At 54.0% G+C, this 137,969-nt stretch overlaps 4 protein-coding genes and 1 long non-coding RNA gene across 10 annotated transcripts; 4 read left to right on the top strand and 1 right to left on the bottom strand.

The window, feature by feature from the left end:
• Positions 1-46,271: 46,271 nt before the first annotated feature.
• FRMD6 (FERM domain containing 6) lies at positions 46,272-66,183 on the top strand. Of its 4 annotated transcripts, none has more exons than XM_066189142.1 (15): positions 46,272-46,366; positions 47,932-48,050; positions 55,139-55,324; positions 56,283-56,373; positions 56,499-56,578; positions 57,265-57,341; positions 57,795-57,981; positions 58,936-59,091; positions 59,632-59,697; positions 59,791-59,859; positions 60,547-60,721; positions 61,696-62,031; positions 62,432-62,557; positions 63,262-63,353; positions 63,430-66,183. In XM_066189142.1, the coding sequence occupies exons 3-15, from the start codon at positions 55,226-55,228 to the stop codon at positions 63,712-63,714; spliced, it is 1,839 nt and encodes a 612-aa protein (XP_066045239.1). In that variant the 5' UTR covers positions 46,272-46,366; positions 47,932-48,050; positions 55,139-55,225; the 3' UTR covers positions 63,715-66,183. The 4 variants fall into 4 exon arrangements, with proteins under 4 accessions (XP_066045239.1, XP_066045236.1, XP_066045237.1 ...); XM_066189139.1 differs by having other exon boundaries at positions 56,499-56,641; XM_066189140.1 differs by having other exon boundaries at positions 46,272-46,370; positions 56,499-56,641.
• Positions 66,184-70,193: 4,010 nt separating this feature from the next.
• Positions 70,194-95,461, top strand: GNG2 (G protein subunit gamma 2). 3 transcript variants are annotated; one of them, XM_066189143.1, is made up of 4 exons: positions 70,199-70,430; positions 89,126-89,192; positions 90,735-90,850; positions 91,649-95,461. In XM_066189143.1, exons 3-4 carry the CDS (start codon positions 90,764-90,766, stop codon positions 91,775-91,777), a joined length of 216 nt encoding a protein of 71 aa, XP_066045240.1. In that variant the 5' UTR covers positions 70,199-70,430; positions 89,126-89,192; positions 90,735-90,763; the 3' UTR covers positions 91,778-95,461. The 3 variants fall into 3 exon arrangements, with proteins under 3 accessions (XP_066045242.1, XP_066045240.1, XP_066045241.1); XM_066189144.1 differs by lacking the exon at positions 70,199-70,430 and adding an exon at positions 82,072-82,346; XM_066189145.1 differs by lacking the exon at positions 89,126-89,192 and having other exon boundaries at positions 70,194-70,430.
• A 3,249-nt stretch (positions 95,462-98,710) lies between these two features.
• On the top strand, positions 98,711-111,678 carry RTRAF (RNA transcription, translation and transport factor). Its single transcript, XM_066189138.1, has 8 exons — positions 98,711-98,872; positions 99,483-99,607; positions 100,936-101,035; positions 103,596-103,682; positions 104,561-104,649; positions 107,534-107,602; positions 110,493-110,541; positions 111,331-111,678. The coding sequence occupies exons 1-8, from the start codon at positions 98,812-98,814 to the stop codon at positions 111,483-111,485; spliced, it is 735 nt and encodes a 244-aa protein (XP_066045235.1). The 5' UTR covers positions 98,711-98,811; the 3' UTR covers positions 111,486-111,678.
• Positions 111,679-111,912: 234 nt separating this feature from the next.
• Positions 111,913-129,598, bottom strand: NID2 (nidogen 2). Its single transcript, XM_066189137.1, has 22 exons — positions 129,399-129,598; positions 128,426-128,734; positions 124,806-125,041; positions 124,219-124,586; positions 123,461-123,610; positions 123,138-123,383; positions 122,716-122,916; positions 122,381-122,599; positions 121,708-121,851; positions 120,825-120,953; positions 120,604-120,747; positions 120,402-120,521; positions 120,086-120,319; positions 119,195-119,431; positions 118,878-119,099; positions 118,614-118,783; positions 117,442-117,571; positions 115,861-116,032; positions 114,257-114,414; positions 113,584-113,707; positions 112,813-112,925; positions 111,913-112,731 (listed from the first exon to the last, which is right to left on the bottom strand). Exons 1-22 carry the CDS (start codon positions 129,585-129,587, stop codon positions 112,721-112,723), a joined length of 4,026 nt encoding a protein of 1,341 aa, XP_066045234.1. The 5' UTR covers positions 129,588-129,598; the 3' UTR covers positions 111,913-112,720.
• Positions 129,599-136,461: 6,863 nt separating this feature from the next.
• On the top strand, positions 136,462-137,449 carry LOC136291864 (uncharacterized). Its single transcript, XR_010721788.1, has 2 exons — positions 136,462-136,754; positions 137,132-137,449. It is a non-coding gene; the product is annotated as an uncharacterized lncRNA (long non-coding RNA).
• Positions 137,450-137,969: the final 520 nt, after the last annotated feature.

The following is a 137,969-nucleotide window of genomic DNA, read 5'->3' as shown; positions in this document are numbered from 1 at the left end:
CCAGGTCTCTTAGAGCCCCTTGTAGGAGAGATGAAATCCATGATTTTGGGTTTTGTTTCTTCAGCTTTCCCCATGTGTGCTGGTGGCACTGGCCTTCTCCAAACTTCAGTATTTCTGCCTTGCTCAAACCTTGCTCTCTCATTCTGGAGAGCATCCTGCTGTCCCGCAGGGTGATGGGACACAGGGAATGGCTTCCCACTGCCAGAGGGCCAGGATGGATGGGATACTGGAAGGAATTCTTGGCTGTGAGGGTGGGGAAGTCCTGGCACAGGTTTCCCAGAGAAGCTGTGACTGCCCCTGGAAATGTTCCAGGCCGGGTTGGATGGGGTTTGGAGCAGCCTGAGATAGTGGAAGGTGTCTCTGCCCATGGCAGAGGGTGAAATGGGATGGGATTTAAGGTCCCTTCCCACCCAAACCACTCCTGGGATTCTGTGATTTGTGATGCAATACATTGAAACGTGCAGGTAAGGAGAGAAATGGGAGGCATTTCTTCCATGTGCCAACAAATCTCTGGGAGACAGATCCACCTGGCTGGATCAAAGAGCACTCCAGGGCTGCTTGGCTTGGCTCCCTGACAGGATCCTCCAGAGCAAAGCCAGCCTGGAAGATGAAAGGTTCAGTCAGTGGTTGCACAGATGTCTCGGACACCCGAGACGGTTCAGCCAAGCTGTGGCTTTGGAACTTCCCAGCGACAACTGGAAAGGGGGAGATCATCTTTCCTCTCCCAGCCGGTGCCTGATTTAGTCAGGGGTGACACTTGTGCGTCCTCAGAGCCGTAAATCTCCCTGATGGTGGAACTTTGACAGCGGTGGGAGGCTGGCGGTGCCGAGGTCGTATCGCGTGTCCCGATGATCCCGATGCTTATCCCTCCGCTGGGAAATGAGCCATTTGTGCCGTGCATGGTGTGGGACAAATGAATCCAATGAAATGGTGCCGTTTCAATCCCCAGCTCTGTGCACCACACTTGTTATCCTGTGGGAGGTAAATGGGAACAGCCACGAGCCTGTCCTTCTAGCGAGGGAGTCTTGATCAAGGCTTCAGCGTGCGCTCTGTATTCACAGGCAGTTCCATGTCTGCTTTTCTCCTTTAATCACCTCATTGTATTGGATTTTCCAGATGAAGAGTCCCCTTTTTAATGAGCTTCTCCTCCAAGACTGAAATACAGAGCTTCATTATCTCCCCTTTAATTTATTTATTTCAACGCCACGGGCTCGCAGCCTTTCCGTGGAGCTGCTCCCCTCCACGGGAGGCTGGAAGGAGAAGATTCCAGAGGATGTGACTCATTTGTGGTGTGCTCTGCTTTGCTGAGAGCATCAGCAAATATCCGAGGAGCCGGGATCGCTCCCGGCTGCTCGTGCAGTCGGGAACGAGCCCGAGTGTGGCTGCATGGTGAATTATTGATAAGGGAATAATAGCAGCTGGAGATAATCTCTCCCATGGAATATAGGGAATAAATCTTCTCTGCTGTACAGGGAGTTAAGTCTTTCAGTGAGAAGAATGAGAATAATGGTGGCAGGAGGTTTTTCTTGAGCGGAGAGCGTGGAAGGAGCCCCCGGGAACTGCGTGGAGTACTGCAGGGAAGGGGTTTGGCTCTGAGAGGGAGGATTTCACCCACAGACCCCAGTCTTGATTTGGGAACTTCTGCTTAGCTGAGAGCTGTGGGTCTTCCAGGAGGAACAAGTCATGGAAACTGGGAATCAAACAGGCATCCCAGTACCTGCCAGGGCAGGTGGAGAGGAGTGGATCACATCAGTTGGAGAGGATCATTTTTTGATGTTACCTGCACCGTGGCAGGGGCAGCTCCTGGGACTGTCCCTCCTCCAGGACACAGCTGGGGAGGAGATGACACAGCTCCAGCCTGGGATGGGAGCAGGCATCAACCACAGGCAGGAGGGAGGATGGGTGCACTGGGATGTGGATGGGGAAGAGGCACAGCAGGGTCAATTCCTGCTCCAGTGAGTCTGCTTCCAGCTTTTCCATGCCAGAAAGTTTTGTCCTGACAGCACCTCCTGGTTATCCTTTTACACCAGGCTGCCCTCTCCATCCGTGGCACTGACGGTGGCACAGGATGGACAGCTGGGACACCTGGACACGGCCGGGTTATTTACAGCCAAATACCCCAAATTAAAATCTTCAGTGGCACCCAGAAGTGTCTGACCCCCTTCGGGAGGGTTGCAGTGGCGTGGTGGGGCTGCAATAATCCCTCAGGGCCTGAAAACCCAGCAGCCAGGCTGTGCTCTGCCCTAGAGCTCCATATGGAGATGGGGACGTGGATGCAGCCTCCTCAAATCCCAGCCTTTGTTTTCTTGTCCGATGCTGAACATGAGGAACCCAACCCTGAGGTTGGAGGGATAAATTCCCTCTGCTCCCTCTGCTGCGGAGCAGATGGCCCAGCAGCGCAGCTGGGCTGGCTCTGCAAACACCATCAGCTTGGTACAAATCACATCTTGGGGACAGATGGTCCTTGCACCAACAGGGTCTGCCCAGCCTTGCCCGACCTGTGTGCTTCCTGCAAACAGATTCCTCTGCTCATCCCGGATCCCCACGTCAGCCCACAGCGGATCTGGAGCTCCAGTGACAGAGCCTCAAGGCATTTCTCTCATCCCTTATGGGGTGTGGTGGGGTTTTCCCTTCTCCCTGCTGTCTTGGGTTGCAATGCAAGATGTATTTGATTCCCGTTGGTTGAAAAGGTGTTTTTCTTTATCTCATAACTCCGGGGGGATCTTCTGTTAATGGGCAGCTGTTAAACCAGGTGGGGCCGTGTTCTTTATCCCTTCCAGGACCCATCCTCCCTCCAGGGGATATCTGCTGTCCATGGGCCATCCAGGCTCACTGCAGGGCTGATACAATCCCATCATCCCATGGGGAGAGGCTCCACCCAGGGGGAGGAGCCCAGCATTCCCACCTGGATCAAAGCTGGCATTCAGAACAGCAGCACGGCCTGTGTGCACTGGATTCCCAGAGGGAGAGCGGACCCATCCCAGCACCACTGGAGCCTTCTCCAGGATCATCTCTGCTCCAGCAGAACCACATCTGTCACTGCAGGAGGACTGGGTTGGGCTGACACCAACACCCTGACCAACAGCGGGTCAGCTCCTGTCCTGACTCTGACAATGTTTTTCTTTCTTTGTTTGCTTTTTTGTACTATTACATTTTTAATATTCCTAGTAAAGAACTGTTGTTCCTATTCCAACATCTTTGCCTGAAAGCCCTTTAATTTCAAAATGATAATAATTCAGAGGGAGAGGGTTTACATTTTCCATTCCAAGAGAAGCTCTGGCTTTTCCCTGGCAGACACCTGTCTTTCCAGCTAAGACACTTGCCATGCTCAGTGAACCTCTTTGGGAGGAAAACCTATCAAAACCAGTGGATGCCCTTCCATTATTTGATTTGGAAGGAAAACCAGCACCCTGCACTGCAGGGATGACCCCCAGCAGCGCAGCTCTGCCCTGGCTGCCCCGACACCACACGCCTGGATTTCTAACAGCTCAAAGGAGCCACTCAAATGGGTCAGTGGACTCCTCTCTGATCCTTCTGGGAAGAGCAGAGTTTGTATTTCAGTTAAATCCTGGCGAGATGAGCCCCAGCAGCAGCACAGACCAAAGGGCTGCGGTGTCCCATTGGAGGGTTCAGAGGACAGGGGACAATTCCCCCTCCCCATTTTTTTGTGGGGCTGGAGGCAAAGCACCAGTGCTGGGACACTGCCTGGCCCACCAGACATATCCCTCTGCCAGGGAAGAGCAGTGCAAGGAATTCTTCCCTGTGTCGGAGCTGAGGCCCTGGAACAGGATGCCCAGAGAAGCTGTGGCTGCCCCTGGATCCCTGGAAGTGTCCAAGGCCAGGCTGGACAGGGCTTGGAGCAGCCTGGGACAGTGGAAGGTGTCCCTGCCCATGGCAGGGGGTGGAATAGGATGAGCTTCAAGGCCCATTCCAACCCAAACCATTCCATGATTCCCGTGGCAGCCCTTCAGCACTGGGGACTGACAGGGCCCCTCCAGCCTCTGCTGCCAGCTCTGTGTTTTCCCAAATCTCTGGCTGGGCGAGTTTTGGGCACCAGCCTTAGTGGTGCATGGCTGGAAGGGACGCCGAAGAAGTTTCCCAGTCCCAGGGATGTCATTTCAGGGGTTGTGGTTTGGCTGAGCCGCCGTGGAGAGCCACATCTGGGCTGTATTTCTGGGAATCTATAGAGCTGAGCTCTGTGTTCTCACTCAATTACAGTGGGACACTTGTCAGCAATTTCTTGTTTTTATTTCCTGTGACTTTCCAAACTTGGTTGTTTAAAAAAAAAAAAAATAGGCAGGAGGAAAAAAAAACCACTCCAAAACAAAACCCAAAACAACAAAAACCCCAAAGCACATGACATGGGTTGGAAGTTCACCAGGAATGGACTTCTTCTGGGCAGGAATGACTCCACTTCTGCCGGAGCAGTGTGTGCAGGGAGAAGAAGCTGCCCAGAGAGCTCCTTGATGAGCCTGTCAGTGTTCCATGGAATCACAGAGTGGTTTGGAATTGGATTGGAAGGGACCTTAGAAACCATCTCATTCCACTTTCCACGAGACCAGGTGTCTCCAAGCCCCATCCAACGTGGCCTGGAATATTTCCAGGGGTGTTTAAGAGGCACAGTTCCCTCAATAATTAACTTCTGGTCAGCCCTGAGGTGATCGAGCTGTTGGACTTGGTAATTGTGACAGGTCCCTTCCAACTGAGATATTCCAGCCCATTGCTGCTGTGGGTGAGAGATGCTCAGAGCCCTGGTTTTGGACAGAGTCCAGGAGCACCTCCAGACCCTCCAGAGGAAAAAATTGCTCCAGAGTGATGCAAAATCCACCCCCACAATACCCTGGATCCTGCATCCCCCTCCTGCTGTGGGCACTGGAGGTGGAACAATCCCAAAACGAAGGACTTCTTCCAGTAATTGCTGCCTGAAAACACATAATTAATTCTGATCGATTGAGATGGGAACTTTAAATTGATTTAATGGCAGGTGGAAAAGAAGAATGTCCAAGGGTTGCCAATTTCTGCAGTTTCACTTCCCTGATATACGTAGGAGCTTTGGAATAATCACATTTGTCATTAGCACTGTCAGTTCAGCTAATACATTAAACCAGACTTGTGCTGAATTGCTTTATTTTAAAATTTATTTTATTCATGGGACCAAAGCCATCACGCTTTGGAAATTTCCTTGTTTCGGAAAGAAAGTGGGGAATCACGGAATCATTAAAGCTGGAGAAGACCTTTAAGAGCATCGAGCAGCAGGATGAACCAGCAGAGGCTGACAGCTTCTGTCTCTTATCTCCTCGTCACCTTTTCCCACCTGCTTGTAGGTGTGGCATTACCAGACCTCGTGGATGTCAGAGCAGGGATTGTCCCTGCTGCTGGGCCTTGATTCCCCCCAGATCCCACACTTGTTGTGGCACTGTTGGAGTGAGCGCTGCAGAGTCACGGAGCCTGGCTCTCGACAGCTCATTTTCTTTGTCTCTTGGATCCAGCCCCGTTTATCAACGGAAGATCGGGATCACTTGGCTCCAGCGGGGAGGAAATCCCTCCTGGCCCGCAATCCTTGGCAGCAGGTTGGCAGAGTGGGCAGCTTCCAGCCCTCCTCCCATGGCTTGGCTTCACTGCAGTCCCTCCTTCGCTGGGAAGCTCTTGTCCAGATGGTGCTGGAGCCAAAACATCCGTGTTCCCTGATTTCCAGGGCTTTTCCCAGGCACCGGCGCAAACGTGCCTCCTGCTGAAACCTCTCGGGTGTCTCTTCTGTGTTTGTTCTGGGATGAGCGTCCCCAGTGCAGACCTGGATCCATGACCCTGCTCCTCAGGAACCCAAAATGTTTCCCAGCCCCTCAGAGCAGGTGCTGGGAGCATTTGGGAAGGCAGGTGAGGGCAGACCTTGCTGGGAAGGAAACTGCTGCTGGAACAACATCCAGGAGTTTTCCTCCAGGTGATGCTACTCAAGGTCACCTTGGGTTGGTCAAAGCCACTGGAGTTGATTAGTCTGGAGAAAAGGAGGCTCAGGGGGGACCTTTTCATTCTCCACAGCTCCTTGACAGGAGGGAGGAGCAAGGTCAGGCTCTGCTCCCAGAGAACAGGGACAGGACGAGAGAAAAAAGTATTAAGCGATACCAAGGAAAGTCGAGATTGGGTATTGGGAAAAATTTCTTCACGGAAAGGGTTGTCCAGCCCTGCCCCAGCTGCTCAGGGCAGTGGTGGAGTCCCCATCCCTGGGGGGATTTAAAAGTTGTGTGGATGTGGCGTTTGGGGACATGGGACAGTGCTGGCCTTGGCAGTGCTGGGGGATGGTGGGACTCAACAATCTTCAAGTGCTTTCCCAGCCTAAACAATTCCATGGTTCCACGAGAGGCTCCGTCCTGCCAGCTGCTGGGAGCTAATGGCTGCTGCTCTCTCCTTCTTCTTGGGACAGCTACAAATCAGCCCATCCCAACTTCATTCCCAAGTTTTTTGTGTTCCTTGGAGCACCATCACCAACAGAACCGGCTGTCCAAAGCTGGGCTCTGCCAGGAGCTCATCCTGGTGTTCCCAGTGATGCCTTAAGTTTGAGCTTTCATATTTTCAGATTCTGTGCTGCTGAGGGGTGCAGCTCTGAGCTCACAATCAGTGTCACTCAGCTCTGCACACAGCAGGGACACAAAAATCCTTCTCCTGCTGCACACCAAGGACAACTTTCAGGTACAGCTGAAGGGAGGAACGAGCAGGACGGGACCACACAACCTGAAGCTGTAATTAGACAATTAAACCCCAATATGCAAATGGACCAAAACTTATAAAAGTGTGAGACCTCGTGACCGGTCATCAATTCTGTGACCATTTTGTGTCCACCCTGGGTGTAGCCCTGGCCAGGCTCTTGTCCTGCCCAAGGTGTATCCTAAAGGCCTTTTAATAAATACCTACTTTATTCTCTAGCTCAGTCCAGTCTCTGTTTCAGGTCAGCCTCCTCAAGGCATCAGTTTCTGGTGACCCAGATGGGACAATGAGGCATCAGCTGAGAGCTTTCCCGAGGCATCACCAGCCTCTCCACTTCTGTGCCGTGGCCTTTCCCAAACCACACGTGCACTGCTTCCCTCATCCCTGCTCCCAGCCTGTGGAGAGGCACAGGCAGATCCAGGCTCTCCTGCAATATTTATCACACACGGAGGTTCACCATCTGTTGTCTCCTCTGATGCTCCCCAGGACCAGGGCTCAGCTGCTTTTCCAGCTTTTCCCGTGGAGCTGTGCTGAGCTTTGTGCTGCCCACCTGGAGGGTGACACTGGGACCTTGCAGAGCTGCTCTGCACCCCAGGGCTCTCCCACGTGATGCTGTCTGGAAAAGTGCAAAAAAAATGTCTTGATAGGGGTAGATTTTTCTTCTGTGATTTGTTTTTTTTTTTCTTCATCTGCCTTACAAACATCCCCGCCCAAACTCGAGAGAAATTCTGGGGTTTCGAGCCTCCCATCTTCTTTCTCCTTTCCTCTTCATGACCAGCTTGTCACTGCTCCTTTTTGGATGAAACCTCACCTCAGCTCCCCGGATTTGTCACATCCCTCACCCTTGAGGGGGTCGACACTTCCACCCTCCTCCTCACCTCTTTAGAGCTCGCCCCTTGTACTTTATCTCCCAAATTTATTTGTCCCGTGTCAGCTGCTCGCTCGTTCTTGCAATTATTTTCTTCAAGGCTGAGGAAGCAGCACTCGGTGGGGATCTTTTCCCACTGGATGCCTGCAGACCTTCGTCAGTAAATCCAAAAAGTGCTGCCAGGTGGAGCTCCTGGAGCTTGGCTTTATCCACAAGGTTTTCCTGCAGGTGCTGCTGACTCTGACCCCCCACCCAAAAGCTCCAGCACCCCATGGGATTCTCAGTGGGGTTGGAGGTTGATCTAAGAAAAAGTTTCCCATCCTTGCACATCCTCCCCAGCTCTGCAGCATCCCATAGGACACCTGCATCTCCCATGGAGGTGAATTCCTGCTGGGAACGGTGGGGGCTGAGGCTCTGATGGTGTCACTGCTTTGCATCCAGCTGGCTGAACACTCAGACTTGCGTTTGTCCCTCTCACTGATGCATTTTGTCCTCTCCCACTTGCCCATTTGAGACTCTCAGAGCCTTGGAGCTGCTCTGAATTGCAAATTTCCCTCTGAGTCCTGATCCTGGGATCTGAGTCACTGCATAATCCCCGGCCCCAGGGCTGAGGGGTTCCAATGCAGCCCAGGAAAAGAGTCGTGGAGTCATGGAATGGGGAGAGGAAACCACGTCTGGGAATGTAACACCCTGCTTTGAGCTGATAGACCACAGCCATGAGCTGTGTGTGATGCATCACAGCCTCCCTGGTTTCCTGCAAAGGGTAGGGAATTGTTGGGACGAGTCCAGGAAGGGCCATGGAGATGCTCCAAGGGTTGGAGCCAGTCTGGGAGAGCTGGGAATGTTCACCTGGAGAGGAGAAGGCTCCAGGGAGAGCTCAGAGCCCCTGGCAGGGCCTGAAGGGGCTCCAGGAGAGCTGGAGAGGGACTGAGGACAAGGGATGGAGGGACAGGACACGGGGAATGGCTTCCCAGTGCCAGAGGGCAGGGCTGGATGGGAGATTGGGAATTGGGAATTCCTGCCTGTGAGGGTGGGCAGACTCTGGCACAGGGTGCCCAGAGAAGCTGTGGCTGCCCCTGAATCCCTGGAAGTGTCCAAGGCCAGGCTGGACAGGGCTTGGATCAACCTGGAATAATGGAAAGTGTCCCTGCCATGGCAGGGCGTGGCACTGGGTGGCCTTTAAGGTCCCTTCCAGCCCTGGCCTGTCACCTCAGGACAGCTCAGGTGTGTGAGGAAAGAGCTCTGCCCCTATAAATCTCCTCCCTCCGCAGACAGTCACCTTAGAGCTGGCAGTGAGCAGCAGCCAGGCTGTAAATCACCGCTCACCGTGGTTTTGGGCTGTTCCCATATTTTGGGTCTGTCCACGGTGAGTCAGAGCAGCCCCAGATGGCCTCATTCCAGTTGCTCCCTGTGTGTATTCCCAGGATTTACAAGGGCAGGGATCAGAGGTTTGGGAAGGAGCTGGAAGGAGTCACCTGTTAACTGGGGGGATGTGGAGTGTCTTATGGTGCTTCCACGTGGAAACCAGGCATGGCTTTGCTGGGAGAGCTTTGCTCCCAAGGAACCAAGTGAGTTGGAGATGTGACTTTGAAAAAAAAAAAACAAAAACGGGGAGAAAAGGACAATACAGGCATTGAAGAGATCATGAAAATAATGGGCTTTTATTTCTTTGCCTCCTTGTTCTCCCAAATGTGGGGATGGGGAGGTCCCATGGGCCTGAGACAGGGTTTGCCTGGAGAAAGAGGAGTTTATGGTGAGGGCAGGAGCACAAGGAGGGGAGATCCTACTCCAGGTTCCTGAGGGATTCCTGCAGCTGCTCCCTCTCTGCCCCTAAAATGAAGCTGATTTGGGCTTGTGCTGAAGTTTTCAGTGATTTCAGTGATATTTGTCAGTGCCCAGGAGTTGAGGGACTGGCAACGCTCCCCCCACCAAAGCCTGGCTTATCTGCAGGAGGGACTGGGGGTCACTTCAAACCCTTGCTGATATCCATCTGATCTTTCTGCGAAGCCCAGCCAGGGGAGCAGACACAAGCCAGCCTGGAAACAAGACACAGCAAGCCTCACAGCAGAGTCCTGAAAATGCTCTGATCTGTATCAGGACAGGAATTCTGGAGCAGAGCAGAGCAGAGCTTCACTGGGTCAGTGTCATAGAATCGTGGAATTATAGAATGTGGAATATCCTCACCTGGAAGGGACCCACAGGGGTCATCCAGTGCAGTTCCTGGTCCTGAGCAGACACTCCAAAATCCCAGCCCGGGCATCCCTGGGAGTGAGATCCAAACACTCCTGGAGCTCTGGCAGCCTTGGGAATGTTCCCTGGGGAGCCTGGGCAGTGCCCAGCACCCTCTGGGGGAAGAACCTTTTCCATTGGGGTGGTGAGAGCCTCTCCTGGGTGCTGAGATGCTCTGCTGGAGCAAAGGTTGTCCTGGCTTTAGGAGGAGAAGAGACACAAAGACGGGAATGCGGGGGATTTCCATGGTGTTGCCTGAGAAAGCCCAGAGGAGGCAGAGCTGGAATCTCATCTGAGGCTTGGCTTTCTATTTTCCCCTCTGATTTCAGTTGCTGTTTATCTGCAGCATCAAATTCTGCCCTTATCTCTTGTTTGTTCCTCTGTTTCCAAGGCTCTGAGAGCGCCAGATGAGGCAGGACCAGCCTGGGGTCAGGCCAGGGGACCTTTGGCTCATGCTGGGATGGGGAGCCCTCAGAGCCCAGCGAGGGGGATGCATTTGTGTGCTGGTTGTCCTCTCTAAAGTTCTTAAAAAAATTCACAAACCCATCAAGATCAATCCCTGGGCCAGCTCGGCTCATCAATACTTCAGTGCTCATCTCCTCCCGTCCCTTTGAAGGGATTATTTCAATATGCACCAGCTCCTCAGACATGGATAATGAGGGGTCAGGCGGATGCTCCTGTGGGCTCAGAATGTGCCGGCCCTCCCTCCCTCCCTCCCTCCTGCTGGGGCTGCCACAAGATTCCTCTGCAGCTTCCCAGCTCCTGGATTCCTGGGGTGCATGCCGACCTCGTGCTGTGCCCGCTGCTGGGACTGGGGAAAAGCCAAGTGCTGAGGACAACAGACCTGTCCCATGGCCAGAGGAGACCCCGGACTGTCTCTCCCTAGAGGAGAATCCCATTATTCAACGGATGAACTTTCCCATTTTATCCCAAAATTTCGGCTGTGGGATGCTGTCATGGCTGTGCTGGGTGGCAGTGGGTGTTTGGTTGTGTTGATGTTTTTGGAAACTTCCTCTGTTGAGAAGTTCCCTCATCTTTCTTCTGCTTCCATGGAGGATTTTCCCCATCCCGCTGCTGAACTGGAGCTCGCCCCGTGCCAGCCCTGCAGGACACCAGGCATGGAGCAAGCAGAGCTCCCAGCACCGATGGATTTTGGGATGGGGTCAGGGCAGGGAGGCGTCTGGGAGAGCTGGAGTTACTGGAATGCTGGCTGTGGGCTCCAGGGGGGCTGGGATGGAGGCCACAGGCCACAGTGAGCTGCTGTTTTCCTTCTTTCCATGACAAGCGGGAGGGCTGGCACCGGGGTTTGTTTGTTTTCCTCATCCTTGTTTGCAAACTCCTTTACTGTAATAACAGCCCTGCTGAGCTTTCAAAGGACAGGTTTCCACTGCTTGGGAAGGGAGATTCGACGGATCAGGGGCAGGAGGGAACCCTCTGCTATTTTAGATATTTTTCTCTCACAGACATCCTCTCTCCAGCTTTACCTGCTCAGCACAGAGGGGTTGGACCAGCCTTGGCTGCAGGTGATCTCCATGGAGATGCTCCAAAGGCTGGAGCACCATTCCCAGTGGAGCCAGGCTGGAAGAGCTGGGGGTGTTCACCTGGAGAAGGCTCCAGGGAGAGCTCAGAGCCTCTTGCAGGGCCTAAAGGGGCTCCAGGAGAGCTGGAGAGGGACTCTCTGACAGGAACTGTCGTGATAAGACAAGTGGGAATGGGTTCAAAGTGAAAGATGGGAAATTTGGTTCGGATATATGGAAGGAATTCCTGGCTGTGAGGGTGGGGAGGCCCTGGCACTGGGTGCCCAGAGAAGCTGTGGCTGCCCCTGGATCCCTGGAAGTGTCCAAGGCCAGGCTGGATGGGGCTTGGAGCAGCCTGGGGTAGTGGAAGATGTCCCTGCCCATGGCAGGAGGTGGATGAACTTTAAAGTCCCTTCCAACCCAAACCATTCCATGACTCTGTGATTTTGTGGAAGTGGTGATGTCACTACCCTACAGTGATTCGGGAAAACTCACTGGGAGCTGCTCCATCATTCCATGGCCTGCCAGGGAAGGGTGACCCAGTGCTGGGGCGTGGCAGTCACGGGGAGCCGGGATCAAAGCCACAGCAGTGCCAGACTCTCCTGACCAGATGTGGGATTTGATAAAGGAACTGGGTGATTACTGCTCCACCTCCACGGAGTGTGAGCAAACCATTAAGTCGTTATTAATTCCTCATTACACTCCAAGCCTGAGAAAGTGTGAGGAGGAATTCACTCCGCGTGGTTCAGCCCCAGCGCCGGGGATGTCACACCTTGATGTGCTAGAGGGTTTGGATGGCTCTGCCCACCCAGCAGGGATGTTCCTGCTCCAGGGCATCCATCACTTTTTGGTGACACTGTCCTCGAGGAGATTCCCGCCCTTTCACTGTGCCAAATAGGACGTGATGGATTCCCAGAAGACCATCCCCACATCCTCAGCTGTTGTCCCATTCTTCCCAGCTGACTTTGGAAGCTGTGAGAAGGCACAGTGACAGTGGGGACAGCTGGAGGGTGACACCAAACCGTGGCCACCACAGCTTTAGCAAAGCACAAACCCCACAGTGTCAGTGGTAACCCTGTTTGGACTTTTTTCCCTCCAAAAAACGGGCTACAATAGCGAAGTCAATAAACAATATCCCGAAGGAACGTTGGGCAGGCACGTGCTCCATTTTTTTTCTCTCCAGCTCTCCTTGAGCAGGTGAAGGGTCCACGAGCCAGCAGCAGAGAATGAATTGCAGAAATCACGAAGCATTTTGGTTCCTCGGAGCAAACGGGGGCTCGTCAAGGAGAACTTGCCGGAGATTCCTTCCCCGAAGCACAGCTGCAGGGCCGGGACTGGGCTGTGAGACGAGCTCTGGGGGTACCTAAAGCACATTTTGGGGGATTCTCTCATTAAGGGTTATTTTTGAGGGCATGGACCACCGAGGGGGCCTGGGGGCCCTTTGGATGAGAGCCTGTGGAGACGTTTCCCGTGGAGGAGAGCACGGAACGGGCCTGCAGGAGCGTGCGAGGCAGAGGACAATCCGGGGAGCGGCGGCTGCGGGGTGGAGCGGCCGCGGCGACAGGCAGAGCCGGCTCAGCCGCTTCCCACGCCCGCACCCCGAGATTCCCCCGGAGGCAGCCGCGGGATGGAGACGGCGCTGAGGGGCCGCGGTGGTTCCTCTCTGCCTTCCCTCTCATCTGGCCACGGAATCTGCCCGGGTTTGGATTTGTCTGGGAATCGGTGGGATGAGCTTTGCTCGCCCTGCTGGATGTCTCACTCCGTACCTGGAGTCCGGACCAGCCCCTCCTGCCCCATCCTGGCACACTGGGATCATTCCCTGCCCAGGTTTTGTGTGCCGTGTCTGGGTGGGGGGCTCAGGGACACCCCCAGGCTGGCAGAGGATGCTGGTGCTCGGTGCGAGTTTGTCTCCCCTCCAGCCCTTCTGCCACTTCCCTCTCCTTCCTAATTTAAGGACAAAAAAGAGCCCCTTGAGCAGCCCTGTCCCTGCTTCCCAAACACTCCGAGTCCTCCTTCCCTCTGTCTTTGTTCAGCACCTCCTGCTCCAAAGGAGAGGGGACAAAGAGAGGTGGCACTGCCACGCGTCAGGTGACATTTGCCAGCAGGATGCTGGAGGCAGCAGCATCACGGCCCTGGGACTGGTGCAGAGGCAAAGGATGGCGTCAGGGAATCATGGCTAACACGGCTCTTCCCAGTGTCCCGGGCTCTGTCCCTCCACGTGGACAAAATCAGTTCGTTTTCTTCCAAAAAGGAGGAAAAAAAAAAATAGGCAAGGCAAACACCTCAGCCTTTGTTGAGGGAGACAAGGGCTGCAGCCCGCTCAGATGGAATTTATTTTGTGCTCAGTAATTCAATCCATTCGGGCTCAGGATGTGGCCAGGAGAGTTGAGCCAAAAAATGCAAGTTTAAAGCAACTAAATTTTATGCTGTGTATACACTGAAGTTTGGGGTTGGCTGAGACAAGCAGTTTCCGTGGGGTTTTTTTGGGGTTTTTTTTGCAATTCCTGTTGTAGCAACGAGCTCCTTGTGCAATGGAAGGGGATTGTGGCTGGAGAGGGGCAGGAGGGGCACTGGGACAGCTGGGATGGGGGACAGGGCTTATCACAAGAGGATTGTGACCCAGCTGAGTGACCCTCACTGGGGACAACGTGCGTGGCATGGCTGAGAACATCCCTGTGGTCTGGCCTGGAAAGAGTTGGATCTTTCCTCCATTCCCCCAGCACCCAAATGCCTCCAGTGCCATGCAGAGCTTCTCCCAGTGCTGGAATGCGGCTGCTGAGCTGTGCTTTCCCTCACAGAGGTGTCCCTCTCCCTGCTATTAACATTTTCCAGCTGGAAAAGCTGTGCAATGCTGAGCCGTGGCCCAACAGCTGGGCTGCAGATGTGGGGAAAGCCAGCCTGCAGCATCTGTGTGTGTGTGTGTGTGTGTGTCCCTGTCCCCTCCTGCCCTGTCTGCCCTCCGTGCACATCCCTGAGCACGGCTCATCCTTGATTTTACACCTCTTGAGTCCTCCATGGAGCTGCAGAGCCACTCTGCCATTAAAAGTCGGGAAATCAAATCCAGACAACAGCCCAGGGCTCTCAGGAATAACTCCTTGTTTTCCCCTCGACCTCGGGATTATTATTTCAGCATGGCCACAGCTTTTCCAGCTCGCTGGGACCAGCCCTGCTCATCCCTCAGCCACGGTTTTGGCAGGAAAAACTTGGTGTGGGAGCTGCTGGTGGGAGCTCAGCACTCCAAGCCTGGAAGAGCATCAGGGCTTGGGCAAAGCAAACCTCTGCAGGGAGGTTTTCCTCTTAAATGGCATCAAGTGGCACTTTTTTTGGCTCGGGGAATCATTCCCAGAAAAGTGCTGCCCTTTCAGGAAGCTCATCCCAGTGCTCCAATGGAGCCCAGGGCAAGTGCTGGGATTTATCTCCATCCCAGTGGTGGGCTGGAGGCGATTCTCCTCCAGTTTTGCCCCGTGCTTTGCTTGTTGCTGCAATCAGGGCCAGTTTACAAAACATTTATCAGTTTATCAGGCTACTCCTGGAATGTGCCCACAGCCACCCACAGGACTGGGAGCTGCTTTCCAAATCCTTCTTTTTTTCCTCTCAGGCTTTTCTGCCTTTGCAGTGCAGAACATGCACTGCCCTGCTGAAGTCACAGATTGAATTAACCCTGGAATCATTTAGGTTGGAAAAGACCTCTAATTCTCCCAGCCCGTCCTGGGCCATGACAGTCACTCAGAGGTGGATATTTCGTGTCACTTGTCCAGCTCAGGGGCTTCCTGATGGGGCTTTTGAGTGTGTAGCAACCCAATGGACTTTTATTCCATGAACTTCTCCAGTATCCTCACGGACCATCAGCATTCCTGGTGTTCCGTGAGCTCAGCAAATTAAATGGGGACAATTTGGGGACCCACCTTCCTTTGGGTGCTCTCACCTGCACCATTTGTTGCCTGTTTGCTTCTGCATCAGCACTAACTGGACACAGCTCCTGATTCCCAAGATTCCACCAAGATTCCACAGCCTCCTGTTGCCTTATCCTGGAGTTCCAAGTCACCTTGGGCAAACAGAGGGGTCCTTCCCTGTGAGGCCCTGGCACAGGGTGCCCAGAGAAGCTGTGGCTGCCCTAAATCCCTGGAAGTGTCCAAGGCCAGGTTGGACAGAGCTTGGAGTAGCCTGGCATAGTGGAAACTGTCCCTGCCCATGGCAGAGGGAGGAATGGGATGGGATTTAAGGTCCCTTCCAACTCAAACCATTCCATGATTCCATGATTCCATCCTGCCCCATGCCCCCCCTTGGTCTTCCACCACTGCTGGGTCCCACGGCTTGTCCCCAAAAGCTCTTCCATCCCCACGGGTTGGAATTGGAGTGCATTTTGCCCTGGAACTCACATGTCTGTGCCTGCCTCTTCCTCTTCCTCCACTGTCTCTTCCAGCAGAGACTTGAGACGATCTCCTGAGACGCTTGGAATATCCAGGACCTGTAGGAGATCCGTGCATTCCCAGAGGACTTTCATCCATCCAGCATCACCTCGAGGGTGTCCATGCCTTACCAGTGACAGGGCACCACGTCAGTGAGGTGACACATGGGACGTGTGGGCACCTTCTGGAGACCACCAGCACTTTTGGGACAGCACCTCCACGCCCATGACACACGAGGGGGGGAACTCGTGGACCCCCCGGAGCTGCTGACGAACAGATCTCCACAGGCTGGCCCATAAACTGTTAACACATTAATTAAAAGAAGAAAAAGGAGTTGGTCCCATTAAGCTCCCCATCTGTTTTAATTATCCACTGGAGCTCACAGAAAGCTTTGTACACACTGTAATTGCATAATTAAAACGAACTGTTGGGAGATAGATGGCACGGAGTTGACTGGGGAGAGAAAAGCAGCGCTTGCTCCTGCTCTGCTGTCGCTGAGGAGCTTCGTAATTAGAAAGAGACATTTAAAAAAAAACTCTTTTTGGGGTGAGCTTAGCATTGCCCAGCCCCAGCTGATTTTTAAGAGCTTCCCAGGGCTGTTTGTGTCATCTCCGCCCCGAGCAGAAGCAGCAGCAGCATCAGACCCCGCTTCGCCGATAGCCGGGATGAAAATTTGCTCCACCAATTCCAAATTTCCAGCCCAAATCAGCAGCTGGATGCAGACACAACCCAACCTCTCCTGCCTTGTGCCCGTGGGTGGGGATCTCGGCAGAGCCAGGGGAGTTTGTTTGGCAGCTCCCAAAACCAGGCTCGTCCAAAGGGATCACATCCCAAACCCAGCTGGCTGTTCTTGGGCATGGAGCAGGTGGCCTTGTGCTCATGGCAGAAGTTCTAAAAATCAAAATATTAGTCTTCAGAAGAGAAAACAACAAGCGTAACAAACTTCCTGTGAAGCAGCGGGAATTCTTCACATTTTTTTGAGGGGGAGGCTGTCTGTGGGTTGGGGTTTTGGTTTTTTTTTTTATCCTTGTGGTATTGAACTGATATTCTCATGTCCTGTAGCTCGTTTTTCCCAGCTTGCTGCTTTTCCACGTTCCCTGCAAACCTAATCTTCGGATTAATACTTTTATTTTTCTTGACATTAAACTTCTGATGAAAACACGATGAGGTCACCGCCAGTCCTGAAAACTGGAAAAAATCCTTCTGGTTCAAAGCCCTCCTGGGACAGGCCTCTGACAAGGAGGAGATCCAAAACACAACTGTTCCCGGAGAAAATACGACCCTGGATGAGGCCAGGAACGAGCTCATGACAAGGAAAACACTGGAATGGAATAAGAGCAGAACTCTGTAGCCAGCCAGAACCTCCCAGCTTTAAATGTCAGCTCAGAGACACATGGATAACTTGCAAGGGTCTTCTGGAGCCAAGGTAAACTCGGGATAATCTCCCAGCACGCCTTTGGAGCTACGACGCCCTGGTACCACCTCCTCCTTGGCATGGTCCTGATGGATGGTTTCTGTCACATCCTATCTCTCAGGGGCTGGTATTTTGTTACAATGAAATTTTCCTGGCAGGGAACGACGATTCCATCAAGACTGAGGTGTTTTGAGGGAATATGGCTGACCCTCCTCCCTGGCTTTTCCTTTAGGGACAAACTTCCCCCGCCATGACAAGGTTATCTTATTTAATCAGAGCTGGAATAAAAGGCCCAGATTCATCCCATTGGTCTGGTTTCTCTTTGGGGTTTTGTTTCCTGGCAAATTCCAAGGTGCTTTTGAAACGAGTTTGCAAACATGGAGCGCACTCCCAGCAATCCTGGCAGGCAGCAGCTCCAAACATCCAACAGCAATCCAAGGCATGGAGAAAACCCCTCCACCTGCAACATTTCATTTGTGGGCTCCTCACAGAGATGGACTCAAATAAACTCTCTTTTGCAAGTGATGCTTTTCCCTGTTTTTTCCTCTCCCAGATTTTTTTTTTTTCCAGACAAAAAGCTGGTGTTGGTTGCTCAGCTCTGCAAAATAAATGTGGAGAAGGGAAGGGTTACAGATCCCTGTGGATGCGGTACTTGGGGTGGGCTTGGCAGTGCTGGGTCTGATGACCTCAGAGGCCTTTTCCAACCTTAACTCCTTCGAGTTCCATCATAGATCCCTAGCAGGAGATGCTGGGATCTCTATCCATACGAAATTGTTGGAGACATCGCAAATTAAAGCAATGAAATGGGGTCACGGCAGAAATTGGGGAATTGGAGATGCCCAGCCCTGAAGGCAGCAATACACTCCAGGATGGGGTCCTGAAGCACCCAGAGGATGGAAATGCACCCAGGTTGGCATTTTCTTGGAAAGCCACTTCTGAATCCCAGTGGTATTCCCTGGCTGGGATTCCTTGCCCCTGTGACCTCTGGAAAACCCCCTGGCCTGGGATTGGGAAGCAAATCTCATGGATGGCTTAGCTGAGATGTGTTTTGCCGCAGGCCTAATGCTTTGGAAAATTAGAGTGCAGGTTTCATCTTCTCTCCTTCCTTCTCTCAAGTGTCCTCTGGAATTAATTGAGCTCAGTGTTGGAGTGAAATAATTGCAGAACATGCAGAAAAAGGACTTTTTAATCCAAAACTCTTTCTGAGACATTTTGAGTGCAGTTTGCTAAGCCATGGCTCGGTTTTGTTGGCTGTTGTAATGGGAAATGTCTCTTGGGTGTCTCCTGCCACGGATGTCATCCATGGTGGCTTTCTCTGGAGAGCAAAATTCACCCCAAATCGACTGCTCAGGGCTCAAAATAGTCCAGCATCTTTTGGGAAATCTCTTCCATCTGGAGAAAGCTTTGTTGGGAAAGGCCATCCGTAGTCACCAAAAGGCAGTTGCTCCCCTGAATACATGTGTAGGTGAATATATGAATATAAATTGCCCCAATTCCCTCTGAAGTAAAGGAGTTAATAATGCAGAAAGAGGAGTAAAATCAGACTAACGCTCTGAGGGTGGATCAACATCACAAAACCCCAGAATGGCTTGGGTTGGAAGGCACCTTAAAAATCGTTTCAGTCCACCCCCCGTCGTGGACAGGGACACCTTCCACTATCCCAGGTTGCTCCAAACCCCATCTAACCTGACCCTGGACACTTCCAGGGATCCAGGGGCAGCCCCAGCTTCTCTGGGCACCCTGTGCCAGGGCCTCCCCACCCTCCCAGGGAAGGATTTTAATGAGGCCCACAGGATTCTTGCAGGGTTTATTAATTGGGGTGTTGTTTTTTCAATTAACATGAGTGAGCAAAAGGAGCCCAGAGAGATGAATTAAATGGGAAAGATCTGGATACTTCTGCTGCAGTGGCCAAGCCAGGAAGGTTCTGGTGTAACCAACTGTGCTCTAGAGTTCTCAAAAAAAAAGAAAAAAGAAAAAAAGAGAAAAGAAAAAAGAAAAAAGAAAAAAGAAAAAAGAAAAAAGAAAAAAGAAAAAAGAAAAAAGAAAAAAGAAAAAAGAAAAAAGAAAAAAGAAAAAAGAAAAAAGAAAAAAGAAAAAAGAAAAAAGAAAAAAGAAAAAAGAAAAAAGAAAAAAAGAAAAAAGAGCCAGATTTTTGAGGGATTTTTATTCCACGACTTTTACAAAAGCTCTGAAAAAACGCTTTGTCTGGACCCACCCAGAACTGCTCGTGGGACCAGCGCCGAGGTTTTGCTCCTGGCGTCAGCTCCCCGTCCCTTTTGTGCTGCAATTTTTCTTCCCACTGAGGTCACTGCTGAACAGAAAGCTCTGGTTGTTTGGAAGCAGAAAGTTTCCTGCAGAAAAAACATCCAAATGAAACATTTCAGCGCTGGGAAACCTTCCCTCCCACCCGCTCTGGCTTTGCTTGGTTCTCCCCATGGAAAACCCCTCGTGTCTCAAACCCACGGCTCATCCCTGTCCCCCTGCTCCGTCTGGGATGCACAGAGCACATGGGGCACCTTCCCAGGGCTTAATCCTCCTGCCAAGCATGGACATGGAATGTGTTCAGCCTCTGGGAAGCCCAGTGAGCTGGTTTTTCATGGAAGTGGAGGTGACCCCTTGATTTTCCTTGCCAGGCTGAAAGCAGGTGCCTGCCACGCTCGGCAGGTGTTTCAGAGGGAATCAGAGACATCGGGCTGGGATTGCCACAGCTCAGGTACCACGGCCACCACCAGTGGATGAAATTGTCCATCCCCCATGGAATATTGCAGGGGAGGCAATTCCCAGCCCCTCTGTTTGCTGGATGACGAGGAGATGTTCGGGCTGACAGTGACACCGGTGACACGGCTCTGCTCGGGCTCCAGAGGGACTGGGGACATTCCAACATGAAATTCCCACATGGCACACAGAGCTGTGTGCTCCTCACCCCCAGGACACTTTTTCCAGAGCCCTGCTCTCTGCTTTCCAGAGCACCTCCTCACTCTGGAGCCCTTTGCTGGTGCATGAGGAGCTGATTTCCCACCTCCACGGCGCTTTGGAGCTGTTCTCCCTGGTCACTGCCCAGTCTGGCACAACCCTGAACTGCTCTGGCTCCTTTCCCTGGCTGGGACAGTCCCACTTGTTGGCCGGATTTCTCCATGTTCAGTTGCCACCAAGGAACAAGGAACTCCTGTTTTCCATCTCTCCAAATGCCTGAGCTGCGGGCAGGACAAACCTCCAGATCAACCCCTTGTCCATCCCGGGTGTTCCCAAATCTGAAGTTTTCCTGCCCCACACCTGGGCACTGCTGCTTCACACCCCATTCTCCTGCTTTGCCTCCTTCTGCTTTTCCATGTCGTCCACAAGAAAGCAAAGGGAGAGACAAAATCAGAGTCAACGAATGGTTTGGGCGGGAAGGGACCTTAAAGCTCATCTTGTTCCACCCCCTGCCATGAGCCTGGACACTTTCTACTATCCCAGGTGGCTCCAAACTCCATCTAACCTGGCCTTGGACACTTCCATGGATCCAGGGGCAGCCACAGCTTCTCTGGGCACCCTGTGCCAGGGCCTCACCAATGTCTCCAAGAAGTTTCTCATCCAGGATGAGCAGTGCACATGTGGGATCACACCTGGATAACCCCAAGCAGTGTGGGTTGTTCCTGGCGAGCTCCTGGCAGCACCGGGGCTCTCAGGCTTGGAAGCAGCTCTAGGACAGCAAGGAAAAACCCAACACTGATGCTGCTTTCCATGAAAATGGCAGCTTCAATCCCAAAGGGCAGCTCCAGCCCCACAGTGTGGCCCCGCCCAGCCATGGGATGGGGTTTAGTGGTGGATTTAGTTCTAGGTTAACATTAGACTCGATGATCTTAGAGGTCTTTTCTGAATGATTCCATGATTCTGTGAAACAAAACTGGGGATCTCATCCTTCCTGAAAATGTCCATCTCCATTCCCTGGCGTGTGTCACTTCTGTGAAATCCACGCCAGGATCTCGCAGGGAAACCTCGAAATCAGACAGAAAATGCGAGGGAAAACTACCTTGGAATGATCTCCTTGATTGTATTTCCATCATCCCCCCATTCCAGCCGCAACACAAAGGACAGGAAAAGTAATAAACTGTTTAAAAAGTCGTATTTCAAGTTAACTACCCTTTTCTGATGCTCCAGAACAGCCTGTGCCGGGCTGAGCCAGAGCCTTGAAAGAAAAATGAGGGGTTGTTCTTGCTTGGTCTGAACTGGTTCGTTGAGTCATGCTCTTAGTTAATCCCTGGCATCGGCACAGCACAAAATCCTGCTGGAGGGGAAAAACTCACTCAGGGAAAGTTCAGGCCGTCCGTGCTGCTCCGAACGGGGCGAGCAGACAAAGCCTTCTTGTTTCACAGGCGGGGGAGAGGGGAGAGGAAGAGGGAGGCGAGGAAGGGCGAGGGATGGCGGGATGGAGCTGGAGAAGAGGCGGATTTGGGATGCCTGCCCACGGCGTGCTGCTCGCCCAGCCCCAGCCAGCCGGGACGCATTTTTCCAATGCTTGAGCTGTGTCAAGAAGAAGCATTCCCTGTGCCAGAGGGGTGCGTGCCTCGGAGGGGCAGGACAAGACAGAGCACAGGCTTGGTGGGGTGGGAAGAGCAGGATTTGGGGAGGAATGTCAGGAACCTGGAGAGGAGCCTGTTGGTGGTGCGGGGAGAAGATGGGATTGGAAGAGAAGGGTTTGGGGGAGAACATCAAAACCCTGGAGAAGATACCATTGGTGGCATGGGGAGAAGGTGAGATGGGAAGAGCAGGCTTTGGGGAGGAATTTCAGGAAACTGGAAAGGAACCTGGTGAAGGGAAAAGGTGGAATGGGAAGAGCAGAGTTTGGGCAAGAACAACAGAGCCCTGGAGAAGAAAGAACCTGTTGGTGGTGCAGGGAGAAGGTGGGATGGGAAGAGCAGGCTGTGGGGAAGAACATCAAAACCCTGGAGAGGAGCCTGTTGGTGGTGCAGGGAAAAGATGGGATGGGAAGAACAGCAGAACCCTGGTGGCATAGGGAGAAGGTGGGATGGGAAGATGTGCCTGATACACTAGAGTGGTGGACAAGCTTTTCCAGGCAGGGAAAGCTTTCCCAGGCAGGTTGATGGATGCTCCATTTGTACAACAGCTCTGATGGAAGGAGAGTTTGGAATGCCCCTCCAGAACAGACACAAAGCGATCGCCGTGGCAAACACCGCGGTGACACTGTGCCAAGCTCTGCTCACCTTGAGAGCCCCTTCCACCCCATCCCATGCCAGGAGAGGTGGTGGGATAAGAATGAAAGACCTTTTTCCACTCCACACATCTAGGCTGAGCCAAGCTCCAGACCCCACAAGAGGTCTCAGCAGGTTGGGGCTGTGACAGGACACATGGCACAGCTTCAGGCAGGCCACCACCTCCTCCTCACCTCCACTGCTGTCATCAAAGGGTGGCAGCCAGGTGAACGCCTCTTGCTCTTGCTGGCTGACTTCCAGGGCTCAATTAGAAAGGCAAAACTGGTTAATTAGGGATGCCTCAGAGCTGGCCATCGAGCCAGACGCTGGTGGGACTCCAGGGAAGATCTCTGAGCTCGTGCTCTGGAGGATCACAGCAGCCACCAGCCAAATGTGATCTAATAAGCAAATAAATAATCTGCAAATCAGCTGCAGCTCTGACAAGTCCCCGCATTTGCAGTGCCCTGGAACTGCTCAGGGCAGTCAGGTTGGGTAATTCCTCCTGCCTCAAAGTCAAGCTGGTGTTTTGCACCTCTCTGAGGAGCAGATCTGCAAAAGCTGTGGGAGGAAGGGGAATGGCTCTGGGAGCACAGCATCGGGCCAGAGGTCCTCCTGCTCACCCTGTGGAGTGAAATAATTTAACAGTTAGTGAATAATTGCTGCCCCTCGGCCCCTCGTGCTCCTGGATAATGGATGTTGATGCCCAGCTCTTGTTTTCTGCCCAGCATCCCATGGGATGAACACATGGGTGAACTCTTGTCTGGGCAGGAGATGTATTCATACTCCCTATATCATTATGTTCTGTAGAATATTATCTAGCCCATAAAATCACGTTCACTGCGCCTTTTATTCCCTTTGCATCTATATTGTCCCTCTCATCTCAACGTCACCCACCATCTACGTGTCTGCGGTGACTTCCAGATCAGGCTGGAGACAGAATGAATCATAAAAGTCACTTTGCATTGGTTCACTCATAGAATATTCCTAACCTTAAATCCTTGCCCGGCTTAAAGCAAGGTTTCCACATTTCAAAGGGGTGATTTTTTTTTAATCCCACCACGCTTCCCAGGTAAGCCTTCCCCTGGTTGCCTCTGTTGGGAAATGAGGCCGTTGTGCAGCTGCAGGAGCCCAAAGTGTGCTCACTGTTGAGTTTGGATTTAACAGAGGATAGAGAAAGAAAAAAAAAAAAAAAAACCAGCAGGGAAATTCTTGGAAAATGGAAAATCAATTCCAAGATGAGAGAAGATGACCATGAATCCATAAGGGCTGCACAAGCACAGCTTTGATTCTTGCCCGTGAGGGTTGTGAGGGACTGGCACAGGGTGCCCAGAGAACCTCTGGCTGCCCCTGGATCCCTGGAAGTGTCCAAGGCCAGGCTGGATGGGGCTCAGAGCAACCTGAGATAGTGGAAGGTGTCCCTGCCTGTGGAAAGGAGGTGGAACTGGATGATTTTTAAGGTGCCTTCCAACCCAAACTATTCTGGGATTCTGTGACACTTCACTTAAGGCTCAGATGATTGAAGCCGTGTATGGGGGAGAGCATCACCCCACCAAATAACTCCCTTTTGTGGGGTAATCCATCTGCAGAGCCAGCTGGGTGAATGAAATCCACCTTTTAACAGGTGGTTTTCTATAGGTTCGTCATTTAGAGTACAGCAGCAACGCTCTATTTCACGGAATGGGTTTTTTTTTTTGGAGGACAGCTGCCTCCTGGGATCTTCCTGCCAGTCTTTAATCCTTTAATGTGAGCTTTATGGATATTCTATGGAGCTTAGGTTTTAACAGCAAGTTGAGGAGCCCCTCCCTGCCTTTGTTAAGGCAACGTTACACCTGGCCCTGCTGGTGCTGCAGGTACAATCCATGGTGGGATCCTTTTCCCCTGCCCACCAGAGCTTAAATTCTTTTTTTGTGCCGATTTTCTCTTATTTTGTGGTCAGCTGCTGGCTCTGTTCAACAGTCCAGCTGCACAAATCCACACTAAAACAGGGGGAAACATCATCCAGCGTCTTCCCACCTGCAAGGCATTGGGTTTCCTGGGGCTTTTTGCACAGGTAAAGATGAGATTCTGATGTTCTCCACAGCAAGGAGTGACACGGAGCTCGTTCCCTGGGTTATGTGTCTGCTTTCCTGGGCTTTCCCTGAACTGAAAATTGCATCCTGCTGCATTTCAATGCTCAGTCACTTATGGAGCGAGTTGCTGGCAGGCTGTGGTGGTGTTTGCAAGGATTTCCAGGACTTCAGCTTCTTCCTGCTCTTCCCAGAGCCTGCCCAGGCTGTTCTTTGGCTTTTGGGGCTATTGGTCAGGAAAAAGGGTTTATGGAGCTCCTGGCACCTCTGTCCTTGCACAAGGTTCCTTTCCTTGCCAAGATGCTGGAGCGGAGCATGGTTGGCTCGGAAAATATTTTGGGTTCTGACTTTTAGAGAAGGGTCAGCATGGAACAGCCACGATTCCCACAACCTGTGGGACAGGAGACCCTGCTAGGGCCACCAAATGCCCCTGGGAGGGTGACAGAGGCCACCACCCCGACCAGCAGAGCTGTGGAGGGCGATCAGCCAGCCTTGGGAGAAACTCTTGCCGTGGGGTGGCTTAATTACATCCTCACCGGAGCAGCTCAGGGCCCTTTGATGTGGGGATGTGGCTCAGGTATCTCGCAGAGGAGATGTCTCCACGCTGTCTAGACTCCTGTGCACAGCTGGGAGGGGGTGACTCAGCCACTCTGCATCCCCCCCTTCCGAGGTGACTCCGAGTGACAATGGAATGGCAGCCCTGAACGGAGGCCACCACACTCCCAGGAACCTGTCAGTGCCCTGGGCACGGGGTGAGCTGCTCCAGGCAGGGCTGGCAAGTTGCTCTGCCTCCTATGGCTGCTCCATGAATGCATCCACAGGCTCCCAAATCCACTGCATGGGATGTTTTCTCCTACATTTCAAGCTACAGGTTTGCATCATAAGAGTTCAAGGCCGTGTTAAGCATTCCAGGCCAGGTTGGACGGGGCTTGGAGCAACCTGGGCTAGTGGAAGGTGTCCCTGCCCATGGCAGGAGGAAGAAAGGGATGGTTTTGAGGTCCCTTCCAACCCAGACCATCCTGGGATTCCATGATCTTATGCAATGACCAGCAATACCACCCCAGTGCTGGACATTTGGTCTCCAGTTCCCCAGGCTGGACATGGTCCAAGCAGCCAGGGACAAGTCATGTCCAAGTTCTGCACAGTTTGGGGTTGAAACCATGGCTTAATTGGAGCACGGGTGCCACCAAAAAAGCTCCTAGCAAGGAGTCAAGCTAATTAAAGTCCATTCAGGGGAAGGAGCTGCCTTTCTCGTGGCAGGAGGCAGCAGCTTTGTGGGCTCTAATAAAGTCAGGGAGGGAAGCATGGACGTGGCCATGGATACAGGGGACGCTGCTCGTTAAGAACCTTCAGGGAAGGAACCACTTTTTTCAATTACCTGGAAATGCAGGAACATTCCCAGGCTCACAGCAGGGAGGTGTGAGCTGATGGCACCTCTGCTCTGTAGGGGCATCAGCTGTAGGGTCAGCACAGCTCCTCCAGCTGAGAGCAGGGATGAAGCCCACCAGCACTGGCGAGCTCCAACGCAAGGACATGAAGGAAAATAATACAAAATAAATTATTATGTTTTGTTCTTTATTCTCCCTGTTAGGCCTTGAATGTTCTCTGTGTCGCCCATGACCTGGGAGAGTGATCCTGCATCCTTGGGGACCTCTTTTTTGGCTTTCCCAGCTCCCTAAACCACCCTCACAGAGAAGAATTTCTTCCCAGTATCCCATCTGACAATGGGAAGCCATTCCCCCTTGTTGTGTCCCTCCATCCTTTGTCCCAAGTCCCTCTTCAGCTCTTCTGGAGCCCTTTAGGCCCTGGAAGGGGCTCTCTGGATCCTTCTCCTCTCCAGGTGAAGACCCCCTGGTCCCTCAGCCTTTCCTTTTGGAGAGAGAATGTGCTTCCCAAATCCAGAAGAGAGGTAGACCGGGGTCCCTCTAAGGCCAACTCCTGTGCCAGCAGCACCTTTCCTACTCAGTGTTTTTCCCACTTTTGATCTCAAGAGACAAATGGAAACATCTGACAAGGAAATGACACCGTTCCCTGCCAGCCCTACCCCACCGTGGAACCGCTCCCTTCCAGGTCCTGCACCCGTGACCTTTGGGAAAAGGCCACGTCCAGGGGCTGAGCAGAGATTTCATCCCCCAGTCTTGGTGGGCTGCAGGTGTGGTGTCCCTCAGCCGCGTGTCTTCTGCAATCCAACCTTGCAGGAATTCTGCCTTTCCATGATGGGAAAACAGCCCCCCTTTCCCCCATCCTGCCCTTGGAAGGTTGGCTTAACCCAGCTCCGGATTTCTGTCTCCCACCACTGGCCGCTCCCCCGATAAAGATCCGTGTGAAATTTATCTCGCCATCTTTCATTAAAATAAACCAATTAAGCAACGCCGAGGAGCCTCTGATCCAGGCCAGCTCGGTCAGTTGGTGAATCCCTGTTTCCAAAGCATCTTCCCTCTCTGCTTACCCTCACATCAAAGCAAGCCAGGGACCAGCCCCGTCCTTGGAGCAAAGCCCGTCAAGAGATTGGGGAAACAGCTGATTTAATGCCGAGGAAATTAGTAACCAAATCAGTTCTTAGCCAAACGGCTCCTCTTCTTGATCTTGGGAAAAGTGGTGTTTAAATTCTCCATCTCATGGTTTTAGACTCAGGAAATGTGATTACACATCTGTCATTATTTTACTCTTCTGTGTTGATGGCTCATATTAAACAAACCACATTCCTGCATCGCTTAGTAATCTCTGCTGTTCCCTTTCCTTGCCGAGGAGACAAGTCCCAGCTTGACACCCCCATCCCTGTTGATCACAGCTCCGCTGTGAACCAACCGGCAGAGCCGTGCTGGCACCAGCTGCAGGAGCTGCACCTCCGACCTCTTTCCTCCTGCTTCCCACAACTTCACAGCCCCCTTTTCTCCTAAAGAACCTTTGGGTGAGGAGCAGGAGGTCCACACCCTGCTGAGATCCATGTGTTTCTCGGAAAGGTGGTCCAGCCTTCCCCCGTCTTCCACCGAGCAGGTAAGAACACGCGCCTTGGGCTTGGACACCAGTCAAAAAGGGTAGGTCCTTCCAAGCAGAGCACAATTCCCAGGGATCCCGGCGCCTCACCAGCCCAGGAGGACGTGGAGAGCCCCACAGCTCCTGTGGGATGGGCTCCCAGCAGCCACGCAGGAGGAACCTGCCCTGAAAAACACCACCTCTGCAGGGACACTGAGCTTTTCTCTCGGTGGCTTTATCTTCCAGCTGTGCTGAGACGACCCCGAGCTCGCCATGGAGCTGCTGGAGGAACCTGACTCGTAGATGTTCCCAGCACCAGGTAGGAGAAAAACAAGGGCCTGTTTTGATGGCATTGGGGATGGAAGGGAGTGATGGGGCTGGTGGTGACCTGGTACTGGTGGGGACGTTGGAGATGTGAGGCTGTGGTTTTCCCCATGGCTTGTGAGATCCTTCCCACCTGCTGGAAACTCAGCAGAGGATCTCAGGGAAATCACAGCGTCGGAAAGCTTTGCCTTCTCCTGCTGAGGACACGGTTGGCCAAGCATTGGCAGTCGTGCTCCTTGTGTTTTTCCTTTAGCGTGGCATTTTGGCACAGGAGCTGTGCCAGGAACGGTGAAGATGTTTGGGAATTTTTGTGGAGGATGTTGTGGTCTCGGGAAAACCCCGCGCTCCCGGTGCAACGCCGTTTGCTTGGATCTTGGGTTTTCCCTTGGTTTTGTTGGCGTGATTTCCATCTTTTCCCTGCCCCAAGCCCCCGATTTGTCCCATCCTGGCAGCTGCCAGAGGTGGAAGGGTTGGAGCGCATGGGATGTGGTCCTTGTCAGCAAACCCACCGTGTTTGTGCTGGACTGATTCCTGTGGGAGAAGCGAGGCTGGCGCTCTGTTCTTGTCAAAGATGAATCCATTCGGTTAAAAACAGCTCCTTTTGTTCTCTGCCATGTGACATGGGGAGTTTTCCTCCACCAACCCCTACAGGACGAGAAGGGAAGGTCCTGGTGGAGTGGGATTGAAGCGAAATGGTGGTGGGAGGGGGAGGACAAGGCTGGGCGTGGGCAGGGCACCACTCCTTGCTGTGGGAGGCTGGGTGAGGTCCTGGGGGCACCTCTGCTCCCACCCTGCAGCCGGCAACCGGGAGGGATCCAGTTCCCTTGGCACAGGGCATCCAGAGCTCCATCTCCCACAGCCACCCACCCAAGGGTGCTTTGGGCAGTGGGTGCAGTGCTCTGCCCTCAGGTCCTGGTGCCTGATGCTTCCAAGCTTCCATAACCTGAGGAATGAGCTGGGATTGCTGAATTCCGAGCTGCCTGTAGCTTTTGGGTTTTTATACATGTGTATGGCAGGTGTTCCTTGGGTGTTTTTGGCAGGGATCCCCCCCGGATTGCATTGGGTCACACAGTTTGGGCTCAGGAGCACTTTATGCTTCGTAGTGATCTTTGCTGATTTGAAATCGTCTGCAAGATTGATGTTGGCACAGATACTGTCAAACTGCTGGAGCGAGTCCAGAGGAGGCCATGAAGGTGTTCCAAGGCTCTGGAGCCAGGCTGGGGAGAACTGGGGGTGTTCCCCTGGAGAGGAGAAGGCTCCAGGGAGAGCTCAGAGCTCCTTGCAGGGCCTGAAGGGGCTCCAGGAGAGCTGGAGAGGGACTGGGGACAAGGGCTGGAGGGACAGGACACAGGGAATGGCTTCCCACTGCCACAGGGCAGGGATGGATGGGGGATTGAGAAGGAGTTTCTGGCTGTGAGGGTGGGGAGGCCCTGGCACAGGGTGTCCAGAGAAGCTACCGCTGCCCCTGGATGCCTGGAAGTGTCCAAGGCCAGGCTGGATGGGGCTTGGAGCAGCCTGGGACAGTGGAAGGTGTCCCTGCCCATGGCAGGAGGTGGAACAAGACGGTCTTTAAAGTCCCTTCCAACCCAAACCATTCCATGACTCCGTGAAACTCCTCTGGACCCTGTGGAAGACGGGACCAGGCTCTCTTGGCAAGCAGAGCAGCTAGGGAGGAGCGTCTGTAGGACAGCTCTTTTTAAACAATTAAGAGCTTCTCCAGCTCATTTCCTTCAATGCCCTCACAGAGCAAATCAGCTTAATTAGCAGTCTTAGTGAATAATTAATTTTCTCACAGGTTTTTTTGATAGCTCCTTTAAAGCAAGAGCATTCGAGCTGCCACTGAGCAGCTCCTGGCACGACCATGGCTCAGTCCATGGTCCAGTTGGTGCCTGCAGACCCCGAGGCCCATTTATTCCCTTATGGGCAGTGGAGACGGCCAAAAAATGGCACAAGAAGGGACCGGTGGCATGGAGAAGTTTTCCACACAGTTTTCCACCCCCAGTATCCCGTGGAGATGGATGCAGCTTACCGATGTCCTAGCAAAGCACTGATGTGTGGCCCTAAAACCTGCTGCCCAGCCAGCTGATAGAGAGATTTGAGGCTCCAAAGCCATAAAAATCAGGTTTATTTTCAGCTTTGCCTCTGCTTTTAATGACAGGAGGGTCTGCTGTTGTTTAGACCTGGAGTGGAGAGACTTTAATTACTACTTTGGTGCCAAGGATGTAAATATGGACTTGGGGAAGCAGCGAGGGTTATTAAAGAGAAAAGACTGTAATTGCTGGGCCCCTCCCTCTCCATCAGATTTTCCTCTCGCTCCGGTTTGGAGAGGACCGGCTGATCCAGTCGGGCTGTCTCTGGCCAAGGGTTGCAGGATCTCCCTGAGGAAGGGGAATATCCAGCAGCACCCACCCACCCAAGCCAGGATGGAATCGCCTTTATCCAGGCAGAAAAGCTGTGCAGAATCCTTGGTTTTTAGCACGGCCACACAGAGACGTTTGCAGTGTGAGGAGCAGGGCAGGCATTTTGGGTGGGTTTTCCCTGAGGAGATCTTTTCGCCACGGAAGAAACTCCCAGCCCAGCTGTAAACAGCTTCTCTCTCCGATGCAAACACTCCCATGGCTTCTTTTTTTTTTTTTTTTTTTTTTTTCCCTTAAACTCCTATCTTTGATTTCATTTAATAATGGATGAATTATCAGAAATATGTGCTGGCAGGCAGCCCGGGTTTTGTCAGGAGCCAAACGACTTCGGTAACGCGTCGGTTGAAAATATTTTGAAAAAGAAAAAAGGGAGCAAGAACAAATAAAAAAAAAAGAAAGACTATGCAAAAGCCTTCAGGGGTGGGAAAAAACCCCCAAGCTGACTGCAGAACTTCTTTTCCTCTCCCTTTTCCTTCATGCCTGTGCTGAGGGTAGGACTTGTCTCCCTGAACTCACGTCTCTCCAAGAGCACACTGTCACTTCTGTGGGGTGGAGGGGGAAGTGTTGTTGGGACGGTTACGACACGTAGAGTGACACTATAAAAGTTTACAAGGCTATTTTATTATGGCTGCATGCTGGTTTTTTACACAGTTTTCGCAAACTTCGAGGGTAGCTTTTAATCGGCTAATAGCTTTTTTGTTAATTAGTCTATTGGTTAGTAAAAGACATTTTACTTGTTTATTAAATTTATTTATTCTCGGATCGTTTACTTTTTTTTTTACTGACTCTCAGGGGACAAATCAGGTGCATTTATTTTTCACCCTCGGAATAGATCGCTGTGTTAAAGAAATTTCTCATTCTCAAAGCAGCTTGATATGGGAACTTACAGATTACTTGTTGGCTGCACTTAGAAGACAGGCCGGCTTTTTACCCTATTCCTACAGGGAATATCACAGCTGTGCCCTCTCTGGAGGAGTTTCATCTCCTCCAAAAAACTCTTGGAAGTGGGGGTGCAGAGATGTTATGCTCTTGAGCCCATCTCAGGCCGCACACCCAAATCCCCCATCCCTCCATCCACGGTTGTGCCCATGCCTGGGGCGGCCCCGCGGGGAGCAGGGCCGGGGCGCCACAAGGGACTTTTTCCCCAGGGCAGGAGCGTGTGGGGTGAAGCAATCACACCCTGCCCAGTCATCGGGCAGGAACGGGGCGAATCCAGGGCGAGCAGGAGCCGGGGGAAGGCAGCACCTCCCCGGCGGCCTGCACCGACACGCCGGGCTCTGCTCCTTCCTTCCATCCTTTCAAAGCCTCCCCAGCACGGGCTGGGCAGAGAATGGAGCGAGGGCAAACACTGAGGAGAAGGATTTTGGGGATGTTGGCGGGTGAGAAGGTCAATGTGAGGCGCCCGTGTGAGCTGGGAGCCCAAAACCTGGCTGGGTGCTGGGCTGGCCCCACAGCGTGGGGAAAGGGGGGATTCTCCTCCTCTGATCGCCGCAGGTGAGACCCCACCTGCAGAGCTGCCTCTGGCGTCTCCAGCTTCAGAAAGATGTGGAAGTGCTGGAACAAGTCCAGAGAAAGTCATGGGGTTGTTCTGAGGGCTGGAGCCCCTCTGCTCTGGAGCCAGGCTGGGAGAGCTGGGAATGTTCCCCTGGAGAGGAGAAGGCTCCAGGGAGAGCTCAGAGCCCCCGGCAGGGCCTGAAGGGGCTCCAGGAGAGCTGGAGAGGGACTGGGGACAAGGGATGGAGGGACAGCACACAGGGAATGGCTTCACTCTGATCAGGGTTAGCTGGGATATTGGGAAGGAATTGTTCCCTGTGCTGGGGGTGAGGCCCTGGCACAGGGTGCCCAGATTTGCTGTGGCTGCTCCTGGACCCCTGTAAGTGTCCAAGGCCAGGTTGGACGAGGCTTGGAGCAACCTGGGACAGTGGAAGTTGTCCCTGCCCACGTCAGGGGGTGGAACGAGATGATCTTTAAGGTGCCTTCCAAGCCAAACCATTCTGGGATTCTGTGACTCCATGACCCCTTTGGTCATCCTGCTGCCTCCGGACATTTTTGATGCCTTTGGGATTCACGTTTGGGATCCCAACACTGGTGACAACATCTCCTCCTCCCACAGCCAAGGTCACTTTGGCTGTTTGGAGGGGGATTTCCCACCTGTCCTGCATTGGCCTGATTTTAAGGTGGAAATGGAGAGACAGGGAATTGCATCCTAAAAGCCTGACTCCATTTCAGCTGTTTGCTCCAGCTGGTGAATTTAGCTTTGTTCCCCTCTGGAGAGTGATTTCTCCAAAGAAAGCAAAGCCCACATGGAGAAGGTCCCTGAGGTCCCCACGGGATGCTCAGCCCTGGCAGGTTTGGGATCAGTCCCTGTGTCCTGGCAGCGTGGCTGAGGCAGGAGATGCTCCTGAGGCAGATTCCATCCCACTCCTCTCCGCCTGAGTCAGAGTGAGTCAGCCCTCTGGATTGCTCTCCTGCTGCCCCGAGCCAGCGCAGCATATTTATTAGTTAATTAGTTTGCATTTCCTCCTCCTCTCTTCCCTTCCCTTCCCAGCAAGCTCTCTCCCGAATCTTGCCTGCAAAGTAAACTTTGGGGACCTCCATCCCATAAATATCCCCATCACCTACTCCCCAAAACATCCCCCTTCCTGCAGAGAGCCCCTGGGACACCAGCTCTTGGTCCCCCTGCCCATGCAGTGGGTGGCAGCGGGGACCAAGCAGAAGATCCAGTGTCCATCCCAACCTTTTCCCTACTAACACCCAATTTTAGCCCCAAAATGTGAGGATTGAAGTTATTTTTCCGGCCGTTTTTTTTTTTTTTTCCTGGCAGAGGAGCTGGCGTGCTCCGTGACACAGGAAGGGTGCAGGCTGTTATTGTGACATCCCAATGAGTTATGAGCAGAGGGGGAAGTGTGCTGAGGATTGCAGGGAGCAGGAGGAATTCTTGGTGGTTCGCAAACTGTCCCCAGGGCTGGTTTTGCTCCATATCCATGCTCTTCATGGAATCCCAGGATGGTTTGGGTGGGAAGGGATCCCATTCCAACCCCTGCCATGGGCAGGGATGTCACCCACCAGATCTGGATCATCCATCTCTGCTTCCCAGAGTTTTTATCCCTTAGGGAAGTGGCTGAGTCCCACAGCCTAGCTGAGCCCAGCTTTGTCCTAACCAAGAAAACCTGGAATTTCGCTAGAAATCAGCTGGGATTTAACTGAAATCCTGATAAAAACCAAGGCTGGCTAAAAAAACTACAACTGCTCCGGCTGCTGGAGGAGAGGGTCTGGGAAAGGGATGGGAATGGATACAGGAATGAAGGGGGAAGTGGAGATGGGAAAAGGAATAGGGACTGGGGATAGGAACAGGCGTAGGGATTGGGATAGAGATGGGAAAAGGAATAGGGATGGGAACGGGAATGAGGACAGGGATGGGAATAGGGACAGAGACAAACATGAGGATGGGGATGAGCACGGAGAAGGGAATGGTGACAGGAATGGGGATGAAAATGGTGACAGGAATGGGGATAGAAACAAAGGTAAGGATGGGAACAAGGGTAAGGATGGAGACAGGAACAAGTATAGGGATGGGAATCTGATGGGGACGGGGATAAGGATGGGGATGGAGAGAGGGAAAGGACAGAAAGGGAAAGGGAGCAGCCTCATTCCCGCCGGCTCCCGGCAGCTTCCCTGCCCTCGGCTGCCCCGCCCGGGTGGGGAGGGTTTTTCCAGCACCGAGGGTTTGAGGGAGGCACCAGAAAGCAGATGGGAAGGAGCAGGTAATTTTTATCCCCGTGAACTCAGCACTGCCGTTCCACTTGGAAAACCCATGGATTATCCTGCTCTTCCCTCGCACCCTTTGGTCTTCCTCATCCTGTTTCCCACAAGAGAGATGGGGGGACCTGGAGGAGCTGGGCAGCGTTAATGGGGCATGTTGGGCGTGATAGGAATCGGGTCCAGCTCCATCTCATCTCTGCTGGAGAAAAAAAAGCCTCATTTTCTTTGGCTTTGCTGATTAAAGTTTAATTACCTTGAATGCAAATGATTCATCAAAGGAACACTGATTTTTTAAATTTTTTTTTTTTTTTTTTGGTGAGAATTTCATGTGCAGCCTGGGAAGGAAAGTGTTTCTTGAGGTGTTCTCTGAGCAGGGTCTGCTCAGTGTCAGGCAAAGCTTTTGGGCAGAAACAGGGGAAAAAAAATGACTTTTGCTCTGTTCCCAACTCGCTTTCCCTTCCCTGAAAGATCTCCCGGAGCACTTGACAGCATCACACAGCCCGTTGCACAGGTGACTTATATTTTCCTGCTCTCCGGGTCTGCAAACCTATCTCTGGGAATTGCCCAGACAGGGGAAAAACGGGGCCTTTGCTGGTTTTCCGTGTTCTTTGCGTGAGTTCATACTCTGGGAAATCTGATTGCAAATCCAGTCCCGGAGTCAGGGAGGCGGAATTCCAGGCAGGTCTTCCCACTGCACTTGGGCAGTTTCTTCTTTTCTTTTTGGGGTGTGTGATTCCTTTATCATGCTTATCTTTCTTAGAGATGCCTCTGTAAGCCCAGAGCAGGACTTGCCGGGCAGCCAGCAGAGTTAGCAGGGCTGCCAGGAACTATCTGATCCCCCAAAATTAAAGGGAACGACAGTGTGGGAACACAGCTTGGAGTGTAAGTAGCTTGTGCTGTGAAAAATCGCCTCGGCTTTGTATCCTGACGAATTTAAAGCAGGTAAACGGCTGAGGAGGTGTTGCCACCCCCGTGGCTTTTATTTACAATCCCGAGGGAGCTGATCCTGCTGGGATGGGGCTATGGAGGGGAAAAGGACCTCTCTGCACAATTCCTTCCCATGAAAACCTTTGAAAATAGAAAACAAAACGATGCTGTGTTTCCTGCCCTTCCCTAAAATAACCCCAAATCCTCTGGAACACCGTGGGTGGACCCTGTGCTGCTCATCCAGCTTCTGCCCGGTCTCCTGCAGATGTTTGCAGCAGTGAGATGCTCAGGGGCAGCCAAATTCCCCCCCAAAACCCCAACCTGAGGAATGGGCCCAAGGATGCTGAAGAGCCTCAGGGTGAGGGGCAGGCATCAGACATTCCCGAGAGCAGATAAAAGGGATCGGGGCTGGCTGCCTGCCCATGGAAAATCCCAGCCCAATCTTCTCACCTGGAGCTGTTTGCAGAGCCTTCTCCCCCATTAGCATAAGCAAAGCTGCCTCGATGCACTGCTGCCTTCCATCCCCGCTCAGCTGCTGCTCCTGTTGGGATTGGAGGCTGTTTTTAACGCCGTTCCCTCCTCGCCTGTGGCACCTGGAGCGGCACCAGCCCGGCACGTCCTGGCCGTGGACAGACAGACACGTCCCGGTGGTTGTTCATCAGCTGGGCACCAGCCCTGCCCCGCAGCCGTGGGTCAGCCAGGGAAATCCCCCAGCCAGCCATTCCCTGGGCTGCCCACTCCTGCTGGGAGTGATCCTTTTGCACCCCTAAACCTCCATTTTCCCGGCTCGCAGCATAAAAAAAAAATAAAACGCATCATCCGAGCCCCCCAAACGCCGCTGCGCAAACGCGAAGGCGTCAAAATAATCGATCTGCAGGTGGTTAGAGCACATTTGCATAAGGCAAAGACATTATTAATTGCCTATTAGTAGCCAAACAGCACTAATGGCACCTGGCACAGGGAGGGAATATGCGGCTGGGCCTCTTCAACTGGAAAAACACCCAGCCCCCGTGTAATTAAATGTCTTCTCCAGGCTCACCCCACCCGGCTGGCCTGGGCACTCGTGTGGGATGCTTCCCACGCTGCTGGGATGGGGCAGCTCCAGGATGGGATGCTGCTCATCCCACGGATGTCTTGTCCTTCCCTGGGATGGCTGGGGAGGAAATGATCTCTCCGTGGCGTGTGGAAGGAGCAGCACAATTCCAGGAGCTGGTAGGAGCAATCCCTGCACGGGGTAATTGGAGTGTGTGAGGGATGAGACGTGGTTTAGGCTTAGGTTTAGGATGGGTGTGAAGCCTAGCTCAAGGGAGGGCAGGCCTGGTGTTCTTCCTGCAACAGCTTGAGATCCAGCCCCGCCATAAACACAGCCCTGGGAATGTGATAAATCCAAGCTGGCTCTGCAGGTAGGGTTGTTAGCTGAGCTCGGAGATGGAGGGATGGAAAAGGCTTTTTGTGCCTTGGAAACTGGCCTGATTATACCTGCAAAACAGGGATTTGTACTTGGAAAAAGAAACTGCGAGCGTTGTTTCCTCTACTTTGTGCATCTGCTCGCTTCCTAGGAGCACTGGCTGGGCAGATCCATGTCTGCAGAAGCATTCCGTGTTCCTGAGGGGCTGGGAAAGCCTCAGGCACAGGGAATATTGCTGTGAGGAGGGGAAAATCCCCGCTGTGGGTGAAGGTGGATGAGGAGGTGGCACCAGCCTTCATCCAGGGGCAGTTACCCTGGCAGAGCCTGTGCCAGGCACAGAGTCCTGGATTCTCCAGGGGGTGATGCTGCAGCTCTTTCCTCACATACAGAGCATGAAATTGGGGAGTTTGTGATTTTTTTTAGTTTTATTTGGGGGGGATTTTTGGTTTGGGGGTGATGAGCCAAGCAGCTGGTAGCCCTGGGGACCTCCAGGCTCTCCAGAACACCACAGGGCTGGACAGAGCCCTGAATTCCTGCTCTGACAACCCAAATCCTTCTTGTCCTCAAGGCAGCGACTTTCTAATCACCTGTGGCATAAAAAAAAAAAAAAAAAAAGTTGCTCCAAGTGTGTGCTGAGGGTTTGTGGGAATCAGGGGTATGGGATGTGCTGCCATACCCAATGGGAGGATTTTGGGGTGTAAATGGATTCAAACTGCCAGAGGGCAGGGATGGATGGGATATTGGGAAGGAATTCCTGGCTGGGAGGGTGGGGAGGCCCTGGCACAGGGTGCCTAGGGAAGCTGTGGCTGTCCCTGGATCCCTGGAAGTGTCCAAGGCCAGGTTGGAGCAACCTGGGACAGTGGAAGGTGTCCCTGCCCGTGGCAAGAGGTGGAACTGGATGAGCTTTAAGGTGCCTTCCAAACCAAACCATTCTGGGATTCTGTAATTCAGGGGAGCTGGCTGTGGGGGATTGATTAGCTGGCATGGCTGAGTTTGAGGACTCCCCTCTGCAAAGCACCAAAATTAGGGAATCCCTTCAGAACAAGGGGTCTAAGGGCTCAGCTTGCACCAGGAAAGGTGTAAAGGGGGTGCCCTAAGCTGCAGAAAATCGTGGCTGGAGATGGAGGCATCTCTCCTTGGGCTTTGGAGCAGGATGGGATCTGGGGTGAGCCAGGACTGGGTTTATTGGATGGGATAACATAGCAGGACCCTGATCCCTCTGCAAAAAACCCCATTAATTTGAAATAAAATAAATGCTGATGGAGCAATTGGGAATGGTGCTCTAAGCAGGGTGTCAGTGGGGTCACAGCTTCCCAGTGTTTTCCCGGGATGCCCACAGCATCCCTCACCCCTTTCCTTCATTCCGAGAAGGCCTTGGACAAAGAAATGTTGGCACAGGGCAAAGTTCTGCAAACATGAACGAGGAACACCTGGGATTTCTCCCTCACTGCCCATCACCGGCGTCCAGGCACTTCATTTTTAGTATTTTCCTTAAAAGAAAAAATAAAAAAAATAAATCATTAGAAATAATCTCCTGGGATGGGTGAGAGTCAGGGCTCTGCATTTCGTGCCCCTGCAGCAACGGGTGTCAGGGTTCTCCTTTAAACCTCTGTTTCCCAGGGCTTTATATCTGGATCATAAAAATTCACAGGAGGGAGGAAGGAAAAAAGGAATCACATGAAAGGAGGTCATAGCCACAGCTGCGTTTGGTTTATTGTGCTCACAGAGCTCATAAACAGCTTGGGTTTGGAAGTGGAGAGGGCCAGGTCCAGCTGCTGGGGGATGTTTGGGGTGGGAACCCCGGGGATTTCGAGGGTGCCATGAAAATGTGAGCTCATGGGAGAGGGGAATGAGGTTTTGGTGATTGGGGCTTGCCTTGATAATGCCCTGCGCATGGACAAAGGTCCTGCCAGGGGTGGAGGGGAGGGCTGCTGCACCCACTGGGGGAGTGGGACCTCAAAATGGGGTAGAATCCTAAAATCTCTGAATTATTTGGGTTGGAAGGGACCTTCAAGACCATCCAGTTCCAACCCCCCTGACATGGGCAGGGACTCATTCCACTGTCCCAGGCTGCTCCAAGCCTCATCCAGCCTGGCCTTGGACACTTCCAGGGATGGGGCAGAGGTTTGGGAGCTTCCAGGGCAGCAAGGGACATTTTTGGGGTGGCCCAGATCCGTCCCCAAAGCTGTGATTTGCCTCCCCCCTGCCTTGCGCTGACTCCCAGACGCAGCCCTGGGGAAGGGTGAGCCGGCTCTTTTCCCTCCCAGTTGGCTTTAATGAAACAGTGCCTGGGCTCCTGCTGAGAATCCCGGCTTCCCCAGACCCTGGGAAGGGAGGGAGGAGTTTAAACATGGAGCAAATTCCCTCCTGGAAGTGCAGGGGGAAAAGGCCGGAGACTCCACGGCTGCTGCTTCCCGGGGAAGTGGCGTGTCTGGGAAAGGTTTCCACTGAAAGTTGCCCTTCAAAGCAAAACAAAAGCATGCCTTTTCCTGCTGCAGAGAAGGGAGGGAGGGCAGCTGGAATCATGGAATTCCAGAATGGGTTGGACTGAAAGACCATCTCATTCCAGATCCCTTTCAAAGCTTTCCAAACTTTCCACTAGCCCGCGTTGCTCAGGTTTTATACGTAAACGACCAAACACTATCTAGACATATATAAAAATGTATATCCACCTGTCCACAGGCTTTCCCTGCCAAAGGAGCACCCCAAAATCCTGCCTGGAGAAAAAAAAAAGTACACTGCAATAATGCACCGTGGTGTTGCAAGCCCTCAAAATGCCTTTGGCTCACTTAGAGGTTTACAAGAACATTCCTGGTATTAATTCACAGCTAAATAAGCAAATAAACACATAAATAAAATGTTTGCTGCAACAGCAGGGGGATATTCCCAATCCGTGACTAAAGCCGTGGGGTTTCAAGGCCTTTTGGGACATGGTGCCAGCTCCAGACTGTCCCACGGGTGCCAGAGCACTCAGTGGTGACACCTCTCCTGTGAGATCCCCCAGGGAACCGAGCTGCGATAAAGCCCAGCCAAAACCTGTGGTTGTTTCAGAGCTGGTGTCCAGTGCTGGTTCACTAAAAAATGGGGATTTTAGCCCTGAGGGGTGATGGAGCAGAGGGGGGATCCCCTTGGGGTGGGATGGAATGAGGGAGGGGGAAGGAGAGGCTCTGGGAGAAGTGGGGAGGAAAAAGGGGATGGCCACAGTGGAGGGATGAAGGGATATGGGACCACAGCAAGGTGCCTGGGGAGCTTGGACTCCCCGAGAATTTGGGATCCTGGGGAGCTCAGGGACACAGGGAGCTTGGAGACCCCGAGAATTTGGGGTGCTGGGGAACTCAGGGACACAGGGGGCTTGGACTCCCCGAGAATTTCGGGTCCTGGGGAGCTCAGGGACACAGGGAGCTTGGAGACCCCGAGAATTTGGGGTCCTGGGGAACTCAGGGACACAGGGGGCTCGGCTGCAGCTGTCTGGCTCCCGTGTGCCATTAATAAACACAAAGGGATTAACGAGCCATTGGTGGGAGCCCATTAGACAAATATTAGCCCAGCTATGGATCCTCCTGGAGGCCGCCTCAGTCCATTTGAGAAAAATCAATTCACTTTTGGGCGGGCGCGGAGAGACGCCGCGGCGGCTTCAAAAAGCAGAGGAATTGCACAAATCCTGCCCAGCAGCACCAGCACCTTTGGAACCCCTCGTGTGAGGTGCCTGTTTCGGTCCAGCCCCAACATCCTGGTGTTGGTGCTGCCAGGACTGGTTTTGGGCTGTGCTGGCCGCCGTGTCAGTGACCCCGGTGGGAAGTGATTCCTGCTGTCTCCAGAGGGGGTTTTCAGCCCTGCTGTGACTCAAAGCCCAGGCAGGGGCTGTTGGCACCAGCCCTGTAACCCCCTGGGGTGCCAGGTGGATGTGGAAGTGGTTGATGGAACGAGACGGGCTTGAAGGTCCAACCCAAATGGTTCCGTGTTCCCATGACTTGTCCCCCCCGGAGCCTGGTGGGAGCAGGGACGCTCAGGATGAGCCCTCGGCACTGCTGGGCTCCAAGGGGGCTCTGCTTTTCCCTGCCTTGCCGCCCCCATCCCCTTCTCCCCTTCGGCATCCATCCCTTCCCCTGCCAAACGGAGCGCTGACCTTGGCCGGGGCCGCCGGGAAGGCCCGGAGCACAAACAGCTCTTCACAGCAGCGGTAAATCATTGACAGATGCCTGATGGACACATGGGGCCACGGCCAAGCTCCCTGGGCTCCCTGGGGCTGCTTTGTCCCCAGGGATGGAGGAGGGGACGGGTGGCCTGGGCTGGCTTTTCCCTGCTGCAGTCCTGTTTACAAAGCACGAGCCCCGTGTCCCGCTTTCCCCGGGCAAAGAGGTGCCTGCCCGTTTTCCCTGGGGATGGAAACAGCCCCCAGCCTCTTCCCAAAGCACCCCAGAAAGTTGTGCTGGCACCAGAGTTGTTCTAAACCATGCCAAGGGAAGCACATCCCGGCAGGCCAGTGCCACCCCAGGGCACGGTGCTGTGGATGGAGGGGATGGAATGGGAGCCTTTGTGTCCCTCTGTGATGGAGCCCTGTGAAGGTTCTGCTTTCTTTTTCCCCTTGCCGAGGTCGGGATTAATACATGGGAAATATAGGTTTTGTGTTTGGAGTTGGATGTTTATTATTCCTTGCCTATTTACAGACTCACGAGCTGTGAGCTCTAACTAGCAAGTCAGAGAAAATGAGGTAAAATGGAGAGCTTCAAACTCTTTCCAAGGTGATTTAAGTGATAATCACCCAATAAAGAGGTGACACTTATATTATTTATACTTTTGACCCAATAATGACCACCCAAGGCCTGCAATGTGGACTTTTTCCGCCCAATTACAGAAAACCACCCAAACCCACAAAGAAGAAGGAAGAAGAAGGTGAAGGAGAAGGACTCAGACAAAGCCCAAAGCCCTCCATCTTGACTCACATATATTACTGCACACTAAAACCCCAAATCCTCAGTTTCCAGAATTCCAGCAGAGTTGGGGTTTAAATTGTGGGAAAATCCTAATGTAACTGGCTCGGGGTGTGAGGGTTTGACTGGGTTCGCTTCAGGAAGTGCACTGGAGGATCTCCAGTTCTCCCAGTGTGAGTGTGGTGCTGGTCCATGACCCCTCGTGCTCAATTCATTCCCGATGTGGCTGCACAGAGCAAACCCAGCCCTGCTCCCCTGACCTGCTTGGCACCGGCTCCTTATCCCAGTTTATCCCAGATCCACGCTCCCCTGGATCAGGTTTGGAGCAAAAACCTTCGGCTCCATGACCCCATTCCCAGATTTCACCACGGCTCCCGCACACTTGTAACCAAACTCTGCTGCCATGGAAAATACCCTGGGCACAGGTGGGCAAGGAGCTGGATCACCAGGATGCCAGGGGGAAAATGTGCCTCCCACACCTCCTCCTTTGGAGCACCCTGGTTTCTGATGGATGCCCTGGCTCTTCGCAGTCTTTCACCACCCAAATTCCTTTATTTTTTTCTTTTCAGCAGAGAAATTCCCAGTTTTCCTCCCACCACACCGAGGGGGAATTCTCTGATGTCTCGTAGCTCGGGGCGGTTGGTGACCCCCTCCCCCCGAGGGGGCCCTTGCTGGGGTTTCTCTCCCGTTTCAGCAGCCCTGAGGCATCTGCCCCTCTGTCAGATGGGATTGGAATCGTGGAGTGGTGTTGAAGCCGGAGAACAGACGGGCTAAAAATATTCCCCCCGCTCGCTCCTGTGATCTTTCCTCCCCGCCGCCCTTTCCTGCTTCACACCACAATTCCAGGGGATTTCAGCAGCTCTGGCAGGCTGAGAGCGAACTCTAGGAATAACCCCCAGGCCCAGAGCCACGAAAAAGCCTTTTTGGGGCCCCACAAAACAGAAAGGATGGGGGGGCTGCGCTGGGAGGGGGAAAAGGGGGTTTTTGAATAGGGAAATACCGAGTGAATTTGGGAATGGGCCGGGAGTGGGGGGAGACCGTGGGAAAACCAGAGTTATTCTATCGAAAATCCCTGCCCACCTCACCCCGAATTTATCAATAATTTGATGACAAACCCCAGTTTGGCGCCCCGGGTTCGGTTTGGGGAGGGGCGGGGGGGGGGGGGCGATCCCGCCTTTCCCTCCAGCCATCCCGAGGAATCTCCCGGGCTCCAATCGCATCCCTGCTGCTGCTGGAGAAGGATGCTCGAGGAGCTGTAAATACCGCGGGGTAGATTAGCAGAACGCACCGTATCAGCACTGCCGAGCCGGGGGGGGGGGATGCTTCCCTGCCGGATGCACGCTCGGATTTTCTTGATGGTTCCAACGCTTGGGGATTCAGGCTGGATTTTTCTCGCTTTCCAGCCTCGTTGGGCTTAAATCTCACGCAGCTCCTTTTTATTTTCGTCCTTGCCGACTTCCCAGGCACAAGCTGGGCACGGTAAATACAGAGGGAGATCTGAGGGGGGCAGTTAAATGTAGTAACATAACTCCCCCGGCTAAAATCTGATGGAAAGAGCCCCTCTGGGAGAATCCCCTGAATTCCCGGGGAGCCAGGGGTGGTTTGGCACTGCCAAAATTCCAGAATGCTCAAGGAGCCATCCCGCTCTCCACCTGGCTCCTGAGCTGGCCACTCCCAGGGATGCTCCCCCTTTGCCATAACCATCCAAAGCTGGGCGCCAGCTTTCCCGAAATCCAGCTGGGATGAATGGATGGAGCTGGAGCTGTTCCCAAGTGGGTGCACCCAGGGGCCAGCACTGGGACAAAACCCCTGAGGAGGGGTCCCAGTGTGTGCTCAGGCTTTTCATTATAAACCCAATTGAAGCAGAGGCTCGATTAGATCTCTGCAAATTGGGTATTTATGGCCAAAAAGCGGATGGAATTCTCCCAGGAAATGCTGGAGAGGGTCCCTCCAGCCTGGTTGCTTCTGTGCTGGGGGGATAGGGACTCGCCCAGCCCAGGCTGGATAGCGAGGGAGGAAAAGCTTCCTTGGAAATCCCCGTGAAATGCAGGAATGGGAGCGAGGTCCGGCTCCTCTCCGGAGTTTATAGCAACGCTCCGGCTGTTGTGGCTCCGTGCCGGCGTTTCTTTATTTAATTTCTTCCCCTTATGGGCTGAGAAACCTTCCCAGCCCCAGCACGGCCCGCTCACAGTAGCTGGGATTTGTTTTCCTCTCTTGTCCAGGGAGGAATTTCTAAATCCCAGCTGCAGCCAGAGCTGGAATATGCTGAGTTGGAAGGGGCCCATCAGGATCATCGAGTCCAATGCTGTGCCAGGTGTCATCGAGTAGTGGTGACACCCCTGTCCCCAAATGCACCCCACAAGGCTTGTGGTCAGTGCTGAGGTCCCTGTGCTGCTGCTCCAGGGTAAATTTGCCTAGCAGGACATCCCAAAAATCCCTAGAAATGGTTGCTGGGCACCGACAGCAGCAAGCCTGGCTTAGCACAACTGATCCATCAGCCCTTGGGAAGGGAATGGGATGCAGAGAGGGATGTGTTCAGCTGTTATTTTGTTGCTTTTTGAATAACTTTTACGCCATTAACAAAATCCTAGAGGGGAACTATGAGATAAGAGAGCTCCCACGTCTCCGTGTCCATCCCTGCCAGTGACAATGCCGGCATTGAAATTCTGGGATGGGAGACTCTCAGCTGGTGATAATGCAGGATCACAGTGAGCCACTGCTATTTCCTGTCCTTTCCATTTAAATACATCCATTGCGAGAAAAATCCGTGTATTTTATGGGAATGGTATTTTCAGTCATAACCACGTCACCTTATTTTTTTTATTCTTCTTATTATTTTGAGATAGGCCTAGCGATGCCATTAGCGAGGCAAAAAGGAAAAAAAAAAAAAAAAAAAAAAGAAACCAATCCCAAAAGAATTCCACGGGTTTTTTTCCACTTTCCATCTGTGTTTCTGCTCCTCGGGACTTTGAGGGAGATTTATTCCAGAGCTGTGAGAGAAATGGCAGCGGAGTCTTTGGGCTTCTCCTCTCCCAGAGAGGAGAGGCAGCGAGGCCGCTGGCTGAGGTCCATTTTTCCAAGCTCTCCCCGCGTTACAGCCTGGGATGGCTTTTCCCAGAGCGTCTCCTCCGGCCTTGGGATCATCTCCCCGTTGGAATGAGCCGAGATATTTCTCCCAGCTCTGGAGCAGCGTCGCACCCGCGCCATCCACGTCGGTGTTTATACATCGCCTCGCTGGCATCCGAGAGCTCTTCCTGCTGCTTTATTTAGCCTCTGCGGCAAGGCAGGCGCTGGGTTCCTGTATCCCTGTGTTCCACAGGGCTTGGAATGGGGCTGGGATGTGCTCAGCAGGACCTGCTCGTCCTCCTCAGCACCGCAGCAATGGGGCCGTGTCCCGCTCGTGCCTCCCCACGGCCCTAAAATGTTTTGTGTGTTTGGATAAATGAGCCAAAGGGCGGCTTTGCTTGGTTATCCCCCCGTGTTTAACTGCAGGCTGGGTGTTTCCAGAGGGAGTTTTTGGGGGAAAAAGAGGTTTCTGGCTGGAATGACAGGCCCTGCTTGCACAGGGTGCTCCCCGTGCCCTCAGCGGTGGCACCAGTGGCTTTGCAAGGATTTGAGCGGGAGGTGTGGGGTAGAAACCCTCTCCCAGTTCCACCTGGCGTGGACAGGAGCACGAGAGTGAGCCCAAAACCCAAGGGATTCCCAGCCCCAGCTCTGCGGAAAGCCAGGTTGTTTTTTTCCATGAGGAGAACGTTGGATTCCCAGCGCCGGTACCGTGCACTCCCATAATGTAATTACCCAGCACGATCTGTTGAGCTGCAAGCAGATTTTCAGCAAGGAGTGTCAGGGTGTTCACAGCAGAGCTGCTCTTTATTTAGGGCTGGGAACAAGCGGCTCCTCTCTCCCAGAGCCTCGTAGAGACTGTGGGGGCCGAGGCGGCCTCGCAGGTCAGCCCGAGAAACGCCTTTAGGCAGTTAAAAGCGAGGAATAAATAACTACTCCAAAAACAATCTCGGCAGATGGCACTTGTGAAGGAGGAACGGCTCGGAGATGCTTTGCTGCTAATTTATGGTGCTGCTGCTGTTGCTATTCCGGGCCCGGGTCACCTATGGAGAGGGATCCGCGTGTGCATCAGCTCCACGGGGTGGCCAGGCCTCACACGAGTGAGCCCCACTCACCTTCATCCAGCTGCTGGGGTGTCAGTGGGGGATTTAATGGGGACGGGGGTTAATTCTGCTCCTGCCTCAGCCTGAATCCTAAGAACCGGTTTAATGTGCCACTGGCACAGCCAGGGCTGGGGATACTGGGATGGGTGTGGGGGGTCCCCTATTCAGGGGTGTTTGCACCCCCCCAGAGGACATGTGGGTCCTTTCCCCGCGTGGGAGATCGTAGAAGCCCAGGGTTGTTTGGATTAGAAGAGACCTTAAAAAACATCTCGTTCCACGCCCTGCCACAGGCAGGGACACCTTCCACACTATCCCAGGTTTCTCCAAGCCCTGTCCAAGCCAGGCCTCGGACACTTCCAGGGATCCAGGGGCAGCCACAGCTTCTCTGGGCACCCTGTGCCAGGGCCTGCCCACCCTCACAGGAAAGAATTTCTCCCTCATATCCAACCTAACCCCGTCCTTTGGCAGTGGGAAACCATTCCCCCTTATCCAAACTCCCTCTCCAGTTCTCTTGGAGCCCCACTGGAAGGGGCTCTAAGGTCAATCCAAGCTGAACACCCGCAGCTCTCCCAGCCCTCCAGAGCAGAAGTTCCCCACCCTTCGGAGCATCCCCAGCCCCCTCCTGCCCCGCTCCCCGAGGTGCCCGCAGGAGGATGCTCAGCTCCGCTCCCGGGCACCTCCGGGCGGCTCCAGTCCCGCAGGGACGGTGCCCGTGTGCCCTCCCGGGGGATGCTCAGGCTCTCCCCAGAACCTTTCGGGAGCACCGTGGCGGCGGCTGCCGGGCTCCCCCCGTCTCCTCCGGGGCCAACACTCGGCTCTGCCGCCCGGGACCACCCCGTTCCCGAGCCCATTCCCCGCTGTCCCGGGCACGGCGCCGGGGCGGGAGGCGGTGCCGGTGCCGCTCGGGGCGGTGCGGGGCGGCCCGGGAAGGGGCGGGGGCGGCGGGATGGGCTGGGCCGGGTTGGGCACGGCTCGGCACGGCTCGGCACGGCGGGGTTCGGCACGGCACGGCTCGGCACGGCTCGGCACGGCTGGCAGGCAGCGCGCTCCCGCAGCCGCAGGTAGGTGCGTGCCCGGCGCCCCGCGCCGCGCTCCCGGCTCGGCTCAGCCCGCCTCGGCTCAGCCCGGTTCCGCTCGCTTCGGCTCGCTTCGGCTCGCTCCGGCTCAGCCCGGTCCGGCTCGGCTCGCCCCCGCGGGGCCGTGCCGCGGGTGGGCCCGACGCGGCCGCTTGTTGCGCTCGGGGGCGAGTTGGAGCCGGAGCGGTGCGAGCGGCCCCGGCTGCAGGAATGCGAGTCATTTCCTCCGCCCGCCCGCGGGAGCTGCGGCTCCGCCGGAACCCCCCCACGGCCCCCCGACGGCCGCGACACGGCCACGACACGGCCGCGACACGGCCACGGCCGCCCCGGACCCGCTCCGGTGCAGGGAGCGCTCCAGGGACGCGCTCGCCCACGGGACCCCTCGCCCCTGGGTCGCCCACGGGTCCCCAAATCTGCGGGACCTCTTGCCTCTGGGGCGCACTCGCCCGCAGATCTCCTCGCCCCTTGGTCACCTTCCTCGCCCTCGGTCACCCGTGGGCCACCTTGTCCCCCTCACCCCCAGGTCTTCGTCACCCTTGGGACCCTTGTCCCTGGGTGATGCTCACCCCCAGGTCCCCTCGCCCATGGGACCCCCCTTGCTTTCAGGTCACACTCACCCACAGGTCCTCTCACCCGTGGGTCGCCATCACCCGTGAGTCCCCTCACTCCCGGTGCCCGTGGGGCCCCTTGTCCCTGGGTTACACTCACCCACGGGTCGCTTCACCCATGACACCCCGTGCTCATGGGTGACACTCACCCCCAGGTCTCCTCGCCCACAGGTCCCCTCATTCCTGGTTCACAGGTGCCCACGGGTCCCTTTGTCCCTGGGTCACACTTGCCCTCTCGCCCCTGGGTCTCACCCACAGGGCTCCCGTGTCCCCCAGCTGTCCTCTTCCCCAGTGGGTCCCCTCACCCCTGGGTCCTCTGTGCCAGCTCTTTCCCTTGGGTTGTGGTGGCCCACAGGTCCCCTCGGCTGTGGTCCCCATCATCTCGTGGTTCCCATACCTGTGGTCCCCTCATCCATGGATCCTCCTGTTTCTGGGTCACAGCCACCTGTGGGACCCCGTTGTCCCACGGGTGCCCCCCACCCACCCCGTGGAGGTGCTGGCGGTGCCAGCTGGTCCCTGCTGATGGCACTGATGGCCCTCTCCGCATTTCCCACCGGGAATGTGTACCCCTGACCCGCTGTGGAAGCAGCCGGGATAAATCCATGCAGCTCCTAAGCCGGGCTTTATCTGACCCGGTGCCCTCGTGGCAGTGGGGAAATTGGGGCTGAGCTTTCCCAGGGCCGTCCTTGGTGCTCCTGTGTCCTTTGGCTCTCCCGTGGGAGTGAGGCGCATCCCGATCCTGCCATGCCCTGGCCCCCTTCGCTGCCATCTCCCATTCCTGCATCATTCTTTCCTCCTCGTGGCCAGTGCCTTTCTGGCCATCAGGATGTTTTTCCCCTCTAAGCCAAACTCTGCTTTTCCAGAGATGCTTCCGCGTGGCACTGACGGAGCTTTGCTGCTCTGCCTAATTCTGGGCTGGTTTGTGTTGGTGTTTTTCCACAGGGCTCGCTCTCCCTCTCCGAATCTTGGATAGAGCTGGGATTAATTCGAGCTCTCTTGCCTGAAAGAGATGTTCCGTTTAAAATTCCCAATCCCGAAGGCAGATTGGAGTTTGGTTCTAGGTACTGGATTTTTTACTCTCGGTTTTTAAAGGGGTTTCTTTTTTTTTCTTTTTTTTTTTTTTTTTTTTAACTGGGTTTATTCAGGCTCTTTAAACCCCGAGTCTGTAAGCAATTATTCCATTACATGAAAGTCAGGACGCTGAGAAGGATTAATTCAGACCAGATGTAAAAATAAATGGGAATTTGAAATTAAGATGATGTCAGTTCCCTCCTGCTAAAAAAAAACAAAAACCCGGCAGCCTTTGGACTCCAGATGGAGTATACAAACCATGGCGCTGGTTAAAATATCTGCCTGCTCCTTAATTGAGTTTTATGCTGCTTTTTTTTCCCCCCTTGTCTGAAAAGCGGGCTTGGGATAGTTTTTCCCAAAAATCTTTCCCTGATTGTGGCCGGGGCAGGGAAGTTGATGGAGGCTGTGGCGTGGCCAAGGAGCTTTCCCAGCTGGAAAACTGGAGAGCGGCGCTGCTGAGGGAAGACAAATCTCCCTCTGCCCGACCCAGGATTAAAAAAAATCAGGAACTTGGTTTGGCTTTGTTTTGCTGGATTTGGAGCTGGAGGCGAGGACGCCACAGAGGGCAGCAGGAGCTCGGGATAGTCCAAGCACGGACTTGAATATTTTGGCATGAAATGGAGCTGGTTTTTGGGTTCTTGTGTGTCTGCAGAGCACTTTGCATCCTATTTTTTTTCCCCCTCCGTGTGCAGCAAGCACTGCACGTTCCCCAGAGTGGGAATGGGTTTGGGCAGCAACCCCATGCCTGTGAGTGGGATATTGGGAATGGGGCTCTCCAAAAGTGCCTCCTGCTGGGGAAGAAGGGTTTGCCCAGGGTCAGAGCATCTTGGAGGTGTGTTGTTACAGAAAATTACATAAATATTCATCATTGCGTGTTATTAATATTAATGTTTATGTGACATTATTAATTATATAATATCATCTTGTTAATTAAATTGAAAATATGACTTTAATTTCTAACTCGGGAGCTCCGTGGTTTGGAGACTCAGGGCTGTGCTTTCTGCAGTGCAGGGATTCGGGATGGGGACTCTGGCCCTTGGGGCTGCTTTGTGGTCCAGGGATCCCACAGCCAAATCCCGAGGGATTTCTGGCAGCCGCTGCTGGTGTGGGCTGCAGCCTGCCCACGGAGAGGGGAGCAAAGGCAATGCTCCACATCCATGTGCAGCCTTGGGAGTGATGCCTGTCATCCTGGGAGTGGGATCAGAGCTCTGAGAGGTTTGGGCTTGTTGGTGCTGGGGGATGGTTTCCTAAAATGCCTGGGAATGCCATGGGACAGGCTCTGGAGCTGGGTGGGAGAGCTGGGCTGCCCTGAGCACAACTCTCTCCAACCCAGTCCTGATATTGTTCTAATCTCAAAAGCTCAGGCAAAGTTTCCTGGAAGGAAATCTGATGGAAGGGGCTGGTTCTGGAGCAGAGGAGGGAAAAGGAAGAGCAGGAATTGTCCCTCCCCTCCCTGGAGCCCTTGCCAGCAGAAATCCATCTCTGTGTCCATCCCTGGTGGAGGCAGGGATGCTTTATTTATATTTTAGTGCTCCAAAGTCAGGGAATGAAGAGGCCTGGGGTGGCTCTGCTGTGGCTTGGATGGAAAATCAGTGCTTCCAGGCTGGATTCTGCTCCGTGCATGACAAGATAGGCAGGGGAGCAGTTTCCTGAGCTGCCTGGCTCATCCCACGAAATGTCATGTCCGATGGGGCTCATCCCTAAGCAGGAGGGGACATCATCCCATTTTTAGGATGATCCACATGGCTCAGCCACCCCTGCCCAGCGCTGTTGTCCCACTGCAGTAGCCAAGGGGGAGGAGGATGAGGAAGAGGAAGAATGCTGAAGAGGTGGAGACAGGCGAGCTCCTGGAGGGCTTTTCCTTGGAGAGGCTTTTTGGATACCCCCAGCACTCGGAGGCATCTGCTGGGGCTGGTGGGGGCTGGCCCCCGGCTGCCCAGGCTGAGTTTCCAGCATCCAAATAGCTTTTGTGGCGGATGAAGTAATGGAATATTTATAACTGAGTCCTTTTTCCCAGTGAAGGTCTCTTTCATCTGCCTCTCTTCATTAGGAGGAAACTGTTGAGTTCATGAAGAATTGGAGACGATTTTAATTACGGGGCAACCGCAAGCAGGAATTAATCTGGCTTTTGGGTTCGGAGAAGCTGCGTTGAGGGACGGCCCTAAAACTTGTAATAACAGCTCTGTGCGTACCTGTGCCTGTGATGTGGGGTGAGACCCACTCCAGACTCTTCAAAACAAGAAATTCCTGCCCCGTGAATTCATCTTCCCGTCTCGCCCCGCGCTCTGGGCAGCCTCTGGCTGCGGGATGGCCCCTGCCTACGTGTGGGTCCTGGGCTGGATCCCTTCCCTCGCCCCTGGGGTGCTTCAGGAGGGCTGGAACAATAGCCTGGCAGTGGGTTGGAATCAGGGAATCGTGGAGTAATTTAAGTTGGAAAAGACCTCTAGGGTTGTGATCAACCATTCCCCCAGGACTGCCAAGGCCACCACTAACCCATGTGTCCCAAAGTGCCACAGCCACACGGCTGTTAAATTCCTCCAGGGATGGAGATGTCCGATAGGGCTGAATGTTTTTTTGAACAGTGGATATTTTGGGCAAGGAAGGATGGATTCGGTTGATGGAGAAATGCACAGGATCTGCCTGGAGGTTCTGGATCGTGGCTGGGTTCAGCTGGGATGGGGCACTGGGATGTCTGGTGGATACCACAGAGGGACAAACCTGACCCGAACCCACGGGGATGGAGACTCATCCGCTTCCTTTCAATCCATTTAAATCCACGGAGAGGGAAAAATGCTGCGCATCCGCCCAGCCTCGCTTCACGTGCCCGGAATCTGGAAGAAAACCCCACCTCAGCCAGCAAGTTCAAGCGATGTTCAATCCCCACCCTGGAATTATATCCAAATTTCTGTTTCTGACGAGAGCCTGCTCCAGCCACCTCCATCTGAACCGATCCCAGGCTCTGCCTGCCCTCGGATGTGTTTGCAGGACCCCGGGATGAACAAATCCCTCGCCGAGTCAGCAGCGCCAGCCCCGGCTGCTTTCCCCAGGTTTTTTTGCGGGATGTTTTCTTTGCAGCGGAGCTTTGCGACGGGATTTATCCCGTGGCATCAGCGCCGGGGAGGGAGACAATATTCCAGCAGCCTGGGCCTGGAAAACACAGTGGATCGAGGAATTTTCTCGGCAGGGCTCCGGAGTCACGAGTGGTTTGCAGTGCCTTCCTGTGCAGTTTTAATGCTCTTTTCCCCATAGCAGGGAAAACATGGCTGGAAAACCTGGATCTCCTCACTCTGCTGATCCATGCCCAAGTCGTCATTCCCAGTGTTTGTTCCAGCTGACTTTGGAATTGGAAAAGGGATGGAAAACCCTTTGGAAGACTGCTCAGCGTGGAGCTTCCTGCCTGGACCGTGGGGTGATCTTTGTCATCCCCTCTGCTGTGGGGAAATCCAGGGGGGCTCTCCCTCCAATCCAGGATCTTTCCAGCTTGGAGCCAGGAAGGTTGGGCTAGATCTTTAAAAGTCCTTTCCAACCTAAACCATTCCATGCTTCCATGTTTGTGCCTCCTATCAACACTTCCTCCGGAGCAGCAGGGACTCGGCGAGGGCAGCCGCGCGGGGTCCCGAGGAATCAAAGCCGACATTGTCGGAATGAGCAGCAGATGCTTGGAAAGAATTTCCCGGCGTCTGGCCGGGGCTGCTGCAGGCACAGCACCCTGGAAAGGGCTTTGTGTGTCCCCTCGCTGGATCCCTGCCGCTCCCAGGGCTGGCAGAGCCCCCGGGAAGCACCTGGAGCTGAGGGGATCTCCACAGGGACCGTCCCTGTGTGGTGGGCTGGTGGAATGTTCCCCTTCAGCAGCAGGAACTGGGATGTTTTCTGTACAAATACCAAAATACACAGTTTGGGGTTGGGTTTTTTTTTTTTTTCCCTCCGAAGTCCGTGCTCTGCTGACGCCAGCTCGCTGTGGTTTAATCCCCGCTGCTCTGGGACCAATCCAGGCTGCGGGAGGAGGAGGAGGAAATGCAGTGACTGGTGTGGGGATGAGCAGCCCCAGAATGCCAGAGAATGACAGGACAAGAAGGGATGGTTTTAAACGGGCAGAGGGCAGGGTTAGATGGGATATTGGGAAGGAATTCTTGGCTGTGAGGGAGGAGAGGCCTTGGCACAGACTGCCCAGAGAAGCTGTGGCTGCCCCATCCATGGAAGTTTTCCATGTTGGACAGAGTCTGGAGCAACCTGGGATAGTGGAAGGTGTTCCTGGCCATGTGGTGATGGATTCTCCAGTAGCTCAGCAGTGGGTGCTGCCCGTGGCTGGAATTTTGAGCCGACTGCGCCCACGGAGCTGCCATGAGAAGAAGCTCTCGTGCACCACTGGGGCTTGAGGAGCCCTCTGGGTGGGAAGAGGACACGGAGGGTGCTGGAGGAGTCCCGGGACACGGCCCCTCCCCAGCCCGGCCCGCACAAGTCACATCACGCCGGTGCCCGGGAGCTGCCGGGCCAGGACGTGCCAAATTCCTTCAGCCCCATCCTGTGCTGGATTTTTAATGAGCCCTGAAACCAACCCGGCCATGGCTCCCATCGGGATCTGCCACGGTGCTGAGCACAGCCTCAGAGCATGGACACCACGGAGAGGAGCCAGGCACGGCCACGGTGCAGAGCTGCGGTGCAGGGGGCACTGCATGGATGTGCTCCAACTCAATGCATGGATGCCACAATGCGTGGGTGCAATGTGTAGGTGCAGTGCATGGTCAGGATGCACATCTGTGCTGCACGGATGCGATGCATGGATGCCATGAGGTTCCAACACGATTTATGGATACCACAATGAAGTGCTGCCAGGATGCACTGCTGCAATGCGCAGGTGCACTGCATGGATGTCATGAGGCTCTAACTCAGTGCATGGATGCCACAATGCAGCGCTGAAATGCACAGATGCCATGATGCACTGATGCAATGCACAGGTGCACTGCACTGATGCCATAATGTTCCAACCAATGCACGGATGCCACAATGCATGGGTGCAATGCATAGGTGGAGTGCATGGTCAGGATGCACATCTGTGCTGCACGGATGCAATGCATGGATGCCATGACGTTCCAACACAATTTATGGATACCGCAATGCGCTGTTGCAATGCACAGATGCACTGCATGGATGTCCTGAGGCTCCAACTCAGTGCATGGATGCCACAATGCAGTGCTGCCATGCACAGATGCCATGATGCACTGCTGCAATGCACAGGTGCACTGCACGGATGCCACGAGGTTCCAACTCAATGCACGGATGCCACAATGCGTGGGTGCGATGCGTAGGTGCAATGCCTGGCCAGGATGCATGTCTGTGCTGCACCATGATGTTCCAGGTCAATGCATGGATGCCAAAATGCATGGATGCAGTGGAAGCTCCATGACGGACACAGATGCAACACAGAGAATCCATGACGTACCTCCACGATGCACGGATGCAATGTGTGGGTGCAATGCACGGCCAGGACGCAGGGTGCAATGCATGGATACAATGCACGGCCACAATGCACCGTCCCAAGGCATGAACGCGATGCATGGATATAACGCAAATTTGAAATCCACGGATGCCACGCACAGAATCCACAATGCACCGACACGACCTCGGTGCTGCAGTCCCAGAGTGCCCTGGCCATGGGAAAGCATCGCCTCTGGATTTCCCAACTTCTGCCAAACCTCAGGATGCACCAACAACAAGTCACCTCGGGGCATTTTTCCCCGTGCTGCTGCACAAATACGTGAATTCCAGGCTTTCGGAAGCCAAAGGCGCTTTCACTTAGGCCAGAGCAAATATTTGGTGACAAGGGAGACACTCTGCTGTCTGGGTGCCAGTGTAAATCTGGGGTAGGAAAAGGCTGAACTAGGTCAGAGTTTAAAGTCCATCCTCATGGTGTCACGTGGGAATTGGTGTCCTTGTGGATGGTGGGGTAAAAAATGCTTTGGGAATATTCACCCCGCGGAAATGAGAATTTCCTGGGGTCGGTGTTAGGATGGATTTGATGGCTCTGAACGGCAGTTCCAAGCTGCAAATCCCTGTTAGTGCTTGGATTGTTTTATTTCACCCCAGTGAAGGGTCAGAACTGGGGGGAAGGATGTTGGAAGGGATCCCCTTTTGGGACCCTACAGCATTTCCTTGCCTTTCCATGACTGGCAGGGAAACCTCCTGCTTCCAGCACCGCTCCTTGCTGGCCCAACCGGGTTATTCCCAATGGATAAACTTCTATTTATTTTAATTACGCCAGAAAAGCCTTTCCCGAGGTTTTTCTGAATCCGAGCTGGGAGAATCAAACTGCTGGTTCAAGTTTTTGGGGCTGGGCCAAAACCCATGGGGTTGGCTGTGGTGGGATGTGCTCAGGGGTTTTGGGGGACACTCCAACTGTGGGTTTGTTATCTTCTTTTCTTCTCTTAGAGCTGGGATTAAATGCTCGGGACATGCAGTTTTCATGTTCAGACTCAGATGTTTATTAATTCTTACCTATGTTAGAGTCTCAAAAGTTGTGAGTTCTAGCTAACAGGGTGAAAAATGGCTCTGTCTCTAACTCTTTCCAAGGTCTTTTAAGCACAAATGGACCAATTATGAGATGACACCTAATTTATTTTTGCTTTGAACCCAATAACCAACCACCCGTGGCCCGCAATGAGGATTTTTCTACCCAATTACAAAAAACCACCCAGACCCATGGAGAAGAAGGTGAAAGGAGAACTTAGCCTACACCCTAAATCCTCCATCTTGCTTTATATATATTACTATAGTCTAAAGCCTTAAATTCTAAATTTTGCACCCTGTGACATCACACCCTTCTATCCAAACCCCACACCCACAATCCCAGCGCTGTCCCTCAATTTTGGGAGCCTTTTCCACAGCCTCAGGTCAAACGCAGTGTTTGCTTGAGGGTCAGTGCCTTTTAGCACAGAAAGCCTAAAATTCTCAGCTTCCAGGGTTCCAATGAGCCCACACCCTGTGGGGAGGTGCTGGTGGGTGGGAAGGACGGGGGATGCAGATGGGGAGCTGGGAATGCCGTGCCCAGGGTTCATCCCGCTTTTTTTTTTCCCCCTCGCAGGGATGGCACCCGCGGAGCCCGAGGCCGCCCCGGCCCGCCGCTGAGGTGCCCCCCAGCAGCCACCCCGAGCCCCCTGCCCAGAGCACGATGAACAAGCTGCCTTTCCACAACAACAGAGTCATGCAGGACCGGCGCAGCGTGTGCATCTTCCTCCCCAACGACGACTCCCTCAACATCATCATCAACGTAAGGAGCCGCCCCTCCTCCCCGAGCGCTGACGTCTCCATCACGCCCTGGGTTTGCTCCTGGGTTTCCTTTGGAGCCTGCCTGGCTGGGGAAATGCACGGGAGTTATTCCCCCTGAAGGTTGTGGTGTTGTTCGGTGCTCTCCTGCACCTCCTTGATGGATGGGAGCAGCGGGGTTTGGGAAGGGGTTTGACATGACACGAGCCCCATCCTGCAGCCCTCACTCCACCAATCCCTTCTGGATGGCACTTCAGCCCCCTCTAACCCAGGGAATAATACAGGAGGGGCTTTGGCTCTGGTTGGGATGGAGCACTGAATGTGAAATCCACACACTTTTTTTTTTTTTTTTTTTTTTTTTTAATTCACCACCACCCAATGTCGCTTTTGAGTCAGGAAAACGTTGAAATTCCTTTCAGAACTTGAAGGGAGCTTATAAAAAAGATGGAGAGAGGTTTGGAAAGAGGCAGATAATGGTAGGATAAGGGGAATGGTTTTACACTTGAAGTGGAAAGATTTAGATTAGATAACAGGAATAAATCCTTGCCTGTGAGAATGGGGAGGCCCTGGCACAGGGTGCCCAGAGAAGCTGTGGCTGTCCCTGGGGATGGGACTTGGAGCAACCTGGGATGGTGGAAGGTGTCCAGGGGGTGGAATGAGACACTGAATATTCTGATTTCTGCCCCCCAAAACATCTCCTCAGTGCTGGGTTCCTCCACCATCCGCTGCTCTCGAGCTGGCCCGTGGTCCTCTGAGCATCCCAGCCCTGGCAGAGCTCTGCTCCTGCATCCCAGGCTTTTGGGGACTCCCCATGGAAAGCTGAGCCCCACAGCCCACCCTATCACCACCCCCATCCTGCTCAGGGTCCTGCTGAGGGCTTTGGTGCTCCCTGCCCAGCTCAGGAGGGCACAGATGCATCCAGGACTCATTTAAGGTTTGTTTGGTTTTTTTTTTTTGAACAGGTGAAGATTTTGTGCCAAGAGTTACTGGTGCAGGTGTGTGACCTCCTGAGGCTGAAGGATTGTCACCTCTTTGGGCTCAGCGTCATCCAGAGTAAGTCAGGGGGGCTTTAGGGGTGAAAATCAACACTTCTGGTGACGAGGAGGTCACTGGTGGGTCCTGGGGGGAGGGAGGCAGGGGACACGTGGGGATGCTGATGCCACCTCTGTCCCTCCCAGACAATGAGCACGTGTACATGGACCTGGCCCAGAAACTCTACAAGTACTGCCCCAAGGAGTGGAAGAAGGAGGCCAGCAAGGTCAGCGGTGAGGTCTTGCATGGAGAGCTGACGGCAGTAAGGCCACCTCTGTCCCCAGCACAGGTCACTTCCAGGACCCGGGAATGCTGCCAAGGGGTGGGGGGGTGGCATTTAGTCAGCGTGGGGCTGGGGGCTGGATCTGCGAAATCACATCCCTGGGGTTGTCACCCTTAAGTGCCCCCGTGTGCCCCAGCTGGGGGTGTGTCCTCCACGCTCCATCCCCGGAGCTCTGGGGTTGTTTTTTTTTCCCCCTCTGATTTTTCTTTTCCTCCCTTGTCCTTCAGCAGAATTTTTGAGGTGCCTTCTCCCAAATTTTAAATTTGATTTGGGTTTTTTCTCCCCTAAGCACCTTTTCATTCCTCTCAGCGCTGAGGGCGTGGTGTCCAGGCTCGAGTGCTGGCGCTGAGCTGGTGGATGATGGTCTGGGCGAGGGAGAGCAGCAGCGAGGTGTTGCAGAACTCCTGGGCTTGTCACACCTGCTTTTTTAAAATCCAAATCCCCTTCATTTCCAGCATTTTGCGTGGAAAAACGGGCGCCAGATTCTTAACTGAGGAACAAAAATCCTCGTCAGTGCCCTGGTTGGCAAAGGGTGGCTGTGACAGACATGACCCCAGGGAGCTGAGGTGAGGGGCTGGGGCGTGACGCTGGGCTGCCCACGGGATTCCTGAAAACCTCCTCCATTCCAGGGGATCGACCAGTTTGGCCCCCCGATGATCATCCACTTCCGAGTGCAGTACTACGTGGAGAACGGGCGGCTCATCAGGTGGGGCCTGCCACGGGCACCTCCCGGGCTTGGGGGGCACCCTGGGGCTGCTGAGCTCACCCCAAAAGCTGGGGCTGTTGGTGTGGCTGGGTGGTTCCTCACAGGGGCAGGTGGGGACACTGCCCCCAGCTAGCGATGACAAAGCCTTTCGGGGGGTGGGGACAACGAGTTGAGGGGTTTAGCACAGCCTGGTTTGAATTTACCTACGGCTGGGTGGGAGCTGCAGCTCCTGCTTTGGGGATAAAATGATCTCCAAGGGTTTGGGGACGCAGTGGCACCCGCGCGGACTTTTTGAGGGGCGTTATTCCGCCTGGCTGGTGAAGTGGGCTGCTGAATTGTAACACACAGGGGGAAGAGGGAGCAAAACCCTTTGGTGACCCTTCCCTGAGGGAGTTCCCGGCCGAGTGTCCCCTGGCTGCTCACCCCTCCCTGTGTCCCCTGTCCCTCCCACAGCGACAGGACGGCTCGGTACTACTACTACTGGCACCTGAGGAAGCAGGTGCTGCACTCCCAGTGTGTGCTGAGGGAAGAGGCTTATTTCCTGCTCACTGCCTTCGCCCTCCAAGCCGACCTGGGGGACTTCAAGAGGAACAAGCACTACGGGAAGTACTTCGAGCCCGAGGCTTATTTCCCTGCCTGGGTAAGATTTCCCGGTGTGATCCATGCTCTGAGCTTGGTGCTGGGGCTGCATCCTGGTGCCTGGGTTAATCCTGGTGGTAAAAAAACAGGGACAGCTGTGGGGATGGAAATAGCTGCAGGTTGGGGTTGGTGTGGGGCCGGTGGGGAATTCCCCGTGAGCTGCAGGGATGATCCTGGGGGATTCTCTGCCCCCAACACCATCAGGTGCAGCCCTTTGGGAACTGGTGGCACAGAATCCCAGAATCCCAGATTGGTTGGGGTTGGAAGGATCTTAAAGGTCATCCAGTCCCACCCCTGCCACGGGCAGGGACATCTTCCAAGGTTGCTCCAAGCTCTGTCCAGCTTGGCCTTGGACACTTCCAGGGATGCAGGGGCAGCCACAGCTGCTCTGGGCACTTTGTACCAGGGCCTCCCCACCCTCCCAGCCAGGAATTCCTTCCCACTATCCCATCCATCCCTGCCCTCTGGCAGTGGGAAGCCATTCCCTGTGTCCTGTCCCTCCATCCCTTCTCCCAAGTCCCTCTCCAGCTCTCTTGGAGCCCCTCCAGGTGCTCAAAGCTCTCCCTGGTGCCTTTTCTTCTCCCTCCCAACCTCTTTCTGGGTTTTGTCCCAAACTCTGCCAGCTTCTCCTTTTTTCCCCCCCACGTCACTGAGCAGCGGTGTCCCTGGGCCCGTGTCCCCAACCATGAAGGGGGTCCCTGCGTGACTCTCCCTGCCCCAGCACAGGTGTCACCGTGGAATGGGCACATGGAGCACACTGCCCTGCAGGAAATTCTGCTGGCAAGAGCTCACTGCCTGCCGTAATTGTTTCATTTTCGCTTGGAGGCCTCTGGAACAAAGCTCCAATTTGCCCTTTTCCCTTGAAACCAGCGCTGCCAGGAGCACCAGGGCCAGCACCCAGCCCTGAGAGCCAGCACAGGGCAGCTGGACAAGCTCCTCTCCTTCCCCCAAACAGGTGGTTGCCAAGAGGGGCAAGGATTACATCCTGAAGCACGTCCCCAACATGCACAAGGACCAGTTTGCCCTGACAGCCTCAGAGGCCCACCTCAAGTACATCAAGGAGGCCGTCAGGCTGGACGACGTGGCCGTGCACTACTACAGGCTGTACAAAGTGAGCCCTGGCCCCCGTGGTTGTTGAGGGGGGGGTCTTAATTTTAGGAATGGGAATTTCTCAGGGAAATACATGCTGGGTTTTTCTCCTGGGAACAAAGTTTGCTGGGAGAGGGTGGGGTGTTTTAATCGAATCTCAGAATGGGTTGGGTTGGAAGGGACCTAAAAGCTCATCCAGTGCCACCCCCTGCCATGGGCAGGGACACCTTCCACTATCCCTGGTTGCTCCAAAGGAGCCTTGGACACTTCCAGGGATCCAGGGGCAGCCACAGCTTCTCTGGGCACCCTCTGTGCCAGGGCCTCACCACCCTCACAGGGAAAATTTCTTCCTCTAATTTAAATCTCTTCTCTTTCAGTTTAAATGCATTTCCCCTTATCCTCTCGCTCTCTGCACACAAAAATGTGCCGATTTTTGATTTGGCACATTAGTCATAGAATGGTGACTAGGGTGATTGTGGGAGGATCCCTGGGCTGAGGTGTGGAGGATTTACCCACTTCATGCTGCAAATGGTGTATTTAAAACCATTTCTTTCCCCCTTAGGACAAAAGGGAAGTGGAGGCCTCCCTGACTCTGGGGCTCACAACACGGGGAATCCAGATTTTCCAGGTGAGTGACTCAATGAAGGTGGTGGCTCAGCTCGGCTCAGCTCCGTGCCCCTAGCAGGATCCTCAGCCATGGCTCCCTCTCCTCTTTTTGCAGAACCTGGATGAGGAAAAGCAGCTGCTCTACGACTTCCCGTGGACAAACGTGGGGAAACTGGTTTTTGTGGTGAGTGCCACCATCTCCACCTGGTGCACTGCTTCCAGCTCCAGGGTCCTCAGCACAGGAAGGACATGGAACTGTTGGAGCAAGTCCACAGAAGGCCTTGGAGATGCTTCAAGGGCTGGAGCACCATTTCCTATGGTGCCAGGCTGGGAGAGATGGGGGTGTACACCTGGAGAGGACAAGGCTCCAGGGAGAGCTCAGAGCCCCTGGCAGGGCCTAAAGGGGCTCCAGAAGAGCTGGAGAGGGACTGGGGACAAGGGATGGAGGGACAGCACACAGGGAATGGCTTCCCACTGCCAGAGAGGAGGGATGGATGGGATATATGGAAGGAATTCCTGGCTGGGAGGGTGGTAAGTCCCTGGCAGAGAGTGCTCAGAGAAGCTGTGGCTGCCCCTGGATCCCTGGAAGTGTCCAAGGTCAGGCTGGATGGGGCTTGGAACAATCTGGGATAGTGAAAGGCGGAAGGGGATTGGACCAGGTGATCTTTAATGTCCTTTTGACCCCAAACCAGTCTGATCCCACGATCCCCAGGCAGGGCATCTCTTGTGCTGGGATGTGGGCGTGGGATGCTTTCGCACAGACCCCAGCAGGCGATCACAACCCGTGGGCTTAACGACGAGCTGCAGCAGGACTGGGTGAGAACTGGAGCATTCTCCTCCTGGGGGCTGATCCCTCCCTTGTCCCACGCAGGGCAAGAAGTTCGAGATCCTGCCGGACGGGCTGCCCTCGGCCCGCAAGCTCATCTACTACACGGGCTGCCCGCTGCGCTCGCGCCACCTCCTGCAGCTGCTGAGCAGCAGCCACCGCCTCTACATGAACCTGCAGCCCGTGCTGCGCCAGGTCCGCAGGCTGGAGGAGAACGAGGGTAGGTGCTCCAGGCCCCAGTCCCTCCCAGACAAGCTCCCTCGGGGTGTTTACACCTCTGGGAGCACCTGGTTCTTGTGCCGGCCCCGTGCCCGCAGCCCCCGCGGCTGTGTAGGGATGGGCATGAGCCCTGCTGCTGTCCCTGCTATCCCAGTTCTGCCCGGAGCTTCAGCACGGCTTTCCCAGTGTCCCTCATCCTTGTGAAAGCAGAAGGTCTTCTTCCTCTTTCCTCTCCTCATCTTGTCTTCCTCATATTCCTCTTTCCCCTATTCCTTGTTTTCTTATTTGTTCTTCTTGTCCCGCTCTTCTTCGTCCTCCTCAACTTGTTCCTCTTTCTCATCCTTTTCATCTTTTTCTTCCTTGTGCGCTTCATCTTCTTCCTTGTTCTCATCTTCATCTTCCTCTTTTGTTTTCCTCTGGTTCACCATCCTCCTCATCCTTTTCTTCTATGTCCTCCTCATCTTCTTCCTCCTTTTCCTCTTCATCATACTCTTCTCTTGTTTTCTTCCTCTTCCTCTTCAGCTTTTTTCTCTTTCTCTCCCTCCTCCTCTTCTTGCTGCTTTCTCGTCTTTCCCATTCTCATCTTCCTTTCTCTTCCTTATGCTCCTCTTTCCTCTCCTCTGCTTCCTCCTTCTCATTTTCTTCCTCCTCCTTCTCATCTTCTTCCTTCTCATCCTCATCTTCCTCCTCATTTACTTTGTTATTTTCCTGCTCCTCCTTATTTTCTCTTTTGTTCTTTGCCTTCTTCCTCTACATCTCTTCCTCCTCCTCTTCTTTCTCCTCCTCTGTTGGAGGAACAGCCTGGAACAGGAGTTTTGGTGCTCCTGCCCCACCTCCCTCAATGCCACCAGGACAGACCCGTCTCCATCTGTGCCACCACCCTGGGCTCGGGTGACAATCCCTCCGTGTGCCGGGGTGTCTCTGCCCTTCCAGGGTTTCTGTGGGAATGATGCTGATCCTGTACCCTCCCTGCAGAGAAGAAGCAATACCGGGAATCCTACATCAGCGACACCCTGGACCTGGACATGGAGCAGCTGGAGAAGCGCTCGCGCGCCAGCGGCAGCAGCGCCGGCAGCATCCGGCACAAGCGGCTGTCCCGGCATTCCACCGCCTCCCACAGCAGCTCCCACACCTCCGGCATCGAGGCTGACCCCAAACCCCGGGAGATGGGGCCCGAGGATGGGTTCCCCGGTGCCGGTGCCCACCGCAAGCTGAAGACCTGCAGCTCCATGACCAGCCACGGCAGCTCCCACACCTCCGGCGTGGAGAGCGGCGGGAAGGACCGGCTGGAGGAGGATTCCCAGGATGACGGTGAGGAGCCGGGCTGGGTTTTCCCAAAGTTGCAGGAGTTGGAGTGTCACAATGGGACACGAAATAAAGATGACTCCAGTCAGAAGGCAGTAGAAATCAGAAGGTTTTATTTACAATTCATCCAGCCCTTTTATAGCACGCTGTGCTAAAAGGCACGTTATTGGTCCATAGGACTGACGCCTCTCCCATTGGCTCGGTAACAGGAATAGCAAACAACACCTGTTGTTGTGGGAAAGGAATATTGTTTACACAAGGTCGTTTTGGGAAAAAGAAAACTGTTGCGAAGTTTCCCTTGGGAAGAGCTCAGCAATTCTCGGGCTCAGAAAATAGCGAGCCTGAAGCTGGAGGAGTTGCTCCGAAGGTGCACGGCTGACTTGTCCTGTCTTCTTGTGCCTGGCAGAAATCGAGATGCTGGTGGACGACCCCCGGGAGCTGGAGCAGGCTGGGGAGATGGAGGTGAGCCCCGACATGTGCGTCTACATCACCGAGGACATGCTGCTGTCCCGCAAGTTCAACGGGCACTCGGGTAAGGTGGTGGCCACTTCTCTTGCCAATCCCCCAGTGCAGGTCACGCCTTTGGGAGCTGGGATGAGATGGTCTTTAAGGTCCTTTCCAAGCCTGGTCGTTCCGTGGTTCTTTGGTGTTTGGCAGAGCGGAGTTAGCCCAAGGTGTCCTTTTGGGGTGCTGGGAAAAACTGTTCACCCGATGGGTTGAAGGAGAGATGGGGTAAAGAAAAGAGGAACGTCTCTCAAGTTGTACCAGGAGAGGTTTGGATTGGATATTTGGGAAAATTTCTTCACTGAAAGGTTTATCCAGCTCTGGCACAGCTGCCCAGAGCAGTGGTGGAGTCCCCATCCCTGAAGGGATTTAAAAAGCGTGTGGTTGTGGCACCTGGGGACACGGGGCAGTGGTGGCCTTGGCAGTGCTGGTGAACAGTTGGGCTCCATGATCTTCTCTGGAACTGTGACCCAGAAAGTCACCTGCGTTTCCAGCTCTGTTCTGGGAGCTACTGGGAGGTCTTTGGGGATGCCAGGCTCCCTGGGGACAGCTTTGGATGCCATTTTGGGGCAGATTTGGGATGCTTTGTAGGTAACGCTGGTAGCAAGCAGAGCTGTTGGGCTGAAGGCACCGCACTGCGCCGAGGGATCCTTTGTCCCCATGGCCAGCAGAAGTGGATCCCAAGAGAGCTGAGCCATCCCAAAACAACCTTTTCCACCCTCCTTTGTGCAGGGCTCATCGTGAAGGAGATCAGCTCCTCCACCTCCAGCTCCTCGGAGACGGTGGTGAAGCTGCGGGGGCAGAGCACCGACTCCTTACCCCAGGTACGGGGTGGGATTGAGGTTTTGGGATTCCCCAACCCCCTGGGCGCATCCTGAGCCTCCTCTTGGCTTTCCCCAGACGACGTGCAGGAAACCCAAGACGTCGACGGACCGGCACAGCCTGAGCCTGGATGACATCAGGCTCTACCAGAAAGACTTCTTGCAGTTGGCCAACCTGTGCCAGGACACGGCGCAGAGCTTCACCTTCGGCTGCGCCCACGGCCTGGACCAGGACGGGCTCTACTGCAACGGCTGCCTGGCCCAGCAGTGCATCAACATCCAGGACACCTTCCCGGTGAAAAGAACCAGCAAGTATTTCTCCTTGGATCTGACCCACGACGAGGTGCCCGAGTTCGTGGTCTGAGCGTGGGGAGGCTCCGACGCCGCCTTCCCCTCCAGCCCTGCCCTGCTCTGCCTGCAAACCATGGGGACCGTGGTGCTGGAGGATTGTCGGGATGAGGGGCGGGATGGGGAATCCCCCGGGCACGGAGTGGATTCCAGAGGAGTCTGTGCCAAACACAAGTTGTCTTATTCCGACTGAGGAGGGAGGAGCACAGCTCAGCTGGAGCCGGCAGAAGCCCACCCGTGTTTTCTTCGAGGTGACCTCTCCCCTCTCCTTGCCCCCAGGTGACTCTGGGGTGGCTGGAAAGTGCCAGACTCTTGTCGTGTTCAAGCCAAGCCAAAGAAATGTAAATAACCCTAAAGGCCAGTATGGGAAGGGAGAATTAAAGCAATAACCAGCCAGGGATCTCCGGGCACGGTGATGTTCCATGGAGGAAGGCATGGCCAGCAGCTCCTGGGGCAGAGCGTGAGCCCAGTTTTTCCAAAAACACGTGCTGGAGGTCAGGCCACAGCAGTCCCAGCCTGGTGGATGATGGCTGGAAGCTCTCAGAGCCATTTGCAATTTGTTTTTTTTTAATCTTTTTCTTTTTTTCTTTTTTTTTTTTTTTTGAGAGCAAAACCCCAAAACCAAAAAAAAAAAAAAAGAAACCCCCCCCCCGCAAAAAAAAAAAAAAGAAATCAAAGGAGGATGGAAGAAAATAAATCCCCTATAAGGATAATGCAATAATGCAAACATTGAATATCTAGAGAATACATATATAAATATATCCAGGTATGTATGTTTATATATGTCTGGATCTCATAGACCCATTTGCATTTTAGTCCTGCTCTGAAACACCTTTTTATACAAAGGATCTGCCTCTCTTCTTTTCACGAATTCTATCAGCAATCCTATTTTTTTTTTCCTAAGCACTAAGGTGAGAAAAGAGACTTTCCTCTCGAGGAGAATGTGCATCCGAACCGCCTTGTCCGTGTGGCTCTTCCCTCTGCATCTCCATTCTCTTTTTCCCAAGGCTTTTCATGCGTCTTTAGGTGTCTTACAGCTGGAATAATTCTGCCAGAGGATGACGGTGACGTGCCAGGAAAATCCAGGGGTGGTTTCGGAGTGTGTCCCAGGGAGGCCAGACAGCCCAGGTGGAATTTTGCAATTGAAGCATTGCAGAGTTAATTTTATCACAGCACAATGCCTTTGTAGTGGATATTTTTAATTAGAGTTTAGCCATTGACAGCCAAAGGTTTGCCATATTTTGATATACCACCGTTTTTGGTTTTTTTTTTGTTTGGTTTTTTTTGGTTTTTTTTTTAAACTGGAAGCTTTTCTTAAAAATAACAAACCAAAAAGAAAAAATTATAATTATTTTATAAATAAGCACAATCTTATTTTTATAAGAAATGTTGGGGGAGGGAGCTGAGAAAGGGGAGCTGGTACCAAAAGAAATGGAGCGTAGCTATAGGCACAGTGCAAAAAAACAAAATAAAATCTCTTGGGATGTTGGGATATGGGAGAGCTGCTGTGGGATTGTGACACAGGCACTGTGTCCCCACCCCAGAGTTTCATCTGGCCCTGCCTGAGGGGTTTTATGGGAAAATGATGTCGATATCCCATGTTGGCAGGGCAGGATGGCGATCCCTAAAGCATCCTAATCTCCCTGGATCCACACAGGGCAGCTGGAAGGATGCTTCCGGAGCTCAGGGCTGTGTGCCCCACTCTGGTTTGGGGGAGACCCCACCAAATACCCCCAAAACCTCTCTTTGGGTGCTGCGTTTGTGACTCCAGCCCCCCATGCACGGCTGGGTTCGCAGTGTGTGCACCAGCAGCGTGAGTTTCCCTGCTGGCACAGGCAGGAAAATTCCCCCAAATTCATCCCCAGCCTCTTTTTCCCCCCTCTGCCAGCCGCTGGGTGCTCTCCCACCCTGCAGAAACACGGAGCTGGAGGGGAAAAAGGGGATAAATTGTGGAAAGAAACGCTCAACACTGCTCAGCAATGGGGAAGGGGGCAGCCCCATCCCATTATCCCGCATCCAAAGCTGGAGTGGAGCGATGGGGGTTGGAGTTGGGCTGATGTTGAGGGCTGTGATGGAGCTTATCCCTACAGACAGCAGCAGTGCCAGGGAGCAGGGGGACAGACACAGAGGTGCCATTTATTCCCAGTTTTTTCCGCAGGTGGCCGGGGGCGGTTCCAGCAGGGCCCGGGGGTGGCCGTGCCCGCCCGCCCTCGGGGCTGTTCCCCCTGCAATAAGGAGCTGTCTGTCTGCGCAAAAATAATCCTTTCTGTGAAAGGATCTTCCCATCGCGGCGATGGGAGAGCCCAGTGACTGTGTTGCAAAAAGGAGAAAAAAAAAAAATAAAAAAATAAAAAATAGAAAGAAAACTCAAGGAAAAATCACGCGAAAAATCCCCGGAGCGAAATTCTTTTGTACCAATGAAGTTTGTTGTGTGCCTTTTGCAGTACGGCTGGACGTGACAATAAAGTGACAGTTGTTTGCAGCACTTTGACTCTTGGAGGTCTAAAACGCTCCCAGGCTTAAGGGAGAGGTGGAATTCGAGGACAATGTCGCATTTAGTGTGTTCTCTGCTCCGGAGAGAGCAGGTTAAGGCAACTCCTGCCTCAGGCAGGGCGGTGGATGGGCTGAACCTTTCAATCCTGATTTTTGGTGATTTTTGTGCAAGTGCCAGCCAGTTCCAACGCTCTGGAGTTGGGCAGAGGCGTGGAGGGAACTCCTGAAATAAGTGGGAGTACGGAGTATCCATAGTAAGGATCCTGATGGGATGCTCAGGGGGGTCCCCAGCCTTCAGAAGCTGTGGGGAATGAAGGGGTGAACCCCTCATTGTGGAGCTGGGGGGGCAGAGCCTGTCCCAGCCCCCCCAGAACCCCAATGCTGCTCCCCACCTCGGGCAGGAGATGGGTGGAACTCGCTGTGTGTGATGAGTGAGTTCCCTTCCATCCCTCTTCCTCCTCTGCTCAGAGCATCCTTAGGGATGGTGGGATGGGGATTTGGGAGCAGCACCCAGGTGAGTTTTCCCCAAGGGAAGAAGCTCCCCAGGGTTGGTTCAGGATGTCATTCCAAGGGGGAATCCTGAGTTGATGTTTTTGGCTGGTACACGTGGATTCTCCGGTGTCTGGTGGAAGGTTTCTGCTGCCTCTCTCCTCTGCAGCGCCCAGGACCACCCTCCCATCTCCCTCTGGTGCTAACTAAACTCAGAACATAATTGGCCAGTTCTTTTCCATGTGATCTTGCCAGGTTTGCTGAGCCTGGCACCTCCTTCCTCCAGCCAAGGAGAACTGTGGAAGGTACCAACGCCCACAACCTTTCCGTGTCCCCATATCCAGTTTCTGGAGCATCTCTTGATCCTCAGTGGATTTATCCTCTCACAGGGAGAGGGTGTGGAATGCCAGGACACAGGGAATGGCTTCCCACTGCCAGAGGGCAGGGCTGGATGGGAGATTGGGAAGGAATTCCTGGCTGGGAGGGTGGGCAGGCCCTGGCACAGGGTGCCCAGAGAAGCTGTGGCTGCCCCTGGTTCCCTGGAAGTGTTCAAGGCCAGGCTGGATGGAGCTTGGAGCAACCTGGGCTAGTGGAAGGTGTCCCTACTTGTGGCAGGGGATGGAATGAGATGAACTTTAAGGTCCCTTCCAACCCAAACCATTCTGGGATTCCATGAAGATGATGGTGACGGTGATGAAGAGCCTGTTTTCCATGGGGAAGCAGCATCAGTAAAGCTTCCAGAGTGGTTTCTCCCAGCACACAGCACTGTCCTGTGGCCCTGTATGCAGCCATGTCCCATTTTAAGGGATGGATCCTGCCTGCCTTTGTCATCCATCCCTTCTTCAAATCCTGGGAGAGGGACAGGGATGGACATGTGGGGCTGTCCCCCTCTGGAGCGTCACTGCCCCCAACCCCCCACTGGCACCTTCAGCATCCACAGTGCCAGGAGCATCCAGTGCCTTTTCCACAGGCTCCAGAAATAATTGTATGTTCCCAACAAATTCCCTTTGTCCTCTAAAAATATCCCCGGGCCCCGGCGAGGCGGGCGCTGACCATCGGCAGGTCCGGAGCCCTAATTGCTGATTTCTGCAGAGATCTGACATTTTTGGGGCGGCAGGGAGGAGCACGAGGGGATGAGCCGCTTCTGGGAGGGGGGCTGCATTGTCTGCTGGCTAAGTATAGCCTCCAGATTTCATCCCTGCCCTATAAAACCCCGGAATTTTCCTAAAACCAGATGGGGAAGGGTTTGTCGTGCCGGCCGGCCCCGTCTGGCAGGGGGTGAGGAGGGGAGGGAACTTTCCCCTCCTCCTGGGCCGTGCTTGGAAAAGGCTAAATGGGAATGAATTTAATGAATCCCCCCCCCCCCCCCCCCCGCTCCCTTTGATGACTTGACCTCCATTCCTGCTTCATCTCAGCACGGGGGAGGTCCCCAGGGGAGGGAAAGGTCCTCGAGTTCCCATCCCGGCGTGTCCCCAGGCACCCAGGCTGGCCTTTTCCCTGGGATGCTCCCTGCTGCTGGCAGCCCTCATGCTGCTCTGCCTTGCCATTCCATGGATTTAAACGCTGAAAAAAAAAAAACAACAACAAAAAAACCAACTGCCCTGGGGCCATCTCTTCTCCATTTCCAAATTCTGCAGCTCCCAGCGCTCTTCCGGGGCAGCCGGAGAAGTCAGAGATTTGGGATTTGTAGGGGCAAATGCCAGTTTTGTGGAGCCAACTGCAAAATGCACGATGAAAAAAAAAAAAAGGGGGGGGGAAATGTTGCAGTGGTATCTTTAATTTGCTAATTAATTTCCCTCTCCCAGCTCTCTCCCGCTGTTGAGCAGGGATGGCTGTGCCTTGGTGGGTGCCTGGCACTGCAGCCTCTTTTCATCCCAAAAACAAGCCCGGCTGGATGTGCCCATCAGCATCGCCCCGGTGAGGCACCAGTGACTAACTGGTGATAATTACAAAAAAAAAAAAAAAAAATCCCCCGCGTGCTGGCGGCTTTTTAGGGAATTTCTGGCACCCTGAAATGATGGCTGGAGGCGACGCCGTTAATTAATGCAGCACCGCAAGTCCCCGGCGCTGTGTCGGGGGTCACTGTGGAGGGGTTTGGAGGGGGGGGGACTCTGCCAGCTCCGTGCTGGGTGACAGGAGGGTTCCAGCTGGGTGCCAGGGCTGCGGGGACAGCCCTGGGTGGGTTTTTTTGGGGATGTCGGGGTGATGTGCCAGGGCTGAGCCCTGGTGCAGGGCAGCGGAGGAAATCAGTCATCGAAGGAAATCAGTCATCGGGGGTTGCTGTGGAAACGGGAGGGGAAACCGAGACCGTGGCAGCCAGCGCGGCTCTGCGGGGCCCGGCCGGGGGAGGGGGGACACTCAGACCCCGTGTCCCCCTCCGTGTCCCCCGCTGTGGCCCCGGGGAGCTCCCGCTGTCACCCTTTCGGGATGTTCCCAAAGGGAGCTGCATCCCGCCGCGCTGCTGCTGCTGCTGCGGGCGCTGGCACGGCTGGTTCGGGCTGGTTTGGGGTTGTTTTGGGATGTTTTGGGGCTGTTTTGGGGGCTGTGTCCCTCCTCAGCTCTGCCCCAGCCGTGCCTGGGGGGGACACAGGAACTTCCTTTCGTAAAATCATGGAATTCCAGAATGGTTTGGGTTGGAAGGGACCTTAAATCCCATCCCGTTCCTTCCCCTGCCATGGGCAGGGACACCTTCCACTGTCCCAGGTTGCTCCAAACCCTGTCCAAGCTGGCCTGGAACAATTCCAGGGATTTGGGGCAACCACAGCTCCTCCACCTTATCCAAACCCGATCAGCTCCCTCACACCACCAAAATCTTCCTCCTGAAATCCCCCCTCCTCCCCAAACCGGGCGTGTGGGCTCATTCAAAATACAAAATACTGAGTGATCCCCCCCGAGCTGTGCCCTAAATGGGAACTTTTGAGTTGGGAAGGGTTTGAGGGACAGGGAGGGGTTTGGGTCAGGGGCATGGGGGCTGTTGGTGAGGGAAGGGTTGGGGGAGGATCCAGGGGTTTGGGGGGGCAAGGAAGGATCCAGGCGTGGGGTGCTTGGAGCAGTGTAGGGAGGGAGAGAGGGCAGGGGTGGGTTTGGGGGGGCTGTGGGTGCAGGGATGGGTGTGTGGGGTTCGGGGGGTGTGATGGGGTGCGGGGGTGGTTTAGGGGTGTGATGGGGGGGGATATGGGGTGCGAGGGGGCGGGTGTAGGAGCTGTGGGGGCAGACGGGTGTGGGGTGCAGGATGGGGGCACAGCTCTGAGGGCTGTGGGGTTGGCACGGAGCGTGTCTGGGGCGCAGGGCCGGGGCGTGGATGGGGCGGACGAGGGACAAGGGGCCATATAAGGGACCGCGGAGGGGACGGGGGCAGGGGATGGGCAGAGCCAGGGAGAGGGAGCGGCGCAGGGTGCGGGGCAGGGGAGGAGGCAGCGGGGTCTGGGGATCGCAGGGGAGAGGAGAGCGGGAGGAGGAGGAGAGGAGGAGGAGGAGGAGGAGAGGAGGAGGAGGAGGAAGTCGGGGCTGAGCCGCTTCCTGTAGGCAGCGGGATGAGCGCAGACAAAGCTGGGTGGGGACTCGCCGCTCGGGGCTGCTGCTGACCACCCTCCTCCTCCTCCTCCTCCTGCGGCCGCATCCCTCCGGCCCTCCCTCCTCCATCCCTCCCTCCATCCATCCCAGCGTCCGGCCGTCCGTCCATCCATCCCTCCGTCCGTCTGTCCGTCCCGCCCGCCCCGCGGGGACCGGGGCACCACCGCCCGCTTCCAGGTACGGCCGGGCACGGGGTGGGGAGCGGGGCTGGGAACACTGGGAGCACTGGGAGCACTGGGAGCACTGGGAGCACTGGCGCAGGTGGGGCTGGGCAGGGCGGTCCCCTCGCTGTCGCTGACCCCCCGTGAGGACCCAGCCGCTCCCCAAATCGGCAGAAAATCCCCCCCCAAGATCCCGCAATCCCCGCATCCCACGGGGACCCCGCGGGGGTCCCGCCCCGTTGGGGAAGGTGCCTTGCACGGGGAGTTCAGTCTCGCAACAAAGGTTGGATTTAGAGGGTTTGATCCTCCTTAATCAGCTGATTTGCCATCACAGGCGAGGCTTTCGCAGGGGATGAATGAGACGTAGTGTTCTTTCTTTCTTTCCCGATTTTTTTTTTTTCTTTTAATCGCGGGAAGGAAAGAACGGGGAGACTTTCCCGACCCCCAAAATCCCTGCAGCAGCCTCAGCTGGGATCAGCCCCAGCCTGGCTTGGAAGGACTTGGGGGTGATGTCCATGCAGGTCCATCCCTACAGCACTGTCCCTCTCCCAGCATTTCTATCAAAATCCCTGTTTTTCCCAGCAGTGCTTTGAGTGAAGGATTCCCGGGAAAAATCTCCGGGAAGATGGGCTCAAGGAAAACTGGTCCAGGGCTCGCTTGCCCCAGTGGGAGTGGGGAAATCCAGCAAAAAAAACTGACAGAGGGAAGATTTGGAATAGATATTAGGAGGAAATTCCTGGCTCGGAGGCCCTGGCACAGGTTTCCCAAAGAAGCTGTGGCTGCCCCAAATCCCTGGAATTGTTCCAGGCCAGGTTGGATGGGGTTTGGAGAACCTGGGATAGTGGAAGGTGTGGATGGCAGGGAGTGGAATGGGCTGGGCTTTAAGGACGCTTCCAATCCACATCAGTGATTCCACGATTCTCTCCTCCTTGGTGGAAGATGATTTATATTTAAGGAGAATCCTGATGTGCAGCGATGTCCCCTCATTAATCAATTACTAATGAGCTCCTAATGAACTTAGAGCACGGTAGCCAAAGGGCAGTGGCTGGGAACAGCGATGATCTGCCACCACTGCTCCTGCTGCTGGCTCTGGCTTCTTTCTTTCCCTATTTCCCCCAAATTGCTCATGATCCATCTCCTCACCAGCAATCCCGTGCTCCTCACTCCTGGAAAAAGGGGCTGGGGCTGTGCCGGATGGGTGGCAGCAGCCCATGCATCCCCTGGCAGCAGGCTGCGGCCAGGCACCGAGGATTTTTCCTCATAACTGGATTTCCCTGAACGCAACTGGAGCATGCGATTTTAATCCTCTTTCCCCACCATATGGCCGCGGGCTGGATTGAAATATGACTCAATTAATTATTGCCAGGAAAGCCCTGGGGCCAAGCCTTTCTCCAGGAGGAGGTTTGGAGGTGCTCCCGGGGTTCTCACGGGGCTTTTCTCACCCCTTGCTGTGGGATTCAGGGATGTGGCTCAGCCCCATCCCACCCCAGCTTCTGTGTTGGCCCTACAAGGCCGGGCATGGCCCCAGCTGCTCCTTGGTACCAGTTTTGGGGCTTTTTTTAGGCATTTCCAGCCTTGGAGGAGGAGGCAGGGATGCTGCTTGATGGGCTGCTCACCTGGAACACGAGCCTGGCAGTCTCAGCATCACCTGGATAACGACTGGAGACAGCCTCTCCCCTCCAAAAAATGGGATATTCCCAGTTTGGAAGGAGCTGCGGGTCCTCACAGGGTGCCTGCAGGTGCCCATCCTCTCTCCCAGACTCCCTGGGAGCTGCCAGCTTTGCTCCCAGTGGATAAAGCACCAGCACGAAGGATCTCATGGGGTTTTTCTCCTTGCACAAAGCTGGTGGCGGCTTCGTGGGGCGCATTTGGGATCTGGGGGAGATGGTAACTGAGGCTGCTTCACGGCACGGGGGGTCCTCGAGACCAGGAGCAGGCGATCCTAGAGGGATTCCCATGGATTGATAGCTGTGAGCCAGTGAAGCAGCTCTATTATTATTATTATTATTATTATTATTATTATTATTATTATTATTATTATTATTATTATTATTCCTGTTATTAATCCCCCAAGCCCGCCAGCTGCTTTGCCACCCCGTGCCAAGTGGAAAATGCAATAAAAAGGCAATTTTCCCGGGGTGGGCAGTGCCATCCCACCTGGCAGCTCCCACTGGAATTCCAGGGGCTCCTGAATCCCGGTGAGTCACCGAAGGAGGACAGCCAGGCGCCGGCGCCGGCTGTTTCCATAGTAATTAGGGCTGGAGAGACGGTGCTGGAGCCCTACGGACCCCTCGTGTCCCCAAAAACCGCTGCCCAAGGGCGGCTGTCCCGTTCCATCCCGCACATCCCAGCCGGGATGATCCAGGCGGCCACGCCCGGGACACGTGCGGTGCCAGCCGGGACCACGGGGCTGCTCCCTGCCGCTGGATTGCCCCGTTTGGGGCTGAAATTTAGGGGAAAAAAACCACCTTTTTTTAGGCATCAATTCTCAGCGTGGCTTCTCCAAGAGGCTCACTCCTGTGCCCGGGGCGGGACGGGAAAACGGGATGGGAAAAGTGGGATGTGTCCGTGTGTGTTCACAGCCAGCAGGGAAGCAGGAGGAACGAGCTGAGGGATGAGGTTGGAATTTCAGTTTTTCTTGCTTTTCAGGCTCTTTTCTCGCTGTTCTCCCTCTCTGAGCTCTGCCTCTTTGTGGGGAGGAGAGATGAGGGCAAAGGCAGTGGGGATGGAGCCCCATTCCATGGAAAAGGGTGTGGGTGCATCCTGGTCCTCTGAACGGGGAATTTTTTGCTTGTCCTCGCACAGTTTTATTCCCTGCCCACTTCCAGCCCAGCTTTCCATGTGCGTTTTTCCTTCTGGGTGCCACATGCCTGGTGCAAACCCCCCCAAACCCACTCCCTTTGGAGCACAGGAGTGGCCTTGTCCACCCAAAATCCCGGGGGGAATGGCCAGGGGGTCTCCTGGTCCTGCTGCTCGTGGGGAAGCTCGGGATGGCTGCAGCTCCGTGGAGAGGCAGGTCTGAGCCAGGAAAACACGGATTTGGCTCCAGGCTTGCTCCAAACCTCATCCAGAGTGGCTGGGATGGTGTTGGTGGGGTGTGGATGTTGGATCAGGCCAGTGATTGATTAATTAATGATGCCTTTGATTATTGATGTGCTTGGCGGGCGGGGAGGCAGCTGGAGGCAGGATCAGGGAATCAATCATGGAATCACGGGGTGGCTTGGCTTGGAAGGGATCTGAGACCATCTGGGATGGGAAAGGATGGAGCTGCGCTGAGGCTGGAGTCTAAAACTGCTCATCTCCTGCGTTTCATGTGGGAATGATGGACTCCAAGCGCCGGGATGAGTGGGAATAAGAATCTCTTCTGCAATGACAATCGGACCGAGCCTTGAAAAATCAGCACCTGGCAGCTGAGACACCCTGGATAATTCCTGGGGAAGCAGCTGCACCAGGACCTGCTTATCCTCCCAAACACAATTAGTTCTCACCTTATCTCGTCCTTCCCTGGCTTTTCACTCAGCAGTTTCCTTCCCCTCCCGTCTGTCATCATCATCATCCTCGCAAGAACCCGGGATAATTAGTTTATCCAAGGGAAGCTCCGGTGTTGCTGGATCCTGCTCGGAGTTCTCTGCTGTGGGTGATGCTCTCAGGCAGATTCCCGAGCCAGCTGAGCTGCAGGTTGGTGCCGCTGTGCTTCCCAAAGTGCTGCTCCCAGGAGCTGCTGGATAAGCTCCTTCAGCTGAGCTGGGGTCTCACTTTAACAGGTTTATCCTCCTGCCCTCTCTTGCTCTCCCGAGGGAAGGAAAGTTGGCTCTGTCCATCCCATGATGCTCCCCAGGAACAGCTTTCCTGCCTGGAAATGTCCTGGATGGGCACCTACACCTGTGTGGGAAGGGGCTGCCTTGCCTGAGCCTTGGAGCTCATCAGGAATCCTGCCTCACACGAGATCCCTCCAAAGGGGAAAAATCCTTGGCAAGAGCACGAGCTCTTCCCACTGCAAACCCCTGGGTGTTCCTGGTTCCACCGGGCTGCTCAGCATCCTCCCCCCTGCTGCAGGGGGATAAATCCCAGCCCCAAAGCCTGCCTGCTTCCTGCTTTTCCTGTGCCTTGAGCTGCCCCTGCCCATCCCCGCAGGCAGAGCCGGCAGCTGCCGCGGGGACCGCGGGGACATCGGTGCCCTGTGCCGCCACCAGCGCCTCTGTGCAGGGACACAAAGGTAATTCTGGCTCATTCCTGGAATAAATCCCTGCTGGGGATCCCCCTCGTCCCTCTCCTCCTGCACCTGCCTGGGTAGGAAGAGCTGGAGCCGCGGTGTTCCCAAGGCTGGCACCTCCAGGAGAGCGGTGACACTGCCGGGATGGGTCCATGTGCTAATTAGGGTCATTACGGTCATTATAGTCGGGTCGTTCGGGTGCTGCCGTGCCAGGGAACTCCAGGCTTAGCATCGTGGAATTGTTTAGGTAGGAAAAGCCCTCTCAAATCCAGCCATTCCCGCCCAAGTGTCCCCAAGCGCCACATCCGCACGGCTTTTAAATCCCTCCAGGGGTGGGGACTCCACCCTGGGCAGAGCCGTGCCGGTGCCTGAAATTCCCGGCGATTTTTCCGCCAATTCCCTTTTAATAATTTGTTTTCCCCGTTCGTTTTCCCGATGAACAGAGGTGGTGCCGAGCCCCTGCAGGCAGGGAAAAGCCACCATCCCTGGGGACAGGCAGAGTGTCCCCGTGCAGAGCCTGCAGGGGTGTGGCGGAGCCGCGTTTTCTCTCTTGTTCCCGTCTGAGCTGTGTCCCAGAGGAGAGACCAGGGGCTGGAGGAAGCTCGGGAATATTTAACCTGTTGGAGGGCACAGGGAGCGCTGCCAGGTGTCCGACAATCACAGTTCCCTTAAGGGGAATTCTGAAGGGATGCTGGAAGGATTCTTCAGGCTCCAGTTGTCTCAAAATCCTCCCTGAAGCCGTGAATCCCTGTGCAGGAGCTGTGGGTTTGGACGAGCTGTGTTTTGGTGTCGTTTGGGATAAGAAGGCAGCAGCTGTCAGCTGATGTGAGATGCTCGGCGTGGATTTGATTCCTCTTTGGAGCCTTTGGTTCTGCCTTGGAGCAGGTGCAGGGAAGGGAGGAGGATGATGAAGGTGTTGAGAGTCAGGGGTGCCAGGGAAACGTCTTCACAATCCCACTGTCCCCAGGGCAGTGCCAGCATGTCCCTGCCTGTGACGTTTGTCATCGTTAGGGCTTTGTTATATCTGCAGCCAAAGGTCCTCTGCGCTTAAACCTTGGGAGAAACAGGCAGGGCTTGGTCTGAGCCTCCTGAGGACAGGAAAAGTTCTCAGTGCCCAGAGGAGGCCCCAGAGCTGCTCCAAGGGCTGGAGCCCCTCTGGAGCCAGGCTGGGAGAGCTGGGAATGTTCACCTGGAGAAGAGAAGGCTCCAGGAGAGCTGGAGAGGGACTGGAGACAAGGGGTGGAGGGACAGGACACAGGGAATGGCTTCCCACTGCCAGAGGGGCAGGGATGGATGGGATCCTGGGAAGGAATCTCTGCTCTCACCCATCACTCAGGGCACATCAGAGCTGTCCCCATGGCGGTGGTTTGAGCCCATGTGGGTCCAGCTGTCCCCAGGATGTCCTGCAGGAACGTGATCAGGTCTTCCCCATGCTCCTGGTCTTCTCCACACCCCTTCTCATGGATTTCCTTTGCTGGCTCTGCAGCAGTTTGGGGTCTGCAGTTGGGGACCAGCCATCACAACCTCTCTGAACCTCTTCTAATTCATCTCCAGGCCTGTGGCTGCTGCTGGAGCAGCTCTGATCCAGCTGGAAAACGCCCAAGCAGAGGTTCCCCCACCTTGGGAACATTGACCAGGCCTGGTGGATCCCATGGCTTTGTGTAGAACCTTGGTGGGGACAGAGCTGCAGTGTGACCCTGGGGACAGCTTTAGGTGTTGGGAAAGGCTTTGGGTTCAATCCTTGGAAGTCTGCCTGTGCTGCATCCCTCAGATTTTTTAATCTCCTGGAGACGTGCTGGTGTTTGGGCGGCGCTGGCAGGGCTGGCCCCATCAAAACCCCTTGCATTATTTATCAGCTGATTTAATAGAATTGCTCAGCCTCACATCCTTGCTCAGGGATTTGTATCCACCTCTGGTGCTTCCCTCACTCCCCACTTAATGCCAGTGGGGGGAGGGGGGGGAGGAGAAATTCTCCCTCCTCCTTCCTCCCTCCCTCCACACCGTGAATAAAAACAGGGAATAAAGGGAATAAAAAAGATTATTTTAATGCAGCAAGCCAGGCTTAAGGAGAGGTATAAGCAGCAAATAAGGGAGGTGCTGATTATTATTTTTTAAGCCGAAAATCTGAGCCCTGTGGAAGTGTTTCCATGAAATGATGTAAAAGTTAGGCTGGTTCTGAACCCACATCCTGGCTGGAACTGAGAGCCCCCAAAAGAGCAGCTGCTTCCAGTGACTTTACAGCTCAGGAAAAACACAGAAACCCACTGAAACTGAGGTTTCCCAGTAGCAGGTAGGCAGGGAAAGGTGTTTAACCCCGGGGAAGGCAGCTCATGGTGCAAATGCAGTGATTCCAGAAGGATTAAAATCGGGAGTGGACACGGAGGGGGGATAAATGAAGCACGTGAGGGATCCGTGCACGGGGAGGGAGCAAACCCAGCTGCCTTGTGCTGCTTAATCCAGGCTTTGCAGCCTTCCAGGCTTTACATTTTTTTCATCTTTTATTCCTTTTTTTTTTTTTTTTTTTTTTTTTTTTTCCGTGTAAGTGTAAAACCACCGCCCAGGCTGGCGGCTTCTCCTGCCGCCTGCATAATCCCGGTGTGTGCTGAGCATGTGTCATCCCACAGCCGGCATGGTGGGGAAAAGCAGGGCCCTTGACTCAGCAGGAAGCGTGGCAGGGATGCTCTGCCAGGCTCCTGAGGGGGGAAAATGGGCTGGTTCAGGGATTTGGGGTTTTTTGGAAAAGGGGATGTGGTGGATGTGGAGGAGGTCAGTGAGTGATGAGGGGGGGAGACAGGCCAGGGAATGGTGTGGGAAAGGCTCCGAGGGAGCAGCTGGGCAGGGAAAAGCCAGTCTTGCTGTTTTGCAGGAGCAGCGTGGTCAGGGAAAATGTAGGTGGGTCAGGCCTGGAGCAAAGGGAAGCTGCTGAGCACACGCTGCTGCTGCTGCTGCCTCTCGGTCCCTGCCCCAATTCTGCCACGCTGGCCGTGCCCTCCTCTCCTCCTTCCTGGGGAAGGGCCCAGGTGTCCTCACTGCCTCCATCAGCAGGGCCTACTTTAGCCTGGAATGCGGCAGGGCACAGGGGAGACACAGGCAGCAGCGGGGCACGGAGTTAAATTTAATTGGGATAATATGGGTCAGCTCGGGGACCGAGCGGGGAGTGGCGGCACCAACAACCTACTTCTGCCAGCCCGCCCAAATGACCCGGTTTGAGCTGTGCCAGGCCTCCAGCCCTGCCTGCAGCAGTGCCTGCAGCAGTTCCTGCATCCCTGCTCACATCCCTGCCCTGATCCCTGCCTGCATCCCCACACGTATCCCTGCCTGCGCCCCTGCTCACATCCCTGCCCAGATCTTGTTCGCATCCCTGCCTGCATCCCCAGCTGCATCGGTTCCTGTATCCCCGCCCTGATCCACACCTGCATCCCTGCCTGGATCCCTGCCTGTGTTCCTGCCTCCATCCCTGCTCACATCTTGTCCAAATCCCTGCCTGCATCCCCACAAACATCCCTGTGTGCATCCCTGCTCACATCCCTGCCCAGATCTTGTCCACTTCCCTGCCCGCATCAGTTCCTGCATCCCTGCCTGCGTTCCTGCCCTGATCCACAGCTGCATCCCTGTCTGGATCCCTGCCCACATCCCCATCGGCTTGGAGAACCCCTCCCCTCACAACCTCAGCTTTGCCAGGCTGGGAAATGTCAGAGCCAGCACAAGCCACAGTAAATTCCTTTTCACAGTTACGGATTGTGGAAATACAGAATGCACAGGGATTTATTTTTTTCCTTTCCCCCCCCCCCCCGCTTTTTTTTCCCCTATTTTGCTTTTCTTCCCCCCTCTCCTTTTCCTCTTTTCATTCCTCTTTTTTCCCCTCTCCTTTTATACCCTTTTTCCCTCTCCTTTTCCCTCTTTTTTTTCCCCTCTCAGAAACCTGCTAAACCCTCCCCCGTTCCATGTGGCTCCTCCACCTGCACACTGGGACGTGGCCCTCAGCAGATGCTTTACTCACTTCACGGGTTCTCAGGGATGTGACACCCTCACAACCCCAAGACAACGGGGTTATACCCCACAACCCACGCCCAGAACACGCCAAATCCCCCCAAAATTGTCACAGAACTCCCGTCTCCATGTGGTGCAGCCTACTATTGGAGCAGCTCTGAAGGCACCAGCTCTGGATGCTGTGAAAAACCTGGAGAAGAGATGGAATCCCTGACGGGTTTGGGTTGGAGGAGACCTTGGAAATCATCCAGTCCCACCCCCTGCCGCGGGCAGGGACAATTCCCGCTATTCCAGCTTGCTCCAAACCCTGTCCAGCCTTCCAAAGAGGGAAGGAAAATTAATACAAAAAAAAAAAAAAAATTCCCAGCCTTGTTCCTCCCATGACAAGGATGGGAAGAGAAATACCAGGCAGCAGCCCTGGGAATTCTGTCTGCACTCTCAGCTGGGCTGTGACCTGTTTGCTGTATTTGAAGCTTGAAATAGAGCCTTATGAGTAATGTGGTTCAGGTGCTTATCACCAATTAATTAATTCTTTTGCACGGTGGATATACCTAATTAAAGCAGTCTCAGGTAATTCCTGGGGGGGGGGGGGGCTGAAATTAATGGGGCTGCTTAACGGGGTTGTTTCTCTGCTGATGTAACTTGCTGGGTGATTCCCAGAGGCTGGAAAGGGTCATTGGGCTCCCTGTGAGTGTTACTTAAAATAAAAATCTAATAAAGGTTTGATCGGGGTGAAATCATCGGAGGATGATTTCTCATCACGAGGATTTCTGCAGCCCAAGGCTTTGCCTGATGCAGGAGGCTTTTTGGGATAAAAAGGTGAGGTTCTGGCCAAAAAAAAGAGAAGAGATTTGAGGTTTATTTGAGCTGAAAACTGATTTGCAGAGGGATGGGCCCAGCAGCCTGGCACGAGCCGTGGCAAAATCAGGATTCTCCTTCCCATTTCCTGTGGTCACAAGGAGGGTGCCCCTAAAATAGGATCTTGTAACCAAATCAGGGCAAAGTCTTGTCCCAATTCCTCTGGGAATTGTCCCCACAGCCCCAGTGAGCAGGGGTTGGTGAATCATGGAATCATTGAGGTTGGAGAAGATCCCTGAAATTGTGGAGTCGAACCATTCCCCAGCCTTGAATTTGGGCTGATCCGTGTGAGGAGGCTCAAGGGTGGGTTTGTCCTTTTCCAAATCCTCTTGGAAACGTGGTGTTGACACAGCCAAATACCCAAATCCTCCTGGAAATGTGATGCTGGGAGAAACAACTCCATTTGCAGCTCTCCCTTCATCTTCCCTTCCCGTTCAATCCTCTTCTCCCACCTTCTCATCAAGATCTTTATCTTGACCCTGGCCAATACTTAAAAACAGGATGTTAAAAACTGAAACCCACGACTGGATATGTTAATTAACATGAAATAATAGCACTTGGCTGCTTCCCTTAATTAAAGGTCAGGAGTTCAGAGCTGGATGAGCAGATGAGGAAGCAATTCCTGACTGGGAGGGTGGTGAGGCCCTGGCACAGGGTGCCCAGAGAAGCTGTGGATGCTCAATCCCTGGAAAGGTTCAATGCCAGGCTGGATGTGCTCCCTGGGATAGTGAAAGGTGTCCCTGCCCATGGCAGGGGTTGGAATGGGATGAGCTTTAAGGTTTCCTCCAAGCCAGACCAGTCCGGAATTCTGTGATCTGTGTGCTGCAGATGCTCTGATCCATCCCTGGATTTGGGGGAATTTCTGAAGCTGTGTGTTCTCCTCTCCTCCACTCCTGTGCTGCAGCACCCCCCAGTCTCCTAGTGACCTCTGGGTGCTGTTTAACATTTCATTAAACCTTAAAAACCCAACCCAACCCCCCCCAAAAAAACCCCATTAAACCTTCAGGCGTTTTCATTTTCGGTGAAGTGCAGCCGTGGCGGGGCTGAGCCCCAGTGGAGAGCAGGGGGTTGGAGCTGGGGATGGTGTGACAGGATGTGCGCCCTTATCTGTCCCGCTGGGGTGGCACGGCATGTGACATCTCTTCTGTGTCACAGCAGGAGGAGATGCCAGCCTTGCTCCCCAGGATCTGGGCATCCTTATTCCTCAGGATTTGGACATCCTTGTTCCCTGGTATTTGGGCATCCTCGTTCCCCAAAATTTAGACATCCTTATTCCTCAGGATTTGGGCATCTTTATTTCCCAGTATCTGGGCATCCTTATTCCCTGGTATTTGGGCATCCTTATTCCCCGCTATTTGAGCATCCCCATCCCTCGGTATTTGGACATCCTTATTCCTCATTATTTGGATGTCCTTATCCTTCAATATTTGGACGTTCTTATTCCTCAAAATTTGAACATCCTTGTTGCCAAGCATTTGGACATCCCTATTTCCCAAATACATGGGATTCTGTATTTCCCTCAGTATGGGCTTTCTCATCCCTCAGTACCTGGGCATCCTTATTCCCTGATATTTGGGCAGCCCTGAATGCTCCAGTATTTGGGCATTCTTATTTCCCATTATTTGGACAACCTTATTCCTCAGGATTTGGGCATTCTCATTCCCCAAGTATCTGGGAACATTTTTTTCTTCTTTATGGGCATCCTTATTCCTCAGTGTTTGGGTATCCCTGAATTCCCCAATATTTGGGTGTCCATGTTCCTCAGTATCTGGGCATCCTTATTCCTGAGGATTTTAGCAGCCCTGAATTCCCCAGTGTTTGGACATCCTTATTCCTCAATATTTGGACATCCTTAATCCTCAAGTATGTGGGAATCCTTTTTTCCCCTCTTTATGGGCGTCCTTATTCCTCTGTGTTTGGGCATCTTTATTTTCCAGTGTCTGGGCATCTTTATTCCCCGGTATTTGGGCATCCTTATTCCTCAGGATTTGGGCATTTGGTCCTTATCCTTCAGTATCTGGACATTCTTATCCCTCAGAATTTGAACGTCCTCGTTGCCTAGCATTTGAACATCCTTACTCCTCAATATTTGGGAATTCTAGTTCCCCGAGTAGGTGGGAATTCTTTTCTTCCCCTCTTTACGGGCGTCCTTATTCCTCAGCCTCTGGGCACCATTATTTCCCCAGGCACTTGGGAATTCCTTATTTGCCCTTTCTTTGGGCATTTGCATTCCTTGATATTTGGGCATCTTTGAATTCCCCAGCAGCTGGGAATTCCTCGATATTTGGGCGTCCTCGTTCCCTGGGGCGTTGGGGCATGTTATTCCTTGGTATTTGGGCTTTTTTATTGCTCACCATCTGGGAATCTTCATTGCCCACTACTTGGCCAGAGCCTGATGTTCTCCCACCACTGGGATTATCCCTTGTGTGCACCAACAATTTTCCCAGGATTTTCCCCCAAATAACAACCCTAGTGGCATTCCCATGGTTCTGGACCCTTTTTCCCAACCCTGGAGCAGAGGTCTGTGCTCCCTCCCTGTGGCACCGGGATGGAGAGAGCCAAAATCTTGTAGGAATTGTGGCAGAAGGGACCAGAACACGTCTCGGTCTGCTGATCCTTCACCTAAACAATCTTAAAAAAAAAAAACAAACCCACAAAAACCCCAAAAAACAAAACAAGGAAGCGGAGGTTGGTTCCTGTTTGCTCTGGTTTGAGCCGTTAGGGGCCTGAGAGAAAGCAGCGGAGGTTCCCACCGCTCGTGATGCCCACGGGGCAGAGGCTGCTCCAGGGAAAAGGGACACAGCAGGAATGTGAGGCCTGAGCCTCCTGACTCCACCTGGGCTCCAGTCGTGGTCGGCTCTGGCACACGAGGTGGGTGAAGGGCACATCCCATCCCTGACAGAGCCAAGCCCAGCGCTGAGCTCTTCCCTTAAAGCAAAATCCGTGGGGAGAAAAAAATACCCTTTGATAATTCCCACCCTTGGAAACGCCCGAGGGCGGGTTGGACGGGGCTTGGAGCAGCCTGGGCTGGTGGAAAGTGTCCCAGATGTTGGCAGGGGATGCAACTGGATGAGGTTTGAGGTCCCTTCCAAAGCCAAACGATTGTGGGATCAATAATTGGGGCTGAAAACGGGCGCCCATCCCACCCCTCCCGTTTGGTTTGGCAGGAGGGATGGAAGCTGTTGCCATGGAAACAGGCTCTGGTTCCCCCCCCCCCGTTGTCTTTCAGTTTATTTATTTATTTCTCTGCCAGCACGTCTCTGACCTGCAAGCTGCTCGCCAGGGATTTAAATGCCCTGCTGGACATCTGGGATGAAAAAAAAAAATGGCTGGGAATGGGAATAAAACCCCCGTGGAGAGGGACTGGGAGCTGTGGCTGGACCCACCGCTCAGGATTAAGGTTTTCTTTGCCCCAGAGAAGCTCATGGGCACAAATCGAGCTCAGACCACTTTCTTCCCTTGAGGAATGAGCGAAACACGTGGAATTTGGGTGTATTAAGGCTCCTTTCCCAACCAGATCCGTAACTCCTGTTGGGATCCATGAGACTGTCCCACCTCCCACCCCCTGGAAAACGTGGCCCTGCTATTTTCTGCTTTGCCCGTTGTATTTTTATACTTTTCTGGATATATTTAGCAATTTATTTATTTATTTTTCAGCTGAGCCACCTATTTTTAGCCATGGCTTTTAGCAAAAGCCACGAGATGCCTGGCAAAGCCATCCAGCCCCTCACAAGGGATTCCCACGCTCCAGCAGCGGCCCTGTTCCCAGTTATCCCTTCTGGATGCTGCATCCTGGCTGGTTTTGGGGAGGAAAAGGCAGGTTTTTGGGGAGAGAGCCTGCTTGTCTCAGTGGGGATGCAGCGAGCTGGGCTGGGCTCAGCTCTTGGGGAGCGCTGGGACAAGGAGAAATCCCAGCGTGAATGAGATTTGGGACAAACCCCGACATTATAACACCAAGCCTGGAACCTTTTCTGGACCAAAAAAACCCTTTTCTGGACCAAAAAAACCCCTTTTCTGGACCAAAAAAACCCTTTTCTGACCAAAAAACCCCCTTTTTCTGACCCCAAAAGCCCTCTTTTCTGAACCCATCCCCCCTCTGGGCGATGCCTGCCTGGTTGGAACAACCCTGATCCCTGCTCTCCCCAAAATCCTGCCTGTCCCAGTGGGATTCACCCACTCTGCTGTAGCTGAGTGGAAAATGCTGGTGCATCAGGGATGGAAAATACGACTTTTTTTTTTTTTTTTTTGAAAGCAAGGAGCAGGGAGGGCGCTGCTTTCACCCCAAAAAGGAGCTGTTTTTCGGGATGGGTGATGGTTTCGGCCTGGCCAATGTCAGCGCTTTCTGTTTCACTCCTGCTTTTCCTTTTGGTTCCGAGGGGAGGGATGGGTCTTATAGGAGGCAGAGGAAAAAACCACGCTGGGAGGTGTTAAAAAAAAAAAAAACTCTGGAAAATTGAATCGTGGAATCAATCAGGTTGGAAAAGCCCTCTGAGGTCGTTCCCCGAGGCCACCACTGAGCCATGTCCCCAGGTGCCACATCCACGTGGATTTTAAACCCCTCCGGGGATTGGGCTGCCACTTCCAACGCCTCTTCCTGCCTATTCCAATTCCAACTGGCAGGAGAGGACGTGTTTCCTTTAAAACTGGAAGTTTTAAAGCCCAGCTGGATGGGCAAAGGCCTCAAAGCCTGAGAGATGCAGGAGGTGCCTCGTGGTAGCCGTGAAATCCCACTCAGGGCCTGTTGGCATTTCCAGGAATGTCAGGAATTGCTTCCCAGGTTTAGTGCTGCCTTTGGACATTGACAGACCCAACCCAGTGCAAAATGTGCTTTGAGAGACCCCTTCTGTAATGGCAGAGCCCATTTGGGGGTAATTGCACTAATTAATCACCCTCAAAAATCATAGAATTGTGGAATGGTTTGGGATGGAATCTGTGGAATGGTTTGGGTTGGAAGGGATCTTAGAGCTCATCTTTTTCCACCCCCTGCCATGGGCAGGGACACCTTCCACTACCCCAGGTTGCTCCAAGCTCCATCCAACCTGGCCTTGGACGCTTCCAGGGATGGGAAAATGCCAGTTTTTTAAATAAAAAAAACATTTAGGAGAATTCCAGTCTCCATCCACGAGGACCTTGAGCTAAAACCCAACTAAAAGAGGAGAAAAAAAAAACCTCAGGGAGGTGGTTCGGCTCGGATTCCATGGGTTTGGAGCTGGGGCTGGTGATGGATCCTTGGATTCCAGGATCCTCTCTGCTCCCCGGGCTCTCAGCTCAGCTCTGTGCAGGGCAGGCAGCAGCTGGTGCTTACGAGGAGCTGGCAAACGAAGCTTAATTACTCCTGCAAGCGGAGCCGGCAGCTCTGGGGTGCCAGAGCCCCACAGGAGCCCAGGTTGGGAGGGAGGAACGGGATGGCAGCTTAGCAGGAGGGCTCAGCATCAAAGAAATGCTCCTTTTGCTGTGGCTTTTTTTGGGGCTGGATGTGCCATTTGGGGTGGGAATGGATCCAGGAATCCAGGGGGGTGGCACTGGGATGGAGGAGGGCTGGCTGTCCCTTGGTGGCTTTCGGCTCAGAGCACTTTAAACCCCAATCTCATCCCAACAAGCTGCTCCACATCACGGGTCAAAGATGAAGATTTTGGGAAAGCTGGAATGAGCAGACCAAGAGCTGGCCCAGCTGGATCAGGGATGGGCCTCACTGTTTCCCCGCCTAAATCCCAATTTTTGGTGCCTGGTTGGGCTGCGTGCTGCTGGTGACAGGAAAAAAAAAAAAAAAGTCACTCGAATGCATCGAAGGCTCTTCATTCAGCAGGACAGCAACAAATGAGGCGGTTTTTTGGAGCTGAGGGACCAACTAGCGAAAATCAGCAGCAAAATTTTCCCGTCCAGACATTTACAGCCAGCGTTTTTCACGGAATCCCAGAAAATTTTGGGTAGGAAGGGACCTTAAAGCCCATCCCATTCCATCCCCTGCCATGGGCAGGGACACCTTCCACCATCCCAGGCTGCTCCAAGCCCTGTCCAGCCTGGCCTTGGACACGTCTCAGGCTCAGCTTTTCTGGAAAACCTGTGCCAGGACCTTCCCACCCTCCCAGGGAAGAGATTTAAGCCGATCCAAGCTGCTGGAGCATCCTCCTCTCCTTCAAGCCCCAGCTCCTCTTTACTCATTGCAGTCAAGCAAACAACACCCCAGAAAGATCCAAGGAAAAATGCCAAAATATTCATCCAGATTTTTTCCCTGAATTCATTCCAGATTTTCCCCAATATTCCCCCATTTTCCCCCATTTTTTGCCATTTTTTTCACTTTTTTTTTTTTTTTTACTGTTTCTTCACTCTTTTCCATTGGATCTTTTCTGGGTTTTGGGGGGGTTTTTTTTGTGGGTTTCTTTTTGTTTGTTTGTTTTGTTTTTGTTTTTCTGATTTTTTTTTCTTTTTCCCCAGAATTGATCCCAGATTTTCCCCATTTCCCCCCCCCCCCATTTTCCCCTCGATTTTCTCCCATTTTTTTCTCCAATTTTTTCACCCTTTTTTGCCATTCTTCTCCGTTTTCCATCGGATCTTTTCTGGGTTTTTTTTCCTCCAGAATTGATCCCAGATTTTCCCCTCAAATTTTCCCCATTTCCTCCCCAGTTTTTGCTGGTTTTTGCTGGTTTGTTTTTTTTTTTTCCCTTTTTTGCCATTTTTTCACTGTTTCTTCACCATTTTCCATCAGATCCTTTCTGCTTTTTTTTGTTTGTGGGGTTTTTTTTGTTGTTGTTGTTTCCCCCCCCCCCCTCGGAATTCATCCCAGATTTTCCCTATTTTTTCCCCATTTTCCCCTTATCATCCCCCCCCCCCCCATTTTTGCAGTTTTTCGCCATTTTTTCCACCGTTTCTTTGCTGTTTTCCATTTGATCATTTCTGGGGTTGTTGTTGTTTCGTTTTTTTTTCCCCCGGAATTCATTCCAGATTTTCCCCTTTTTCCCTCAGTTTTTCCCCATTCCCCCCCCCCCAAACACACACATTTTTGCCATTTTTTTGCCTCTTTTTTTTTCCATTTTCTGACATTTTCTACTGTTTTTTTGCCGTTTCTTCACCGTCTTTCGTCAGATTTTCCCCCCAGAACTGATCCCGGATTTTTTTCACAGGAATGCTGGTTCTGGCAGGTCTGGGGTGCCCAGGTGATGCCCGGGTACCCCCTGCCCATCAGGCACTTCTGGTCCGGGCTCCCCTCAGGCATTGACACCACCTACAAGAGAGGGGACAGGAAAAATATTTGAGTGTGGCATTTAGAGGGAAGTTTCTTTCCCAGGCATTTTATTTCCTAGCAGTGACACCCCTCCCAGGGCTGGCATGGAAATGGGACCTACCAGAGCCAACACTGGATGCAGAGAACCTGCCTGACCCCATTTGGGGAATCAGGGTATCCCCAGGGTGGTGGAGTGATGGATACAGGTCACTGAGGAGCTGTGCCAGCATTATCCCAATCAATCTCCAGGTCCCCTCCATCAGAGCCCAACTCCTGGCCTTAGGCAGCAAAATCCCGAGTGTGAAGCTAAAAAAAAAAAAACCCCACCCGATATTTCCAGGTCTTCCCATCATCGCTGGGCTGCTCTCACACTCAGCGTCGTGCTGAGCTTTGCCCGCGATAAAAGGAGTTTTGTGGCACTCCCAAGGGAATCCAGGCAGTGCCTGATTTCCCTCACTTCATGGCACGTGCGGGCCTGGATAATGGGATTCCTGTCTCGGAGTCCACAGGTTAATGAGTCCTTCCTCATTATTTTCATGCTGATGATGTTTAACACTGGCCAGGACATGGATATTGTCTCTTTTGGGCTCTGCACTGTAATTACAACTCGGGGACCTTGCCAGGTCGTTTTGAGATTTGTCTGTTGTGCAGAGGGGCCCGTGGGTTATTTACTGTGCGTGCAAAGGGTTGGATTTGTTTAAAGGGATGCAAAAAGCTGCAGAGGGGCTTTGGAAAAGAGCCTGGAGTGACAGGACACAGGGAATGGCTTCCCGCTGCCAGAGGGCAGGGATGGATGGGATTTTGGGAAGGAATATGAGGGTGAGGAGGGGCTTGCACAGGTTCCCAGAGAAGCTGTGGCTGCCCCTGGATCCTTGGAAGTGTCCCAGGGCAGGTTGGATGGGGGCTTGGAGCACCCTGGGATGGTGGAATGGGATTTAAGCTCCCTTCCAACCCGAAGCATTCCATCTCTCTGTGATAAATCCAATCCAAAAAAAAACCAAAAACAAAAAAAAAAAAACCCCAAAAAATCCATGGAATTTTGGGGTTGCTCCTGGTGCTTCCACACCCTCCCGGGGGCACGGTGGGGTCTCCTCTCTCTGGGATTTAAAAGCTGCTTTTGGAGCAGCTCCACCAGGGCTGTTTTGCCGGGGTGGGACATTCACCAGCTCACTTTGAACTGTCACCTGCTGCGGGTTGTTTTTTGGTTTGTTTTTTTTTTGGTTGTTATTCACGGTGGAGGAAACGCCCCAGGTCTCCCCAGGGGTGGAAATGCTCTAAAACCATCACCGGCCCCAAACTGGTTCTCGTTTCTACTTGAAGCACCTGCAGTGTGGCTGAGGGTGTGCTGGCTCCTGCGAGGCTCCTCTGAGCTGCCCCAGAGTCCCCAACACTGTCCCAGCAGGTCTGCGCTCACAGGTGACCCCTCCCAGGAGGGTCCCACCCTTCCCTCACCTTATTTTTGGGGCTGTTTTTCCCCATTTTAGTGTCCCTAGGGCTGGCTGTAGTGAGAGCAAGGGAAGGTTTCCTTGCAGGAGGGTGGCAGCAGGGTTGGATATACAGAATTATTTCAAGGATCGGGGTTGTAGCAGCCCTACAGAGGCTCTCAGCAGCCCTCCCTGCTCCCATGGATCCTGAACATGGAAAGACTGAAGTCCCTGAAGGGATTCCCTGCCACTGGAACAGGGCACGACACGGAATTGTTTAGGTCGGAAAAGCCCTTTAAGATGGAGCCCTCAGCACCGCCAGTCCCACCACTAAGCCATGTCCCCAAGCGCCACATCCACACACTTCTGGAACACCTCCAGGGATGACATTTTGCTGCCTGGGCAAAGTCTCTGTGGCACCCAAACCAGGCAGCAGCATCTTGGTTAAACCTGCACCAGCTTTCCCAGCTGCTGTGCCAGAACCAGGCAAAAGAGAAAGGAAAAGTAGCAGGGACGCACTCCAACCCTGCTCCAGCCACGAAAGAAAAAGCAGGGAGAGATGAGAAAAACCTGGGGAAACAACTGATGGGCTGAGCTGAACCTCCAGCGATGGCACAGAGCTGGGCCTGAGAGGAGCAGATCCAGCCAGGAGCTGGGGCTGGATAATTTTGGGAGCATTGCCCAGGAGATGCTCCTCACCCCCCTGCCCCAGCACGAGCTCTGTGCAGCAGACAGTTAAATCCATGCCCTGTGCATCCTCCAGCCCAGCAGCCCTGGGCTACTTGCCCGCTGACTGAAACCTCTTCCTGTGCTGAAAACCTCGCTGAATGCAAACAAAAAATCGTCGCTGGGGGCTGGGCTTGCAGGGCACAGGGCGAGGGGGACACGGGGAAGGAAGCCGGGGATGTGGCACCCGGCGTCTGTGAGGGGTTTCTGGGGTCCCTGGTGCCATAAATGATGGTGCCACGGAGCTGAGTTTTGTTTTCTGTCCTTTTTATTTGAAGGCAGTGAAGGGCCAAGAGGAGCAGAGCTTCCCTTAGAGGCACAAATCACCGCAGAGATCGGCTTCTGGTAAAAAAATAACCCTTCCTCGTGCTCCCCTCCTCATCCTCAAACCCTGGCTGGCTCTGGCATGACTCCTTCTCCAAGCACAGGCACCAGTGCCAGGTTGATTCCTTCTATAAATCCCTTTCTCCAAACACTCTAAACACCTTCAGATGAGCTTGAGCTGGGCATGCCCTCACTTTTTCCTTAAAAACACCACAATTCCCTTATTTTAGGGCTTGCCCCATTGCCCGGAGGTCTTGCTGTGCCCTATTGCAGGACATCCTGAAAAAAAAAAGAAATCCCATTTTGGAGCTGGCAGGCAGCCCCAGTCAGGCAGGAGAGCTGCTGGAATAAACACTTGCTGCTGGAGGAGCTGGATGCTGGGATTCTGCTGCCTCTGCCAGAGCTCACTGCTGGTAGAAGGTGCCGGAAAAACATCCGGGATCCAGCCTGGAGTGGCCTTAATGAGCTTCCCCCCCGCCTGCCTGGGGTAGAAATCTCCAGAAACAGGAAACTCCAGCATCCTGTTTAGCATCTCAATGTGGAAATTGGCAGCAGGGGACAAAACCAGGGAGGCCAAGGGACACTGGACACACACTGGGCGCCGGCACGGGCAGGGAATGAGTCTGGCACAGAAATCCTGTTCCCTGATTTTTGTTGCTGTCGCATGGAAGAGCAAACACCAAAGCACAGCTCAGTTGGGATCCTGCTGCTGCAGGCTGGGCTCTGGACAGTCCCAGTGTCACCGAAGTGACATCCCTGCTCTGGGGACAACGGGGAGGACACCCTGGCAGTGTGTCCCTGCCCTGGGCCACCCCCTCATTTTGGTGGCTCTAACACTCCACAGGTATTGGAACCCCAGAGGCTGAAAATTTCAGGCTTCCTGTGCTAAAAGGTGCTGACCCTCAGGCAGGCACCACATTGGACTTGAGGCCTTGGAAGAGGCTTCCGAAATTGAGCGACGGCACTGGGGTTTGCGGGTGTGGAGTTTGAATAGAACTGTGTGATCTCCCAGGGTGAAAGACTTGGATTTAAGATTTCAGTACATAGCAATGTGTGGGGCAAGGTGGAGGATTTTGGGCATTGTCTGGATTCTTCTTCTTCACCTTCTTCTTCCTTCTTCTTTACCTTCTTCCTTCTTCTTCACGGGTTTGGGTGGTTTTCTGTAATTGGGTGAAAAAAGTCCGCGCTGGAGGCCTCGGGTGGTCATTATTGGGTCAGAAATTTAAATATTGCAGGTGTCGCCTCGTTATTGGGTAATTAGCACTCAAATAACCTTGGAAAGAGTTAAGAGGTGCTCCATTTTACCTCGTTTCTCCCACTTGCCAGTCAGAGCTCACGGCTCCTGAGTGAGCCTGTAAATAGATAAGAAATAACAAACAGTCCAACTCCGAATATGAAACTGCGACTCCCATGCATTAATCCCGATCCTGGCAAGGAAAAAAGAAGCCAGAACCATCACACACACACACACACACACACCTGTGCAAGCCCAACCCCATCCTTTGGGGGTTTGCAGGGCTGGGAGCAGCCCAGCAGCTGATCCCGGTGTGTTCCTGCCCGCAGCCCATCCCGGGAGCGCTCCTGGCCTGCCCATGGCTAGCAACAACACTGCTAGCATAGCACAAGCCCGCAAGCTGGTGGAGCAGCTGAAGATGGAGGCCAACATCGACAGGATAAAGGTAGGGATCCTTGGGAGCTGCCTGTGGGAATGCTGGGAGGTGCTGGCTGCTGCCCCCCAAAGCTCGTGGAGGGAGCTGGGATGTGGAGCCAGGCGGTGGCTGTGGGGGGTGATCTTGTTTTAAGTGATCCTGACGGCCCTGGCTGAAGGCAGTGGGAGATGGGATCATGGAATCCGGGAATGGTTTGGGTTGGAGGAGACCTTAAAGCCCTTCTTGTTCCATCCTCCTGCCAGAAACACCTTCCACTATCCCACGTTGCTCCAAGCCCTGTCCAGCCTGGCCTTGGACACTCCCAGGGGTGAGAGGCAGCTGGAAACCTCACCCGGAGCCCTGAGGGACGGTGGAAATGAGTGACTGTCCCCAAGGCATCTCAGCTCCTTGCTAAGATCCTAAATCCAGGGAGAGAAGTGCTCCAGGGCTGGGATGAGCTCTTGGGAGCTGCTGGAAAAAAGAGCGAGGTTGGTGGGTGAGGGCAGGAAATGCCGCTGTGGATGTTCCCGCCAAGGGATGCGTGGGAGAGCCAGCAGGGATGCTCAAGTCAGTCCTTGCCAGGTGAAGGATGGGAATGGGGGAAGGCTGGGAAGGCTGGGAATGGGAATTCAGGCGGAACAGAGGTGAAGAACCAGCCCAGCACCAGCCCCAGCAGGGACGTGCTGCCGCGCCGGCTGTCGGGCTCTCCTCTCAGATCCGACGTTCCCTGCCCAGGGATGCTGCCAGCCCTTCCCTGCTGGTGGCACCTCTCCAGGTGGGATGTCCCCAGCTCAGCCTGTCCCTAACACGGGGCTCCTCCTTTTGCAGGTGTCCAAAGCAGCAGCAGACCTGATGGCGTACTGCGAAGCCCACGCCAAGGAGGACCCGCTATTGACGCCCGTCCCAGCCTCAGAAAACCCCTTTAGAGAGAAGAAGTTCTTCTGCGTGATCCTGTAAACCCTGGAGGAGCCTGACGGGCACTCAGGCTACCCTGAACACTGATGTAGAGTTTTTAGGAATGGGGACGACCTGCTGGTCCGCAGAATTTAAACAAAAAAAAAAGTAAAAAAAAACAAAACAAAACAAAACAAAAAAAACCAAACCCACGGCCTGGAAGCTACAGAGATGTGCATGTTTAAAGAACCTGGCCACCTTTGGGGGAATCAGATGATCTGCATTGCGAGGCAAAAGATCTGAAGTCTGTAGAGTTGCCTAGAAAGAGAAAAACAAACAACCAACCAACCAAAAAAAAAAACCAACCCCATGTAAAGAATAAATCCGTGTCACTTTTCTGCCCACAAAATTTTCGATTGCTCCGTATTTAAAGCACCAGAGCGGTGCCGAGCAAAGTTAACCGCTAAGGATGCGTGTAACCTTCTTGGAATGATATTGTTGGTTTCTTTCCAAGCTAATGCTTTTTGATTTGTCAGATCTAATAGCGACAGGTTAGGTGGCTGTGCTGTTACTCAATGTTTGGTCTTGTGCTTTTTCATTTCCGGCTGTAGCGTAGCAGGGGGTGGGTCGAGGGGGGACACGGGCAACCCCGTGTCCCCTGCAGACCCCACTTTTTTTTTACCATTCTCTCTATGGTTAGCTTCGGTTCTGCGAGTAGAAGTGATTCCTGTGTCGTGCTTGGTGCTTCCTAGCCCTGTGATGACATTCAGTGGTAGTGCATGAGAGTTTTTTATTCCGTTCATCCGCTCCAGACTTTTCTTTTCTAGCGTTTGGCACCACGTGCTGGTGGAAGAAGCCGTAGGGAGGGAACAGAGGCGATTCTGGAAGCAGAGAGAGCTCCTGAGACGCCTTAGATGTGCCTGAAATACCTCCTGCCGCAAGGGCAGGTGCCAGCCCGGGTGCAGGGCGAGCCAGAAATCCGAAAATCAAAGTCGACCACTTCTTTCCGGGTCTTTCCTTTCTCCTACACCTCTGTGCCTCTGCCCTCCTCGCTTGGTCCTGCTCTTTTCCCGGTTCCTGGGAGCTCTTCCTTCCCTTGGGGCTGGTCTGGGATGTTGCTGGGATGTTGTTCGATGCTGGGATGCTGCTCTGTGCTGGGATGCTGCTTCAGGGCGGGATAAAGCCTCATGGTGGGGTGCTGCTCCTCCATGGGATGCTGCTCCACCATGGAATGATGCTCTACTGTGGAATGCTGCTCCATGGTGGGATACAGCCCCATGGTGGAATGCTTGCTCCTCCATGGGATGCTGCTCCTCCATGGAATACTGCTCCATGATGGAATACAGCCTCATGGTGGGTTGCTGTTCCTCCATGGGTTGCTGGTCCACCGTGGAATGCTGCCCCACACTGGGATACAGTCCCATGGTGGGATGCTACTCCAAAATGGGATGTTGCTCCTCCATGGGATGCTGGTCCTCCATGGAATGCTGCTCCATGATGGAATACAGCCTCATGGTGGGTTGCTGCTCCTTCATGGAATGCTCCTCCATGGTGGAATGATGCTTCTCCATGGAATTCTGCCCCATGGTGGGATGCAGCTCCGCGGTGGGAAGCTACTCCATGGTGGGATGCTGCCCCACCATAGGATGTTGCTTCTCCATGGGATGCTGCTCCTCCACGGAATACTGCTCCATGGTGGAATACAGCCTCATGGTGGGTTGCTGCTCCTTCATGGAATGCTCCTCCATGGTGAAATGCTGCTCCATGGTGGGATACAGCTCCATGGTGGGTTGCTGCTCCTCCATGGGATGCTTCTCCATGGAATTCTGCCCCATGGTGGGATACAGCTCCGCGGTGGGAAGCTACTCCATGGTGGGATGCTGCCCCACCATAGGATGTTGCTCCTCCATGGAATGCTGCTTCTCCATGGAATTCTGCCCCATGTTGGGATACAGCCCCATGGTGGGATGCTACTCCAAAATGGGATGCTACTCCACAGTGGGATTCTGCTCCATGGTGGAATACAGCCTCGTGGTGGGATGCTCCTCCTCCATGGGATGCTGCTCCTCCATGGAATGCTGCTCCTCCATGGAATTCTGCTCCATGACAGGATACAGCTCCATGGTGAGATGCTACTCCAAAATGGGATGCTGCTCCATGGTGGGATGCTGTCCCACCACGGGATGCTGCTTTACGTCGGGATGTCTCTGCCCCTTCCTGCCCCCAGCTCCTCTCCCGTTCCTGCTGCCCCCTCACCCCGTTGGGAAGGGCCAGGGGAGCAGCCCCGGGAGCCGTGGGGCCGCCCCTTCCTGGAGGTGCCTGATTCCCTGTTTACACACGGCCTGGGCTCTGTGCCAGGCTGGGCAGTTATTCCCGGGTCTGCTCCATCTGCTCCCAGCTCCCGGGGGAAGCACGCCACCTTTTTGGGCTCCTCCTTGAGCCCATACTTTTGTGGATGTGGCTCGTCTCTCCTTTCTGCTGCTAAACACCTCCTGGCTTTCCCCTGCTCCTCTGTCCTCCTGGGAAACTTTGGGAATCGTCAGTTTGGGAATCATAATGTGGGGATTTACGTACAAAACGAGCTGGGTGTCACAAAGGGGTTTTGGGGGTCTGTGGTGACCCCGCTGAACCAGTTCTGAATCAGGTGTGAGCTTAAAAATCCCTGTGGATCCGGGAGGGCAAAAGTCTTTAGGTACCTTTTGGTAACTCTTTCTAGCCCGTAAAAAAAAAAAAGAAAAAAAAAAAAAAAGAAAAAAAAGTGCTTTTTTTGGTTTTTCTACCTTTTCATACTCTTTTTCTAGTTCTTCTACAGAGAAGGCCAGTTCTTGTCACACTGGACTCCAAACTTTTGGCACCTGGGAATGTTTATAAGCCACGAGTAGCCTAGATGGTCCCAGCCCCCCCTAATTGCCCCAATTTTGATCTTTTTACTACAGCTCCCGTAGTTTTAGGATGAAGGATGGATGAAGTGGTTTGCTCTGCAGCTGGTCTCACTCACGGTTTTACCAGGCAGAGATGTAAAAAAACAACACCCCATCCTGATTTTTGCCTTTTCTTTTTAATCTGATTTATTGCCACAGAGAGTGAAGCGCAGCCGGTCTGACCCGGGGCTCCCACCCCACCCCTTCTCAAACACTGTCACAAAAGTGGTTTGTACTAAGTTTTTTCTAACGATTTGCCTATTTTACAGCTCGAATTCTTAATAACTTAGACGATGAAATAAACCTGCATGAACACGGGGGAGCGGGGAGGGGGAGGTTTTGAATTAACCCAAACTACTCATTGAAGGTGTTTTACGTTGCTGGGCTTGATTTTTCTGTCGGTTTGTGGCGTTGCCATTGGTGTGCTGCCAGGTATTTCACCCCAGTATTTCTATTTACACAGATCTGCCTTTGTTAGCTCAAGCAGAGATCGCCTGCCAAGGTTGTTTCCCCCCTCCTCACAACAAAAATCCCACCCATCCCTCCCATCCCCATGCTGGATTTCCAGCCTGCTCTCAAATGACATTCCACTACCCCCCAGGCTTTTAAAGGAAAAAAAAAATCAATCTGGAGTACTGGAAAAAAAGGACTTTTATTGTCTGCAAAGGTTGCTGGTGGCAAGTCTGCCCGTGGGTTGCCACCCCGGCAGCAGCAGGATTTTGGGGAGGGGGTGGTTGTAGGCGAAAGCCAGTCGTGGTGTAGCGCATCCCCATCCCACATGGTCTGTGTACTCGTTGGAAATAAACTTTTGGATTTGTTTCAAGCCTTTGGAGACGCTGCTCTGTGCCTGTCGACCTCTGGGGAGGTGGGATCCCATCCTGGTTTTGGTTGGATGCTGTTCCCAAGGGGGGGTCTCCCTGTCAGGGAGGGTTTAACAGGAGTTTTGGTGCCTCCAGAGGTTTCAGCAGCTTTTTTGTTCCCACAGGACGAGGCAGGTCAGGGGAGAGCAGGCTCCTTCAGGGTGGGACATTGCTCCTTGCTCAGAAACTGAGAGACACCTAAAATTTCCGATTTCATTATCCATCCCTTTTGTCCTCTGTTTCCTTCTTCTCCCAGCCCTGGCAGTCAGCACAGGAGCAAATCTAGAGGAGGCCACGGGGCTGCTCCAAGGGCTGGAGCCCCTCTGCTCTGGAGCCAGGCTGGGAGAGCTGGGAATGTTCCCCTGGAGAAGAGAAAGCTCCAGGGAGAGCTCAGAGCCCCTTCCAGGGCCTAAAGGAACCTTATAAAGAAGGACAGAATTTTATAGGGCCTGGAGTGACAGCAAAAAGGGTTTTAGAGTAAAAGAGGGTGGATTCAGACTCAGATATAAGGAATAATATTTTTAATGGGAGGGTGGGGAGGCCCTGGCACAGGGTGCCCAGAGAAGCTGTGGCTGCCCCTGGCTCCCTGGAAGTGTTCAAGGTCAGGCTGGATGAGGCTTGGAGCAACCTGGGGTAGTGGAAATTGTCCCTGCACATGGCAGGGGGTGAAACTGGGTGAGTTTCAAGGTCCCTTCCAACCCAAACCATCCCAGGATTCAGTAATTCCATGATTCTTTCTCGTTCTACTACCAAAGCACTTAGTGATCACAGAACCAAACATACTCTGCTCCGACCAAATTCCCCCCATCCTGAATTTTCCCTCCAGTTTCCCAGGACCCTCAGGGCTTAATGTTTTCCCAGCAAAGCTGCTGGACACATTTTGAGGCTGCTTGGCCTCAAAAGCTCATTCCTGGGGTCGGGAACAAGCTGGCACCGTGGGTTCTGCAATGAAACCACCAGCACTGAGCCCAGCATGGATCTCTGTTGACATCCCAGTTTTCCAATCATCTTGACGAGCAGCAAGATCAACTCCCATCCTTTTTTTTTTTTTTTTTTTTGTGTGTCCATCAGAGCAGCTCGGAAGCCAAAATGGTGTCGCTGGGAAGGAAGGAGCCAAGCCTCTCCTCGCCTGCCAGGCAGCTCAGCTGTTCCCTGGCTCTCCTCCAGCTTCCAACGCTTGCTCCCTTTCCATCCTCACCTCCCCAGGCTTCAGCTCCGGAGCGGCAGCACCTCGGAGCCAGCAGCATCTGCCGAGCAGGAGGAGGTGTGGAGCTTCCATGGAGAGCGTGGGCGGGATGCTGCTCCCGGTGCTGCCGCCGGAGCCCGGCCCTGCCCGGCTCCCTAATGAGAATAAACCCATCTGCACTAATTGCGGTCATTAGCTGCAAGCCCCGTGGCTCAGCAGCGGGGAGAGGAGAAGCACAGCTCGCGAGTCCTGGGGATGGATTTATCCCCGTGTGTGGCTGCAGGAAAGGCTGGACCCAGCAGGGAATGGGGGGATTCTCAAATCCGGAGTGAAATCCAAGGGTGGGTTGGGACAGGCTGCTCCGAGGCAGGAGGGGTGGAGAGCTGAGGTTTCACTGCCTCCATCCTTGTCACTCTTGGTGGCACGGACAGTGTGTGACACTCGCGTGGCTGATGGTCCCAAGCTCCTGCTCTCCTTGCTGGAGTTCTTGTGCCAGTCCTGCTCACCTGAATGTCACTGCTGCCACACGTGGGGTGGGAGAGCGACAATTCCTCAGGAGCTGCAGGGACAGGACAAGGAATAATGGTGCCCGGAGAAGCTGTGGCTGCTCCTGGAATCCCTGGAAGTGTCCAGGGCCAGGTTGCACGGAGCAGCCTGGGATACTGGAAGATGTCCCTGCCCATGGCAGGGGATGGAACTGGATGGGTTTTAACGTCCCTTCTGACCCAAACCATTCTGGAATTCTGGAATTCCAGAAAAGCTGGAGGAGGCTGAGGTGACGGGGAATCCCTGCCCTGCTGACACCACTCCTGCAAGAAGCTGGAGGAGATCCAGTGGATGGGAGAGGAATGATCCTAAAGACAAAGGGAGGCAGAATCCCCCCTGCATCCCCCCGAGGCCACGGAGGGGGTTGGCTCATCCCGATGCCATCCTGCAGCCGGTGCCAGCTGGAGCGCCGGGAAAGGCTGGCACGGAGGAAATGTCAGGATGAATATTGCAGTGGCTCGTCACGCTGTCACCGCCTGGCTGGCTGCGAAGTGCCACCCCAGCCACGCGGGGGGACGGGGGCGGCCTCGCTCCCAGCCGGAGCTCATCGCCTTCTCCAGGGAAAACCGCCCGGGGGGAAAAAACCCTTCAGCTGGAACCTTCACCTGGCGGCTCCCCAGTGCTGCCCAGCACAGATCCCTGCTCCCAGTTCAGCCCAGTGCTTCCCAGTACAGATCCCTGCTCCCAGTTCAGCCCAGTGCTTCCCAGCACAGATCCCTGCTCCCAGTTCAGCCCAGTGCTGCCCAGCACAGATCCCTGCTCCCAGTTCAGCCCAGTGCTTCCCAGTACAGATCCCTGCTCCCAGTTCAGCCCAGTGCTTCCCAGTACAGATCCCTGCTCCCAGTTCAGCCCAGTGCTTCCCAGCACAGATCCCTGCTCCCAGTTCAGCCCAGTGCTTCCCAGTACAGATCCCTGCTCCCCAGTACAGCTCTCAGTGTTCCCTCTACAGCTCCCAGTAAAGCTTCCAGCTCTCCCAGTATTCCCCAGTACAGCCCCCAGAACTCCCAATGCAGCTCAATTCTGCCAACACAGCTCTCCAGTGCACCCAGTACAGCTCCCAAAGCTCCCAGTTCAGCTCCCAGTACCCCCCAACACAGCTCCCAGCGCTCCCAGTACAGCTCCCAGTACAACACAGTATGCTCCCAGTATCCCCCAGTACAGCTCCCAGCGTTCCCAGTACAACACAGTACACCCCCAGTACAGCTCCCAGTACATTTCAGTGTTCCCAGTACAGCCCACTGAACGCCCCAGTTCCCCAAAGCCCCGCCCCCTCACACTGACCCCGCCCCCTCACACTGACCACGCCCCCTCACACTGACCCCGCCCCGGCCCCGCCCCCTCTGCCGCCGCGTCCATACCCAAGTCAGGGCGGCCACTTCCCCTCCCGTCAGCCCGTTCTCCGCTCTCTAATTGGTCGAGACGGCCGCCGCTCAGCGCGCCGACCAATGGGCGAGCAGAACGCCTCGCAGGGGGCGGGCGCTCCCTTCTTTCCGGTGCCGTCGGCGCGGCCTGAGAGGGGGAGGCGGCGCCGGCACCGGGATCGGGATCCGGGTCGGGATCGGGGCCGGCTCCGGTACCGGGACTATGTTCCGCCGCAAGCTCTCGGCGCTCGACTACCACAACCCCGCCGGTTTCAACTGCAGGGGTGAGAGGGGCAGCGAGGGGAGGCTGGAGCAGCCTGGGGTGGGCCCACATAATTCCATGGTTCCATGCCTAAAGCTCCTCCAGAGGCAAAATAGCCCAGCTGGGCTGTGAGGGAGCGGTGACAGCCCCGAGCTGTGACCTCGTGTCCCCCAGTCCGAACATCCCCGTGTGCTCCCCTGCCTGGGAATTGTGGAATTCCAGCCCCCAGGAGGCCACAGGGAATGGAAAAAAAAATGTGCAACCACAAATTTATTCTGTGGGGTTTTTTTGAGAGGAATTGCGGGTTGGTGCTGCGTGTGTCGTGTTTGTGCCGAAAACGGAGTTAGAAACTCAGATTCTCGTGTTATTTTTTCACCTTTCTCGCTGTGCTTCGTTAAGTTATATTCCCCAGAAAAATAATCTGTTGGCTGTAATGAGGTCAGGCAGTGAAAATGAAAAACACTCAGGGTTGATTTTTTTGATCGGAGAATGCACAATTTTAGCGGGTTTTTTATATATATAAGCGTGGGGCTTTAATGGTAAAAAATGCTCAGAGGCGTTAAGATTTGATCTGAATCGGACCAAAACTTAATTTTTTTTTTTTTTAATATATATATAATTCCTGCCCACAGATGAAACAGAGTTCAGGAATTTCATTGTCTGGCTGGAGGACCAGAAAATCAGGCACTACAAGATCGAGGACCGAGGGAATCTGAGGAACATCCACAGCGAGGACTGGCCCAAGTCCTTTGAGAAGGTATTTCCTGGCTCCCCACACAAGCCTGGGTGTAAATGACATTTCACAGCCGCTGTGAAATAACTCTGAATATTTGTCCTGTTAAAGAGTTCTCAAGGAATTTAAATGTCTTCTTGGAGCCAAACTGGGGGAGTTTTTTACAATTTATTACAATTTGTGCATGGTTTTCCCCCTCAGCTTTGTTTGTTTAGTGGGTAGAGCGTCCGTCCTAATCTGGTTTTTGGGGAGGTTTTTTTTTTTTTGCCTGATTGGATCCGGCTCTTGAAGCGGAAAAAAGACTGACTGCAAATAAACAAAATTTTTTTCTGCATTAATGCTCCTCCTGTAGCAAAAGGAGGTGGATGAAGCTCCTGCAGGCCTTGCCAGCCTGTGGGGGAAAGCTCATCCCTGCACCTCCTGCCGTTCCAGATGGATTTTCTGGATCCACAGGGACTCTGGGTGATCTCTGAGCATTTGCAGCCACCGCAAGGCTCTCAGGCTTTTTCTCTTGGTTCCCATTTCCCTGCTCTGTAATTCCCATTCATCCCATTTTTTTTTTTTTTTCCACCTCGTGGAAACACATGCTTTGCTCACTGCCCAGCAGTTGCAGTGCTCAGGGAGAAGCTGAATTATTCCAGGGAGATGGGAATCTCTGGAATTCCTGGCACAGCTGCTGCTGTTGTGGTGAGAGTGTCCTGTCCAGAATTTCCAGGGGATTCTTGCTTTCCAGCCCCTGGCATCCTTTGCCCAGCTGCGTGGCACTTCTGTCCCTGCAGCAAAGGGACACAACAGGATGTCACCACGTGCTGGATTTTGGGAGCCTTGGCAGCAGCCAGGGCTGGATCTCGTGTCCTGGGACACAACCTCAGCCTGGTTTTGTCCTCTCTTGTTGAACACAATCCCTCAAAAAGGGAAAATGACTTCTCCTGCTCCAGGCAATCCTCTGGTTTGTGGAAGCCTTCATTCCAGGTGGGAAGGCTTTGCTCCCCATTTGTTGCCCCTTCCCTTGTTCCGTTTGCTCTGTGACACGAGCAGAGGGTAAAGCAAAAGGGCGTTTTGGCTTCCCTGGGTGCAGTCGGACAATTAAAAGAAAAAATAAAAACCCCTTTCATTAAAAAGAAAATTCCATTCCCAGGTGTCAGACTTGGAGCTCGAGGTGGGCTGGGGACACTCCCAACACGGGCCAGATGGCACAGCAGGAATTTCACCGTGACACCCTCTTGTTAATTAATATTTTCTCTGAGGCCTGTGGGAAACTAACTGTTCCCACAACGAGTTCTGTGCTCCCAACTGATTCATCCAGGCCACTAAAATCCATTTGTTTTCTCTTCTTTTTTTCTGCTCCCCAGTACATGAAGGACGTGAACTGTCCCTTCAAAATACAGGAACGGCAGGAAACGGTGGATTGGCTCCTTGGCTTGGCTGTGAGGCTGGAATATGGAGATAATGGTATGATCTTTAACATCTCAAATGAGATATTAAATTATTTTTAATGTCTCAAAAGGGGAGGGGAATGGGGGTTTCTGGTCCATTTCACAGGATCCCAGGATGGTTTGGGTTGGAAGGGACCTTAAAGATCCATGGGCAGGGACATCTCTCACTATCTCAGTGTGCTCCAAAGCCCTGGCCAAGCTGGCCTTGGACACTTCCAGGGATCCAGGGGCAGTCACAGCTTCTCTGGGAGTTCTGTTTCAGAGTCTCCCCACCCCTCCCGGCCTGGAATTTTGGTTTGGAGGGACTTTGCAGCATTCCCAGTGCAGGGTCACTCCCTCTGTTCCTTTTATTCCACATTCCATTTACCTTGGAGACAGCTTCAACCTTTCAACTTTCCAACCTTTATTGTCAAAGCTGTGCTGTCCCTGTGCTCTGGGCCAGCTCCAACCCCTGCCCAGCCTTCCTGGGAGCTTTCCTAGAGCTGGGAATTTCTGGGCAAAGAGCAAAACGTGTCATCTCTTCCTTGAAGCATTCCCGTATTTTCTTGCCCTTTTTTCTGGAGAGTCACAGAGAGATTTGGATTGAAAGGAACCTGTTAAAAAACCCTTCCCTGGGTTTTATCCAGCCAGGCCAGGCCAGGTTGTCCCCAGCCCCATCCAAGCTGACCTGGAACACTTCCACAGAGGATGTCCTGCACTTCTGCAGATGCTGCAGGTAGCGCTTCAGCAACTCGGGGTTTTCCTTCAGCTGGGAGAGCAGCTTGGAGGTCTTGCAGGAGCATCCATCCTGGAGGGCACAGGGTGACAGCATGGGGACAAAGGACAGAGGGACCTCAGGCCTCTCCTGGAGAAGCTCAGGCCTGGCCGGGCTGTGTGGGAATCATGGAATGGTTTGGGTCCCTTAAACCCCATCTCATTCCAATCCCCAGGAATGTTAAGCCTCTCCTGGTTTTCTCCACAGTGGCCACGACCCAGCTCTGCCTGCTGGGGCTGGGCACAGTCTGGGAAGTCCCTTCCTTGTCCCCATGGGCTCCTGGCACCACTTTACTGCCCCTTCCCCCCTCCCTCACCTTTCTCCAGCGGGTCCTGGCTTTCCTGCTGAGGAAAACCACCAGGAGCAGCAGGCACAGGGCTGGGATGCTCCAGAAAAGCAGCTCTGCCGTGGTGATGCCCTTGTGGGCACTGCCCTTCTCCTCCAGCTCCAGGGGAGGCACATCCCACACCAGGGTGGCCCAGGAGGGTGGGCAGGAGGGGCTGCTGCTGCCACGGTAGAAACAGCTGAGCCCAAAGGCCACCACGAGGAGCTGCTTCAGGCTGGGCATCCCTCTGGGATGCTGCTCAGGCCATCTCTGTCTGCCACCTGGAGCTCTGCAGGGGTGGGGACGTGAGTTGTCACCCTCACTCTTGTCACCAAATGTGCTGTGATGTCACAATGCCCTTGCACTGAAGCGCCGTGAGCAGGGACGCTTCCCCCTGTATAAATTCACACAGTTTTGGATGTTTTCATCAAGATCAGACGGTGGCAAAGGTGTATTTCACATCTTTAAAAAAAATTGAAACACAATTTCATGTGCTTTTTTTCCACCCCATGCTCAGAGGAACCGTTTCTTTTCAGCTCCCAGGGGAGTGGAGCAGCAGAATTGCATTTGTTGTTTTATTTCTGGATGGAGCCAATCCCATTGTCGATATTTCTCCCCTTCTCCCTGTGGGATTGCCTTTTATGAGAACTTCCTCTGGAAGTGTATGAAATGCATTATATTTAGTACTGCATTTATTCAGAGAAGTTATTCTTAGACCCCTTTTTGTGGATGTGGAACCCTTGGGATCTAGGACAAGGTTATGGAAAAGTGGAGTTAAATCTCCCCACTCCCAGCAGCTCCATCTCCTCGTGCAGAGAGTGGGAACAACAAATGTAATTATGAAATAACAGCAGCCAAAGTGCTGTTTTACCTTTAATCCCTGCAGGCCTGAGCTCTGCCCACAACAGGGGTGGGATATAAAATACCTGTGATGTGATTCTCAGTCCCTCACCATGGACACAATGAGCTAGGAATTGTGTGAAAAAGGAGATTCCATCCTCCGGAGACTTGGAAAAACCCCTGTGTGGGCTGGGAAACAAAACCCTGAGCTGGAAATGTTTTATTTGCCAACATCATCCCCTAATTCTTGATCCCTGCCTGAGGCAGAGGGCCCTGGCAGTGGAACTGATGGATTTGAAAAGTGGCAGATGGGGGGGATGCAGCTTGTTCAGCCTTCTGGGCTGAGGCTGTGAGGAAGAGCATCCTGCCCTGGGTAAAAGTGTGGAGCAGGCTCTGGGATTGCTCCTGGAACCTCCTGGAGCAGCTCACTGGAGCGGCAGCTTTTGGTATCATTAGTGAGGAGCTCCAAAATCCCACTTTATAACCCCAGAAATCTCAGTTTATAATCCCACGAGGCTCTTGGGCGAGCAGCACGCCCCAAAAATCCACCTGTAACCCCACAGCTCCCTGCTGAATGCTGAACTTGGAGTTAGTTCTTCTTGCCATTGATTTTTGTTGTTGTTGTTGTTTGTTTTGTTTTCCTCCTGGTTTCTGCAGCTGATAAGTACAAGGATTCCACCCCTGATGGTGCAAAAAACGCTGACAACACAGCAAAAAATGCAGAGCCACTGATTAACCTGGATGGTGAGTGTGCCACAAGCCCCTGGAATGTGCTCCGTGGCCTGTGTGATCCTCAGACTGGAAGTTGGTTAATCCTGTGATGTGGGGTTTGTTTTTTTTTTAAAGCTTTAGGAACGCAGTGCTAAGCATTCACATGAACAGCTTTGCTCTGTAAATCATAATTATTTGCTGTAGGTGAGGGAGAAGTAGCAAGATGCCTTCAAAAATTAAAAATATCCAAGGAAACATGATGGCAGGCTGGTTACTCCCATGCTGTCAGGATTTTTCATGTTGGCTCAGTCTTCCCCAGCTGTTCTGTCATAATAATTTTAATTTTTTTTTTTCCCTGCTAGGCACAGTCACAATAAATTGAAATGCTGGGAAAGAGCTGCTAAAATCAACCCTAAACCTTCCAAATATTTTTTTTTTCCATTCCTCCATCACCAAGAAGGCAGGGATTGATCCTGCCCTCAGCAGCAGCAGCAGAGGATAAAAAGATACAAAATAATAAAAATGTACAAATAATATCCAGAAGAGAATAATTTGCCTGTAATTTGCTTTATTTTCAAAGACTTCACCTGGTTATGTAGCCCAGTGCTGATTGCTCTGTAGCCAGATTGTTTCCTCGCTTCTGTGATGGCCTTGGAATCACGGAATCAAGATTGGAAAAGCCCTCTAAGATCACTGAGCCCAACAATTAACCCAGCACTGCCACATCCACCACTAAATAATGGCCCCAAGTGCCACATCCTTGGTTTTTTGGACACTTCAAGGATGGTGAGGAATTGCCTTTGTCCAATACCATGGAGTCAGGGAGCCAATCCTGCCTACTGAAATCAGTTAAACCAAAATAAATTCTCATTTATTTTTAATGCTAATCCTTTTTTTTTTTTTTTCCTCAGTGAATAATCCTGATTTCAAGGCTGGAGTGATGGCTTTGGCTAATCTGCTTCAGATCCAGAGACATGATGATTACTTGGTGATGCTCAAGGTGAGTTTCACGCTTTTCCCACCTCCTTTTTTTGTTTGTTTTTTTCCTTCTTTTCCCCAGTGCCTGGTGTCTGTTCATAGCTTGAGGTGCAGTTACTGATAAATAGGAATTTTTAGGCAAAGATAGGGAGAAAAAAACCAAAAAACAACCCACCTCTATGTCTTTCCAAGCAGATAAGAACACAGAAGATAAATCATGGAAATTCATGCAGGGAGAATTATCCTGGTAAACAATTTGAGCTGAGTTCCTTAAGGAACATCCCCAAAGGAGAAGGTTTTGTTCCAGTGCTGGAAATGAAGAGAAACATGAAAATTCAAAAGTTCATGATGCCGAGGATGTTTTAAAACAACATCCAAAGGAGGAGCTGCAGTTAAAAGTTTCCTGTTTCTTTTGGTCCTATGAGCTATTTACTCCTTGTCATTACTGAAATCAGTTTAATTTAGTTTTGACAGCTAATTATGGGGTGTAAGTGCCCTAAATAGGCTAAGTAATTTTCTAAACTATCTTTTTTTATGCCTTTAAAAAAACTTCTGACTTTCTGGTGGAACTCTATAGATTTGGGGTCAAACCCATACTGTGTTGTTTTTTTTTTTTTTAACCAAAAAAACCCACGTTATTGATGAGAGTGTAAAATCCCAAGTTCTTACTTGATCATGTCGTAACACGGGAATAAACTCAGTTTTGTTCGGCATTAAAATAAAAGCATTTCACTGGAAAAAAAACCCCAAACATAAAGTTCTGTTCATGACAATAATTGGGATATTTGCCAAACTTACTTTGGGGAAACCAAAAGCTGTGGGTATTGAAGTTTATTTAGTGTAAGTCTGTAACTCTTGGAAGAGTTTTACGGTAACCTGATTATCTTAAGGAATTCCCATCCATTCTTTTTTTTTTTTTTCTCCTTCTCTCCGGTTTGGTTTCTTACTTTTCCTTCTTAAAATATTCTGGGGAGGAGCATGAAGATGTCATACATCAACCCCCTACCAAAAACCACTCAAAACCCCCCAAAAATCAGTGCAAAGGGACATCAGGTAGGGAGTGGAGACCCTGGGTATGGTGATAGTGAGGATTTGCAGCATGAACGAGCTCAGCTCATATCAAAACTCCTTCACATCTTCTCCCAGGGCTGGCAGACTTCACTGGGTGTATAATTCTGCATAAATGTATTTACATTTCTGTCACTATTTCCACTTTTTTTTTTTTTTCCAGACAGATTTGGGCAAATCCAGCCTGAATTTTCTTGGTTTTTAATTCCACTAAGAGTGGATTCCTGCAGTGAGAATCCACATTCCAGGAACAATGCAAAGCTGGTTTTGGGCTTGAGATAATGATATTAGAGGGTGGCAATCAGACCCTTTAATCCTCCCCCACAGTAAGCAGGTTTGCAGGGAATTTCTGATCCCTTCCCAGGCTTGGACACTCAGGAGTGGATATTTTGGGAGAGCCAGAGGGTGCAAGCACACCACAGCCATCTGGCCAGGCTGAGCAGATGTTTAGATCCCATTTTCTTCATTTAAACCTGGCAAGTTGATCAGAAGGCATCTGTGGGACGCAGTTGGGTATTTCCTGATGCCAGAAGCACTTGGAATTCTCTTCCACAAGCTCTGGTTTCACTGCTGGAATTAAAACTCCCCGTCAAATCATTCCTTTGTCCAGGCCACTTCCTTCAGGGGAAGATTTCTAGAAGTATTTAAGTGACAAGGTTCTGGTTTCAGCTGAAATTTAGTCATGACCAAAACTGGGAGAAATCCTGCGGGAGAAACACGGAGCTGCCTCTGTCACTTTTAGCTGCTCAATCAGGGCCAGGCTGAGGAATGTGTTTGACAGAGCCACTTCTTCTTTCCTGTGGAAATCTGCCTGCCTGGTGTTCCTGCAGTTATTTTTGGAGGCATTTGGAGCTGTAGGTAGCAGTAACTGATAGCTCTGATAGGATTTCACCCCGTGTGCTGGAGCCAGGGAAAAACAGATGAGTACCAGGATTGTCAAAGTCAAGGCTGCTCTTGTTCCCAAGGCTCAGATGAATTCCTTTCTGCTCTCAGTCTTTTCCAAGCCTGCCTGGGAAGCCTTGCTGCAGCTTTCTCTGCATATGGGTGGAGGTTCAGCACCTCCTGAAAGATCCTTGCAGCAGCATTTCCTTCCCAAGGCAGCATTTCCTTCCTGGAGAAGGAAGGAAGGAAACAAACTCTGCATTGTGCTGCAGAGTTAGAGGTGTGAGAACTCAGGTAAAAAAAGATTGGTGGTGCTGCTTTGAGGGGTTGTGATCAGCTCGTTTTGGAATCATTTGGATTTGTTTGGGTTGGAAAAGAGCTTTAAATCATTTCAACCTTTAAACCGTTCCCAGCACTGCCAAGGCCACCAATGTCCCGTGTCCCCAAGCGCCACATCCTCACAGCTTTGAAATCCCTCCAGGGATGGGGACTGCACCACAAAGCCTTTCCACCCTTCCCAGGAAGAAATTTTCCCTGATATCCAACCTAAACCTCCCCTGGCACAGCTTGAGGCTGTTTCATCCTGTCCTGTCTCTTGTTCTCCAGGAGATCCCAACCCCCACCTGGTTCCTCCTTCCTGTCACCCTCCTGAGTCTCCTTTTTCTCCAGGCTAAAAATCCCAACCATTCCAGGCTATTCCTTGTATTTTGCAGCTCCTGTCCCAGGAGTGGCAGGAATTCATGGGTTGAAATCAACCTTGCACACCTGGGTGAGATCCTACATGCCAAGATTATTCCTAAATGGAATGATTTAAGAGCTGGAAGAGTTTTCCAGAAAAACAACCTGTCATAAATCTGGGTTTGAGGTTATACTTTTGACTCTTTTTCCTTTGGAATTACTGAGAAATGCCTCAAGATATGAAATAATTCCTGTCCCCTTTCCATGTTTTTTCCCAGGCAATTCGGATTCTGGTTCAGGAGCGCCTGACACAGGATGCCATAGCCAAAGCCAGCCAGTCCAAGGAGGTTTGTACCCATGGCCAGGGTTAATTAGTCCATGTTAATTAATGAGGATAAAGCTCTGTCCCCTCAGTCAAAACCAGTTCTGTGCCAACACTTCATTTAGGAGGGAGGTGGAAGCTTCATTTATCCCAACCATCCTGAATCCAGGGGATTCTGGAGAGCAGTGCACAAAGCTGGGTTTGTTCCATTTCAATACAAATATCCCTCTGTGAGGAATCGTGGTCCAGCTCTTCCCTGAGTTGTCTTCCAGAGGATTTATCCTGACTGTTGAGTTCAGCAGGCCTAAAGTGGGAGGAGAAATGCACAACCTGGCTTTTCCTTGGAATTAGCAGTGTTGGCTGCATAAAGAGGTTGAAATATTCCTTGTATGGAGTGTTTGGCTTCATAGGGACACCTCGTATTTGTTCAAGGAATGGGATGTTGGAAATCCCTCTCCTCCCTTCTCTTCTCCAACAAAAAGGAGTGGTGAAGGAAATTCCTGCCCTGAAAGTCAGATTTTTTTTGCAGGATTCTTTTGCTAACCACGAGCTGTCTGTTGGGGAGACGTCCCAGGGGATGACTGTGGGTTTTTTAGTTGGTGATTTCCTCATCATTCCAGATCTCTCCAGCATTTGGCAGAGCTGGGAAAGGCTGGGAAGGGCTGGAAAGGGCTGAAAAGCCTCACCTGCCCTGCAGGTGTATGAGTGTCCCTGCTAAATCAGTTGGATCTGCTCAAAAACCCCAAATTCCTTCATTTTTTTTTTGCACAACAAATCCATGATTTATTGATTTTTATTTGTTTGTTTATTGTATATTGTGTTTATTTATTTATTATCATCCCCCTGCTGATAATTGTGTTTTCCAAGTGGGAATCCCAGGTGCTCTGAATTGCTGCAATTGCCAGAAGCTTTGGAAGGGTGAATCAAAGCTTTGGACTTGCAAATCCATAAAACTGTTCAAAAGAGCAGGAAAATAGGAAAGCAGCTGAGCCTGTTGTCTTCGTTTTAGGTTCTGTAATGTTAATAAAAAGCAGATTTTAGCTGTTGTTTTCATAGCTGCACAGCTGGGATCAAAATGAGATTTTCTTGGAGGAGCAGGGAATATTTTTATTTTTTCCTTGCCAGGGAATTGTTCATATCTGATAAATTTTCAAAGCATCAGCAGGGCTGAGGTGTCTGTCTGTGAGATAACCTGGGAGCGTATTTTTCCTCAGGAATGCCACATTCCAAGGGGGTATGGAGGAAAGGGGGTGGTTAAAAGCAGGAAAATCTGTGCCAGGAGGGGCCATCAACATCTTCATTTGCCAGGGGGGAAAAAAAAAAAATTAAAAAAGAAATATCTCCAAAGCAGAGAGGATGGCTGGGTTGGGAATTTTTAAAAAAAAACCCGAAAAATAGATTTATTCTTAGGTTTTGACTGATTTTTAAGTGGCCAAATTTTTGTGCAGCACTCATAAATCAAATTTGTAGGGAGTGAGGCTGGAAATGAAGTTGTCTGTGTAGTTCCTGCTCTTTTTTTTTTTTTTTTTTTTTTTTTATTCCCTGTTTGAGGCTGCTGCACAAAGGATTGTAGGGGATTCCAAAGGCAGCTTCCCAAAAAGGATCAGACTCAGGGTGTGTGGGAAGAAGGAATTTCCTGCTACCAGGTGACACTGGAGGAACCTTGGTGGAATTCCTCCACAAATGAATCCATGAGGGAAAAAAAAGACCAAAAAATTCACATTTTTTTCTCCCACTTGTGTGACTCGAGAACACCCCAGGCTGGCAGGGAGCACTTTGGAACCCTCAGATGTTAAAAAAAAAAAAAAATCCATGTAAGAAGTCTGATATTCCTGGAATCTTTCTGAAGTGGCTTTAGTGGCATTTTTATCACCAGTTTTAACGGCAGAGATGGATTTTTAAGATTGCAGTTGAAGGTGGATTTTACTGTAAAGGCCACGGAAAAACCCCACTTTTTGCAAATGAGTTGCAGCCACCAGTTTGTGTTTAATGTGTGTTTTGATCAACTCAGATCCTTCCTTTCTTTTTTTTTCCCCCCATGTGTATAAAAGCCTTTAAAGGAAATTTTCGCTGCCTTAAAAGCTTTACAACCCCATCCCCTGCAGAAATTAACGGTATTGAACTCTGAATGTTTCTGTTGTGCAAAATGCTAGGCAAATGTTGCAAAAAAAAAAAACAAAAAAAAAACTGAAACAACCTTACTGAGGGCAGTAAAAGCAAATTCTGGGATTTGGAATGTTTAAATCTGATTTTAAGTGCACGGTTGAAGCTCCCTGATTGAGTAATGATTTAGTGTGAGCACTCCTCTGCACAGCTGGACAGGGCAAAGGAAACAGGGCAATGCTTAGAAATGACCGCTAATAAATTTTGCCTTTGGAGCGCTTTAATAGAGAAAATGTTTAGAAAACGGAATATTTTGCTTTATTCTAAAAGCTTAACACTTAAGCAGATGCTTCTGGGGATGTTGTGAGCTCAGCAAAAGTTGATTACAGAGAATTTCTGCAGCTCTTTGCAATCAGCCCCTGCTCAAAGCCTGGCAGCTGTTGAAAGGCAGAAGTTTCTGAGAAAGCCCAGTTTTGTTTTCCTGGGAAGCTGCTGGATTGGGTGATGGCTCCCAGTCCTGCTGTTGGCCTTTTAAGGATTGAATGCAGGCACTGTGTATCCAGTGAGGGATTCTTAAGCAGGAAGGTTTTTTCTTTAATAACACTCTGGGTTTGGTGTTTCAGGACACAAAGGGAGTTGTTTAACCGACCACGGTGATCTTTCAAACTTTTCACACGTTCTTGTCTAAGCAAAACCCATTATCTTCTCCCCCAATTACCTGCTGTGGTACTTGATTTTATTTACCAAACGTCTAAAATGAGATTTTTAACAGGTTTGTTCTTGTTGTTTTTTTCTGTTTTTGCCTTTTCCAGGGTCTGCCTGTTGCTCTGGAAAAGCACATTCTTGGATTTGACACGGGAGGTGAGCACTGCTCCTAATGTGACTTTTAAACGGGAATGTTTGCCTTTGACAGAGTTATTACTGTCAAATCCAGAGCTGATGTGGACAGTAAAAAACCCTGGAGTGGAAAGAATTCCTCCCTCCCAGCTGGTTATTTATGAGCATCCCTGAGCATTTTGGGTTTGGAACAGCAAAGCCTAAATCCAAGCTGTTTGGAATGTTTAAATAACAGCTTTTAATGGCAGCCCAAGGAATGCATCCTGCTGTTTGTAAATCCCGCTGCTACCAGCAGAGGACAGCTGTGCTGCTTCCATGGATTTCAGCTGCCTTTTTTTTTTTTTTCTCCCCCTAAAATCCCATCGAGGCAGCTCAAGTTGGCATGACCTGCTGGGTTATTGATAAACCTGCTGGGTTATTGATAAACCTGATGGATTATTGATAAGGAGCCAGCCTGGTGACCTGGAGCTCCGCGGGTCTGGCTTCACTTCTGCTCCAGGTCACTTAAATCACTGCTCGGGATGTTTCACACCAACCTTGGAGTGGGAGGTTGGAATGAGATGATCCTTAAGGTCCTTCCAGCCCAACCCAGCCTGTGATTCCCTCATTCCCTCACCCTGGATGGCGGGGAAGGTTTGGAGACCACCCTGTCCCTCCCCAGCAGCAGGGAAAGTTGTTCTTTGTTTCCAACCTGGAAACCACCAGCAGGAACAAGGTGCAGAGCATTAAAACTTCCATAAATCCCTCCTGTGAGCAGAAAAGGATGGATAAAATGCCGGATAATTCCACCTCCTCTCTGTGCCCTTTCCCCAGATGCTGTTATCAACGAGGCTGCCCAAATCCTCCGGCTGCTGCACATCGAGGAGCTCAGAGAGCTGCAAACCAAAATCAACGAAGCCATCGTGGCTGTCCAGGCCATCATTGCTGACCCCAAGACTGACCACAGACTGGGCAAAGTGGGGAGATGAAGGGAGAAAAAAAGCTTTCAGCCCCTTCAGTGTGTGTGCTTAGGGCAATTAGGAACCACGTACAGCTCCCCACTCTGGCATGCAGTTCGAAACGGGATTAATTTGCCTGTTTGGAAAGAAAACAGGAAATTGAATTCTGATTTCTGATGAATTACCAGGTGTTTTTTCTTTAAATAAATGAAATTAAGGGAAACAGACAAGTTGTTCTGGTGAGCTCCGAGTTGGCAAATAGGACTTTTTTTTTGTGTGTGTGTGTGTGTGTGTGTGTGTGTCTTTTTCATTGTGTTTGGCTTTATGTTGAGGGGAATTCTACATAAAATCTTCTTTTCCTGAGCTCCTGCCCTAGGAACAGCTTGCTCCTGGCTTCCCCACACTAAAACATTCCCCTACGACTGAAATAGTGAAAAACTGAATCCAAAGGGAAACTTAAACCAATCCGTTTTTATTCCATTATTGAAGTAACCTAGAAAAAGTGAAGCATTACAAGGTAACTGGTATTTCTGAACATGTATTGGTCTACACTGGGTAGGTCTAGGAAGGCACTTGGAAGACCCAACAAGCATGAACAGATCAATTCTAGCATATTCTTCTAATATAAATACTAAAAGACATGCATGGAGGCAGTGGTGAGAACACAGAATCATCCTCTGGAAAATCTTCAATGCCTTTGCCACATCCCATCCCTGTTCTGCAGGATTTTGGAGCACACGCAGTCTCTGTCTCTTCAGGGCTGTTTGTTTTTTAGACCCAGCAATTTACTGCATCCACAGCTTCCCATAGGCACTTAATTTGGTTTTTGGGGTTTTTTTTTTTTTTTTTGGATAAAAGGACCTCTTGGTCAGATTGTCGAAACGATGAAAAATGAATCCATTCTTCTTCCAACAAAATAAAACATTGGAGTGAAAAAAAAAAAAAAGCTACATTTGAAATCTCCTTGCACGAGCAAGAGTTCGAGTCATGGCTTGAGCTTCCCAGGACCTTTTTTTGGGGTTTTTTGTTTCTTTTTTTGGTGAGATCTCAACGTTTTCCACTTGGTATAAAAAAAAAAAAATACAGTAGTAAAGTCTTGAGGTATAACTATAAAAAAATAACTTGAAAATCTTTTTGCAGGAAGGCAGGGCCCTTCATTGGCCTTGGTGAGGGACTTCTCCCCCCCTTTGTATGCAGTGACAGTTCTCTGGGTCTGAAATCCCTCTGGGTGCAAAGATCGTTGTTTCCTTGAAGAAATGGAGTTCCTATTTCCTGGCTGTGGGGAGAAATGGAGATTTTGAGTGTTGTCAGGCAGCCAGCAGAATTCCCAGAGGGATGGGGTTTGGGTGGGTTTTACCTCCAGGGCAGTAGGGATAAACTGCTGTGATTCCGTAGAGGTGCGATCGCTGCTCTGGAAGATACTCATCAGTGAAGGCTCCTGTTTCTTTGTTTACAGCTATCACCCCATCCCTGGTGAAAAAAGGGGGAAAGAAGTGTTTTATTCACCTATGAACCTTGGGTTTTTTTCCCTATTTATGTGTGTTTAACAACAGGCTCGGTCTGAACACCTGCAGGACAAGTGGGAAGAAATTTGCCCTGTAAAAAAAAAATCCTCCTCCAGCTCAGTCAGTGCATTTCTCTCTGGTGATGCAGCCACAGGAAAGAGCCTTCCAAGAAGAGATTATCTCCCTGAGAGTCTCCTCCAAGTGTGGCAAACTCTGAAGTGTTCGTTGTAACCTAAGTTTGGATGGGAGCTGTGAGAGCTTCCAGCTGGAGCGGGAAGAGAGGCGAGTTCCTGATGCCGAGGCAAAGGGAACGGCTGAGGACAGGATCTTTCCTTGGACCTAATCTACACCCAGAGACTTGAGCCAAGTTTTAGTTAGGGGAAAAAAAAAAACAACCAAAAACCAACCCCAAACCACTGTTTCTGTCCCTCCCAGGGAGCTGAGCTTGTGTCTAAACAACTCCTCCGTGCTGAGATTTACGAGCAGGTGTCGCTGAAACCGCACGCAGAGACCCGGGGAGAGCTCTGCGGAGGCTCCAGGATTTGGGAGCAGGCTGGGATTCCTCTCAGGGAGGGCAGCTCGGCATTCCCAGCCATGCAGGGGTTGGGATTTCTCCTGCTCACCGTCTCCAGTCCGTGTGGTAGAAGTGGTTGGCGTAGCTGATGATGCTGAAGGGGTAGTTGAGGTTGCTCTGGATGACGCGGCGGCCGGTGCCATCCGGGAATGTGCATTCCAGGTGCTTGGTGCCTGTTCAAACACAAAATCATTCCCCATCCCACTGAAAATGCCACACCAAACATGTCCTTTGTGTTTGACAGAGTCACAAGGATCACAGGACACCCCAAACACCCCACCCTGGGCATCCCTGGCAGCGCTGTCCAAACGCCTCCTGGAGCTCTGGCAGCCTCGGGGCTGTGCCCATTCCCTGGGGAGCCTGGGAAGTGCTCAGTACCCTCTGGGGAAAGAGCCTTTTCCTGATTTATTGCATTTTGAAACAGCTTTTCAGCTTAAAGATGTAGAATCATACAATTCAAGTTGGAAAAACTCCCTCAGACCAAGTCCAGCCACTTCCCAGCACTGCTCCACATCCACACGGCTTTGAAATCCCTCCGGGGACAAAGACTCCACCACTGCCCTGAGCAACAACGTTTTCCATGCAGAAATATTTCCTAAAATCCAATCTAAACCTCGGCTGGCACAACACTGGAGCCCACAGGTAGCACTGGGCTGAGGACATCCAGGATTTTCCCTCGAGGCTCAGTGTGACATTCTCTGATCCACCCTTGGGGACATTACCTGCGTCTGCCCAGCAGAGCAGCTTGGAGAAGGGGTCGAAAGTCAGGCCGTTGGGCAAACCAATGTCTCTGTGCACCAGAACCCTCCTGTTGGCTCCGTTGACAGTGGAAGTTTCGATTTTGGGAGCTTCGCGATTCCAGTCCGTCCAGTAAAGGTTGCTTGGAAAATAATGCACACAGCAGTAAGGAGTGGTGGGAGATTATCCTGGTTCCTGCCAGGAGCAAGGTCTGGTGTTTTCCGTTATCAGTGCCTGAACCATCTTTATTTGATTAGGAAAAAAAAAACCTCTCCAAGCAAAACAGAACAATATCAGACATGTTTATGACCCAAACTGCAGCTCCTCGACGAGGGCGAGTCTGAGGAGTGGCACATTTTGTATCCCAACAGCACCCTGGAGGCACAGCTTGCATTCCCAGAGCTTTTCAAAACTAATCTACATCCTGACACGGAAACAGCAGTTTTAGCCAGATCTGGAATTATTGAATAAAAAGAGGGGCCGGGGAGCAGAGCCAATCCCTCTTAGAGGATGTGCAGGGTCAGGAAGGGGCCTTGGCCACGGGGCTCCGTGTCCTAAATCCCTGTGGGATTTCTGCCACTCACTGTGGAATCCCTCCATCCTCTCAGGGGAATTCCCAGGAAAGATCTACCATAAGAGTTTCCATCTAGATGGAAAGAAAGACCTCCTCCATGGTGCCTTAGAACACTGTGTGGTCTGCCCCGGTCTCCTTCTCTCCCCACGGCCCTGGTTCTCCTGGTTTCTCCTTTCCCTGTTTCCCCATTGGTGCTGGTATCCCTGGTGGCCAGCCCCGTTTTCCCTATAGGTCACCTATACCTTTTTTACCTTTGCCCTGCCCCTTGTCCTGCCCCTGTGCCCCTCACCACTGGTTCCTGACCCCTATTTAGGCCTGTGCATAGCACGTGGCCAGGCTTTTGTCCCTGATTTCCCTTTGGAGTGTAGGAATAAACCTCGCTGGAACTGATCGTACAAAGGCCTTTCTTGCCTCTCTTTGCTGAGCCCAGCCGTGGCGTGTGTGATGTGTGGGCTTGACTGCTTTGCCTCAATCCTCCCCTGTTGGAGTCCTAGAAACTTAGGATTTGGGGTTTTCGTGTACAGTAGTGCATAGGAGTCAAGATGGAGGGTTTTAGGTGTTGTCTAAGCCCTTCTTCTTCACCTTCTTCTTCTTTCTTCTTCATGGGTTTGGGTGGTTTTTTGTAATTGGGTGAAAAACGTCAGCACTGAGGTTCTTGGGTGGTCATTATTGGGTTGAAAACATAAATAATACCAGTGTCACCTCGTTATTGGGGGATTATCACTTAAGTAACCTTGGAAAGAGTTAGCAGCACTCCATTTTACCTCGTTTCCCTAACTTGCTAGTGAAGCTCACGGCTCCTGAGCCTGCAAATACTGTAAATACCTAAGATGTAATAAACATTCCAAGTCCGAACTCCATCCTATGTGTCCCGTCTATTATTCACCCTGACCTTGGCAGAGAAGAACCCTCACAACTCCCCGGGCAGCTTTCCCACAGGAGATGCTTAAATTGGGATACAGGCAGCACCTCCACCATCTTAAAAAAAAAAACCAACCCAGTGCTGCAGCTCACCCTCGGACGGGGTCGACGGCGATGGCGCGGGGGTTGACGAGGTCGGTGTCGAAGAGCACGCGGCGCTCGGAGCCGTCCAGCCGGGCACGCTCGATCCTGTCCAGCCCACTGTCCGTCCAGAACACGGCCCGGCGAAGGTGGTCCACGGCCAGACCCTCGGGGCTGATCAGTCCTGCTGGGGGAATGGCCACGCTCAGGGAAACGCTGCTCCGGGATCCCTCAGAGCAGGGCATGCCTTCGCGGATGCCTTTGGATTCCAGCTTTTAGGTATTTGTAACCCTGTAATTCTTTTGTGCGCAACTAAACTATATATAACTAGTGTAAGTTATACTGGTACTGATCAGTCCTGCTGGGGGAATGGCCACGCCCAGGGACATGCTGCTCCGGGATCCCTCAGGCATCCCCGAAATATGGTGATGCCTTATGGTTTTAGCTTTTGTGTTTTTCATGTATTTGCAAGCCTGTAATTCTTTTGCGTGCAACTAAACTATATATAACTAGTATATAGTAAAACTGTATGTACTAGTATATACTATGTATGGTATATATTAGTATATATACACTAAAGTTATACACTAGTTCTACAGTTAGACTAGTATATATATACACTAGTATGACTAGTATATACTATACATAGTATATACTAGTATATATTCACTGAAATTATACATTAGTTCTACAGCTATACTAGTAATACTAGTATATATATAGTATATATATACACTATATATACACACAAAAACAGTTACACTAGTTATACTAGTATATATAAATATATATTGTGTATATATACTAGTATAACTAGTATATATAAATAGAATATAGTGTGTATATATTTGTACTATATAGTGTATATATACACACTACATAGTATATATATAGTATATATATACTAGTATAACTATACTGTATAGTGTGTATATATTGTAAATATACTATATATATAGTGTATATATATTGTGTGTATATATAGTATATATACTATATATATACAACTATTACTAGTATAACTGTAGAACTAATGTATAATTTCAGTGAATATATACTAGTATATACTAGTCATACTAGTGTATATATATATACTAGTCTAACTGTAGAACTAGTATATAACTTTAGTGTATGGAGTTCAGACCCCATATAGAGTGTTAACTACTGCTATCCCATTTAAGGCAGACAAAACAATTCCTCTCTAGGCGTGGGAATCAAGGACACCTCGCTGCCTCAAGCCCTGAGAGATGTAAATGAAAGTGAACTGGTGAGGGGAGCAAACTTGGGGTAAATTACTTCATTACCTGAAGCTGTAACTGGAAGATTAACCCCCAATACGCAAATGAACCAAACTTATGAAAGTGTGAAAACCCGTTAACTGTTGTCTATTTTGGGTGTAGCCCCTGGGGGAGCTTCACCTGCCTGAAATGTACCTGAAGGCCCTTCAATAAATACAATTGCTTTTTATCCCCCTAATTCTGCCTGGCCTCTGTTTTTAGGTAGCCTGATGAGGCACCAATAGGAGGATCCCGGAGCTGCGATGGGAACAGCAGATGTGGCTGTGGGCAGGTGACACAGGGGACAGGAGCACACCTGAGCTGATGATGGTCTCTGGCTCGGAGCCTGGCTCCAGGCCCGCCCGGCTGATGGTCCGGCCGGCCACGTCAGTCCAGTAGATCATCCTCTCCCGGCAGTCGTAGTCAATCCCCACCACGATGGAGCCCTGCCAGGGTCGGGACAGAGACATGGGGTGAGATCCTGCCAGGAGGCTCAGGGAGCAACCTCAAACCCATCAGCTGCCTGGGACACGCTGCAACTGGGGAATGACACTCAAATCCCATTTCCCCAGCAAAACTCTGCTCTGACAGGTTCCCACTGCACCCTCCCAGCTGGATCCTGCAAACAGAGGATTTTAGGCCAGCTGGTGCAGGCTCATACCCACATCCAGATGGATCTGAACCCTTTGCCTGAGGGAGAGGGTGCTCCAAGAGCAAAGCCAGCCTGGGGAATGACCTTCAGGATGGGGAGAGGGAATATCTGGCAAGGTCCTACACTCCCCCAGGGTGCAGGGAGGGTCCTGGCCCAGATTTCAGTGTTCCTCTGCCTTGGTCTGGCCTGGCTGGAGAGACACATGGCCACACTCCAAGGGGAGTCTAAGGAAGAAAAAAAGGCCAGCCCTGCAGCTGGAAGTCTGGGCTGTGACCTACCCTGGAGAGCTCTGGGAGCACCTGAACTCCTTCCCTTCATGAGCAGCCCCAGCTCTGGGACCTGTCTGGGACCTGTCTCTGCTGGGGATGGCTGGGGGGAGGTGAAAATAGAATCCATACAATCCCAGAACGGTTTGGGTTGGAAATGACTTTAAAGATCATTCAGTTCCACCCCTGCCATGGGCAAGGACATCTTCCACCAGCTCAGGTTGTTCCAACCAGGTCTTGGACAGTTGCAGGGATGGGACAGCCACAGCTTCTCTGGGCACCCTGTGCCAGGGCCTCCCCACTCCCCCAGTCAATAATTTCACCCCCAAATCCCATCTAACCCTGCTCTCTGTCAGTGGGAAGCCATGCCCCCTTGTCCTGTCACTTGTCCCAAGTGCCACCAAGGCAGCCAGCACAGCCAATGTCCCCAAATACCAACATCAACCCCCTCCAACCCCGACAGCTCAGACAAGTGACTCAGAGAGGTGACAACACCGAGTGGCGGCACCAGCCTGTCCCAAACTCCCCCAGGCATCCCTGCACCCCATCCCCACCCCGAGGACACCGTACATGCAGGGAGAGCAGGGTCTTGGCCGCCTCCTTCTGCAGCCGGGTGCCGTTCAGCGGGAGGTACCCGATCTGCTGGCCCTGGGCGTAGAGCAGGAACGTCCCCGCGGCCGGCGGGGACACGTCGGGCCGGGGCTGGGGCCGGACGCTGGGCGGTGCGACACTGGGCAGACCTGGCATGTGGGAAGGGACAGAGATGGCTCAGGTAGCTGCACGCCCTGTGCTGTCGGTGTGGCAGGGTCACTTCGGGGCGCTGGGCTCTCTTACAGGGTGGGGTGGTGCCGGGCTCGGAGCGCGTCCCCGGGATCTCCCTGCCGCTCTGCTCCACGCACCAGCAGTAGCCGCTGTCGCCGTGGCACTGCAGCGGCCTGAAGTCCCCGCTGGGGTCACACTGTGGCACGTACTGGTCCCCGCGGGGGCTGCCCCCGTAGTGCTCCAGCAAACTCTGCCGCCAGCGTTCGCACATGCTGGGGGGTCGCTCCGTGGGCTCTGGCGCGGGAGGGTGACAGTCACCACCCTGTTCCGGGGGGACTCAGGGCTTGGTAGAGCCCCCAGGCCGAGGATGCTCCCTGGGTGTCACTGACCTGGGCTCCCGCAGCGTGGAGGGGTGGTGCCCGGCGCCGTCCGTGTGCCGGCGATCTCCTGCCCGGCTGCATCCACGCACCAGCAGTGCCCGGAGCTGCTGTGGCACTGCAGGGGCCGGTACTGGCCCTGCTCGTCACACTGGGGGACGTGGCCATCGCCCACGGGTGACGGCCCTGGTGGCACCTCCCGCGGGTACATCCGTGCGTGCTCGCAGGGCGTCAGCTGCTGGATGGACTCTGCCGGCGGCAAATGTCCCCACTCTGGAGCCACTTGGCACCTTGGCACCATCTGTCCCCTGCTTTCCAGCCCCCCTGGCTCTGGGGCGTGGGCCAGGGCTGCCCCACTCCAGCCCCCTCGAGACCCCACAGATGTTCCCTCCATCACAAGTTGGCACAGGAGGTGACCCCATGGCCACAGACACTGTAACCCGATGGGCACCCTAAACACCCAGGAGCCCCTCGATGCACCCACTCGACAGCACCCTGCCCTCAGTGAAGCCCCAGAAGGGTGGTTGGGCAGAGCGTCACAGAGTCACAGAATTGTTCAGGCTGGGACATCCTGAGATCCTCCAGTCCAACCTCCCTGCCGAGGCAGGGTCACCTGGAGGAGGTGACACAGGAATGTGTCCTGGTGGGTTTGGAATATCTCCAGAGAGGGAGACTCCACACCCTCCCTGGGCTGCTTTTCCACGGCTCTGCCACGCTCAGAACTTCTTCCTCGTGCTGAGGTGAAACTTCTCAAGTTTTAATTGATGGCTCTTTAGGCTCCCCTCCACTCGCTGTGGCCCCACTGTCCCCACCCTGCTGGCCAAACCGGGATGCCACTGGGACACCAGCAAGACACCCAAAGACCCAACCCCGCTCCCCTCACCCCTGCAGGGTGTCACTGACCTGGGCTCCCGCAGCGTGGAGGGGTGGTGCCTGGCGCCGTCCGTGTGCCGGCGATCTCCTGCCCGGCTGCATCCACGCACCAGCAGTGCCCGGAGCTGCCGTGGCACTGCAGGGGCCGGTACCGGCCCTGCTCGTCACACTGGGGCACGTGGCCGTCACCCAGGGGTGGCACCTCCCGCGGGTACATCCGCTCGTGCTGGCAGGGCGTCAGGCGCTGCGGGTTCCCTTCCACCGCTGGAAAGGCAGGAAAAGAGGAGAGTGAGGCTGGGCAAGCTGTGCCAGGCAGAGAGGGCACGGGGCCGAGCGGGCACCTCACCATACGTGCACTGGAAGCCGTCGCCCTCGTAGCCGGGCCGGCAGCGGCAGGAGAAGGAGCCCGGGGTGTTGTAGCAGATGGCGGCCGGGTGACACGGGCTTTCGGCACACTCATCCACGTCTGTGCAGGGGGAAGGTGGCATCAGCGGGGACAGGGACACCCCGCCAGCTGTGCTGCGGGGTCCCTCCCGTGCCCACCTTACCGGAGCAGTGGATGCCGTCGCCGGTGTAGCCGGGGAGGCACTCGCAGGTGGCGCGGCCGTCACCGCGGGACAGGCACCGCGCGCGGTCCCCCGGAGCGCAGGGGTGCCGCCCGTCCTCGCAGGGGTCACTCGGCGGTGCCAGCGCTGTGGGGACAGGGGAGGGGTGGTCAGGGGACATCCACTGGGCAATCGGGGACACCCCATTTGGGGTCAGCACTTACGCACACACTCCTGCCCGTCCCCCGCCGGCCGGTACCCGCCGCGGCACTCGCAGCGGTAACTGCCCGGCACGTTCAGGCACACGGAGAAGGGGCTGCACTGGCTCAGGCCCTCGGCGCACTCGTCCACATCTGGGGAAAGGAGGAGACACCGGGCACCCCAATGGTGGTGGGACAACCCCGTTCTCGTGGTCTGGCTGCTCGTGGTCTGACAGGGAATATCCTGCCCCATGCTGCCCGTCCCATGTGTGTCACTGAACTTAATCAGCTAGAGAATTAACTTTCTAATCAGCTCAAAATAGAAGGGAAAAAAGAACAAGATCGCTTTTGGTGTATAGTTTTGATAAAGAAGCGTTTGTTCAAGGCACACCAAGATTCTCGACTGTTTGTGGTTTTAAAACTCGGTTTCAGTTTCCTGAAATTAAGTGAGCAGATTGGTCACTTAACCTGGGATTTTAGGAGAAGGAAACCTGTTCCTTATTGAAAGGCAGGATGCTTGAATTCCTCACCAGCATCACTGTGCAGTGCAACTCACTGGCACCGGGCAGCTTCTTGTGGAAGGGAACTCCAAATTTAGAAGACAAATTTGCATGTGAAGTTTGATGTGATCAGAAAGCAACAACGAAGCCGGCTGGATTTATGAAACGCAGGGATTATTTTCCCACAGATTTTGCTTTTTTCCCTTGTCACACCTTTCTCCCCCTCCTCTTTTTTGTTCGCTCCCGGAGCGCTTCCACAGGGACCTCCAGCACCCTGCCTCAGTTTCCCCCCGTGAGGCATTGGTGAAGCTCTGCGAGTGCTGTGACATCCCAGCACCCCAAACACCAGTGACCACCTTGGTGCCTGACGGGGCACAGACCCACCAGCTCCCCCCAGCCCCGCTGACCTTGGCAGCCCCGTCCATCTCCACGGTACCCGGCCGTGCACTCGCAGGTGTACTCGGTGCCCACACCGGGCTGGCAGCGCGCCAGGGCCTGGCACGTGTGGGTGCCATCGTGGCACGGGCTCACCCCGGGATTCTCGGCATCGTCTGTGGGCACAGAGGGATGTTGGGGGCAATAAAAGAGACACAGGGAGTGACCATCCCCGCTTACACCCCATGCAGGCACCACCACTGCACTGCAGCACCCATGCAGGGAACCACAGCTGTGCCGCCCCCACCACGCCAGCAGCTCAAACTGCTTGGAAAACCCCTCCTTTTTAGGCAAAATGAGATGGCAGCATTCCCACTGGGGGCTGCTGGCACGCTGGGTTGGTGCGGACCCGATATTTTCTGAGCCTGAGAATTGCTGAGCTCTTCCCGAGGGAAACTTTTCAGCAGTTTTCTTTTCCCCAAAACGACCTTGTGTAAATTTCTTTCCCATAACAGCAGGTGTTGTTCGCTATTTCTTTATTTAGCCAACGGGAGAGGTGTCAGCCCTATGGGCCAATAACGTGCCTTTTAGCACAGCGCGTTAAAAAAGGGCTGCGTGAATTGTAAATAAAGCTGCCTGATTTCGTGTCCTATCGCGACAGATCGGCACACGGATTGTCACCGGGGGGCGGGTGCTGGCGCTCACCTCGTGCCAGGCCGATGCGGGCGGCCAGGGCGTAGCGCAGGACGTGCTCGTGGCCGTCGAAGAGGGCGAAGGCGCGGCCCACCGAGAGCCGCTGCCGCGCCGGCGGCCGCGCGTGCGGGCACCCCGAGAAGGTGACGTTCTGGCGCAGGCGGTAGGACAAGGTCTGGTTGGCAGTGCCCGCGGCCACCACGTATTCCCGCTGGCCTGAGGATGTCACGGCTGCCGGGGTGGCGTGGAGAACCCAGTGGGATGTGGAGAAAATAGCCAGCATTGATGTGTCTCGGATGTTTTCCGGCATTCAGGGGAGGTGTGTAAGGAACTGAGCCGGGTCTTACCTGAGCTGGAGTAGGAGTAGAGCTCCTTGTAGGGAGTGACGTGGACGGTGACGTTCTCTGGCAGGAATGGCACCTCACCCTGGATGTGTGTCCTGAGGCTTAAATAATTGTCCGGCCCCAGGCCCTCGGCTGTCTGAGTGACCTGGACCGTCTCCCCGCCGGGGTAAAACGTCACCTCCAGGCTCTGGGTGAATTCAGCGCCTGGGCAGGAAAAGGGAACGGGCACCATTTGTAGGGACAACCCCAAAGCATGGCCGTGGGGGGGTCACAGGGAGACGCGAGCACCAGCTGAGCGAGGGATTGGAGAAACCACAGAGAGGGATTGGAGAAACCACAGAGCCGCCCCTGAACCCCTCACGACCCATCCACCCCGCGGAAGCCACGCCCCAAGGAGCCACGGCACACCCCAAATCCCCTCTCACCGGTGATGCTGAAGCCATTCTCAGAGCCAGGCTCCTCCAGGGCGAAGAGCCAGGCGAAGAGCCCCCCGACGGGCAGCAGGGGCAGCAGGGCGCGGGCGGCGGGCTGGGGCACCCCGCTGATGGCCGTGTAGGCTCTGCCATCGCTGCCCACGATGTAGGCGTGCAGGTCCACGTCCTGGAAGCGGACGGACGCCCGGCCCACCCTCAGGCTCCCGCTCACCTTGCCGTTGAGGCGATGCACGGCCCCTGGGCGGGGAGACGGGCACCCCTGGCAGCGGCCGCCCAGGCACGGGCTGCCCGTCCCCGCCGCCCGCCCCGCGTACCTTCGGGCAGGCACTGCCGCCCGTTCCCGTAGAAGGTGGCCCGGCAGTGGCAGCAGAAGCCGGCGGAGTAGTCGGTGCAGAAGGCGTGAGGGGAGCAGCGCCCGTGGTGCTGGGCACACGTCTCCTTGCTGGCCGTGCTGTAGGTGAACACTGGGGGACGGAGGGAGAAGGTTGGGGACGCAGTGACAAAGCCGCCCTTCACAGGCGGTGGGCGTCTCGCCTTCTTGGCCCCAAAAGCACCGCCTGGAAACGAGCCAGCTGGCGGTGGCGGTGCCCAAGAGAGTCACCCGGGATGCGGAGGGGTGGCGGAGAGTTTGGAACCTGTTGCCTGATTTCAGGCAGATCTGACAGAGGGCACGAGATCAAATTCCTGAGGGTATTTTTGGGAGACAGCTGGCTGGGGACGGGGCTTTGCTCCCCCGGGCACGTGCCACGGCGGCTCCACAGCTGGCTCGGTGGCGGGGAGGGTGGCAAGGCCAACTCTGACCTCGTGCTGGGACCTGTCCCCTGAGCATCCCACCCCATCCCACTTTTCCTTTGGCAAGCCCAGCAGGCAGCCTTGGCTGAGAGGAGCAGCTGCAAGGGGAGCAGCTTTGCAGGAGCAGCTCCTCCAGCACCAGCCACTTGGGACGGGGTGAACTTCCAGCCAAGGGCCTTTTTTATGGAGCCACCCCCACTGGGTCACTGTCCCCACCGGGTCATCACCCCGTGGGGTCACTGTCCCCTCTGGGCCACGGCCAGGGGCTGTGGTCTCTCACCATCAGGGTTGAAATGCACGTCCTCCTCCACGCCGACGCCGTGGTGGCCGGAGCTGTAGGAGGAGGGGTTGGCAGAGTGGCTTTGCCGGGTGCCACCGTCCCCTCTGAGCCAGTGGCTCTGCTCCTGGGTGTCCCTCCTCCCGGGGACAAAGCCCAGGAGCACCGGGGTGCGGGATCCGTGGCTGGGACGCTGGGCCATGGATGTGTGGCTGGAGAGAGGGTGGGTGTAGCCGGCGGTGCTGGGGTTGGGGTGCTCAGGGGGGCTCTGAGGCACAGCAGGAGCAGCTTCTTCAGCTCCTCCCGGCTCCACGTGCTCAGAACTGCCCACGTGGAAAACCCACACACCAGGGATTCCCGTGTTGCTCTCCCTGTGGACACAGAACACATGAACATCATCACAGCCATGCTGGAAAAGCCACCCCAAAGGTGGCACCACCCCAATACCAACCACCTGTGCTCCTCCCAATCCAGCCCAGAACCCCACAGCTCACTCCCCAAATTTTTTTCCAGGCTCTCAAAGGCTCCAGATGGTGGGAGAAGGTGACCCTGCTGCCCACACCCCCAAACCCCCCAGGTTTTCCACTCACCTCTCCAGGTTCCTCAGAGCCTGCTCGCTGCTGGCCAGGCTGTGGAAGAAGAGCCCGTCCCTCTTGGGGTCATCGCTGTCCCCCCAGCTGAAGCCCACCCTGGCTGGCAGCTCCAGCTGGACGTTGTAGGACTCCTTGGGTCGTGTCCCCAGGAACTGGAGGCCACCACTGGGGTAGAGGAAGATGGTGTAGGTGTCCTCATCGTTGTAGGCTATGACTGCCTGGAAGGTGTTGAGCTGCCAAAGGGAGAGAGGGACAGATGGATGGCAGGGAGGGGCAGGAACACAGCAGAGGAGTGAAGGAAAGGGGGGCAGGGATGTGAGAGGCAGCCCCACACACACCACAGGGCAGGAAAACACCCCAAAAGGGCCCTCCAACAGAGAGCACCTCAATGGAGACAGACTGGGAGAGCTGGGAATGTTCCCCTGGAGAAGACAAGGCTCCAGGGAGAGCTCAGAGCCCCTGGCAGGGCCTGAAGGGGCTCCAGGAGAGCTGGAGAGGGACTGGGGACAAGGGGTGGAGGGACAGGACACAGGGAATGGCTTCCCACTGCCAGAGGGCAGGGCTGGATGGGATATTGGGAATTAGGAATTCCTGCCTGTGAGGGTGGTGAGGCCCTGGCACAGGGTGCCTAGAGAAGCTGTGGCTGTCCCTGGATCCCTGGGAATGTCCAAGGCGAGGTTTGATGGGGCTCGGAGCACCCTGGGATAGTGGAAAGTGTCCCTGCTATGGCAGGGGATGGGATGGGATGATCTTTAAGGTCCCTCCAACCCAACCCATTCCATGATCAGCCTGCAGAGACCTCCTGGGGAAGAGCAGGAGCTGGGGCCACTCATGCCCAGCCAAACCCCCAGAGCCACATCCTGGGAAGATGCTCAGCATCCTCCTCGGATCTCCACGGCACAGCCAGGCCACTCCCTCAGTGCAAGGATGTCCCAAGAGCATCCCTGGCCATGCAACCCCTGCACTGCGAGCCCCTCACTCCTGTCCTCCCAGTGACACCCCCCTGCTCCATCCCATCCGCACCAGAGGAAAACCCGCCTGCCCCCTGCTTGTCCCTGAGAACAATTTTAGCCCGGTTTCCTGCGGAAAAAAAAAAAAAAAACCCAAAACAACAAAAACATTCCTGTGCTCCCAGCTTCCCATACATCCCGCTATAGGCAGGCTGGCCGCCTGCCCTGCCAGCCCTGCCGGCCACAACCCCCGGCCGGGAGGAGCCAGCGCAGCCCTGCCGAGCCACCCGACACCCCACACCCTCCAAACGCCGAGAAACCAACCCCACACCGCTCCTGCTCCCCCGGCAAACAGCTCCAAACAGGGAACAGCAGCAGCCCTTCCTTTCCCTTCCCTTCCCACCGAGCTGCTGGATTCAGCACGCAGGGAACGGCGCCCGAGCGAAGGAAAAATGATTAAATTAAACTGCCAGCTTCACCCCCGGTGCAGAGGGAGGGAGGGTGGAGGCTCCCCCCCAGCTCCACCCCCCACAGCACCAGCCTTGATTTTGGGGTGCAAGGGGCCCGGAGCATCGCTGGATTTCCTGGCAGCCCCGCGGGATATAAAGAGCCTTGTTGTGCCTGTCACACACTCCGGGCATTCAGAGACCCCGAAAAGGCGGCCAAAAAGCTGGAGGGGGTGGAATAACCCCCGCCCCTGCCCCCGGGGCTGGATTCCTCCCCCACGCAGTCAAATCGCAGCAGCAGCAGCTGCAGGACTCATTCTGCCTCGGAGTGGGTGGCGAGGGGGGACACGCTGGGTGACATCTGGGTGACATCGATGTGCTGGCACGGTGGGATGAAGGGAAGGAGGGGGAAAGTCCCCAGCAAAGAGCTGCAAAGGGCAAATTCCAGCCCAAAAGGGCAAGTTTTGCTCCTACAGAAGCAGGCTCAGCCTTGTCCCGGAGAAAATGTCACTGCAGGGACCAGGAGCATGTCCCAAGGAGTTGGAGGGGACACGGCACTGCCAGACCTCCCACCCAGGCAGGACCCCCAAAGAGGAGGTCTGGGGATCCTCTGCTCCCCATCTTCACCCAGTTTTCTACTTTTGGGGCTCAAAAGGGATTAGCTGTGACTTTCCAGGGCAGGGGGAAAGGCTTTGGAGTCAGTCCTGGTTCCGAGCAGCAGGAGGGCAGCGTTTCCAGAAACTCCACATTTGGTCAGTGAAAGGAAGAGGTGTTTGGGGAGTTTTTTAGCAGTTTTGGCAAAGGGGAAGCTCAACAAAGCACAGGCAGGAGCTGCATTTCAGGAGCTTTCCCTGGAGCTCCTCGTTTCCAAAGAAGATTGGTTTCGTTTTAAAGCTTGATCCAAACTTCTCGGGGGAGGGGGGAAGGGGGGGTGTGTGTAAAAAAACCACGACGGGGAAGAGAAGGCTGCATTTTCGATGGCCATGAGGTCGCTGCGAGGCCCCTGATGGCATCTCTTCAGCTGTTTTCCCAACTTTTAAATGAGACGAAAAAATGTGCCTCGTCTCCTTCCAAACCTCAGCTTCTTGCCTTGCTTGGCTTTCCTCTCGGCATCGCTCTACCCAAGGGCCCTGGAGCGGGGGGATGGCTCCTGGAGGTTCTTGGGGACCTGGTGGCTGCTGCTGGGCTTTAGGTGACAGCCCATCACCCACCACCCAGCTCTGGGTATCCATCACCGCAGTTTTCCTCGTGCAGCTCATCCCGTTCAGCTCGTTGGAGTCCACGCAGCTGGCGGAGCGTCACTGTCACCTCCTCAGCACGTCATCACCCTGATGTGACAGCTCATGACCCGGTGTTCTCGGGGACAGGCAGCGCTGGAGATCCACCCACGCAGGAGCCTTATCAGCCCCGTGGGTGGAGAGCACAGGCCACCCCCCACCCCCCCGGACCTGGCAGACCACCTGTGAGCTTGTTTTCCAGGCACAGAATCAGCCCACGGTGGAAATTCCGAAGCCAGTTCGTGGCCAGCAGCGTAATCAGCACAGGGGCAGAAGGAAGGACCAGCCCCGAGCCACCAGGAAAGGTCAGGAGCACAATGGGTGACCTAAAGCAGGGACCTCCCCCAGCTGCCCCCAGCCACCCTCTGCCCTGCACAACCAGAGCTGCTGGCACTGGAAAGCTTTGTCTGAAAAGAATCAGAATCGTGGAATGGTTTGGGGTTGGATCTTAAAACTCATCCCATTCCACCTCCTGCCATGGGCAGGGACATCCTCCACTGTCCCAGGCTGCTCCAAGCCCCGTCCAACCTGGCCTTGGACATTCCCAGAGATCCAGGGGCAGCCACAGCTTCTCTGAGCATCCTGTGCCGGGGCCTCACCACCCTCACAACCAAGAATTTCTTCCTAACACCTGATCCAGGCAATGTGAAGCCATTCTCCCTTGTCCTGTCGCTCCATGTCCTTGTTCAAGCACCTCCAGCCATGAAGGCAACTTCTAAACCTCTTCTGGCCAACAGCCCCACCACTGCCACAGCTCTGAGCAGAGGGGGAAAGCTCCATGTTCCTCCTGGTGCTCACCCAAGGATGGATGGATGGATGGATGGATGGAGGCACCATCCAGCTGCTCAGGTAGAAAAGAATCGGCATTTTGGGTACCACACAAGAAAAACTCATCCTCCCATGACACGTGGGATGGACGTCCGAGCTCAGCTCCTTGGCCTCACCTTGGTGGAGGGCTCGGGGTCCTGGGAGAGCTCCTGGTAGGCTCCCACATCCTCCCAGGTGGCAATGAAGGCATTGGTGGGCACGAAGGTGCCAGCAGAGCGGGGAAAGCCAGCCTGGATGTATCCCACAGCCTGGTCCAGCACGTCCCTGGAGTCATCCTGCCGGTAGTAGATGTTCCCTCTGTCCCCTGAGGTGTCCAGGTCGGCCAGGAAGGGGGCGATGACGGGGAAGTCTGTGGGGAAATCGTCATCCACGTACTGCGTCTCCCTGGGGAAATCCTGGGTGGAGATGACCCCGTTGGTCCCCACCTGCAGGGAGAGCGGTGCAGGGTGCTCAGGAGCTGCAGAGGTGTCACCACTGCACCAGCAGTGCATCCCCTCGCCCCGTCCCCCCCTCTCCTCGGGGCCCTGAGGCCGCGTGGCCCCATCCGGCCGGGCAGAAAACAAAGACCTCGGGCTTCTCCATCCCCCAGGGAGCTGCAGAGCTCAGGGGCCATCCCAGCTGCAGCCGCCGCTGGCCGGGGGAACAGCTGCGGAGGAGAAAGCCCTCTTGTTCCTCCGCAGCCGGAGACACCGGGCAGGGAAGGGGGAAATGGATGGACGGGGAAAACGCGTGCGGTGGGACAGCCAAGGTGCACGTGGAGGGGCTGGGGCGGGCAGGAGGAGGAGGAGGAGGGGGGGGGGGGAAAGGCAGGGGGGGAAGGCGGTGAGCGAGAGGAAGGATGGAAAGATGGAGGGGTGAGAAGCCAGAAGGAAGGAGGGATGGTGGGACAGAGGGATGGAGGGAAGCAGAGTGGGAAGAAAGAGACAGGGCTGGAAGGAGCGAGGGACACAGAGCGGAGAGATGGACGGAGTGAAGATGGAGGGAGAGAGGGAGATGATGGAGAGGAGGAAACGGGGTAGGGAGTAAGAAGAGCGGCCGGGGGGAAGGAGGGCAGGGAAGGAGCGGGGAGCGGGGCCAGGCGGGACTCACGTAGAGGCGGCGGGCGGAGCGGCCGTAGAGGCGCAGGGCGCGGCGGAGCAGCACCCCGGGAGAGCTCTCATCGTCCCCGGGCCGGAGCCGGGCATCGCCGCGGGCCGGGCCGTGCGGGAGCAGCCCCGGGCGGGACAGGGCTGTCCCCACCGCCAGCACCGCCGCCAGCACCGCCAGCACCGCCCGCATCCCGACACCGACCAGCCCCGACGGCGCCGAGCGGGAGAAGCCGAGAGCAGCAGCGGAGCCGAGCGGAGCCGCACGGACCGGACGGGGCGACCCCCGGCCCCGTGGGGCGGGACGGGGCGTAGCCCGAGGGGCGTGGCCAAGCAGCGGCCGTCCCCGTCCTGGACCAATCGGGTCTTACCCAAAATCCGTCCGGAGTTGAGGCCCCTCCTCTCTCCCGCATCCCCGCGCATCCCCCGGGCCGGTCGCGGCATCCCGGGGGGAGCGGGGTACCACGGCGGCGGTGTCCCGAGGGGACAGAAGAGTGGGATCCCCTCTTCGTGCCCCGCGGCTCCCCGGAGCCCCGAGTCCCCCCCGCCCGCCTCGCCGCGACGCCCCCGGGGCCGGGCCCGCGTCCAGCCGGGGTCGGGGCCGGGGTCGCGGCGTGGGCGGGAGGCTCTGGCCGCTCCCCGCTGGCTCCCTCGGATGCTGCTCCCTTAAGCCGGGAAGAAACGTGACTCCTCATGCACAGGGGACCCGCGGGGGGAGGACGGGGGCAGCCCCCGGCCGAAATCTGTCGTGCAGCTCGACTGGCAGGCGGCCCCCCAGGCACGCAGGGCCGGGCGCGGGGTCAGCGCTGTTTATCCTTCCTCTGTCCCATCATCCATCACCTCCGCCCGGAGAGCTCTGCAGCGGCCGATGCACCGAGGAGGCTTTGCCTTTGGGTCGGGGGCTCGGGGTGGGAGCACCCGCGGTGGTGGGAGGGGAGGAAGAGCTCAAATCCCGACAGCTGCACTCCATGAGTGCTCCTGGAAATCCGGGCTGGGAGCAGCCAAAAGCTCTGCTCCGGCTCCCTGGAGCGTTTCCCCCTTCCCCGGCCTGGAGACTGCATCTGTCCCGAGGCGCAGCCATGCTCCTGGAATGCCAGATAACAAGGAGGGAAGTGTCAGACCCCTGTAGGCTGTCGAGAGAAATAAATCAGGGACACATTCATGGCATTCCCGACAGGAATCCTCACACGGGAAGCAGCTGGACGCCCTCCACCCCGTCCATTGCAGTGACAGGGATTTGTCGCCGTGGTCCCCTCCATCCTAGCGGAGTGCAACCCCCTGCATCCTGCTCACTCTGGAAAGCAGTTCCAGGGTGCTGGGATCGAGCTGGTTTGGAATCCCAGCTGTTCCAGGGAATGTCACTGCTGGGGCCACATCTGGAGAAGCCACTGCCCCTTGGCTGCAGGCAGCTGGCTGGCTCCAGCCCCTGGAAGGAGCCTTTTGCCTGGACATGGAAAACCATTAGGACTTCGAGCGGGGCCCAGGCCAGCTGGACACGATTTGAGAAGCTTCCCGTGCCAAAATGTGGCTTTTCTTTGAAGCTCAAACACCTCCATGGCTCTCCAGGGAAATTGGGAGCTGCAGGGGGCCAGCAGTTCCTCTGTCTGGTGAGATCCCAGCTGGGATGTCACCCCCATGGGGAATGGTGGCGTTTGGTGGCACCTCGGAGGTGGCAATGGGCAGAGGGGGAGCAGGAAGTGGGGGAGGGAAAGGGAGGAAAGCCTTGCTGCCCCATGAGATCTTTGGGGGCTACTGAAAATCCAAACCACAGGCCCTGAGAATCCTCTGGAATGGGAAGGAGGAGCTGCCAGCCTTCCTGCAGTCTTTAGGATGCTAAAAAGGGCATTTCCCCCACTCCCTGAGCCAGAATAGCACCAGTCAGTTTAAAAAAAAAGGCAGCTGGAGCCCTGGCCTGGCCTTGGGAGCAGAGTCCTGCTGGCCTGGGCATCCCTGTGCCTTTGGGAGAAGCTGGGAGCCTCGGTGGGATTTGGGATAGGGATGAGGAAGAGGATGAGGACCAAGAAATGGGATGAGGATAAGGATGGGGACCATAACGTGGATGGGGTCAGGGATGAGGATGGGGAGATGGGAATGGGTAGGGATGGAGATAGGGATGGGGACAGAGAGAGGGATGGACTTTGGGATGGGGACAGGGATAAAGATGGAGACAAGGATGGGGATGGGGATTTGGATGAGGATGGGCAATAGAGAATGAAGAGGAAGGTGAGGAAAGGGGCAAGGATGGGGATGTGGATTGGCATAGGAATAGGTCTTGGGATGTAGATGGGATTGGGTATAGGGATAGGGATAGGGATGGGGATGAGAATGAAGGTGGGGCTGGGGACAGGATATGGATGGGGACAGGGACAGGCTGTGCTCACCCACCGCCTGTGCTGGGAAGGGAGGTGGCACAGGGCCTGATCCCTGTCATCACTTCCATGTGCCTCGGCAGAGCCTCTGGCTGCAGGGTTCATCCCTGCTCTTAGCTTGGGCATAGAAACAATCCAGAGCCATTTCCTGGGAGGCACTTTGGGCACAAACAGATGTGCTGGCATGATGGAAATGGGGGAAGGTCTGCCATGGGGCTGAGGATGGATCTGTCCCAGCCCAGCAGACACTCCCAACTCCCTGTGCTAAACTGGGAAAACCAGGACGAACCAACCACTGGTCACAATCCTGCCGGGGGAGGGGAGCGGCACCCCCCTGCCCTGCTGAGGGCTCACCTTCCCCTGCGCTCGCAGCGAGGGGCAGGAAAAGCAGAGGAATCCCTGGCTGCAGAGGCTGCTGAGGCAGGAAATCCCGGCAGCCTCTCCCCCAAGCCTGGCAGCGCTGGAATTGCTGAGCCCCTGCAGCCGGCAGAGATAAGGGGAGCAGCAGGAAACGCGCACCTCTCCTGGGGCAGGCGGGGGAAGGAAGCGTGATTCCCGGCGATGGGAGCGCGCCTGCGGGGCTGCAGCACGCAGCAAAAAGCTCGCAGGGATGCGTTCGGTGCTTTGGGATGTTTGGAGGGAAGCGGGGCTGGGATGAGAGCAAGGATTGCTGGCACGGGCGTGGTCAGCAGCGTCCCGCTGCCAGCTGGGTTAGTGGGTCACTGTCATAAAGCCCTCGGAGCGTTTCTCCCCCCTGGATATCGGAAACCAGCCCCGCTCAAGGTCGGGCGATTTGGCAGGAAGGGCCACGAAGCCGTGCCTTGAACATCCCAGCGGTTCCTGCAGGAAAGGGCTCCGGCAGGGAGGAGACGGGCTGTGCACCCCCGAGCTCCCTGGATCAGCACCAAAAAGCGTTTTGGCCTCATGTCCTAAGGAAAAGAGATGTCTCTGGGGACTCCCCTCATGGAATTGTTTAGGTTGGAAGAGCCCTCTAAGATCAAGTCCAACCGTTCCCCCAGCACTGCCAAGGCCACCACTGCCCCGTGTCCCCAAGTGCCACATTTAAATGTCTTTTAAATCCCTCCAGGGATGGGGACTCCACCACATGTGCCAGGGCTGCACAACTCTTTCCATGAAGAATTTTCCCTAATATCCAATCTAAACCTCTTCTGGAACAACTTCAGGCTGTTTCCTCTTGTCCTGTCCCTCATTCCCTGGGAGCAGAGCCCAGTCCCCACTTGGCTGCCCCCCTCCTTTCGTGGAATGACAGAAAGAAAAACTCCTCCGTCCTTAGTAACTGGGATTTTCTGGTGTGACAGCCAGCATTTCTGAGGCTCTATAACACCAGACAGAATAAAAGCAGACCCCTGTGTCTGCCCCCTGGCCCAGGAGGGTGGGCACAGCCGTGGGTGTGAGCTCAACCCTCAGCAGCCATCTGAGAACCTCCAGCTGGTGCCCGGCTTTCCAGCAGCAGGAACAAATTCTGAGCTGTGCCAAGGACAAAGGGAGACTCTCTGGGTGGCTGTGCCCCTCCTGTGGGGTGGCTCTGCATCCCTTCAGGCCATCCTGAGGGATTTCTCCGGCTGGCTCCATCTCCCTGGGGCTGCTTCCTTTCCTGGGAGCATCCCGAGAGAGCTGAGAGCAGGGCAGGTCCCCCCTAGCGCAGCACCCGGCTCTCCACATCTCCATTTTTGGGAACACTTCTCATTAATTTTGCTCTCAATTCCTTGTCTCAGCTCTGCCTCATGACTCAGCACCTCCTCGCCCTGGCCCACTGCAGGGACACACTTCCCAATGGATCCAGGACTGGCTGGGGTGCATCCTCAAGGACAGCCATCCCTGCTGCAGGTGATTTCCCACCCTCCAGCTGTGATCCAGCACGGATCTTTCTGCTCAGGGCACCACAGGTGTTGTGGGAAAGAGGTTTTCCTTATGGAGAGTTGGAATTACGGGGTCCAGAACACCACGGGGTGCATGGAAAAACAAGATTTTTATAAAAAGAGGATTTCTAGAGCAGAAATGTGGGAAAAGGTTTCAGGAAAACCAAGTTGGATGAGGCTTGGAGCAACCTGATCTAGAAGGTGTCCCTGCCCATGGCAAGGGGTGGGAATGGGATGAGATTTAAGGTCCTTTCCAACCCAAAACCATTCTGGGATTCCAGGATTAAGCTGCTGAGTCCTCCCAGCTGGAAAGTGGAGCTCAGATCTCCCAGCACCCCGGGGAGCTGAAGCCTCACAGGATGAAAACTCCGCTCCCACATGGAAAAACTTTCAGAGACATCTGAGCCCCAGCCCAAAGAAATGCTGCAGGTTTTGCAGTGTATTTTAAGACACAAAGGTAAAGAAAAGGGTGTTTTTTTTTTTTTTTTTAAATCTCTGGGGCTCTCCTTCCTTCCTTCCTCTCTCTAAATATTGCAGCGAAGCTGTTTTTACTCCAGCAGCTGCCGGATGAGCGTGAGGAGCCCTGCGAGCCCCCAGCTCAGAGCTCACAGGGAGCTCCCAGCCGTGCCTGACACTGACTGATTCCTGCTCCCCAAGATTAGCCACCAGCTCCTTATTTGGTCCAGGCTCCAGCGAGCTCCCTGGCAGAGGGGATTGCATCTGCAGGCAGAGCAGCCCGGATGGGTTTGTGCTGCAGCATCCGTCAGGAGGGAGCAGGCTCACAGCAGAGATAAAATCAGCTCAGCCCCGGTTTCCCGGGAGCCTCGTGTTTGTCCCTGCAGCCCAAAGCACGGCAGACACTCGCTGCCTGCCCCCATCCCTCTGCAGAGCACAGAGGCAGAGTGGAATCACAGAATTCCCTGGACTTGGGAGGGACACACAAGGATCAGCCAGCGCAGCTCCAGGCCCTGCACAGAACCCCCCCAACAATCCCACCCTGGGCATCCCTGGGTGTCCAAACACTCCTGGAGCTCTGGCAGCTTTGGGAATGTCACCATTCCCTGGGGAGCCTGGGAAGTGCCCAGCACCCTCTGGGGGAAGAACCTTTCCCTGAGATCCAACCTAAACGTCCCCAACACAGGTCTGACCCTGCCCCATCCCAGGCCTCTGACCCCAGCACGCGCTGGGCTGAGCTGCTGCAGCTTTGAGACCCTTCCTCACGTGTTTATACCTGGAATCAAGAGTTTGCTGCAGAATTAGGTTTTATTTGTTGTATGGATTGGGTGCCCCTGGAATCTGCCCAGCTGGAAGTGGACAGGGAATCCCAGATTGGCTTGGGTTGGAAAGGACCTTAAATCCCATCTTGTTTCATGGGCAGGGACACCATCCCCTAGCTCAGCTCCTGGGGAAGCTGGGATCCCATGGGAGCACCATCAGAGATGGGGTTCAGCCCTTCCCACAGCTCCAACAAATCCAAATCTCCCCCAAAAGCGTCTTTCCAGCTCATCTCTCCTCGCCTGACCCTCCTGGGGCCCCCAGGCCTGACCCCTTCAGCCCCCGAGGGCTCGGGGGGTGACTAATCCCAGCAATTAGCCTCGTTCCCTGCATTTATCTCCTTCCTGCCTTTGTCTCCCCCTGACAGCTCCTCCGAGCAAATCCGCTTCCAGCCACATTTCCCTGGCTCCATCGCCCCCGCCAGCCTTTGTCCCGCGGAGCCTCCCGGAGCCGGGTGAAGAGGTTATTCCCCCCCGACACGTGTCCCTTGTGTCCCCTGGGACCAAAAACCAGCAGCGCCGAGGTCAGCGGGCCCCGGCAGGACCCGCTCGGCCCGCGGGCGGGAGGATTTGTTCTTTAAATTGAAGACGGATGCAGCGCCGGCGGCGTTTCAGGCTAAAAAGGGATTTTCGGGCTGAGCGAGCCGGCTAAATGGGGACAGAGGGCTTGTGGGGGGGCTGGAAATTCAATGGGAAATAGCGGAACACATGGGCAGCACATTTGGGAGCTCCGCCGGCGCCGCCCAGCCCGTTCGTTCCTCGGGACAGGCTGTGCGTCCACGGGGGAGCTCCATGGACACACGGACATGGAAATCCTCACATGTGCGGGGTTCACAACCTTTCCACGCCTAAAGCAATGAGCCAGCCCGCTTGGATCTAATTATCCTTATGTTTCCTGAGATTTTATTTTATTTTTTTTTAGTTCTGGATTTTTCTCTCAGTAAACGGAGCTTCAGATCTTTGGGGGATTTTTTTTTTCCCTCCAAGGAGGTAGGGGCTGCTTATGAAGGAAGAAAAAAAGAGATGGAGAGGAAAAAAGGATGGAGGAAAGGAAGGATGGATTATGGGTTGAAAGGGACCTTAAAGATCATCCCATTCCAAGCCCCTGAGAAGGGCAGGGGCACCTTCCACTATCCCAGGCTGCTCCAAGGCCTGTCCAACCTGCCCTTGGACACTTCCAGGGATTCAGAGACAGCCACAGCTTCTCTGGGCACCCTGTGTCAGGACCTCACGGGAAGAATTCCTTCCCAATATCCCATCCATCCCTGCCCTCCGGCAGTGGGAAGCCATTCCCTGTGTGCTGTCCCTCCAGCCCTTGTCCCCAGTCCCTCTCCAGCTCTCCTGGAGCCCCTTCAGGCCCTGCCAGGGGCTCTGAGCTCTCCCTGGAGCCTTCTCCTCTCCAGGGGAACATTCCCAGCCCTCCCAGCCTGGCTCCAGAGCAGAGCGGTTCCAGCCCTTGGAGCATCTCCGTGGCCTCTCTGGACTCGCTCCAGCAGCTCCATGTCCTTCTGATGTTGGAGGCAGCATTTCGGTGGATCGGCCGGGTAGCGCTGCCGGGATGGAGGGAGGAAAAGGAGCGGGGCCGATCCCGGTTATCCCGGCTGATCCCGGTCGCTGCCGCCGCCTGCCGCCCGCACCGGGACACGCAGCACGCAGCGAGGGGACACCCGCACCCAGGACAGCCCCCCATCCCCGGCGGGACCCCTCGCTGTGCCCCGCACCCCTCCCGGTGTTCCCTGCTCAGGGACGAGTCCCCCCCACGCCCCGCAGCCAGCCGGGGTGGCACAGCCGGGACCCACGGGAGATGATCAGAGCTGCACCCACCCAGCCCGGACAGGTTTGGTTTCCTTTCCCTTCCTTTTTTTCCCCTTTCCTTTTTCCTTCCCTCTCCTCTCCTTTCCCCCTTTTCTCCCTCTCTCCTCCCTCACCCCCTTCCTCCCCATCCCAGGGCTGATCCCTCCCGCGTTCCAGGGCTCTCTTCCTGTCCCTCCGAGCCCTGCCCGGATCCCGCCCCGTGCCTCGCCCTCGGTTGTGCTGGAAACTCCACCGAGCCCAAAAAACCACTTTCCTCGCTCTTTCCGATCATCCCACGGCTGGGACAAACCCTGGCCCACGCTGGGCTTGAGCAACAGGGCGGCGTTGCTCCATCGCCCCCTTCCAGCCCAACTCCTGCTTTTCCTGCTTTCTTTCCCCTCGTTTTCCTCCCCGTGGCAGGATGCGGTGCCGGCAGCCCCTGGAAACACGGCGGGAGGAGGTGGCCGCAGCTCCTGGACCCCCCCCCCACGGGACGAGCCCGCGGCTGTCGGCACAATTCCCAACTTCCCGGGGCTTTATTTTCCTCCGGGACGAGCCCGCAGCTGGAAACAATCGGCGGGATTGAAGGCGGGGTGACTCAGAGCGGGTTTGTTGTCTTCCCAAAGCGGAGGGACCGCGCAGCAAACCTCCCCTCTGCTGGCGACACTGTCACAGTCAGGATGCGGGGACACGGGGCAACCGGCACCAAATAAAGTTTAGCCCTTTTATCAATTTAAATCGGCGGTTTGGGGGCGTGTTTAAGATGTTCGGTGCATCTTCCCAGCAAGAAAACCAAAAAAAAACCCCCTACGGTTCTAAGGGAGGAAAAACCCCCGAGGTATCCCCGACGTGAAGGGTTCCTCATCCTTGTGCCTCCCCAAAATCTCAGCGCGTCCTTTCGGCAACGGGATCACCTCCTGCCCTCTCCAGGGAGCTCTGAATCCCCAAATCCCGCCGCCTGGGAAGAGCGAAAGGCTGAAATCCTGTTTAATCTGGGGAAACCAGAGCTGGGAGAGACCCGGGAACAACCGGGAAAGGACCCCGGGGAGGGGAGGGCAACGCTCTGCTCCAGGAGCAGGGTTTTTAGGAAAGGGAACGAGTCTGGGATGGGTCTGGAAGCACCAGGAAGAGGCGATCCAGCGCTCCAGGCAAGGAGGAGTCTTCTCCCTGCAGGATTCTCCCAGCCTGCTTTGTTCCGCACGGGAATATCCAGCAGGAGCTGCCGAAATCTCAATTCCCGGCCAGCGCATCCCTCCAA

This window comes from Chamaea fasciata, unplaced genomic scaffold (genome assembly GCF_029207755.1).
Source record: "Chamaea fasciata isolate MVZ Bird 193981 ecotype frontalis unplaced genomic scaffold, bChaFas1.0.hap1 SCAF_7, whole genome shotgun sequence".
NCBI lineage: Eukaryota > Metazoa > Chordata > Aves > Passeriformes > Sylviidae > Chamaea > Chamaea fasciata.
The sequence above is the reverse complement of the archived record's forward strand: the minus strand, read 5'-3'. Positions and strand labels throughout refer to the sequence as shown.

Coding starts and splice junctions, on each gene's coding strand:
- FRMD6 (XM_066189141.1), top strand. CDS start 55,226: ATGAACAAGCTGCCTTTCCACAACAACAGAGTCATGCAGGACCGGCGC. Junction 62,032..62,431: donor GGAGGATTCCCAGGATGACG/GTGAGGAGCCGG, acceptor TGTGCCTGGCAG/AAATCGAGATGCTGGTGGAC. Junction 63,354..63,429: donor GCACCGACTCCTTACCCCAG/GTACGGGGTGGG, acceptor GGCTTTCCCCAG/ACGACGTGCAGGAAACCCAA.
- GNG2 (XM_066189145.1), top strand. CDS start 90,764: ATGGCTAGCAACAACACTGCTAGCATAGCACAAGCCCGCAAGCTGGTG. Junction 90,851..91,648: donor CCAACATCGACAGGATAAAG/GTAGGGATCCTT, acceptor CTCCTTTTGCAG/GTGTCCAAAGCAGCAGCAGA.
- RTRAF (XM_066189138.1), top strand. CDS start 98,812: ATGTTCCGCCGCAAGCTCTCGGCGCTCGACTACCACAACCCCGCCGGT. Junction 99,608..100,935: donor GGCCCAAGTCCTTTGAGAAG/GTATTTCCTGGC, acceptor TCTGCTCCCCAG/TACATGAAGGACGTGAACTG. Junction 110,542..111,330: donor TCTTGGATTTGACACGGGAG/GTGAGCACTGCT, acceptor CCCTTTCCCCAG/ATGCTGTTATCAACGAGGCT.
- NID2 (XM_066189137.1), bottom strand. CDS start 129,587: ATGCGGGCGGTGCTGGCGGTGCTGGCGGCGGTGCTGGCGGTGGGGACA. Junction 124,587..124,805: donor GCTCTGAGGAACCTGGAGAG/GTGAGTGGAAAA, acceptor CTGTGTCCACAG/GGAGAGCAACACGGGAATCC. Junction 120,954..121,707: donor AGATGGACGGGGCTGCCAAG/GTCAGCGGGGCT, acceptor TCCTTTCCCCAG/ATGTGGACGAGTGCGCCGAG.